Source organism: Schistocerca piceifrons, chromosome 11 (assembly GCF_021461385.2).
Source record: "Schistocerca piceifrons isolate TAMUIC-IGC-003096 chromosome 11, iqSchPice1.1, whole genome shotgun sequence".
Classification (NCBI taxonomy): domain Eukaryota; kingdom Metazoa; phylum Arthropoda; class Insecta; order Orthoptera; family Acrididae; genus Schistocerca; species Schistocerca piceifrons.
Window position 1 is genome coordinate 119,889,636 of NC_060148.1, and position 144,179 is coordinate 120,033,814.

Sequence of the window (144,179 nt, forward strand, 5' to 3'; positions counted from 1 at the left end):
GGGGCAGCAGAAACGGGAGGAGCAGAGGGAGGGAGTGGAGGGAAGGGATCAGAGGAGGCACGGGAGGGAGGAGCCGGGGACGGGGCGACAAATAGGGAGGGAGATGAGAGAGTGAGGAGTGGGGGGATGGACTGAGGGGGGAGTGAAGCAGCACACAACGTGACAGTGGTGGCAGCAGCAGAGGGGGAGTGTATATAATGGCAGTGGTGGTGGCTGTAGAAGTGGTGGTGCGGGTTGACATTATGATAAGGGGGAAAAAACACAGTACTAGACAAACGAGCAAACGAGAGATGGGCAGGGCAACGAGAGACACAGAGGAGAAAGGGACGGAGAATGACGAAGGAGACTGGGGCCTAAGACCCACTCTACTGACACCGGGGAGGGGGGGGGGATGCGACCCAGCTGGCTGGCTGGCTGGTGGGGACTCCTCTGCTGCTACTGCTGCTGCTGCTTCTGGCGGATGGTGGGGGCAGCTAGGACCACCGCTGGCCACTGGCTGCGACTGCTGGTGGCGGGGACTGCTGCTGGCTGCTGGCTGCTGGCTGCTGGCTGCTGCCAGCGCAGGCGAGGCCCGCTGCTGGCTGCTGGCGTAGACCGCTGCTGGCTACCGGTGGGGACCATTGCTGGCTGCCGGCGGGGACCGCTGCTGGCGAGGACCGCCGCTGGCAGAGACCGCTGCTGGCTGCTGGCTGCTGGCTGCTGGCTGGACTGACGCACGCCGACGGGCTGGCTGACTGGCTGGCTGGCTGGCTGGCTGGCTGGCTGGCTGGCACCTGCAACACCTATCACTTCGATCGGTACCAGAATAGCACAAATCGAAGGGCGGTATTCAAACGAATTACTGCCGGAGATGACACTACTATTTGCGATTGCATTTATGAATAGCATTTGCCGTAAATAGTAGAAACGAGTATGAAGCCGTCGTCAGGAACCATTCAGTCTAATTCTCACTCACATGATTATCATGAATGAATAAATATCTTTTTTTTATAAATAAGCTTTCCTTAAACGAATTGTCCACGAATATCCGAGCAGGGGCCGTAAACCCGACTTTTACGTTAGGCAGGTATCGAAGAACGGCACCACTCCTGCTGTCATCAACAGATGGACGCACAGTAGCCACTCTTGCAGTTGCTGCACTGTCGATTCTTTCTCCCTTCAGTTTTGACTCCAGTTTAGAAGAAAGACCGAGTTGAATGTATTAATTAGGGTCTGAACGTGTTCGCCAGATAAAGACAACAGACTACCGCCATATGTATTAGGGCAGTTCCCAGCAATTGCGTGACAAACGCTTTCCGCTGTGATGCAGCTGCTTCAGGAAATTGGCGTTGTCACCTGAAAGTGGCAACCTCCTGTATCCTGATGTTCTCCAAACCAAACAAGCCTCCATCTGATTCCTCTTCCTACCATCCTATCTGTCTCACATCGGTGTTCAGCAAACTCTTGGAATCCATCCTTTCCCGGCGCATCCATCAACACCTCCACCAAAACCACCTCCTCCCTGACACCCAATGTGGCTTTCGACCTTCCTTCTCCACCGATGACCAACTCCTCCACCTCACTCATTTCATCTCCCTCCAGCTTAACTCCCATCGCTCCGCCATTTTTGTCTCCATTGACCTCGAAAAGGCCTATGACCGTGCCTGGCATCCCGGTCGCCTGTTTAAACTCCAAACCTACGCCGTTCCTGTCAACTACATCCGACTGATGGCCTCCTTCCTCTCCCACCGCCCCTCCTATGTTATCATCCATAATCCCAATTCCCACACCTTCTACCCCTCTGCCAGTGTGCCCCAGGGTTCTGTCCTCTCCCCTCTCCTTTACCTCCTGTACACGGCAGATTTGCCCCAACCCCCCTCCAGTACACCTCTTGCAATATGACGATGACACCACATTCCTCGCCCTCACTCCTACCCACCAACGGTCCCTAAGACTTCTCCAGAATAACCTTATCCTTTTTGCCGCATGGTGGTACCAGTGGCTCGTGAAAATCAATCCCTCCGAGACCCAGGCAATCATCCTAGGTCGTACTGGCTCCTGGATTTCTCCCTTACCATCTGCGCCCATCCTTTCCACCTCAACCCCACCCTCGCCTACCTTGGCCTCACAATTGACCGTCACCTCACTTGGATCCCTCATCTCCACTCCATCCAATCCAAGGCCCACAACTGCCACCCACTCATCAAACTCCTCTCTGGCCGGACATGGTGGTTGCACCCCTCTACCATCATCCACACCTACAAATCCTTAATCCGTCCCATCCTCTGTTATGCCAGTCCCGCCTGGATATCTGCTCCCCCCAAATTCTCTAAGTCCCTCCAGATCCTTGAGTGTCATGCAATCCCCCTCGCCTTCTGTATACGCCTCCCAACCCCCATGCGGATCCTGTATGACCTCATTCCATTGACGCTGCAGAGCAATTTCAACGCACAACTAGCGAAGTTAGTAAATGAGGGACATGTCGGCAGGAAAAAATACAATCTTTACGAATTTCATTCTGTGTACTCTTCTGGACAGCAACTATGCCTGGCAGACAGGTATGTAGACACTACATGCAGATGTCATCATTTGGGAGACTTGTTGGGCTGAAAGAAGGCAGTTGGAGTAATAGACGAATCGCTCGACATCTGAGGGGGAGTGATGGCACTATTTTCCTATGTTAGCAGGAATGGGTAAACAGTGGCCAACATAGCATCAAGAAGGAAGTGCTTGACCTCGGGAGATGACAGAACGTGAGGTCGGAGCAGTCATCAGAGAGACACTCAGAGCGCCGGATTCATCATTATTGTCGAGCTGACTTGCAACTGGTACTTCAGTTACTGCACGGACCATTAACAGGCGGCTCACTGAAAGGGGCTGTGTTCACGTCGCCTCTGTACAGCATCAAGCTCGTATTCAGTGGTGTCAGGCACATTCGGCCTGGAATCCCATTGAGTCGAGTAGAATTGTCTTCAGTGATGAGTCCCACTTCGAACTGAGCCCCGAATACCAACGAACACTTGTCTGGAGATGCTGTAGACAGTGGTGGGATATCAAACAGACAGTCCCACCATACGGGAGGACAATCAGGTGTTATCGTCTGGGGTGCTACTACATTTTCCAGTAAGACCTCTTTAGTTGACTTCTGTGGAACCCTTACTTACAGCGCAGCGGTAAGTCGACGATATTCTATGCCCCATTTTGTAGCCCCACCATGGCCTGGTCATACTTTTCAGCAGGATAATGCCCGACGGCAAACGACGAGAGTTTCTACTGCTTTCCATGCCCCACCTTGACCAGCAAGGTCGCCAGAGCTCTGTCAACGTTTCGAGCACTATTAGCAGGGCCCTTCTGTCGGTATGGTGTATTGATGATCTAACACGCCAGTTCCACAGAATTTGGTAAGTTATCCTTCAGTAAGACATCCAACAACTCAATCAACCAATGACAAGTCGAATAACTGCTTGCATAAGGGGCAGAGGTGGACCGTCGAATCATTGGCTTGCTCAGTTTACAGAGCTCTTTCTCTTGAATAAATCATCTACTTTTCCTGAAATTGTAATCATTTGTTTGTCTGTATATGTACATTACATCCACCGATATCCGTCCCATTCTAATTCCTTCGTGGTATGTCGTTGTTTTTGTCTCAGAGTGTACACAAAATTAAGAGCAAAAAAAAAAAAAAAGTGTTAACTTTTCTGTGGTGAATATGGCCACAGTGTTCTACAGCAAAATGCTATTCGAAAGCAGAGCGCAGTAGTACGTTTCTCTTAGTTACAAATAGTGATACAAATTCGGAATTACGCAAAATATGGCTACATCGAATTGGAACTGGAACGAAAGATACATTTTTCAAACGAGTCTGCTAGACTACATGAAGTAAATATATATTTCCCTCATAGTGGATTACTTAACATAGAAATCGTATGTAAAATAATTTGGGAGAAGAATCAAGTGCTCTCTTTTTTTTTTTTTTTTTTTTTTTTTTTTTTTTTTTTTTTTTTAAGTGCATCTAGCAACGTGATGGATTTCAGATGTAAATTTCACAAAACTAATCCACAATGAGTGAAAAAAATTTTTTTTTTTCTTCCTCCTGTCTCCGATTACTACTGCTGTCTTGTGAAGTTTATGTTATTCATAATAGAATTGTGTAAGGATTTTAAATTCTGAATCACATTACATTTTAATACGTAGTTTCATATCTTAGCATTTTTTTACACCTGATCAGTTTGAGATGAAGCTGGGAGATAGTGTTAAGAAACTATATTTCATGCCTGAGGCACTGGCGTAGTTATGGAGTTCGGCAGCAAGCACGGTGTTTGAACTTGTCAGACACAATCTCTCCTCCCGCCCCCCTCGCGAACCCCACAAAAAACTAAACAAGTACTTCTGGAAGAGGTAGGGACAAATTTTTCGGAACAAGTGTTTAAGTAAACAAAATATAGTGTTTACAATTTTATAAACAGTTATTATGAATGCATAGAAATATGTAAAACTCATTCTTGTAAATAACATAGTTTTAATTAGTTATTAATGAATCAGTACAAATAACAAGCTATCTTCTTAGTGGTGGGTAAGTTTAATATGTAATTTAGAGTTTTTGTAACTTCTTACGTCGCAAATTTGTTATTGCTCCATCAGAATCGATATCTTTAGCACCACTATTTTGCATCGACAAAATTGTCATACTACACTGTGGTGACAAAAGTCATGGGATATCCCCTAATATCGTATCGGATCTCCGATTACACGACGTAGTGCAGCAACACGACGTGAGATGGACTCAGGAAGTCGCTGGAAGTCCCATGCAGACGTACTGAGCCTTGCTGCCTCTACAGCCATCCGTAATAGTGAAAGTGTTGCTAGAGCAACATTTTGTAAACGAACTGACCTCCGAATTCTGTGCCATAGATGTTCGGTGGGAATAATGTCGAGCGGTATTGGCTACCAAATCATTTGCCGGAATACTTCATAATGTTCTTCTAACCAATCTCGAACAGTTCTGGCCCAGTGATATTTTTGGTAGCATGAAGTCCATGAATTAAGCCAAACGGTCTCCAAGTAGCCGAACGTAGCCATTTCCAGTTAATGATCGGTTCAGTTGAACCAGAGGATACAGTCCATTCCGTATCAACACAGCCCAAGCCATTAAGGATGCATCATCACCTTGCATAGAGCCTTGTTGACAACTTGAGTCCATGGCTTTGTGGGGTCTGCACCACACTCGAACCCGCGGCACTGTCATAACGGATACTTTCGTCGTCCGTCCCACACTGATTTCTGTTATTATTCCACGCAGTGTATCTTTCTGTTAGCACTGACAGCTCTACACAAACACGCCTGCTCTCGGTCGTTACGTGAAGGCCGTCAGCCACTGCGTTGTGCGTAATGAGGAGAACGCCTGAAACTCGATATTTTCGGCACAATCTTGAAATTGTGGAAGTCAGAACACTGGATTCCCTAACCATTTCCGAAATGGAATGCCCCACGCGTCTAGCTCCAACTACCGTTCAGAGTTCAAAGCCTGTTACTTCTGGTCGCGCGGCCATAATCATGTCGGAAACCATTTCACATGAATTACGTGTTTACAAATGACAGCTCTGCCCATGCACTGCCCTTTTATGCCGTGTGTACGCGATACTATCGGCATCTGGATATGTTAATGACTTTTGTCGTGCTTGACTCATGGTAGACAAAAGATAATATTAATTAGTTTGAATTTTAAATAACCCCTTTGATGTGACACTACTGAAACACACCAAGTTCAGAAAAACTTTAGCACCAAAATGAGGATGTGAACAGATTCGAAAAATCCGTATTCAAAAACGAACTATAAGAACCTTAAAGACGTCCAAAAATGGATTCTTCTTTCTGAACTTTGCCAGCTTGCAGAAATCTTCTCATGTGCGTAATTTCTGCGAGAATACGATCTTCAGAAATCTCATGATTATTGTCCACTAAACATTTTACAGTCATTCAAAATTCCATCTCTGAGGCTTTAGCCAGATTCCTGGGTCCTAAAATTAGGAAACGATGTGATACACTTTCCATGGTTTTGCAGTGTGTATCGACTACATTACGCTTGTTGGTTCTCTTCTGCTTATATTACTGTACTATTTCGGATCCTTAAGAGACAGGCTTGACAGAGGACATCGAAGAAGTTAAAAGACGGGCTGCGCCTATTCTATTATCGCGAAATGAGGGACAAAGTGTCATCAGTATGATGAGGCGACAGTTATTAAAAGCAAGTGGTTTTCCTTTTCGCCGAGTGGTTTTCACTGAAATCCAAACGCCACCTTTCTCCTCTGAACCGGAAATTATTTTGTTAGCAGGAAATTATCATCTTAGTAAAATAAGATAAATCAGTGCTCGCACACATAGATTTAAGTGTTCGTTTTTCCCGCGAACTTTTCGAGAATGCAACGGTAGACAAATAGTCTGAAAGTGGTTCGATCAATCCTCCGCCATGCTCTTAAATGTGAACTGCAGAGTGTTCACGTAGATACAGATGTGCTTATTTTTCAAACTACTGTCAAGTGCGTGGAAGAAGCTACTTAGCGCTGTACAACGGTTGGGAAGACTGATATCAGACACCCTCCCCTCACCCTACCCCCTTGAAATCTTGATTGTGACGACACACTGATCAGTAACGTATCCTAAGGTATACGTTAGGGTAAAAGATGATAATTCGGTTGACTTTACAAATACCTAATAAATGTGGTGGTAACATATGGACCTATAGTTAACTTTACGTTAACGTTCGTGCCATATTTAAATATACACAACACATTTTCTATCACAAGAAGTAAAAGTGCAAAGAAAATTGATAAAATGTATATTAAATAATGGACAAGATTCCGACGAGAATTTTGATGTGTATTACACGCTCATATATAGGAGCGATGGAGGGATATATACTGAGAGATGGAACACGTGTCGACTACGTAACTTATGGATTGTTTTTTCAATACTACGATATACAGGTAAGCTATTTGTGTGTGTCTCCAAGTACCGCACTTAAAAGAATTCCCGATGTCAGCTTTTAACTAGTATACCTGTACATCCCACTGTTTTCGTTTCCCTATCATCAACCCTAAAACACTTAACCGAATCTTTATCAACAACATGACGGAAAATTTAGGGCTATGGAACGGTTTTGACAAAGGTACGATGGACTTTTCATTGCCTGCTTTCAGTTTGCTTTACATTTACTTATCATTCCTTTGAAAAACGCGTAACGAGTTGAGAGACACAGCGAAGAAACAATCAGCTTGCACATTTTACAGGCGATAACATGGTATTTCGGTTGAATGAGACAAGTCACCTGAGCAGAAGCAGCGGATGGCACACATAGCTGCCAGCACCTGTTAGTTGCCACTTGTAATTAATTAAAGTGTAATATTTAATGTAGCGGATCTCATAATTGCCTTATTACAGTGCTGAAGGATGCAACCCGTGAATTCGTCAACTGCGTTTCTACCTATGGCGATTCTCCAGTTTCTATTTATTCATGCGTACCAAATTCTTCTCTGCACCAATAGGCCCAGACCACAAAATTACGCTGAGCCGTCCAAAACTATTTTTTTTTCTTTGTTGTATTTCAATGTCCCATCTGGGGCGGGCTGGCAGCAGCGTTTGCGCTGCTCTTCAGCCGAAAGACATTAATCATACAACAGAAGACATTTAAAATGACATAAAGGAGAGAATATGGCGTACATACATACAATAAGGGGGAACATCATGGAAGAGTACAGACGAAAGGGGGTCGACTGAAAAATGGAGATAAAAACCGTAACAAATCAGCGCACAGAAAACAAAACAACATGCTGGATCATAAATGTATGGACGGACAGCGTAGCACATAACAATCACTGACAATAACACTATGTACAAGTCCAGCACACAATCAAAATCACACCTCTTGACCTACAGGAGAACAGCAGCAAACACAACACTGATGCACTACACTGATGACGACGACAGAGAGCATCTGCCAGGGGCATACATATGAGGAAGGAGGGAAGAAGAAGGGATGAAGGGAGGGAGGGGAAAAGAGAGCAGAGAAGGGAGTGAGGGAGGACATGGGGGTTACAGTTGGAAGGAAGCATAGATGTCACAGCAAAGTTCAAAATCTGGGAGGGGGAGGTGCTAGAAATTGCCCTGATGGAGATGGAGGATGTGGTGGTTAAGAGAGGGAGGGATATAGCGATAAAGTCGCGGCAATGGCCGAGGGGTGGAGAGGAAGGAGGAAACCAGGGGGTGAGAAGGAAAAGCCTGTGGACAGTGTAAAGGATGTGTAAATGTTAGAGGAGAAGGAAGAGGTGCGGGAAGAGGATGAGGTCATATCCAAAACTTTCATTACCCCTCAATAACTTTTTTCCTTTTTTGTTCCTTTATTCTTATTTCATTCCTCACACGAGATGGGCCTGCAGCGGCCTACATATGTGGTTCTTCAGCCAAATGGTACAACATTAGATACAATAGAAAACAATAGAAAATATATGTAGGGAAAAACATGGTGACAATACGTAACACGATAGAAATGAAGTCGTTCGACTGTAGGCTTGGTATACACAAATGAGGTCAACAGTTAAAAAAAAAGGAAGACATCCAGTTGGAGACACAAACGTAGAAGGACACCGAAAAGCACTGTTGAAGAAACAGTGGTGCACTGAACCACTGTGGTGAGGATCATCAGCGAAAAGGTAACCAACACACTGAAGAAGGGGGGGCTGCCACTGAGTGTAAGGAAAAGGCATGAGGGAAGGAGAAGGGGAAGGAGCCAGTGCGAGAAAGAAGGGTGGGGTGAGGGGAGAGGGTAGGTGTTGGAAGCCCTGGGAGGGGAAGTGGAGGAAGAGGGAGACAAGGGAGAGGGGAGAGGGGAGAGGGGAGAAAGGAAGGTTGGGAGAAGAGAGGGAGACCAGGAGGAAAAAAGGGGGAGAGAGAGAGGGGTTTAGAGCTGGTAGGAGGGCTAGATGGGGGAACAAAGACATCACAGGGAGGGGAAGTCGGCAGAAACCACTCTGGGCGAGAGTATGGAGAGTGTGAAGATGAAGATCAGGCAAGACGCTAGAATACAGGCATGGCAGTGGGCCAGGGTGGGCGCAGAGGCGAGAGACAAGTGGGTGTGGAGGATCGAGTCCGCAGGGGGTGTAAAGAATTTGTTTGAGGAAAAGGAGAAGGTGCGGGAAGGGAATCAAGTCAGAAAGGATCCACATGGGGGATGGGAGGCGGATGCAATAGGCAGGGCAGACCACATGGCATTCAAAGATTTGGATGGACTTATAATATGTGGGAGGGGCGGAAACCCAGGTGGGATAGGCATAGCAGAGGATGGGACAGATGAGGGATTGATAAGTGTGGAAGAGAGTGGAGAAGTTGTAACCCCATGTTTGGGTGGAGAAGAGTTTAAGGAGACAGAGTCAGGTACAGGCCTCAGCTTGGACTGCCCAGAGATGGGGGTCCAGGAAAGGCGGCAGTTGAGGGTGACACCAAGATACTTGAGAGTTTGGGGTGAGGTTGATGGGGTGGCAATATATGGTTAGGAAAAAATCTAGGAGACGGAAGATAGGGGTGGTGTTCCCTACCATGATTGCCTGGGTTTTGGAAGGATTGATCATGAGCAACCACTGGTTGCATCAAGCGGTGAATTGGTCAAGGTGGGATTGAAGAAGGCATTGGGAGCATTGGAGGGTGAGGCCGAGGGCAAGGAAGGCAGTCTCCTCAGCAAATTGGAGAAGTTGGATGGGGTGGGGTGATGGCATGTTCGCCTTATAGAGGAGGTAAAGAAGAGGAGAGATGATGGAGCCCTGGGTCACACTGGCGAAAGGGTAGAAGATATAAGAGTCAGTATTGTGGATGGTAACATAGGAGGGTGGTGGGAGACGAATGAGGCGACCAGACAGGCATAACTGATGGGAAGGGCGAAGGTTTGGAGCTTGAAAAGGAGACCGGAATGCCAGACATGGTAGTACGCAAGTTTAAGGTCAAGGAACATGAAGATGCTGGAGCGATGGGAATTTAGTTGGCTGTCGAGGAGGTGCAAATGCCAGACACGGTTGTACGCACGTTTGAGGTCAAGGGACATGAAGATGGTGGAGCAATGGGAATTTAGTTGGCTGGGGAGGAGGTGGGTGAGATGGAGGAGGAGGTCATCAACAGAGAAGGAGGGTTGGAAGCCACATTGGATAGAGGGAAGGAGACACTGCAGATGGAAGTGCTGATGAATTCTTCAGGTGAAGATGGACTCCAAGACATTGCTGAAGAGTGAGGGGATGGTAGGAGGAGCCATCAGTGGGTGGTTTGGTAGGATTGACGAACATCAGGATCCGGGGGGTTTTCCACAGGTCATAGTAGTAGCCGGTCATGAGGACCACATTATTGAGCACAGCCAGGATGGTGAGGAAAGATACGGGTGCCTCACAGAGATTGTGGTAGGTGACAGGGTCGTGACCAGGAATGGTGTAACGTTTAGTGTGAAGTGTGGCTATGGTGTCTTGTGTGGTGATGGGAATGTTAAGAGGTGTGTGTGGGATGTGGTCCAGTACAATCACAGACATCTGGGAAGAGGGAGTAATCAAAGATGGGATCATCAGGAATAGTAAGGATATTGGACAGGTAGGAAGCAAAATGATTGGCCTTACTGAGGTTGTCAGGAAAAGGTTGATCATTATGGAGGAGGGGATACTGCGGGGAGGGATTAGATCCAGTAAGGCGATGGAAGGCTGACCAGTACTTGGATGAGATGATAGGTAGAGTATCACTTAGGTGGGTGCTGGTGCCAGTCCCAGCGTTTTCTGGCAGTGAGCAAATTTCAGATCCCACTGTAGAGTTGCCGGTGGCGATGGAGTGTGTCCCAGTCCCATGTGTGGAGAAAGTCGTGGTAGAGATGGCAGGATTCATGAAGGAGAAGGATGGCCTGTGGGGGTTAAGTGGGGCAGTGCAGGTGAATGAAGGTAGTGGGGAAATGAGCTTCAACAGCCTCAGACAGGGTTTGGTGGAGAAAGCAGGTGGCATGGGTGACATCATCAGGATGCTGGAAGGCCAGAGGGTGGTCATCAAACCGGGTATCTAGGGTCGCCCGGTAGGCATTCTATTTAGCACGAGAGTAGTCGTGGACGAACTTTTGGGGAGGGTCAGTGCATGGAGCAAGGCATGGGTTTCACCCATCTGTCACGATAAGGACAGGGAGATGGATGCTACCAATATGGTCGAGAACATCCACTGTAAGGCCAGGACTATGTTGGAAGTGGTATTGGATTCGGGGAAGGTGTGGTGGGGGATGGAAAGGAAATCAGCTTGAAGTGAGGTGAGGAACTGATGCCACCATCCTAGCTTGGCGGTGGTACAACTGCGGATGTTTAGGTTGGTGGCAATCACGTAGGAGGAGAAGGTGCAGTCAACGTGGTAAAGGATGTTAAATGGTATGGGGTCAGTGGCACGGACATAGATGGTGGCACAGGTTATGGTGAGGCCAGGGAAAAAGAGACTGAGGTTAAAATGTTCAGTGGGGTCACGAAAGAGGATTTGGAGCCAAACAGGGACCTGGCGTAGGTGGCTGATGGCAACTCTGCCACGTGCAATCAGGAAGGGATTATCGGAGCAGTGAATGAAGTAGGGCGAAGTGCTTATGATACGCGGAGGCTGCAGAAAAGTTTTATTGAGGAGTGTGTCAGAAGGGTGTGCATGAGGAGATGATTGTTGGTAGCTAGAGAATGGATGTTACTGAACAAGACACGATGCTGCCATGACATGGTGAGGTTTAAGCTAGGATGTTGATACGGGAGACCGGCTTGGGGAAATAACACAGCTCGCTACGTATTGCTGACAGGGGCATAGTGAGGATAAGATTAGAATAATTGCTGCACGCATTCAAACAATCCTGCTTCCCGCACCCCATGCGCGAATCGAGCAGGAAAAAGCCCTAATAACAGGTACAATGGGACGTACCCCCTGCCATGCATCTCACAGTCATTTGCAGAGTATAACTGTTGATTTTACTTATGGTCGTAGTTATTGTGCTAGTTCAGAATTAACTAACCTACTGCAAGAATTTCCAAAAGTTTGCATTGAAAACTTGGAGTAGCTACGAGTTTGCATTTGGTACATGTTAGCTCATATGTTTCTGTATACGGAAGGCAGATAATATAGTGAAGTAAAAGGATCACCAATACACAGACAGGAAAGAAAATACCAACACCAAGAAGGAGTTGTGCATTATAAACGAAAGATGACAGGTGTGTTTCTATGTCTTTTCAGATTGCGTCACAGTCGCATAAGGGCGGTGCTAGTAGCTTCAGTTACCTCTGCTATGGGGTGTGCTTAATTGATGTTAGTCAAGAATGCCTTTCAAAAATGGTTCAAATGGCTGTAAGCACTATAGGACTTAACATCTGAGGTCATCAGTCCCCTAGACTCAGAACTACTTAAATCTAACTAACCTAAGGACATCACACACATCCATTCCCGAGGCAGGATTCGAACCTGCTACCGTAGCAGCAGCGTGGTTCCGGACTTAAAGCGCCTGGAACCGCTCGGTCGCAGCGGCCAACAACAATGCCTTTAAGGAGACAAAGATGCCATTATCAATGTCTCACTCAGTTTCAACGAGGCTGTATGATAGGGTTACGCAAAGCTGGATGTTCTGTCTGTGATACTGCAAAAAGACTTAGCTGGAAAGTACTCACTGTACATTATTGCTGTCAGCAGTGGTCACGAAAATGTAGTCACAAGAAAAATGAGCTCCAGACCGGCACGTGGCACTTTCAAGAGGGACGACCATAGTGTTTGGCGTATGGTTATGGCGCAGCGTATTGCGTCTGCCCCAGGAGTCTAAGCAGCAGTTGGCACTATAGTGACACAACGAACTCTTAGAAACTAGTTGCCTCAAGAACAGCTCCAAGCCAGGCGCCTTGTAATATGCACCCCACTGAACCCAAACCACCGCCATTTCCGACTTAATTAGTGTCAAGCGAGAGCTCATTGGACGGCAGGGTGCAGTCTGCTGTGTTTACTCATGAGAGCTTCTTGTGTTGGTCAGTGCCAGTGATCGCCGTGTGTTGTTTAGGACTCGGCCAGCTGAAGACCTGCAACCAACCTGTCTGTGTGGTAGGCACAATACACCTATACTTGGAGCTATTGTCTGGAGTGCGACTTCGTATCACAGCAGGAGCACTCTCGTGGTTATCCCACGCATTCCGGCCGCAAATTTGTATGTAAGTCTGGTGATTCGATCTGTTGTGGTGCCATTCATGAAGAACATTCCAGTGGGTGTTTTCCAACAGGATAACACTCGACTGCATACAGCTATTGTAGCTCAATACACTCTTCAGAGAATCGACATGTTGCTTTAGCGTGCTCCACCACCGATCTGTCTGATCGAGCACATATGAGACATCATCGGACGACAGATCCAGTGCTATCCACAACCAGCATTAACCATACCGTTATTGACCGACCCAGTGCAACAGACATGGAACTCCACCCCACAAACTGACACCTGAGACCTGCACAACACAATACATCTACGTTTTCATGGTTTCAGTCAACATTTTGGAACTTACGCTGGTTAATAGTGTACTATCCGTTTGATTTGCGACAGCTTATCTTGCACTTAAATTAACCTATGACCTTGCAGTGTTAATCACTGAAATATGTCACCAAAGCAAGTTTAGCCAAGAAATTTCATTACTCCACAGTAATTATTATTTGTTGGTGCGATTTTTTCTTCTGTCAGCGTATTTGACATTCTCTCTGTTCAACATCTGGACTCAATAAAGGGACATAGATGGTTATTTACAGCCTTTCCCAATCGTACTTCACGATATCTTCTTGCTTGCAAAAGGATGCGCCAAGTATATTCACGTAAAAGCTTGAAAATTAACAGCAGTATCCCCCTACGAAATATACACTATGTGATCAAAAGTATCCGGAAACATGGCTGAAAATGACTTACAAGTTCGTGGCGCCCTCCATTGGTAATGCTGGAATTCAGTGCAGTGTTGGCCCACCTTTAGCCTTGATCACAGCTTCCACTATTTCAAGGATACGTTCAATCAGGTGCTGGAAGGTTTTTTCGGGAATGACAGCCCATTCTTCACGGCGTGCTGCACTGAGGAGAGGTATTGATGTCGGTCGGCGAGGCCTGGCACGAAGTTGCCATTCCAAAATATCCCAAAGGTGTTCTACAGGATTCAGGTCAAGACTCTGTTCAGGCCAGTCCTTTAGAGGGATGTTATTGTCGTGTAACCACTCCCCCACAGGCCATTCATTACGAATAGGTGTTCGATGGTGTTGAAAGGTGCACACACCACCCCCGACTTCATCTTCAACAGTGGGAGCAAGAAGGTGGTTAAAACATCAATGTAGGTCTGTGCTGTGATAGTGCAACACGAAACAACAAGGGGTGCAAGCCTCCTCCATGAAAAACACGACCACTCCATAACACCACCACCTCCGAAGATTACTGTTGGCATTACATACGCTAGCAGATGACGTTCACCGGTCATTCGCCATACCCGCACCCTGTTCATTGGATCTCTAGATTGTGTACCGTGATTCGTCACTCCACACAACGTTTTTCCACTGTTCAATCGTCCAATGTTTACTCTCCTTACACCGAGCGGGGCGTCGTTTGACATTTCCGGCGTGATGTGTGGCTTATGAACAGCTGCTCGACCATGAAATCCAAGTTTTCTGACCTGCTGCCTGACTTTCATAGTACTTGCAGTGGATCCTGATGCAGTTTTGAATTCCTGTGTGACAGTCAGGATAGATGTCTGCCTACCACACATAACGATCCTCTCCAATTGACGGCGGTCTCTGCAAGTCAACAGACGAGGTCGGTCTGTACGCTTTTGTGCTGTATATGTTACTTATAGTTTCCACTCCACTATCACATCGGAAACAGTGCACCTAGGTATGTTTAGGAGTGGGGAAATTTCGCATACAGACGTATGACACAGGTGATACCCAATCACTTGACCATGTTCAAAGTCTGTGAATTCTTGACCATGTTCAAAGTCTGTGAGTTCCACGGAGCGTCCCATTCTGCTCTCTCATGATGTCATTGATATGGAGTACCTGGCAGTAGGTAGCTGCACAATGCAGCACAGAGCTGGTTGATGTGGTGAATGGTATCTGTGGATCTGAATGCCTATACCAGTTTCTTTGGGGCCTGAGTGCATAAAAACCATCATAAAAATTAGAAATCTAGATTCCAGATTAGTATTATTTTGTCAAATAAAGGGCGCTCAGCCCAATCATGTCGATTTGTCATTCCACTCCCAGCATCATTGTACATACATTTATCCATTTGCTGCCATGGATTAAGTAGCTAGAATTGTCTGCGATTGCTGTGTGTTTTCGTACTAAGAAAAACCCGGCTTTCCGTTCCAATCTATCACGTAGACTTTTGGCAATCTGTGGAGCACTCAGAATGGGCCTGTATGTGGTTGGTAGAAATCAGACACGTGTTCTTCAGACGATAGTTTTGTTGTTTTGTCCATCAGTAGCTCAGCAGAGTGGGAGGGGAAGAGCAGAGAGGAGCTTAAACAAGTGTCTAGGCATATGAAGATAAAGTGGGCCTGGTTGTGAGAGTAAGTGGCGTAGCAATTGAAATGGAGGACGGAGCAGCATCAAGGGAGATCTGCTGGATTGTATGGGGATGTTGCAGTGGGTGGATATTCTGCAGAACAATGGTCAGGAACCAGATGTCTTCAGCTGTAGGGGGAGGGTGGAGGAAATTGATGGGATGGATGGGCTGATCATTGTGGTGAATGGGGACAGTGAGCTCAGGATTGGTGAGAGGGGGTTTGGCTTTGCATTTGGAGGAGTGCGTAGGGTGGAATTCGTAGCAGGTGTTGCAGGAAGGAGGAGACCAAGGTTAGGACATTGTTTAAGGTCGTGGGAGGCACTCCACGAGGTAATGGTGAATGCAGGGCAAGTAGAAGTGTAAATGATGGTGCTAGTGGGTGTGTCCATGATGAAATTCGTTGTCCACTGGCAATAGGAGTCACTCAAATGGGAAAATAGACAAATATGGAGGGTGGCTGTGACGAGGATGGGGGGGGGGGGGGCGCCGGCGGCGGCGGCAGTCGGCAGACAGATGGCAAAGGCACCTTGAGAGTAGCCCGGGTGGCATAATCCTCCGATTTGGAAGTGAGGGGATCCAACCCTCGAGATGTTAATTTTATTCCCTTACGGAATTCAATCCCCCCTGGCGATAGACGCGTAAAGCCCAAATAAGAAAACAGAAAAAAAACACATTATGGGAAGATAACAAACGATATAAAAAGGCAATAAAACGGTGACTTTGTTAAAAACGGTAAGGTGGCGGAAAAGTTGCAGAAGTTAAAACAGAGAAAATATGGGGTTGATGACGCTAATGAAGGCATACAGAAAGTACAGAGGCAAAATTTAAAAAATATGGCGACGGTACGTTTTCTGTTTGCAACAACCATGTGTGTGAGCCCACCGGCGACTGTTTCAACAAACCTAATCGTAGTTCTCCTATCAACACCACCAAGGAACAAAACCTCGCTATGCCTGCTGTGACATCACAGCTCTGCGACTGAGTTCAGAAACTAGCACTGAAGTAGCGGAAGGGAAAGCACATTCGCTATTTGACTAATGATAGAAGTAACGAAAACAATGAAACCTTCAACTAAGAGAGCACTGGATACTGTATCACCTAGATTGTAAATGATGAACTGTGGCGAAACACGATCGAGTGAAAAAGATTTATATAAATATTGGATCCTGTATCTTGAAAGGCAGATCATATAGTCACAACTACCTACTTTTTAGAATTTTAAGCACTTATAGCGTCACCTTGCTGCTGATTAGATCTTACAATTAGGTAACCAACGCAATATTTCGACTACCTAAGGAATAATGATTTTCCTCGAATCAAAAAAAAAAAAAAAAAAAAAAAAAAAAAAAAAAAAAAAAAACACTAGGTCCTTCAAAATTCGCCTACAAATAATATAAATCATTTATCCTATTTTTTCAGTCACCACTACCTACTTTTTATGCGATGTAAAATTTTAAGCACTTACAGCATTGCCTTGCTGCATATTCGATTTTATAATTAGGTAACCTTCCACATGATAGTTTAGACTACATACGTACTAATGATTTTCCTTGATTGTTAATAAAATTACACTAGGACCTTAAAAATTCACCGCAAATAATGTAAATCATTTATTAAAAGTTTTTTCATTTAATAACTTATTAAAAAGGGGCATGTGATACTTAACAAGCTTCACTTTAATAAGTAAGTTTCCAGAAAACATTTATTTCACAATTTTTTGTGACAAGGAGTCAGATGTCAAGACTTTTTCATTCTTTTATAAATACTTACATCTTTTGTCACACACACATCATTTTTTCGTTTTACAAAGTTGTTTGGTAAAATATTTGCACTGCAAGTCAATATACAATGTATGATAGATTCAAGAGTGTGACCTTTTAAACACTGGAAACCAAGAAGTAAGTCTTTTGGCACATTAATGGCTGCTTCTTTCACAAGCACATTTCTTTGATTTACTTGTTGCAGGAACAAATTTTTCCTTTTCTTTAAGAATTTTTTGTAGTGTTAAGTATACATAGGAAACACATGTAACTACATCACTGCTAGGGTATGTTAAACCTACCCTGTCATTTGCCATTATCAAATCATCTGCTTGTCTTGTTTCTTCGGATGTTACAAATCCTTCACAATATCGACAATTTATTTTAAATGCACTTGGTGTGAGCAATATAATGGAGTAATAGCCAAGTGTTTTCCTCTATTTCATCAACATCACTATCATCAACTTCTACATTTAATAGCTCTGGGTTGTCGATATCTTGAAAGCCTGGGATTCTACAACAAGCGGCATCAACATAATTAGGTCTTACAACAACATCACCAAACACTTTGGACTTTAATACAAGAGGAAACATACTCTGGGCCCTTAATTTTCCTTGTTCCAAATACCTGCCTTAGCGATACATGGTAACTTCCCCCATTAAGTTGGCGGTATTTCCCAAACCTGTCCTTCAAACTGTCTGTCTGTATTTTCCCAAAGAGCAAATATGTTCGCTTCTTCTCACACAGCCAGTATTCACTAAAATCAATAAAGGCTGCAGTAGTATGTTTGAGAGCAAAGTGTGTTTCTCTGGTCAATTTCTTTCCTCCATTGCAATCTTCCCATGAACACAACCACGAGAGAAAGTTTCTCAAAAAGTCATGAATATGTTTTGAATTGAGAGTAATCTGTTCTTGGTAAACATTTCTTAGCCTTTTACCCTTCAGCAGCGTTTCAACATTTAATATCAAACCACTGACTTATTATTTTTACAAATGTGGCAGTACTCTCCCAGTTTTCAAATTCTTTCTTGCACCTAGTTGTTGCATTGCAACAACTGTCGTGTTATTAAAAATACGCAATGCTAATTTCACATTTTGCCATTCAAAAGAATTTGGATATGGTGACTTAAGCGTTAAAGTGCTGCCATACTGCAATAGTTCACCCTTTTCTAGCAAATGTAGTTCCTTCAGTGCTGTAACAGAAGCAAGACCTCCCTTCAAGCTATCACTAAAAGAAGGAAAGCACAAAATTTGGTCCTTTTCGTTACCCCAGTTGTTCCGTTTACATTTTAAAATGTGTACAGTATCCACAAAATAGTAAATTGGGCGGTCTGCAGAAGTCTGCTCAGGATGAACCTATTTTATCTGTACACTAGGAGGGAGGGAGAGGGGGAAGAAAAGTATGAAATAGCTTTCTTATTAATAGCATTATTGTCAGCTACTACTATTACCTGAAATCCCACTGCTTCTAGTTTAATTGAATTGTGTGAACTGGGAGAACATCCACCACATCTTTGTACACTGAATCCATACTCTGGATCATAAAAACATAAGCACTAGTTGCACACAAAACCACATCTGTGTTAAAAGCACCACCTACAACATTGCCACCTTTATAGTCAAGTTGTGACTTTAAATAAATCTCATCCATCAACAGGACAGTTTTATCATTCACAGATAAAGCACCAACTTTTTGTGGTATGTAACTGAGAAACTGCTCACTCTGATGCTCAATGATTGGGTTAGTTGGAAGTTTACTGCAAAGTTTTGACAAAGTACTGGGACTTGGAATGGAAAAATTACGAGCACTCGTCAAAAACCAATATGCATGTGGACTGATAGAATAGGCTAATGACCATAAAATCATTGAAACACTCCCGTACCTAATCTCTGTTGGACTATTAAATCTTGGAAATGAAACTTGTTCCTTCAAAAATTTAATTTTATGCTCACTTTCTGGTAATTTTTCTTACAAGTTTTCCAAAATGTCTTCAATGCAAGACAAACTTGCCTCAAATGGAGCCTCATTTATATGAAACATCACATACAACTCTTTCAAAATATTGCTAACTGTACCAGTATCACTTACTTGGTTTGATAATTTAATCTTACCAGCACAATTTAGCTCAGCTTCCTTCACAAATGCACTTAACACTAAATCACTATTTATAACGACATCACACAGAACACTTAGATAAGGAGCATCCTTTAACACAAGACACAAATTATTTGATTCGGTTACCGTGACCCAATCACTGTGCTTTTCACAATCAGATAATTTTGATTTGAAATCTTCTAAACTAGCAAATGAACTCTCTTCCATCATTTTTTGTGTGATTCCACACTCTGCTCAATGACTTTCCCAAGTGCTTCGTTCTCCATACGTTCGCGACCCTCTGGATCTTCTCGAGCTGGTGCTTGTTTTGAAGATAAATACGTAGGTTATCCTGGCAACTTTGATGGTACAGCATCTGGAAATAGAGAGATATAAACATGAGATTCGTATAGCAATGTTTATTGATCTTAGATATTTAACAATATCGTAAGAAAATTAAGGAACCTGTACTTTAATCTGTAAACTGATTACAAGTACCCTTTACGATAAATTTTCACGAACGTTTCTTTAAACGTGGACGGTCCAAAGGTGCTGTAAAGAGTTTGCCAGTTTTGGGTCGTAAGCACTGGTAATTTTCTCAATGTCGTCTGCAGTGAAATGCAGTTCACATATCTGAAAAGAAGCATATATTTCACTGTTAATGTAAAGGCAGAATGTAAACTGACAAATGAAATCTAACTGAGGACTGCATAAAGTGAGCTTAAAAGTATAATGCTTCGTTATAGATAGGCTATTGATTTGAATTTTCAGTTCTGTGACATAACAGTATTAAAAAGGGTAACAATATAGAAATAAAGTTAAATTACAGATACTTACAACGAACTGTTTACTGGGTTCCCAGTCTTTCCTATGAACTGCAGCGATCCGTTTCAATCTTAATGCTTCATCAGACGGGAATGAAAAGACGCTAACTTTTAAACCGTTATCGTAGTTTCCCCTACAATAGGGCATACAGCACTTGCGTGGCATTTTGAGCAGATGCTCAATAACAATCCGAATCGCATATGACAGTGAGAACAAGATTTCCGCCACAAATGTTACGATTTTTTTTTTTTTCTTTATTGTAATTTGGACACCCCATACAAGGTGGGCTGGCAGCGGAACAGTGTACTCCGCTCTTCAGCCATAAGCAGTACAATAAAAAAGAAAGGGAGACAGACAAGTAACAGAATGGCGGTTTAAAAAACAGGAGATACAATAGTTAAAAAACATGAAGCCGTTCACACTTGATGAAACAAACAAGAAAAACCGTCGGCACTGGGCACAAACACTGACGAGGTAGATGACACACGTGAACGAAGGAGCGTGGACGGCGAAAAACACTGAGGCACAGACACGACGGCACAGACACTAAAACGAGGGCGATGATCTCCGGCGCGCGAAAGTTCACGAGGCATGTGCGAGTCCGGGGACCTGCCAAGAGAGGAGGAGGAGGAGGAGGAGGGGGGGAGTGGGAAAGCGAGAGGGGAGAGCAGTGATGCCACGGGCAGGGGAAAGAGGGGGCAGAGAGGAAGGGGGAGGGGAAGCCCGGAAGAAGAGGGGGGAGGGAGGGGATGGGGGAAAAGGAAAGAGAAGGGAAGGGAAGAGAAAGGAGGGAGGGTGCCGAAGGGAAAGGACACCAGGAGGGAGGGGGGGCAGGGTCAAAGTTGATAGGAGGGGTAGATGGAGGGGACGAGGACATCATCAGGGAGAGGGAGCTGGCGGAAACCACCTTGGGAGAGGGTAAGGAGGGTGGAGAGATGGAGACCAGGTGGGACGTGGGAGTACAGGTGCGGCAGCGGGCGGGGGTGGGAGAGGATCGGGGAGACGAGCGGGTGAGGAGGATCGAGTTTACGGGAGGTGTATAGGATTCGCATCCTTTCGAGGAAGAGGAGGAGGTGGGGGAAGGGGATAAGGTCATACAGGATCCGCGTGGGGGAAGGGAGACGGATGCGATAGGCAAGGCGGAGAGCATGGCGTTCAAGGATTTGGAGGGATTTATAAAAGGAAGGGGGGGCAGAGATCCAGGCGGGATGGGCATAACAGAGGATAGGGCGGATGAGGGACTTATAGGTGTGGAGGATGGTGGAGGGGTCCAGACCCCACATTCGGCCGGAAAGGAGCTTGAGGAGACGGAGTCGGGAACGTGCCTTGGCTTGGATTGTCTGGAGATGGGGAGTCCAGGAGAGGCGACGGTCGAGGGTGACGCCAAGGTACTTAAGGGTGGGGGTGAGAGCGATGGGACGGCCATAAACGGTGAGATAGAAATCAAGGAGGCGGAAGGAGGGAGTGGTTTTGCCTACAATGATCGCCTGGGTTTTGGAAGGATTGACCTTGAGCAACCACTGGTTGCACCAAGCGGTGAACCGGTCAAGATGGGATTGGAGAAGGTGTTGGGAGCGTCGCAGGGTGGGGGCAAGGGCAAGGAAGGCGGTGTCATCGGCAAACTGGAGAAGGTGGACGGGGGGTGACGGCGGCGGCATGTCCGCCGTGTACAACAAGTACAGAAGGGGGGAGAGGACGGAGCCTTGGGGCACACCGGCGGAGGGGAAAAAGGTGTAGGAATCGGTGTTATGGATGGTGACATAGGAAGGACGGCGGGAGAGAAAGGAACCGATCAGACGAACGTAGTTAATGGGAAGGGCGAAGGTTTGGAGCTTGAAGAGGAGACCGGAATGCCATACGCGGTCATATGCGCGTTCGAGGTCAAGAGAGAGGAAGATTGCGGAGCGACGGGAATTGAGCTGTTCGGAAAGGAGATGAGTGAGGTGAAGGAGAAGATCGTCGGAAGAGAAGGACGGCCGAAAGCCACACTGGGTAACGGGGAGGAGGCGGTGCTGGCGGAGATGCTGGTGGATGCGGCGGGTGAGGATAGATTCCAGGACCTTGCTGAAGACCGAGGTAAGGCTGATGGGACGGTAGGAGGAGACGGCGGACGGCGGTTTCCCAGGTTTGAGGAACATGACGATACGGGAGGTTTTCCACAGGTCGGGGTAGTAACCGGTGGACAGGACTACATTGTAGAGCCTGGCCAGGGTGGAGAGAAAAGAGACAGGAGCTTCACGAAGGTGACGGTAGGTGACACGATCGTGACCAGGAGTGGTGTTGCGTTTGGTGCGGAGTGTATTGATGAGATCCTGTGTGGTGATGGGGGCATTAAGGTCCGTGTGTGGAATGTTGTCCAAGTACTGGAAACCAGGAGCGAGGGGAGGGACAGAGGTGTCAGTTCGATCGCGGATATCTGGGAAGAGGGAGTAATCGAACTGGGGATCATCAGGGATGGAAAACACATCGGACAGGTAGGAGGCAAAGTGATTGGCCTTACCAAGGGCGTCAGGGAAGGGGTGATCATCGTGGAGAAGAGGATAGTAGGGGGAGGGTTTAGTTCCGGTAAGGCGACGGAAGGCGGTCCAGAACTTGGACGAGTTTGTAGGGAGGGTAGCAGTTAAACGGGTGCATGTCTGTCGCCAGTCCCGGCGTTTCTTGGCCGCGAGCAAATTTCGAATGTGTCGCTGTAGTTGCCGGTGGCGTCGTAGGGTGTCCGGGTCACGCGTGCGGAGGAAGGCACGGTAGAGACGACGGGATTCACGGAGGAGGAGGACGGCCTGTGGTGGTAAGGTAGGACGGTGGGGGTGGATGGCAACAGTAGGGACGTGGGCCTCCACGGCCTCAGACAAGGTCTGCTGGAGAAAGGAGGCGGCATGGGTGACATCATCGGGACGGCGGTAGGCGAGAGGGTGGCTATCGACCTGAGTGGAGAGGGTATCCCGGTAGGCATTCCAGTTGGCACGGGAATAGTCATGGATGTACTTAGGGGGAGGGTCATGACGAGGGTCGGGGCGGGGGCGACGGCCGTCTGAAACGGTGAGGAGGACAGGGAGATGGTCGCTACCAATAGGCTCCAGGACATCCACCGTAATGCGACCAAGGAGGTTGGGGGAGGAGAGGATAACATCGGGAGTGGAGTTGGATTCGGGACGAGTGTGCTGGGGGATGGGGATGAGGTCGCCTTGAAGGGAGGAGAGGAACCGATGCCACCGCCGTAACTGGGCAGCGGAGCGACTATGGATGTTGAGGTCGGCGGCGATCACATAGGAGGAGAAGGTACGGTCGATGTGGGAGAGGAAGTCGAAAGGAAGAGGGGCGTTGGGGCGGACATAGATGGTGGCACAGGTAATGGTAAGGCCGGGGAAGAAGAGACTAAGGATCAGGTGTTCGGTGGGGTCGGGAAGGAGAGGTTGGAGCCGAACGGGGATCTGGCGGTGGTGGCCAATGGCAACTCCGCCACGCGCAACTGGGAGGGGATTATCGGAGCGGTGGAGGAGATAGGGGGAGGTGTGGATGGAGTGGTGGGGTTGGAGGAAGGTTTCATTGAGGAGGAAGGCATCCACACGGTGGGTAGCAAGGGTGTGCAGGAAGAGGTTCTTGTTGGCGGGAAGGGAGCGGATATTGTTGAAAAGGATACGATGCTGTCGCGCCATGATAAGGACTTATACGAGGGTGTCAAGGCGGGAGAAGGTGAAATGGGCCCGGTTATTGGAAAAGGTGGCGTACATTTTAAGGTGGAATATGGAACGGGCGGCGAGGGAGATCTGTTGTAAGGTGTGGGGGCGCTGAAAGGGATGGACGTTTTGGAGGACAATGGTGAGGAACCTGATGATGTCCTCAGCAGTGGGGGGGGACGAAGGGAATTGCCAGGAGGGGTGGTGGCGTCCAGGGGACGGACAGGTACGGTGAGTTCAGGAGTGGTGGGAGGGGGTCGGGCTTTACACTGTTGGGAGTAGGTGGGGTGGGGGAGGCTGCAGGTATTACAGGAGGGAGGGGATTGGAGGTTGGGGCACTGCCGGAGGAAGTGCGCTTGCCGACAATGCGGGCAGGTGGGGGCCTCGCGGCACTCTGCTGTTGGATGTGCATTGTAGCGCAGACATCTCTGGCAGCGCAGGGATTGAGGGGGGGAACGGGAGGGGTCGACCTTGTACCGCTGATTGAAGAGGAGGGCACCCTCCTTCAGGAGACGGTCAATGGAGGGGGCGTCCTCAGAGAAAACCCGCATAAGGCGGGTGGGGCCGGTCGCGTTGAAAATGCGGCGGACTGCCCGCACCTCCAGGGTGGGATGGGCCTTCAGCTCCGCCAGCACCTCCTCCTCCGTGATCGACGGGCTAAGCCGAGTCATCACGGCGGTGAGGGTCGGTGGGCGACGCGGGGGTTGGGGTTGGCGGGTAGGAGATGGGGAGGGAGCAGGGGTGAGGGAGGCGTGAGGACCAAAACGGGTGATGGGGAGACGGGAGAGGATGTCAGTATGGAGGGTTGGGCTGGGGGAGGAGATAAGAACAGAATCCCGTCTGGGAGTAAGGAGAGAGATGGGGGCGCCAGGGAAATGTTGGCGGAGGAGGAGGGAGAGATTCCGGGCCTCGAGGAAGGAAGGATCGGGACGGGACAGGAGATATTTGTAGAGACTGGGTGGGGAGGAGGAGGAGGAGGGAGCGGGGCCTGGTGGGGAGACGTCCATGGCATTTTGGGGTGGGGATGGGGGGCGGGGTGGAGCCTTTTTAGGAGCAGAGGAAGTGGAGGCGCCACTAGGGCGTTTGACAGCGGCAGATGGGCGGGTGGTGACAGGAGGGACGGGAACGATGGGGAGGTGGTGGGAAGGGACAGGTCCCGGCACGGACGCAGCAGTCGGCGCCGGAGATAGTGACTGTGACGGTGCAGGCGAATGTGGCAGTGATGGTGATGGTGACGATGATGACGGTGGTGGCGGTGGCGGCGGTGATGGCGATGGCGATGGCGACGGGGAGAGCTGGGCGTGGGCAGTGGCCCGGCGGGCCACCACCCTAGCCGGAGCTGCAGTGACAGGCTGGGGGAGTGGGGGGAAAGGATCAGAACGAGAGGAAGATGCGGGAGAGGGGGCGACAAAGAGCGAGGGCGAAGGGATAGAGAGGAGGGGAGGGATGGAAGGAGGGGGGTGGGACTGGGCACACCAAGTGATAGTGGTGGAGGCGGCGGAAGGGGACGTATACACGATGGCGGTGGTGGTAGTAGTGACGGTGGTGGTGGGGGCGGACATGATGACAAGAAGATGAAAGAAAAAACACAGCACTAAAAGGACAGGACACACACTGGATGGCGACGGCGACGGCGACGGGGCGACGGCGACGGGGCGACGGCGACGGGGCGACGGCGACGGCGACGGCGAGAGGCAGGGACGCTGCTGCCGCGGACGGGGCCGGGGCGGCGGCGGCGGCTGCTGCTGCTGCTGCTGCTGCTGGCTGGACTGCTGCTGCCACCAGAGGGCTGGCTGGCTGGCTGCCTGGCTGGCTGGCTGGCTGGCTGGCTGGCCGGCTGGCCGGCTGGCTGCGGGACCACTGCTGCAGGCCGGGACCGGGAACTGCTGCTGCTGGCTGGCTGGCTGGCTGGCTGGCACCTGGAACCCCTAGCACTTCGATTAGCGCGAAATGGCACTATCGAAGGGCGGTAACCTTGCGGTGTACCGCCGGAGATGAATGTTACGAAAAGAAAGCCATGCTTTCAGTCATTGCTACGAAAACAAATCCATGCAGTGACCACGCTTCCAAACGTGAAACACCGCTTCTACCACAGATAGCACTGCTCAACCGCAGAACGCTAACGTCACAGCTCCCACAGAATTGTGTGCGTAAGCTTTGTTTTTAGGTGTAGTTGCTCCAATGCGACTCGTTTTCGGCCAGTCACGAATTGCAGACGGAGCTAAAATGATCGGCATATTTTCTGAGGTGGCGTCTCGCAGTGACATCTGTTGGCAGCACCCAGCAACACTGAAGTATTCAAGCGCTGCTAATTTTACTTTCAGCACGAAAATATTGAAAGTAAGAAACAATTCCGTAGTTATATCAAGTATTTATTTCTATACTGCTAATAAAATAGCAATAACCACCCTCGCCCTTGGTTTGTCTGTGAAGAATATATTTCATACCCACAAAATTTCTTGGTAAGGTATTCTTTAGATATGGTAACTTTCTGCTGTAACATGCATCTCCGGTGGTACACCGAAAGGTTACCGCCCTTCGATAGTGCAATTTTCGCGCTCATCGAAGTGCTAGGGGTTCCAGGTGCCAGCCAGCCAGCAGCCAGCAGCAGCAGCAGCAGCAGCAGCAGCAGCAGTCCCGCAGCCAGCCAGCCAGCCAGCCAGCAGCGGTCCAGCCAGCAACAGCAACAGCAGCATCAGCAGCCGCCGCCGCCGCCCCGGCCCCGGCCCCGTCCGCGGCAGCAGCGTCCCTGCCTCTCGCCGTCGCCGTCGTCTCCCAGTGTGTGTCCTGTCCTTTTAGTGCTGTGTTTTTTCTTTCATCTTCTTGTCGTCATGTCTGCCCCCACCACCACCGTCACTACTACCACCACCGCCATCGTGTATACGTCCCCTTCCGCCGCCTCCACCACTATCACTTGGTGTGCCCAGTCCAACCCCCCTCCTTCCATTCCTCCCCTCCTCTCTATCCCTTCGCCCTCGCTCTTTGTCGCCCCCTCTCCCGCTTCTTCCTCTCGTTCTGATCCTTTCCCCCCACTCCCCCAGCCTGTCACTGCAGCTCCGGCTAGGGTGGTGGCCCGTCGGGCCACTGCCCACGCCCAGCTCTCCCCGTCGCCATCGCCATCATCACTGCCGCCACCGCCACCGCCGCCACCACCGTCATCATCGTCGCCATCACCATCACTGACACATTCGCCTGCACCGTCACAGTCACTATCTCCGGCGCCGACTGCTGCGTCCGTGCCGGGACCTGTCCCTTCCCACCACCTCCCCATCGTTCCCGTCCCTCATATCACCACCCGTCCATCTGCCGCTGTCAAACGCCCTAGTGGCGCCTCCACTTCCTCTGCTCCTAAAAAGGCTCCACCCCGCCCCCCATCCCCACCCCAAAATGCCATGGACGTCTCCCCACCAGGCCCCGCTCCCTCCTCCTCCTCCTCCCCACCCGGTCTCTACAAATTTCTCCTGTCCCGTCCCGATCCTTCCTTCCTCGAGGCCCGGAATCTCTCCCTCCTCCTCCGCCAACATTTCCCTGGCGCCCCCATCTCTCTCCTTACTCCCAGACGGGATTCTGTCCTTATCTCCTCCCCCAGCCCAACCCTCCATACTGACATCCTCTCCCGCCTCCCCATCACCCGTTTTGGTCCTCATGCCTCCCTCACCCCTGCTCCCTCCCCATCTCCTACCCGCCAACCCCAACCCCCGCGTCGCCCGCCGACCCTCACCGCCGTGATCACTCGGCTTAGCCCGTCGATCACGGAGGAGGAGGTGCTGGCGGAGCTGAAGGCCCATCCCACCCTGGAGCTGCGGACAGTCCGCCGCATTTTCAACGCGACCGGCCCCACTCGCCTTATGCGTGTTTTCTCTGAGGACACCCCCTCCATTGACCGTCTCCTGAAGGAGGGTGCCCTCCTCTTCAATCAGCGGTACAAGGTCGACCCCTCCCGTTCCCCCCCTCAATCCCTGCGCTGCCAGAGATGTCTGCGCTACAATGCACATCCAACAGCAGAGTGCCGCGAGGCCCCCACCTGCCCGCATTGTCGGCAAGCGCAATTCCTCCGGCAGTGCCCCAACCTCCAATCCCCTCCCTCCTGTAATACCTGCAGCCTCCCCCACCCCACCTACTCCCAAAAGTGTAAAGCCCGACCCCCTCCCACCACTCCTGAACTCACCGTACCTGTCCATCCCCTGGACGCCCCCACCCTTCCTGGCAATTCCCTTCGTCCCCCCCCCACTGCTGAGGACATCATCAGGTTCCTCACCATTGTCCTCCAAAACGTCCATCCCTTTCAGCGCCCCCACACCTTACAACAGGTCTCCCTCGCCGCCCGTTCCATATTCCACCTTAAAATGTACGCCACCTATTCCAATAACCAGGCCCATTTCACCTTCTCCCGCCTTGACACCCTCGTATAAGTCCTTATCATGGCGCGACAGCATCGTATCCTTTTCAACAATATCCGCTCCCTTCCCGCCAACAAGAACCTCTTCCTGCACACCCTTGCTACCCACCGTGTGGATGCCTTCCTCCTCAATGAAACCTTCCTCCAACCCCACCACTCCATCCACACCTCCCCCTATCTCCTCCACCGCTCCGATAATCCCCTCCCAGTTGCGCGTGGCGGAGTTGCCATTGGCCACCACCGCCAGATCCCCGTTCGGCTCCAACCTCTCCTTCCCGACCCCACCGAACATCTGATCCTTAGTCTCTTCTTCCCCGGCCTTACCATTACCTGTGCCACCATCTATGTCCGCCCCAACGCCCCTCTTCCTTTCGACTTCCTCTCCCACATCGACCGTACCTTTTCCTCCTATGTGATCGCCGCCGACCTCAACATCCATAGTCGCTCCGCTGCCCAGTTACGGCGGTGGCATCGGTTCCTCTCCTCCCTTCAAGGCGACCTCATCCCCATCCCCCAGCACACCCGTCCCGAATCCAACTCCACTCCCGATGTTATTCTCTCCTCCGCCAACCTCCTTGGTCGCATAACGGTGGATGTCCTGGAGCCTATTGGTAGTGACCATCTCCCTGTCCTCCTCACCGTTTCAGACGGCCGTCGCCCCCGCCCCGACCCTCGTCATGACCCTCCCCCTAAGTACATCCATGACTATTCCCGTGCCAACTGGAATGCCTACCGGGATACCCTCTCCACTCAGGTCGATAGCCACCCTCTCGCCGACCGCCGTCCCGATGATGTCACCCATGCCGCCTCCTTTCTCCAGCAGACCTTGTCTGAGGCCGTGGAGGCCCACGTCCCTACTGTTGCCATCCACCCCCACCGTCCTACCTTACCACCACAGGCCGTCCTCCTCCTCCGTGAATCCCGTCGTCTCTACCGTGCCTTCCTCCGCACGCGTGACCCGGACACCCTACGACGCCACCGGCAACTACAGCGACACATTCGAAATTTGCTCGCGGCAAAGAAACGCCGGGACTGGCGACAGACATGCACCCGTTTAAATGCTACCCTCCCTATAAACTCGTCCAAGTTCTGGACCGCCTTCCGTCGCCTTACCGGAACTAAACCCTCCCCCTACTATCCTCTTCTCCACAATGATCATCCCTTCCCTGACGCCCTTAGTAAGGCCAATCACTTTGCCTCCTACCTGTCCGATGTGTTTTCCATCCCTGATGATCCCCAGTTCGATTACTCCCTCTTCCCAGATATCCGCGATCGAACTGACACCTCTGTCCCTCCCCTCGCTCCTGGTTTCCAGTACTTGAACAACATTCCACACACGGACCTTAATGCCCCCATCACCACACAGGATCTCATCACTACACTCCGCACCAAACGCAACACCGCTCCTGGTCACGATCGTGTCACCTACCGTCACCTTCGTGAAGCTCCTGTCTCTTTTCTCTCCACCCTGGCCAGGCTCTACAATGTAGTCCTGTCCACCGGTTACTACCCCGACCTGTGGAAAACCTCCCGTATCGTCATGTTCCTCAAACCTGGGAAACCGCCGTCCGCCGTCTCCTCCTACCGTCCCATCAGCCTTACCTCGGTCTTCAGCAAGGTCCTGGAATCTATCCTCACCCGCCGCATCCACCAGCATCTCCGCCAGCACCGCCTCCTCCCCGTTACCCAGTGTGGCTTTCGACCGTCCTTCTCTTCCGACGATCATCTCCTTCACCTCACTCATCTCCTTTCCGAACAGCTCAATTCCCGTCGCTCCGCAATCTTCCTCTCTCTTGACCTCGAACGCGCATATGACCGCGTATGGCATTCCGGTCTCCTCTTCAAGCTCCAAACCTTCGCCCTTCCCATTAACTACGTTCGTCTGATCGGTTCCTTTCTCTCCCGCCGTCCTTCCCATGTCACCATCCATCACACCGATTCCTACACCTTTTTCCCCTCCGCCGGTGTGCCCCAAGGCTCCGTCCTCTCCCCCCTTCTGTACTTGTTGTACACGGCGGACATGCCGCCGCCGTCACCCCCCGTCCACCTTCTCCAGTTTGCCGATGACACCGCCTTCCTTGCCCTTGCCCCCACCCTGCAACGCTCCCAACACCTTCTCCAATCCCATCTTGACCGGTTCACCGCTTGGTGCAACCAGTGGTTGCTCACGGTCAATCCTTCCAAAACTTAGGCGATCATTGTAGGCAAAACCACTCCCTCCTTCCGCCTCCTTGATTTCTATCTCACCGTTTATGGCCGTCCCATCGCTCTCACCCCCACCCTTAAGTACCTTGGCGTCACCCTCGACCGTCGCCTCTCCTGGACTCCCCATCTCCAGACAATCCAAGCCAAGGCACGTTCCCGACTCCGTCTCCTCAAGCTCCTTTCTGGCCGAACGTGGGGTCTGGACCCCTCCACACCTATAAGTCCCTCATCCGCCCTATCCTCTGTTACGCCCATCCAGCCTGGATCTCCGCCCCCCTTCCTTTTATAAATCCCTCCAAATCCTTGAACGCCATGCTCTCCGCTTTGCCTATCGCATCCGTCTCCCTTCCCCCACGCGGATCCTGTATGACCTTATCCCCTTCCCCCACCTCCTCCTCTTCCTCGAAAGGATACAAATCCTATACACCTCCTGTAAACTCGATCCACCTCACCCGCTCGTCTCCCCCAATCCTCTCCCACCCTCGCCCGCTGCCGCGCCTGTACTCCCATGTCCCACCCGGTCTCCATCTCTCCACCCTCCTTACCCTCTCCCAAGGTGGCTTCCGCCAGCTCCCCCTCCCTGATGATGCCCTCCTCCCCTCCATCTACCCCTCCTACCAACTTTGATCCTCCCGCCCTCCTCCTGTGCTTGCTCCTCAGGGCACCCTCCCTCCCTTCTGTCCCTTTTCCCTCCCTCCTCCTTTTCTCGTCCCTCTTCCCCTGGGCCCCCCCTCCCCTGTCCCTATCCACCTGTCCCCGTCTCCTAAGCCGTGGCATCCTCTTTTCCTCCCCTCTCCCCCTCCTCATCCCTGTTGCCCTCTTGGCAGGTCCCCGGACTCGCACACGCTCAGTGGACATTCGCGCGCCGGAGATCACCGCCATCAGTGTATCGTGTGTGCCGTCATGTTTAGTGTTCAGTTTCGCCGTCACGCTCCATTGTTCACCAGTGACATCGTTTTCTTCAGTGTTTGTGCGTCGGGTCTCCAGTTCATAGTGTGGTTTGTCATCAAGTGTGAACGGCTTCTTGTGCTTTTATATTCTTGTGTCTCCTGTTTTTTCCCGCCGTTTTTCTATGTAATGTCTCTTCTTTGTTTATCTCCATGTACTCTCTTCGGCTGAAGAGCGGCGTATTGTGCTGCTGCCAGCCTACCTGGTTGTTCAGGTTTCAAAATTACAATAAAGTAAAAAAAAAAAAAGCTGTAACATGCCCTGTCCACCTTCTCCAGTTTGCCGATGACACCGCCTTCCTTGCCCTTGCCCCCACGCTGCAACTCTTCCAACACCTTCTCCAATCCCATCTTGACCGGTTCACCGCTTGGTACAACCAGTGGTTGCTCAAGGTCAATCCTTCCAAAACCCAGGCGATCATTGTAGGCAAAACCACTCCCTTCTTCCGCCTCCTTGATTTCTATCTCACCGTTTATGGCCGTCCCATCGCTCTCACCCCCACCCTTAAGTACCTTGGCGTCACCCTCGACCGTTGCCTCTCCTGGACTCCCCATCTCCAGACAATCCAAGCCAAGGCACGTTCCCGACTCCGTCTCCTCAAGCTCCTTTCCGGCCGCACGTGGGGTCTGGACCCCTCCACCATCCTCCATACCTATAAGTCCCTCATCCGACCTATCCTCTGTTACGCCCATCCACCCTGGACCTCCGCCCCCCCTTCCTTTTATAAATCCCTCCAAATCCTTGAACGCCATGCTCTCCGCCTTGCCTATCGCATCCGTCTCCCTTCCCCCACGCGGATCCTGTATGACCTTATCCCCTTCCCCCACCTCCTCCTCTTCCTCGAAAGGATACGAATCCTATACACCTCCCGTAAACTCGATCCAACTCACCCGCTCGTCTCCCCGATCCTCTCCCACCTCCGCCCGCTGCCGCGCCTGTACTCCCATGTCCCACCCGGTCTCCATCTCTCCACCCTCCTTACCCTCTCCCAAGGTGGCTTCCGCCAGCTCCCCCTCCCTGATGATGCCCTCCTCCCCTCCGTCTACCCCTCTACCAACTTTGATCCTCCCGCCCTCCTCCTGTGCTTGCTCCTCAGGGCACCCTCCCTCCCCTCTCTCCCTTTTCCCCTCCTCCTTTTCTCTCCCCTCTTCCCCTGGGCCTCCCCTCCCCTGTCCCTCTCCTTCCTGCCCCCGTCTCCTCCGCCATTGGCATCCTTTTCTCCCCTCTCCCCCACCTCACACCTGTTCCCCTCTTGGCAGGTCCCCAGACTCGCACACGCTACGTGGACTTTCGCGCGCCGGAGATCACCGCCATCAGTGTCTTGTGTGTGCCGTCGTGTTTAGTGTTCAGTGTTCACCGTCACACTCCATCGTTCACCAGTGCCATCGTCTCCCTCAGTGTTTGTGCGTCGTCTCAACCGTTTGCAGTGTGGCTTATCGTCAAGTGTGAACGGCTCCGTGTTTGTTTCTCTGTGTCTCCTGTTTTATTGCCCACCATTTTGTAACTTCTATGCTTTTCTCCTGTTTTTGCTGATTGTATCTTCTATGGCTGAAGAGCAGCGTAGTATGCTGCTGACAGCCTGCCTGCTGTACAGGCTTTAAAATAACAATAAAGTAAAAAAAAAAAAAATACTGTAACATGCATTCGAAGGTTGGATTCCCTCTCTTCTTCATCGAAGAGTTTCACTGCCTGGGCTACTCTCAGGGTGCACCTTCGACGTGGAAGATCCCCGCCGTTTCCCTGCCGTGTCGTCTGCTTGCCGTCCATACTGCCTCCCGGTGCTCGCCGCCGCCGCCGGTGCCCGCCGCCGCCGCCGCCGCCGCCGCCGGTGCCCGCCATCGCCGCCGTCCTCACCCTGGTCTACGGCCGTCTTCGTCTTCATCCGTCTTCGTCTTTGTCTGTCCCCAGTTTCTGTCCTTTCCTCTTCGTTCTGTTCGCTCTTGTTTCTCTCTTCCGCCATGTCCGCCCCCACCGCCACTGTCACTACTACCACCACCGCCATTGTCTATACCTCCCCTTCCGCCGCCTCCACCACTATAACTTTGTGTGCCCAGTCCCACCCCCCTCCTTCCATTCCCCCTCTCCTCACTCTCCCTTCACCCTCTATCTTTGTCGCCCCCTCTCCCGCTTCTTCCTCCCGCTCCTCTCGTTCTGATCCCTTCCCCCCACTCCCCCAGCCTGTCACTGCAGCTCCGGCTCGGGTGGTGGCCCGTCGGGCCACTGCCCACGCCCAGCTCTCCCCGTCACCTTAGCCATCACCGCCGCCACTGCCACCATCATCGTCATCGCCGCCGTCGCCTTCGCCTTCACCGTCACCGTCACCATCTCCGGCGCCGACTCCGGCCCCGGGACCTGCCCCTCCCCGCCACATTCCCGTTGTTCCCGTCCCCCACACCTCCTCCTCCGCCGTCAAGCGCCCCTGTGGCACTCCTGCTTCCTCTGCTTCCAAAAAGGCTGCGCCTCGTCCTCCTTCCCCCACCCATGATGCCATGGAAGTCTCCCCGCCTGTCCCTGCCCCCTCATCCTCCTCCTCTCTCCCTTCCTCCTACCGCTACCTCCTCTCCCGTCCTGATCCCTCTCTCCTTGAAGCCCGGACCCTCACCCTCTTCCTTCGCCAGCATTGTCCTGGTGCCCCCATCTCCCTCCTCACTCCTCGCCGAGATTCGGTCCTCATCTCCTCCCCCAGCCCAACCCTCCAACCCTACCTCCTTTCCCGCATCCCTGTAACCCGCTTTGGCCCTCATGCCTCTCTCACCCCAGCTCCTTCACCACCTCCCTCCCGCCAACCCCAACCTCCGCGTCGCCCGCCGTGATCACTCGGCTTAGTCCAGTGATCACGGAGGAGGAGGTGTTGGCAGAGCTCCAGGCGCATCCCCATTTGGAGGTGCGTGTGGTTCGCCGCATACATAACGCTGCCGGCCCCACCCGCCTTATGCGGGTTTTTTCTGAGCACGCCCCCTCCATTGACCGTCTCCTGAAGGAGGGTGCCCTCCTTTTTAACCAGCGGTACAAGGTCGACCCCTCCCGTTCCCCTCCTCAATCCCTGCGCTGCCAGAGGTGTCTGCGCTATAACGCGCACCCCACAGCTGAGTGCCGCGAGGCCCCCACCTGCCCGCATTGTCGGCAAGCGCACTTCCTCAGGCAGTGCCCTAACCTCCAATCCCCTCCTTCCTGCAATACCTGCAATCTCCCCCATCCCACCTACTCCCAAAAGTGTAAAGCCCAACCCCCTCCAACCACTCCTGAACTCACCATCCCTGTCCGTCCCCTGGACGCCCCCACCCCTCCTGGCAATTCCCTTCGTCCCCCCCCCCACCGCTGAGGACATCATCAGGTTCCTTACCATCGTCCTCCAGAATGTTCATCCCTTTCAGCGCCCACACACCCTCCAACAGATCTCCCTCGCCGCCCGTTCCATATTCCAACTCAAGATGTAAGCCACCTACACCAACAACCAGGCCCATTTCACCTTCTCCCGCCTCGACTCCCTCGTCTAAAGCCCTATCATGGCGCGACAGCAACGTATCCTTTTCAACAACATCCGCTCCCTACCCGCCAACAGGAACCTCTTCCTGCACACCCTTGCCACCCACCGCGTGGATGCCCTCCTCCTTAATGAAACCTTCCTCCAACCCCACCACACCATTCACACTTCGCCCTACCTCCTCCACCGCTCCGATAATGCCCTCCCAATTGCGCGTGGCGGAGTTGCCATTGGTCACCACCGCCAGATCCCCGTTCGGCTCCAACCTCTCCTTCCCGACCCCACCGAACACCTGATCCTTAGTCTCTTCTTCCCCGGCCTTACCGTTACCTGCGCCACCAACTATGTCCGCCCCAACGCTCCTATTCCCTTCGACTTCCTCTCCCACGTCGATCGTACCTTTTCCTCCTACGTGATCGCCGCCGACCTCAACATCCATAGTCGTTCCGCTGCCCAGTTACGGCGATGGCATCGCTTCCTCTCCACCCTTCGAGGTGACCTCGTCCCCATCCCCCGGCATACCTGTCCTGAATCCAACTCCACTCCTGATGTTATCCTATCCTCCCCCAACCTCCTTGGCCGCATAACGGTGGATGTCCTGGAGCCTATTGGTAGCGACCATCTCCCTGTCCTCCTCACCGTTTCAGACGGTCGTCGCCCTCGCCCCGACCCTCGTACTGACCCTCCCCCTAAGTATGTCCACGACTATTCCCAAGCCGACTGGAATGCCTACCGGGATACCCTTTCCACCCAGGTCGATAGCCACCCTCTCACCTACCACCACCCTGACGATGTCACCCATGCCGCCTCCTTTCTCCAGCAGACCTTGTCTGAGGCCGTGGAGGCCCACGTTCCTACTGTCGCCATCCACCCCCACCGTCCTACCTTACCCCCACAGGCCGTTCTCCTCCTCCGTGAATCCCGTCGTCTCTACCGTGCCTTCCTCTGCACGCGTGACCCGGACACACTACGACGCCACCAGCAACTCCAGCGACACGTTCGTAATTGGCTCGCGGCTAAGAAACGCCGGGATTGGCGACAGACATGCCCCGGTTTAAATGCTACCCTGCCAATCAACTCGTCCAAGTTCTGGTCGGCCTTCCGTCGCCTTACCGGAACTAAACCCTCCCCCTACTATCCTCTTCTTCACGATGATCACCCCTTCCCTGACACCCTTAGTAAGGCCAATCACTTTGCCTCCTACCTCTCCGATGTCTTCTCCATCCCCGACGATCCCCAGTTCGATTACTCCCTCTTCCCGGATATCCGCGATCGAACTGACACCTCTGTCCCTCCCCTCGCTCCTGATTTCCAGTACTTGGACAACATTACACACACGGTACTCAATGCCCCTATCACTACACAGGATCTCATTGTTACACTCCGCACAAAACGCAACACCGCTCCTGGTCACGATCGTGTCACCTACCGTCACCTTCGTGAAGCTCCTGTCTCTTTCCTCTCCATCCTGGCCAGGCTCTACAATGTAGTCCTATCCACCGGTTACTACCCCGACCTGTGGAAAACGTCCCGTATCCTCATGTTCCTTAAACCTGGCAAACCGCCGTCCGCCGTCTCCTCCTACCGTCCCATCAGCCTTACCTCGGTCTTCAGCAAGGTCCTGGAATCTATCGTCACCCGTCGCATCCACCAGGATCTCCGCCAGCACCGTCTCCTTCCCGTCACCCAGTGTGGCTTTCGGCCGTCCTCTTCCGACGACCTTCTCCTTCACCTCACTCATCTCCTTTCCGAACAGCTTAATTTCCGTCGCTCCGCAATCTTCCTCTCCCTGGACCTCGAACGTGCATATGACCGCGTATGGCATTCCGGTCTCCTCTTCAAGCTCCAAACCTTCGCCCTTCCCATTAACTACGTCCGTCTGATCGGCTCCTTTCTCTCCCGCCGTCCTTCCTCTGTCACCATCCATAACACCGATTCCTACACCTTTTTCCCCTCCGCCGGTGTGCCTCAAGGCTCCGTCCTCTCACCCCTTCTGTACCTGTTGTACACGGCGGACATGCCGCCGCCGTCACCCCCCGTCCACCTTCTCCAGTTTGCCGATGACACCGCCTTCCTTGCCCTTGCCCCCACCCTACAGCGCTCCCAGCGCCTACTCCAATCCCATCTTGACCGGTTCACCGCTTGGTGCAACCAGTGGTTGCTCAAGGTCAATCCTTCCAAAACCCAGGCGATCATTGTAGGCAAAACCACCCCTTCCTTCCGCCTCCTTGATTTCTATCTCACCGTCTATGGCCGTCCCATCGCCCTCACTCCCACCCTTAAGTACCTTGGCGTCACCCTCGATCGTCGCCTCTCCTGGACTCCCCATCTCCAGACAATCCAAGCCAATGCACGTTCCCGCCTCCGTCTCCTCAAGATCCTTTCCGGCCGTACATGGGGTCTGGACCCCTCCACCATCCTCCACACCTATAAATCCCTCATCCGCCCTATCCTTTGTTATGCCCATCCAGCATGGATCTCCGCTCCCCCTACCTTTTATAAATCCCTCCAAATCCTTGAACGCCATGCTCTCCGCCTCGCCTATCGCATCCGTCTCCCCTCCCCCACGCGGATCCTCTACTATCTCATCCCCTTCCCCCACCTTCTCCTTTTCCTTGAAAGGATACGGATCCTGTACACCTCCCGCAAACTCGATCCTCCTCACCCACTCGTCTCCCCGATCCTCTCCCACCCCCGCCCGCTGCCACGCCTGTATTCGCACGTCCCACCCGGTCTCCACCTCTCCACCCTCCATACCCTCTCCCAAGGTGGCTTCCGCCAGCTCCCCCTCCCTGATGATGCCCTCCTCCCTTCCATCTACCCCTCCTACCAACTTTGATCCTCCCGCCCTCCTCCTGTACTTATTCCTCCGTGCACCCTCCCTCCCTCCTCTCCCTTTTCCCTCCCTCCTCCTTTTCTCCCCCCCTCCTCCCCCAGGCCTCCCCTCCCCTGTTCCTCTCCTCCTGCCCCCGACTCCTCAGCCATTGGCATCCTTTTTCTCCCCTCTCCCCCACCTCCCCCTTCTACCCCTCTTGGCAGGCCCCCGGACTCGCACACGTTACGTGGACATTCGCGCGCCGTAGGTCGCCGCCATCAGTGTTTTGTGTGGTTAGTGTTTAGTGTTTAGTGTTCACCGTCCCCTACATCGTTCACCAGTGCCATCATCATCTTCAGTGGTTGTGCGTCGTCTCATCAGCTAGCAGTGTGGGTTATCGACGAGTGTGAACGGCTCCGTGATTGTCTCTATGTGTCTCCTGTTTTATTGCCCACCGCTCTGTGACTTATGTGTCTTCTCACTGTTTTTGCTGCTTGTGTCTTCTATGGCTGAAGAGCAGCGTAGTGTGCTGCTGACAGCCTGCCTGTTGTACAGGTTTTAAAATAACAATAAAGTAAAGAAACGAAAAAAAATACTGTAACATGCATCAGAGGGTTGGATCCCCTTAGTCGACGACGTGAGGTTGCAACGCCTGGGCTACTCTCAGGTTGTAATCTCCGTCTTCGGCGGTTGTGTCTGTCTGTCTGTCTGTCCATCTGTCTGTCTGCTTGCCTGTCGCTTCCTGCTGTCGCTGTTCGTCCGTCTGTCCACCTGCCTGCTCGCTGTCTGTCCGTCCGTCCGTCCGCCCGCCTGCCTGTTCGCCGCCGTCTGTTCGCCGCCGCCGCCGTCGCCGCCTGGTCGCCGCCGTCCTGACCCTGGTCTACGGCCGTATTCATCCGTCTTCGTCATTGTCTGTCCCCAGTTTCTGTCCTTTCCTCTTCGTTCTGTTCGTTCTTGTTTCTCTCTACCGTCATGTCCGCCCCCACCACCACTGCCACCGCTACCACCACCGCCATAGTTTATACTTCCCCTTCCGCTGCCTCCACCACTATAACTTGGTGTGCCCAGTCCCACCCCCTCCTTCCATCCCACCTCTCCTCACTCTCCCTTCACCCTCTATCTTTGTCGCCCCCTCTCCCGATTCTTCCTCCCGTTCTGATCCTTTCCCCCCACTACCCCAGCCTGTCACTGCAGCTCCGGCTCAGGTGGTGGCCCGTCGGGCCACTGTCCACGACCAGCTCTCCCCGTCACCTTCGCCATCACCGCCGCCACTGCCACCATCATCGTCGCCGTCGCCTTCGCCTTCACCTTCACCTTCACCTTCACCTTCACCGTCACCATCACCATCTCCGGCGCCGACTCCGGCCCCGGGACCTGCCCCTCCCCGCCACATTCCCGTTGTTGCCGTCCCCCACACCTCCTCCACTGCCGTCAAGCGCCCCAGTGGCACCCCTGCTTCCTCTGCTTCCAAAAAGGCTCCGCCTCGTCCTCCTTCCCCCACCCATGATGCCATGGATGTCTCCCCGCCTGTCCCTGCCCCCTCCTCCTCCTCCTCTACCCCCTCCTCCTACCGCTACCTCCTCTCCCGTCATGATCCCTCTCTCCTTGAAGCCCGGAACCTCACCCTCTTCCTTCGCCAGCATTGTCCTGGTGCCCCCATCTCCCTCCTCACTCCTCGCCGTGATTCAGTCCTCATCTCCTCCCCCAGCCCAACCCTCCACACATACCTCCTTTCCCGCATCCCTGTCACCCGCTTTGGCCCTCATGCCTCTCTCACCCCTGCTCCTTCACCACCTCCCTCCCGCCAATCCCAACCTCCGCGTCGCCTGCCAACTCTCACCGCCGTGATCACTCGGCTTAGTCCAGTGATCACGGAGGAGGAGGTGTTGGCGGAGCTCAAGGTGCATCCCCATTTGGAGGTGCGTGCGGTTCACCGCATACATAATGCTGCCGGCCCCACCCGCCTGTCGGGCCACTGTCCACGCCCAGCTCTCCCCGTCACCTTCGCCATCACCGCCGCCACTGCCACCATCATCGTCATCGTCGCCGTCGCCGTCGCCTTCGCCTTCACCTTCACCTTCACCTTCACCGTCACCATCACCATCTCCGGCGCCGACTCCGGCCCCGGGACCTGCCCCTCCCTGCCACATTCCCGTTATTCCCGTCCCCCACACCTCCTCCACCGCCGTCAAGCGCCCCAGTGGCACCCCTGCTTCCTCTGCTTCCAAAAAGGCTCCGCCTCGTCCTCCTTCCCCCACCCATGATGCCATGGATGTCTCCCCGCCTGTCCCTGCCCCCTCCTCCTCCTCCTCTACCCCCTCCTCCTACCGCTACCTCCTCTCCCGTCATGATCCCTCTCTCCTTGAAGCCCGGAACCTCACCCTCTTCCTTCGCCAGCATTGTCCTGGTGCCCCCATCTCCCTCCTCACTCCTCGCCGTGATTGTCCTCATCTCCTCCCCCAGCCCAACCCTCCACACATACCTCCTTTCCCGCATCCCTGTCACCCGCTTTGGCCCTCATGCCTCTCTCACCCCTGCTCCTTCACCACCTCCCTCCCACCAACCCCAACCTCCGCGTCGCCCGCCAACTCTCACCGCCGTGATCACTCGGCTTAGTCCAGTGATCACGGAGGAGAAGGTGTTGGCGGAGCTCAAGGCGCATCCCCATTTGGAGGTGCGTGCGGTTCGCCGCATACATAACGCTGCCGGCCCCACCCGCCTTATGCGGGTTTTCTCTGAGCATGCCCCCTCCATTGACCGTCTCCTGAAGGAGGGTGCCCTCCTTTTTAACCAGCGGTACAAGGTCGACCCCTCCCATTCCCCTCCTCAATCACTGTGCTGCCAGAGGTGTCTGCGCTATAACGCGCACCCCACAGCTGAGTGCCGCGAGGCCCCCACCTGCCCGCATTGTCGGCAAGTGCACTTCCTCAGGCAGTGCCCTAACCTCCAATCCCCTCCTTCCTGCAATACCTGCAATCTCCCCCATCCCACCTACTCCCAAAAGTGTAAAGCCCGACCCCCTCCAACCACTCCTAAACTCACCATCCCTGTCCATCCCCTGGATGCCCCCACCCCTCCTGGCAATTCCCTTCGTCCCCCCCCCACACCGCTGAGGACATCATCAGGTTCCTTACCATCGTCCTCCAGAAAGTTCATCCCTTTCAGCGCCCCCACACCCTCCAGCAGATCTCCCTTGCCGCCCGTTCCATATTCCAACTCAAGATGTACGCCACCTACTCCAACAACCCGGCCCATTTCACCTTCTCCCACCTTGACACCCTCGTTTAAATCCCGATCATGGCGCGACAGCAACGTATCCTTTTCAACAACATCTGCTCCCTACCCGCCAACAGGAACCTCTTCCTGCACACCCTTGCCACCCACCGCGTGGATGCCTTCCTCCTTAATGAAACCTTCCTCAAACCCCACCACATCATTCACACTTCTCCCTACCTCCTCCACCGCTCCGATAATCCCCTCCCAATTGCGCGTGGCGGAGTTGCCATTGGTCACCACCACCAGATCCCCGTTCGGCTCCAACCTCTCCTTCCCGACCCCACCGAACACCAGATCCTTAGTCTCTTCTTCCCCGGCCTTACTGTTACCTGCGCCACCATCTATGTCCGCCCCAACGCTCCTATTCCCTTCGACTTCCTCTCCCACGTCGATCGTACCTTTTCCTCCTATGTGATCGCCGCCGACCTCAACATCCATAGTCGTTCCGCCGCCCAGTTACGGCGGTGGCATCGGTTCCTCTCCTCCCTTCAAGGCGACCTCATTCCCATCCCCCAGCACACCCGTCCCGAATCCAACACCACTCCTGATGTTATCCTATCCTCCCCCAACCTCCTTGGCCGCATAACGGAGGATGTCCTGGAGCCTATTGGTAGCGACCATCTCCCTGTAGTCCTCACCATTTCAGACAGTCGTCGCCCTCGCCCCGACCCTCGTACGAATCCTCCCCCTAAGTATGTCCACGACTATTCCCGAGCCGACTGGAATGGCTACCGGGATACCCTTTCCACCCAGGTCGATAGCCACCCTCTCACCTATCACCACCCTGACGATGTCACCCATGCCGCCTCCTTTCTCCAGCAGACCTTGTCAGAGGCCGTGGAGGCCCACGTCCCTACTGTCGCCATCCACCCCCACCGTCCTACCTTACCCCCACAGGCCGTTCTCCTCCTCCGTGAATCCCGTCGTCTCTACCATGCCTTCCTCCGCACGCGTGACCCGGACACACTACGACGCCACCGGCAACTCCAGCGACACGTTCGTAATTTGCTCGCGGCTAAGAAACGCCGGGACTGGCGACAGACATGCACCCGTTTAAATGCAACCCTACCAATCAACTCGTCCAAGTTCTGGTCGGCTTTCCGTCGCCTTACCGGAACTAAACCCTCCCCCTACTATCCTCTTCTCCACGATGATCACCCCTTCCCTGACACCCTTAGTAAGGCCAATCTAGTGTGTGTGCTTCATTTTGTGTTTCGTGCCATTACAACTCAATTGTTCACATGTGCCGTCGCAGTTCTCCGTGTTTTGTGCGCCGTGTCAACAAGTGTTAGTGTTTTTTTCGTCCAACGTGAACGGCTTCATGTTTATTGTATCTTTTGTATCTCCATTTTTTTGCCCGCCGTTTTTTGTATTGTCTGTATCACCTCTATGTCATGTTATTGTTCCACTTAAGGCTGAAGAGCAGCGTAATGTGCTGCTGCCAGCCCACCTGTATAGGTGATTAAAATTACAGTAAAGGAAAAAAAAAAAAATACTGTAACATGTACGTCCGTCAGGTCAGTTCCTTTCTCTCCCGCCGTCCTTCCTATGTCACCATCCATAACACAGATTCCTACACCTTTTTCCCCTCCGCCGGTGTGCCCCAAGGCTCCGTCCTCTCCCCCCTTCTGTACCTTTTGTACACGGCGGACATGCCGCCGCCGTCGCCCCCTGTCCACCTCCTCCAGTTTGACGATGACACCGCCTTCCTCGCCCTTGCCCCCACCCTGCAACGCTCCCAACGCCTTCTCCAATCCCATCTTGACCGGTTCACCACTTGGTGCAACCAGTGGTTGCTCAAGGTCAATCCCTCCAAAACCCAGGCGATCATTGTAGGCAAAACCACCCCTTCCTTCCGCCTCCTTGATTTCTATCTCACCATCTATGGCAGTCCTACCGCCCTCACTCCCACCCTTAAGTACCTTGGCGTCACCCTCGACCGTCGCCTCTCCTGGACTCCCCATCTCCAGACGATCCAAGCCAAGGCACGTTCCCGACTCCGTCTCCTCAAGCTCCTTTCCGGCCGCACATGGGGTCTGGAACCCTCCACAATCCTCACAACCTATAAACCCTCATCCGCCCTATCCTTTGTTACGCCCATGCAGCCTGGATCTCGCCCCCACCTACCTTCTATAAATGCCTCCAAACCTTGAACGCCATGCTCTCCACCTTGCCTATCGCATCCGTCTCCCCTCCCCCACGCGGATCCTGTATGATCTCATCCCCTTCCCCCACCTCCTCCTTTTCCTTGAAAGGATACAGATCCTGTACACCTCCCGTAAACTTGATCCTCCTCACCCACTCGTGTCCCCGATCCTCTCCCACCCCCGCCCGCTGCCGCGCCTGTATTCCCACGTCCCACCTGGTCTCCATCTCTCCACCCTCCTTACCCTCTCCCAAGGTGGCTTCCGCCAGCTCCCCCTCCCTGATGATGTCCTCCTCCCCTGCATCTACCCCTCCTATCAACTTTGATCCTCCCCCCCCCACCTCCTGTGTCCTTTCCTTCAGGCACCCTCCCTCCCCCCTAACCCTTCCCTTCTCTTTCCTTTCCCCCCTCTCTCCTAACCTCTCCTCCGGGCTTCCCTCCCCCTTCCTCCCCCTCTCCTTCCTTTGCCCATGGCATCTCTGCTCTCCCCTCTCCCATTTCCCCTTCCTCCTCCTCCACCTCCTCTCTTGCCAGGTCCCCGGACTCGTACACGCTGAGTGGACATTCGCGCGCCGGAGATCATTGCCATCAGTGTCTCGTGAGTGCCGTCATGTTTAGTGTTCAGTGTTCTCGTCATACTCCATCGTTCACCTGTGCCATCGCCATCTTCAGTGTTAGTGCATCGTGACAACAGTTTGTAGTGAATTATCGTCGAGTGTGAACGGCTCCCTGTTTGTCTTTATGTGTCTACTGTTTTATTACCCACCGTTATGTCACATTTATGTATTCTTTCTGTTCTTTCTTTATCTCCTCTACGGCTGAAGAGCGGCGTACCATGCTGCTGACAGCCTGCCTGTTTGTACGGGTTTGAAAATAACAATAAAGAAAAAAAAAAGCTGTAACATGACACTTCGCCCTACCTCCTCCACCGCTCCGATAATCCCCTCCCAATTGCGCGTGGCGGCGTTGCCATTGGTCACCACTGCCAGATCCCCATTCGGCTCCAACCTCTCCTTCCCGACCCCACCGAACACCTGATCCTTAGCCTCTTCTTCCCTTGCCTTACCGTTACCTGCGCCACCATCTATGTCCGCCCCAACGCTCCTATTCCCTTCGACTTCCTCTCCCATGTCGATCGTACCTTTTCCTCCTACGTGATCGCCGCCGACCTCAACATCCATAGTCGTTCCGCTGCCCAGTTACGGCGGTGGCATCGGTTCCTCTCCACCCTTCAAGGCGACCTGGTCCCCATCCCCCAGCATACCCGTCCCGAATCCAACTCCACTCCTGATGTTATCCTCTCCTCCCCCAACCTCCTTGGCCGCATAACGGTGGATATCCTGGAGCCTATTGCTAGCGACCATCTCCCTGTCCTCCTCACTGTTTCAGACGGTCGTCGCCCTCGCCCCGACCCTCGTGCTGACCCTCCCCCTAAGTTTGTCCACGACTATTCCCGTGCCGACTGGAATGCCTACCAGGCTACCCTTTCCACCCAGGTCGATAGCCACCCCTTCCCCTACCACCACCCTGACGATGTCACCCATGCCGCCTCCTTCCTCCAGCAGACCTTGTATGAGGCCGTGGAGGCCCACGTCCCTACTGTCGCCATCCACCCCCACCGTCCTACCTTATCCCCACAGGCTGTTCTCGTCCTCCGTGAATCCCGTCGTCTCTACCGTGCCTTCCTCCGCACGCGTGACCCGGACACACTACGACGCCACCGGCAACTCCAGGGACACGTTCGTAATTTGCTCACGGCTAAGAAACGCCGGGACTGGCGACAGACATGCACCCGTTTAAATGCTACCCTGCCAATCAACTCGTCCAAGTTCTGGTCGGCCTTCCGTCGCCTTACCGGAACTAAACCCTCCCCCTATTATCCTCTTCTCCATGACGATCACCCTTTCCCTGACACTCTTAGTAAGACCAATCACTTTACCTCCTACCTCTCCGATGTCTTTTCCATCCACGATGATCCCCAGTTCGATTACTCCCTCTTCCCGGATGTCCGCGATCGAACTGACACCTCCGTCCCTCCCCTCGCCCCGGGTTCCCAGTACTTGGACAACATTGCACACACGGAACTCAATGCCCCTATCACTACACAGGATCTCATTGCTACACTCCACACAAAACGCAACACGACTCCTGGTCATGATCGTGTCACCTACCGTCACCTTCGTGAAACTCCTGTCTCTTTCCTCTCCACCCTGGCCAGGCTCTACACTGTAGTCCTGTCCACCGGTTACTACCCCGACCTGTGGAAAACCTCCTGTATCCTCATGTTCCTTAAACCTGGCAAACCGCCGTCCGCCGTCTCCTCCTACCGTCCCATCTGCCTTACCTCAGTCTTCAGCAAGGTCCTGGAATCTATCCTCACCCGATGCATCCACCAGCATCTCCGCCAACACCGCCTCCTTCCCGTTACCCTGTGTGGCTTTCGGCCGTCCTTCTCTTCCGACGACCTTCTCCTTCACCTCACTCATCTCCTTTCTGAACAGCTTAATTCCCGTCGCTCCGCAACCTTCCTCTCCCTGGACCTCGAACGTGCATATGACCGCGTATGGCATTCCGGTCTCCTCTTCAAGCTCCAAACCTTTGCCCTTCCCATTAACTACGTCCGTCTGATCGGCTCCTTTCTCTCCCGCCGTCCTTCCTATGTCGCCATCCGTAACACGGATTCCTACACCTTTTTCCCATCTGCCGGTGTGCCCCAAGGCTCCGTCCTCTCCCCCCTCCTGTATCTTTTGTACACGGCGGACATGCCGCCGCCGTCACCCCCCGTCCACCTTCTCCAGTTTGCCGGTGACACCGCCTTCCTTGCCCTTGCCCCCACCCTGCAACGCTCCCAACGCCTTCTCCAATCCCATCCTGACCGATTCACCGCTTGGTGTAACCAGTGGTTGCTCAAGGTCAATCCTTGGAAAACCCAGGCGATCATTGTAGGCACAACCACCCCTTCCGTCCGCCTCCTTGATTTCTATCTCACCGTCTATGGCCGTCCCATCGCCCTCACTCCCACCCTTAAGTACCTTGGCGTCACCCTCAACCGTCGCCTCTCCTGGACTCCCCATCTCCAGACAATCCAAGCCAAGGCACGTTCCCGACTCCGTCTCCTCAAGCTCCTTTCTGGCCGTACGTGGGGTCTGGACCCTTCCACAATCCTCCACACCTATAAATCCCTCATCCGCCCTATCCTTTGTTATGCCCATCCAGCCTGGATCTCCACCCCCCCTACCTTTTATAAATCCCTCCAAATCCTTGAACGCCATGCTCTCCGCCTCGCCTATCGCATCCGTCTCCCCTCCCCCATGCGGATCCTGTATGATCTCATCCCCTTCCCCCACCTCCTCCTTTTCCTTGAAAGGATACGGATCCTGTACACCTCCGGTAAACTTGATCCTCCTCACCCGCTTGTCTCCCCGATCCTCCCCCATCCCCGCCCGCTGCCGCGCCTGTATTCCCACGTCCCGCCCGGTCTCCATCCCTCCACCCTCCTTACTCTCTCCCAAGGTGGTTTCCGCCAGCTCCCCCTCCCTGATGATGCCCTCCTCCCCTCCATCTACCCCTCCTATCAATTTTGACCCTGCCCCACCTCCCACTTCCGGTGTCCTTTCCTTTCGGCACCCTCCCTCCCTTCTCTTCCCTTCCCTCCCCTTCTCTTTCCTTTTCCCCCATCCCCTCCCTCCACCACTCTTCCCCCCGGGCTTCCCCTCCTCCTTCCTCCCTCCCCCCTTTCTCCCCTGCCTGTGGCATCTCTGCTCTACCCTCTCCCTCTCCCACTCCCCTTCCTCCTCCTCCTCTCTTGGCAGGTCCCCGGACTCGCACACGCACAGTGAACATTCGCGCGCCGGAGATCATCGCCATCAGTGTCTAGTGTGTGTGCTTCGTTTTGTGTTTCGTGCCGTTACAACTCAACTGTTCACATGTGCCGTCGCAGTTCTCCGTGTTTTGTGCGCCGTGTCAACAAGTGTTAGTGTTTTTTTCGTCCAACGTGAACGGCTTCATGTTTATTGTATCTTTTGTATCTCCATTTTTTTGCCCGCCGTTTTTTGTATTGTCTGTATCACCTCTATGTCATGTTATTGTTCCACTTAAGGCTGAAGAGCAGCGTAATGTGCTGCTGCCAGCCCACCTGTATAGGTGATTAAAATTACAATAAAGGAAAAAAAAAGAGCTGTAACATGTTATACTTAACTTTTATTCTTTCAATTTTTGTAAGGTACGGATTGTATATTCCGTCCCTATATATGATGCACAAATTGAGTATCGGTATCTCTTCAGTGCTTTACTATACGTGAAACATATCTTCTCCTTACAACATTTCTCGTCTCAACTGCAATATGGTTTGCTAGTGCATTATGGGGCCTGACGTATTTGTATATATCCCTTTCACCCCCAGTAATTCCCAACAAGCAACTCCTCAAGCTAAGGGTCAAATCGGGTAGACTGGTAGTATTTCCAAACTTCGACTTTCGAAGAAGTCGGAAACTTACACTCCTGGAAATGGAAAAAAGAACACACTGACACCGGTGTGTCAGACCCACCATACTTGCTCCGGACACTGCGAGAGGGCTGTACAAGCAATGATCACACGCACGGCACAGCGGACACACCAGGAACCGCGGTGTTGGCCGTCGAATGGCGCTAGGTGCGCAGCATTTGTGCACCGCCGCCGTCAGTGTCAGCCAGTTTGCAGTGGCATACGGAGCTCCATCGCAGTCTTTAACACTGGTAGCATGCCGCGACAGCGTGGACGTGAACCATATGTGCAGTTGACGGACTTTGATCGAGGGCGTATAGTGGGCATGCGGGAGGCCGGGTGTACGTACCGCCGAATTGCTCAACACGTGGGGCGTGAGGTCTCCACAGTACATCGATGTTGTCGCCAGTGGTCGGCGGAAGGTGCACGTGCCCGTCGACCTGGGACCGGACCGCAGCGACGCACGGATGCACGCCAAGACCGTAGGATCCTATGCAGTGCCGTAGGGGACCGCACCGCCACTTCCCAGCAAATTAGGGACACTGTTGCTCCTGGGGTATCGGCGAGGACCATTCGCAACCATCTCCATGAAGCTGGGCTACGGTCCCGCACACCGTTAGGCCGTCTTCCGGTCACGCCCCAACATCGTGCAGCCCGCCTCCAGTGGTGTCGCGACAGGCGTGAATGGAGGGACGAATGGAGACGTGTCGTCTTCAGCGATGAGAGTCGCTTCTGCCTTGGTGCCAATGATGGTCGTATGCGTGTTTGGCGCCGTGCAGGTGAGCGCCACAATCAGGACTGCATACGACCGAGGCACACAGGGCCAACACCCGGCATCATGGTGTGGGGAGCGATCTCCTACACTGGCCGTACACCACTGGTGATCGTCGAGGGGACACTGAATAGTGCACGGTACATCCAAACCGTCATCGAACCCATCGTTCTACCATTCCTAGACCGGCAAGGGAACTTGCTGTTCCAACAGGACAATGCACGTCCGCATGTATCTCGTGCCACCCAACGTGCTCTAGAAGGTGTAAGTCAACTACCCTGGCCAGCAAGATCTCCGGATCTGTCCCCCATTGAGCATGTTTGGGACTGGATGAAGCGTCGTTTCACGCGGTCTGCACGTCCAGTACGAACGCTGGTCCAACTGAGGCGCCAGGTGGAAATGGCATGGCAAGCCGTTCCACAGGACTACATCCAGCATCTCTACGATCGTCTCCATGGGAGAATAGCAGCCTGCATTGCTGCGAAAGGTGGATATACACTGTACTAGTGCCGACATTGTGCATGCTCTGTTGCCTGTGTCTATGTGCCTGTGGTTCTGTCAGTGTGATCATGTGATGTATCTGACCCCAGGAATGTGTCAATAAAGTTTCCCCTTCCTGGGACAATGAATTCACGGTGTTCTTATTTCAATTTCCAGGAGTGTAGTTTTAAACCGACATCGAGTTTACAGTAAAGCAACCACCTTTCTTTTATTTTTGTGTTTATCTTCCTTGTCTGCCCAATCTGCAACTTTCATCGATTTAATGGTTGCATGATAGTTTAGTTTTTTGTATGAAATTCCAAGGGTACTTTCGCCTTCCCTCGCTCCAGTATTTAAATTACAGTAAGCTTTTCTTTCGTCGACGGCACACAGCTTTGGAAATCCAGGCAAGTAGATCCTATTTAGTAATGGGCTTTGTGGTATTGTGAGTTCTAAGGGACGAAAAGCGGAACACAAAATTGTTAGAGAGAAAACAGGAAATGTAATGTACATTCGGATTCTGGGATGCAAACAGGCTGATCGGTCAAAATGATTGTGGCTGGAATATCGTATTTTCCCACAGAATATAAATGTATAGGATCTGTTTAGAGTGTGACGTATGTACTTAAGCTGCACGTGTAGTGTTGTACTCATGAACGTTATAAACGGCAGATTTAGTTTCATAGCTGTGTTGTAAGCAACTTACTACTGTTGTAGTGGCATCCGTCATATCCATACCTGAACAAAAAACAACAACTGATTAATTTTACTAAAATTACCACACCATCTACAATAAACAACACTATATTAAGCTTCACACAAAATCGTTAACTCACTGAAACGAATTCCACTACAAACACAGCCGACACTCGAACAATTCTGGATAATGAGCAAAAGCAAACTGAGCCCATTACACCACACAAATGAAAACCCTGAACACACCACAAGAGAGCACAACAAACCACAACACGACGACATCTACAAACACGCCACACTCACAAGGCAAACTCCGCGCCGTCATGACGTCACACGACAACACCCGTACGTCACGGGTCAAAGCCGACGCGTGGGATCGGACACTTCTGTCGTCCCCTCTCAGATTATATTAGTGAATTATATAAGAAAACTTTTGTGGTTGTTGTTGAACGCTTTTGTGAACCTTTGGCGGACTTAGTGATAAACAATTGTTATGTTTTCTTCTAAATTTTCATTAAAATAACCTCACGGCTTTCAGACAGCTATGGTGGTGCAGGGTCATTCATTATATACAACATTCCACATAGAATGAGCAAGAGCTGCACATGCAATGCAAATAGAGCAAAACATACATTCAGATTACTTTTATTGTTGTCATTGTCAGCAGCAGTGGGAAGTACATCAATGGGGTGGTGGATAGAGCAACAGTTGGCTCTCACCTTCCTGTGCATCGTACTGCAGCTGAGAAAGCTGTGTGGTGCCTAAAAATCAGTCATTATAGTGGGCACATAGGTGTCAAGAAAGAACAGCAGTTGGCTGACTCTTAGTCACTCCCACAATCACAGTTACTTTAATCAAGGCATAGTGTGGTTGTGAGAAAATCAGTTCATGCTGAAATTTGATCTGCACTATCAATACAAGACAGAAATATAACTTTTGTGTAAACTTTGCATCCTTAACTAAGATTTAACAAAGTTATGTATTCTGGTATGAAGATATTTGAGACGCTCCCATCTAACATACAACAAGAAATTAGTTATCTCAGGAAATTCAAAGGAAAATTAAAAAAATACGTCAGTAGTGACTCCTTCCATTGATTATCTTAGTGCAAGGATTTTATTCCTTCTTTAGGTGGATGGCAGGTAGTGTGTTGTAAACTGTCCTATGTAATTACTTATGTAGGTTACTGTTTTTTCTAAAAAATACTTGATTAATGAACTAAATATCAAGTTTCTTATAAGGCATCCTGAAGGTAACTAATGTAACTGAAGTAGCAGCAGCTTTCTTTCTAATTCACTAGAACACGTTTAACTGGCATAAAAAGAACTAGCATTAAGCAGTATTGTGATAGTTTCTTGTCAATATAGTGTACAGCTTAAGCAATTTTTGGTTGTCTTTTGTTAATGTTTACCTTCACTTACTCCCTGTAGGTTCACCTCCTTGGCGGTAGAGTAGAAGAAATTTCTATTCTTTTTCACCTTCTTGGTGGGATGTACAGAATATGATGAATGAATAGAATAAATTTCTATTCTTTTGAAATTGTGATGGTTTATTTATGTCAAGAAATGTTAGTAAATGTATATAATGTGAAGGTGATATTAGAACACGTACCTATATAATGAGTGTCGGTAAATCCGTAGCATCACTAGCTTCAGCTGTCCAGTTGCAGTGTGAATGCAATACATGATCAGATTAGCTGATTAAATGTGCCACCATTTAACAACTTAATATGTAGTTAAATGTGGGAGTTTTTTGAAAATGATTTGCACCTAATTGGCCACAGAGTGGTGTATTCTACGTACAAAATTCATATTGCTAATAAGTACATACATAATTCTTTTCTAAATTGACATGTATTGATGTTATTCTAATTTGACATCTAATGATGTTATTCTACTCATGTTTGTTCTTTCCATTACGGCCAGGTTCTGTCTTAAAATATGCAATAATTCATTCAATATATCTTTGATGTATTTTCAGAAACACATTGCAAATCCAGTACCACAAAAGAGTGACTATAGGATTGCACAACCAAACGTTCTCTGCCAACACCCTATATTTTCTGGGATGGTTACTAAGGATAGGCAACAGCCAGTACCCAGGATCATTATTTTTATTTTACCATCTGTGTCAAATTAATGTGTCTGGTAATATATTAATAATGTCTGTAGTAGTATCATAGATACACTTTAAGAAAATGAAATGGTTTACACTCCACTGTGAAAACCCATGTCATAAAATGTTTATTGACGTGGATGACATGTGTAACTCTTGTGTTGGAGTTACTGTTGCAGTGAATGTGATTTTTTAGTATGACATGTTAAAAGCAACAGCAGTAAAATAAATTTGTTTATTGCAAAAGGAGTTACTGGTATGTCATTTACATATGTTGTATTGTCCCATCTTATACATGTGTTGTTCACAATCCCTGCTCCCGTCCCCACCCACAGAAAGTAATTACAGAATCATGAATCTGTGTTGTGATTGGTTCTGCATGGAATGTTGTTATAATATATTCAATTATTCAAAATTTTTTTGCTTACTGTGAACTATTAGACATCATCTGTATTAGGTATATTAGTGACATGTGAAAATTTGTGCCGGAGTGCAACTTGAGCCTCATCAAAGATTCAATGTGAATATGTTTAAAATAAGGTATAATGAGCTAATTGTAGCCATTCGGCCAGTGATACACAGCTTCTTATTTGGCATGTGTTCAGTTCTTTTTCTTTGATTCGTTCCACGAATCACCTCTCCTCTGCTTGTAACTTCAGATTGATCAGTCTGTGAGAGTACATAATGGGCTATGAAAATGAACACTTATTTACAACAGTTCCTACTAGATAAGTTCAGTTTGGTTTGACCTTCTGGATGTGACATGATCTCGAATAAAACAAGTAGAAGTAGTAACAGTTATGACCAGTGCTTGATTTATAAAAAAGAAGAGGTACCAGTACTGTGACTTGTGAGAGGTATCAGTATGGCATACCATCACAAATCGTGCACTGGTTATAACAACCAAAGCAGTTGTTTGGTTTAGAATAGTAATGCCAGTAACTGTACCTGTATTGCTTCGTCTTGCCACAGCAATGAAAAATGAAGATATGTGTTAGACAGTTTTATGAAAAGGATAGTTGCTACCCACCACATAGTGGAGTCGCTGATTCGCAGATAGGCACAACAAAAAGACTGTCAAACACAGCTTTCAGCTAAACAGGTCTTCATTAGATTTAAACAGCACACAACACAACACACAAACACAACATTCGCAGATGCGGCCACAGTCTCTGGCTGCCAAGGGAAGACTTTGAGCGTCTTGCACTGCTGCTCACATTCTGGCCTTGGCAGCCAGTCTCTGTGGTCAGGTATGTGTGTTTGTGTTTACGCACACTGTCGCTGCCACTCAAAGAAACTGATAAACAAAATAGGTCTTATGAATTTTTGTGTGGTGAAGGGGTTGGAGACAGAGGGGAAAGTTTGCACTGCTCACATGCAAAAATCTATCTTAGTATGTGTTAATTAAGAAATCCCAACCTAATCATGAATCTGCCACTATAGATTTAGCATTGTGTTAACATACCAGAATTAAACCATAATTTGAAAGTGATGAATGAAATCAGAATATTTTGTGATTGGCTCTGTATGGGATCTGATCCCTGTCACATTCATCTCTTCTTGTTGTAATATATATGGTTACACTGATGCAAAACTTCAGAAAGAGTACACAAGATGAAAACTCCATAAAACAAGATTGATGGAAAAAAGGAACTTAACTGTTTAGTATTTCAAAACTAATCACCATAGCTGTGAATACATTTATGCCCCTGTGAGACAAGATGGTCAATCGCTTCATGGAAAAATGTTTGTGGTGTACTACGAACTCTTGGTGTGAACCAAATGAATGACCAAGAATGGTTCTTTAGGGCTCCAAAAATATGGAAATCACATGAGGAGAGATTGGGACTGTATGGAGGTTGTGTGAAAGTTTCCCAGACAAAACTCTGCATCATAGTTTAAGCAACCTGCCAGTAAAATACCTGCCAAGACTGTATAGAGTATGTTGCAGAAGTTTTGCTGGGAAAAACATATTCTCCATAAAGTCCCAATGTCTCTCCATGTGATTTCCATATTTTTAAAGTGCTGAAGAAAGGCATTCATGGCTGTCCCTTTGCTTCAGATAAAGAGGTGTGTGTCTGGCAACATTTTTCCACAAAGGCGTTGACCATTGTAAGGCAATTACAGTGGAATAAATGTGTTAACAACTATGGCAAGTACTTCAGTATTAATGAGTAGTTTACTTACATTTTTCCACATTTTTCGTATTTGACTGCCCTTGTATGCCACTCTCTTAAGTTTGCTTTTGTAGCTTGTGTACTACGTACACAAGTACTCTATTATTATTTGACAGCATTTTTTTTAATGCCATGTTCCCTTCATGATCTTGCAGCTGTGTGCTGGGTTAAAGCTATCCCAAATTTGGTAGGTTTTCATAATGTAGCTAGATTTATCTGCAGTGCTAAAGCAATCAACAGTAGCTTCAGAAACACTGATTGACATGCATGCACCATTTTGGATTTGAGAACTGTAGACTCACTTTTTTAAGGGGGGAACAGTAGAATACATACTTCTATTTTACAGTTGACGAACTTGATACTTGGAAAGTTGGAGTAACTGCATTTTGTATAAATCTACTACTTAGATAACTTTCTTATTTCTTTTTTTTATATTCTACTGGTTGTGGATGTACCACAAAGTACAAAAATTCCTATTTAAGTGCTGTTTCAGTAAAATTCATTATCTGTCAGTTTAACTGAGTTATGCTAATGTAAACATTGTATGTGTTCTTTTAAGAGAAATCTGTAATTTGCTTTATTCAGAAGCCATATGCTCAGGACCATATTGTGAGCTAACAATTGTTTATTTCCAGAATGACATAAATTATTTGAAAGCCCTCATTTCACTCTATCAGTAAACATTTTATTATTTGTGAAAATTAATTAACTAAAATGTCATTCATAATTAAATTTCCACACACTGAAAATAATATTATTATTTGGACTTCTGCAAGCCTTCTTGCACTTCAATGCTGCCTTCCAGCTTCTCAGCCTCCATACAGACAAATAGCCTCACATAACTACTGAAGCTCCAGTTACGCAGTATTTCATTCTTTTGCAGTTACATGGAATTTCTATATTTTTTTTAGTTTGTTTAATTTAAGCAGTATATTTTCCACCTTCATTTGCATTGTAAGGAAATGGAAATCCATCATTCTGGCAGAAACAGCTGTGCCACATATGGCAGCTGAGGAAACTCGGGAAAGGAAAGCAGATAAACTGAAATAAATAATAGCCATAAAATCAAACATGAACCATGGATCTTGCCATTGGTGGGGAGGTTTGTGTGCCTCAGCGATGCAGATGGCCATACTGTAGGTGCAACCACAACAGAGGGTTATCTGTTGAGAGGCCAGACAAACATGTGGTTCCTGAAGAGGGGCGGCATCATTTTTAGTAGTGCAGGGGCAAGACCCTGGATGATTTATTGATTTGGCCTTGTAACGCTAACCAAAATGGCCTTGCTGTGCTGGCACTGTGAACAGCTGAAGCAAGGGGAAACTACAGCCATAATTTTTCCCGAGGGCATGCAGCTTTACTGTATGATTAAATGATGATGGCATCCTTTTGGTTAAATATTCTGGAGGTAAAATAGTCCCCCATTTGGATCTCCAGGCATGGACTACTCATGAGGACATCATTATGAGGAGAAAGAAAACTGACGTTCTACGGATCAGAGCGTGGAATGTCAGATCCCTTAATCGGGCAGGTAGGTTAGAAAATTTAAAAAGGGAAATGAATAGGTTAAAGTTAGATATAGTGGGAATTAGTGAAGTTCGGTGGCAGGAGGAACAAGACTTTTGGTCAGGCGAATACAGGATCATAAATACAAAATCAAATAGGGGTAATGCAGGAGTAGCTTTAATAATGAATAGGAAAATAGGAGTGCAGGTAAGGTACTACAAACAGCATAGTGAACGCATTATTGTGGTCAAGATAGACACGAAGCCCATGCCTACTACAGTAGTACAAGTTTATATGCCAACTAGCTCAGCAGATAATGAAGAAATTGATGAAATGTATGATGAGATAAAAGAAATTATTCAGGTAGTGAAGGGAGACGAAAATCTAATAGTCATTGGTGACTGGAATTCGAGTGTAGGAAAAGGTATTGAAGGAAACATAGTAGGTGAATATGGATTGGGGCTAAGAAATGCAAGAGGAGGCCGTATGCTATAATTTTGCACAGAGCATAACTTAATCATAGCTAACACATGGTTCAAGAATCATGAAAGAAGGTTGTATACATGGAAGAATTGTAGATTAAACCTGAAGAAACTGCAAAAAAGTAGGAATTTAAGGAGATGGGCTCTGGATAAACTGAAAGAACCAGAGGTTGTACAGAGTTTCAGGGAGAGCATAAGGGAACAATTTACAGGAATGAGGGAAATAAATACAGTAGAAGAAGAATGGGTAGCTCTGAGGGATGAAGTAGTGCAGGCAGCAGAGGATCAAGTAGGTAAAAAGATAAGGACTAGTTGAAATCCTTGGGTAACAGAAGAAATATTGAATTTAATTGATGAAAGGAGAAAATATAAAAATGCAGTAAATGAAGCAGGTAAAAAGGAATACAAACGTCTCAAAAATGAGATCGATAGGAAGTGCAAAATGGCTAAGCAGGGATGGGTAGAGAACAAATGTAAGGATGCAGAGGCTTATCTCACTAGGGGTACGATAGATACTGCCTACAGGAAAATTAAAGAGACCTTTGGAGAAAAGAGAGCCACTTGTATGAATATCAAGAGCTCAGATGGAATCCCAATTCTAAGCAAAGAAGGGAAATCAGAAAGGTGGAAGGATTATATAGCGGGTCTATACAAGGGCAATGTACTTGAGGACAATATTCTAAGCAAAGAAGGGAAAGCAGAAAGGTGGAAGGAGTATCTAGAGGGTCTATACAAGGGCAATGTACTGGAGGACGATATTATGGAAATGGAAGAGGATGTAGATGAAGATGAAATGGGTGATACAATATTGTGTAAAGAGTTTGACTGAGCACTGAAAGACCTGAGTCAAAACAAGTCCCCGGGAGTAGAAAACATTCCATTAGAGCTACTGATAGCCTTTGGAGAGCCAGTCCTTACAAAACTACACCATCTGGTGAGCAAGATGTATGACACAGGCGAAATACCCTCAGACTTCAAGAAGAATGTAATAATTCCAATCCAAAAGAAAGCAGGTGTTCACAAAAGTGAAAATTACCGAACTATCAGTTTAATAAGTCACAGCTGCAAAATACTCACTTGAATTCTTTACAGACGAATGGAAAAACTGACAGAAGCCAACCTCGGGGAAGATCACTTTGGATTCCGTAGAAATGTTGGAACATGTATAGCGATACTGACCTTACAACTTATCTTAGAAGAAAGATTAAGGAAAGGCAAACCTAGGTTTCTAGCATTTGTAGACTTAGAGAAAGCTTTTGACAATGTTGACTGGAATACTCTCTTTCAAATTCTAAAGGTAGCAGGGGTAAAATACAGGGAGCGAAAGGCTATTTTCAATTTGTACAGAAACCAGATGGCAGTTATAAGAGTAGAGGGACATCAAAGGGAAGCAGTGGATGGGAAGGGATTGAGGCAGGGTTGTAGCCTATCCCCAACATTATTCAATCTGTATATTGAGCAAGCAGTAAAGAAAAGTTTTGGTCCTTTTCATTTCTAATTTGATTCGACTGTCTCTCTGTAATCTCACTCCATCTTAAATATGTTCCTTCTTACACTACCTGTAAGATGCTCAGATAATCTGCCCTTCTCCCTCCTGTCCAGGTGCAGGCACTAATTAGCTTATTCCTATCTCCCAACTGGAGCAACAGGCATGGCTTGGATGTAAGTCTTCGTTTCAGTCAAAAGCAATTGCCCTCAGGACTTTGCTTACACAGCTGATAACTGCATTAACTCAGTGCAGGTTGTGTTGTAGCAAAACCTCCGAAAACCCCTCACAAATATGTGCTGTTGCTGCTCTTGTTTCATCCAGATAAGGTTTAATATTCTACGCTGTGTTGATACAACTGTTTAAGTTAAACAAGTCTGTGGCTCAATGTGGACTGTTTCTCTCCATGTTCTGTGTCTTTGTTCATAACCTATTTCCAAATTTTGTTATTTGAAGGAATGTTAAACATCTGTTGCAATTTACAGGCAGATAACATTACTATACAGTTCGCAGTACGAAGGGGCTCAATTGGACTGTTGGCTGATGGTGAAAAAAGGAAAGTAAGAGAGGTACAGATACTTTGTTGTAATTTCAAGGTTGTATCATATTGTATCTCAAGTGACCTCTGTCATCCATTGTACAACAGCATATGATACAACTCAAACAGATGATAAAAGAACATTGTGTCATGTTGTTTACACCACACTGAAAATATATTGAACATGAATTCATAATGCTAAAAGGGTAAGAGTAAGTTCGAGTAGTAATGCTGGTCATAATCAAACATTTTTATTTCTAATGAAACCGTTTAGTTTTGTATGCCAACCCAAAATATGTTTAGTATAATTAACAAGAAATCACATTCAAGGAAGTCCTATATTCTACAGCAGTAAAGGTTTGTTTGAAATGATCAAGTTTTTTAAATTATTTTGTTGGTTCTTGAATATTTTTTACTTTTCAGGATATGGTTTTTCAGCTCTACTCCCTTACAGTTTCAACATTACTATACAGTTTAGTTGTATGGGGAACTAATCTTCTAACTTTGTTTGGCCTTGTGTCGTATTGGGAACTCTCCAGGTTCCTGTTCAGTCTGTTATGTGACCACTGTTCTAAATATGTGATATGTTGCACGATTAAAGTTAGCTTCTTACTTCTGTAGAGAAAACATAGACAAAGGAGGAGTTGCCAGTTTGTCAGAAACTGTTTTGATTTCAATAATATTGATGTTAATAAATTTTGATCAGAGTGGCACTTAGAAGCTTGTGCAACAGAATTAGTGTTTTATAATAAGTCCTTTATAATAGAGGTATTTACAGATCACCTTCAGGAAATTTTAACCTCTTCTTAAGAATTATGAAAGCTCTATTGTCCCTTCTCACAGTAAAAAAAAAAAATGGATATAGTGGTTACTGGTGATATTAAGGTAAATTTATTGAAAAGCTCTTGTCAGAGAACAATTATGGCACTCAGGAACACTATCTTTCAATTTAGTTCCCACTGTGAACTTTGCAGCTAGGATATGTAAATACTCAAAGATTGCCATTCATAATATCTTTGTATACAAATCAAGGGGAAAAAAGGCATATCACAAAACCAATAGTAAATGGGCTATCTGATCATGACATGCAGCATCTTGTGTTATATTTTGAAACTTCTCAGGATAAAAAAATCTATAAAATCTGAGTACAGGAGGATAATACATAAGTAAAAATTTTTATATTGCTCAAAAACATGAACTGGATATATGCTTACAACACTTATGACTCAAATGGAAAATACAAAGCATTCACTAATAAAGTTACCTCCACTTTTGAAAATTTTTGTTCTCTAAAGGTAACTGAAATCACACAGAAGTAAAACAATAAACCAAGGATTACACAGGGAATAAAGATATCATGTGGGACAAGAAGGAGACTGTATCTACCATCTAGGAACAACTCTGATGTTAACACTGTAATGTATTACAATGAGTACTGCAAAATATTGAAGCAAGTAATCCGGAAATCGAAGCAGGCTTATTATGAGAAAAAGATAATTACATCGAACAACAAACCAAAAACTGTATGGGATATAGTGAAGACAGACCGATGGGGCCAAAAAGGAAGGGGAACAGATAGCTCTAAAAATAAATGAGACTTCAGTAACAAGTGCATGTAGTGTTGCAAACCTCTTAAACAAGTACTTCATTTCTGTTACAGACAGCTTGGTGTCATCAGGTTCGGTGGGCAGTGCAATTGTGTATCCAAGACAAGTCTTTATAAATAACTTCACTAAAATAGAAATGGTGCTCAGGTCTCCCAGAGAAGTAGCATCCATCATAAAATCCTTCAAATGTAAGTATTCTAGTGGGTATGATAATATATCAAAAGAAGTTAATCAGGCCGGCCGCGGTGGCCGTGCGGTACTAGGCGCTGCAGTCCAGAACCATGGGATTGCTACGGTCACAGGTTCGAATCCTGCCTCGGGCATGGATGTGTGTGATGTCTTTAGGTTAGTTAGGTTTAAGTAGTTCTAAGTTCTAGGGGACTGATGGCCTAAGATGTTAAGTCCCATAGTGCTCAAACACATTTGAACCATTTTTTTGAAGTTAATCAAAGAGTGCTCATGCGATTTGAGTTCTATCTTAAGTTGTTTCTGTAATCCTCAAGCACCTGACTGCAAATAATATACTGTCAAAGTCACAGTGTGTGTTACTTAAATGTTCTGATATAGTGAAAGCTATTAGAGGCTACTGGGATTTTTTTTGACCTGTCAAAATCCTTTGACTATGTGAACCACACCATTCTCTTAAGTAAGTTACAATATTATGGTGTCACTGGCAGTGCTGTGAAATTGTTAGTCTCTTATCTAACAGGAAAGAAAGGGTGTTGTGAAAAACCTAAGCAGTCAGCCTTCATCCGATTGGGAAGTAATTACATGTGGTGTTAAAGGTTCCACCTTGGGTCCATTGCTTTTTCTTGTTTACATTAATGACATCATCTGTTACATTGCCTACTCAGATTTTCACTGACATTGAAAAGTGATAGTGGTGGAGGTACTGCGCCAGGTCTTCGCCAGAAATCGCAGTTCATTAGAAGTTGAGTGATTGGAGATATATTGTTTCATTTACTTGTTAAATTATACTAGTTTTCTTGGTGAGGTCACCAGCTGCTTTGTTTTGTAATCGTCCCACCATTCTTCTCCGCTTGGTTATTTATGAATTGGGTGGTCCATTTTCCCTTGTGGAGTGGGGGCAACTTAGAGCAATCTGCAGTTCAGGTTGTTCAGTAATCCCCCTGTCAATCTGCCATACGTTAATAGCTGCCTCTGTCATGTTTGTTGGATTTGGTGTTAATGAATTTACTGCTTAAGGTGTAAAGGCCGAATTCCTGAAATATGTTTTTATCTTGTCTATCATCTTGCGAGGTGGTATATGTGTAATGTAGAGCATGTTGGTACATTTTATGTAAAATTGCATTTCATGGATTTTATTTAAATGGTCAATTAATCATATAAAGTTGCCACCCTTCCACCGTAAGGGTTCTTTCAAAACAAGTTACACTTTCGGTGGCAAATAATTTTTAATGTGAGTGTTTTGTACCATTTACAACCCTCTTACAGGGCGCATAGTTTATGTGTTTGTGTGAGTTGTTAAAAATTTTAATTTAGGGTAATCTGGTGTGTTGCAGATTTGCACCAGTGTAGTCTTTAAGAGGTGTTGTGAGCGGTCGTGTCTACAGCCATGTTAAAAGGAAGTATCAAGGTTCTCAGCCCAAAAGCTCAAACCACAAAAAAAAAAATTGTTATTTCTGCCTCTGAATAGATTGTAACTTGATATTTAGAGGGTGCTTTCTGATTATAATTTTAAATCTGTTTAAAAAAAAGGCTTTTCGGAATAAAATTTCCATTTATTGAAAATAAAATTTTTAATTTGTTTTTTCAGTTACCATTGGTAACTACTTTCACGCTCGCATAGGCCAATTAAATGTGTTAATGTTCTTCATGAATCGCTAGTAAATAAAATAAATTCTTATGGATTTTCTTTGAAAATAAATCAGGTTCAATGGAGGAGGGGATACTGTGGGGAGGGTTGAGATACAGTAAGGTGATGGAAGGCTGACCAGTACTTGGATGAGTTTATAGTTAGTGTATCATTTAGGCAGGTGCAAGCCTGGCGCCAGTCCCAGCGTTTTTTGGCTGCGAGGAAATTACGGGCATATCTTTGGAGTTTCCGGTGGCATCGGAGTGTATCCTGGTCCTGTGTGTGGAGAAAGGCATGGTGGAGATGATGGGATTCACAAAGGAGGATGGCATGTGGGGGTAAAGTGTGGTGGTGTGCGCAAATGGTGGTAGTGGGGATGTGAGCCTCAATGGCCTCAGACAGGGCCTGTTGGAGAAAGGAGGCAGCATGCTGATATCATCCAGATGCTGGATGGTCAGAAGATGGCCACTGACCTGGGTATCTAGGGCTGCCCAGTAGCCATTCCAGTCAGCACGGGAGTAGTTATGGACGAAATTTGGTCGAGGATTGGTGTGAGGAATGAGGCGTGGGTTCTGTCGGTCTGTCATGGTAAGGAGGACACAGAGATGGTCGTTACCAGTGGATTCTAGTACGTTCGCCATAATGTGTCGAAGGAGGTCACTGGAGGCCAGGACTACATCGTGAGTGGTTTTGGAATCAGGACAGGTGTGGCAGGGGAGTGGAAGAGCTCATCTTGCAGTGAGGTGAGGAACCGATGCCACCATTGTAGCTGTGCATCAGTACGACAGTGGATGTTTAGGTCAGTGGCAATCACATAGGAGGAGAAGGAGTGGTCAATGTGGCAAAGGAAGTCAAACGGGATGAGGGCAGTGGCACGGACATAGATGGTGGTGCTGTTTATGGTAAGGCCAGAGAACAAGAAGCTGAGGATAAGGTGTTCAGTGGGCTCAGGAAGGAGGGTTTGGAGCCCAACAGAGGTCTGGTGAAGGTAGCCAATAGCAACTCCACCATGCACAACCAGGTGGGGATTATTGGATTGTTGAAGGGGGTATGGTGATGTGCTGATGATACATGGGAGCTGGAGAAATGTTTCATTGAGGAGGGAGGCATCCACACGGTGGGTTGTAAGGATGTGCATGAAGAGTTGTTTGTTGGTAGGTAGAGAACGGATGTTATTGAACAAGATACGAGGCTGCCGCGCCATGGTGGGGTTTAAACTAGGGTGTCGAGATGGGAGAAGGTAAAATGGGCTTGGTTATGGGAGTAGGTGGCGAAGGTGTTAGGGTGAAAGATTGAACGGCAACTAGGGAGATCTGTTGGATGGTACGGGAGCGTTGAAAATGGCGGATATCTTGTAGGATGATGGTTACCAATCTAACGATGTCCTCGAGTGTGGGGAGAGGGCAAAGGCTGTTTCCAGAAGGGGTGGGATCGTAAATAGGTCAGACGGGGACAGTGAGTTAGGGAGATGTGTATGTGTGTGGGGGGGGGGATCTGGCCTTACAGTTTTCAATAGTTTCTTTTTCCTTTATTGTAATTTCCATTCACGATTAGGGACAGGCTGGCAGCAGCTGAAGCAGGAAGACATGTAAAACAATATAACGAAGGAAACATGGCGGAATATAGAAACAAAAAATCAAAAAACACACACTAGATTAAATGGCACCAGGCAAATTATGGAAACCAGGGGGTGGGGAGGATCTAGCCTGCAGACAGTGTAAAGGATGCAGATATGTTGGAGGAAAAGGAGGAGGTGGGGGAAGGGGATGAGGTCATACAGGAGGTGTGTGGTGGAAGGAAGGTGGATATGGAGGGTAAGGCACAGCACATGCCATTTGAAGATTTGGAGGGTCTTGTAAAAGCTGGTGGGTGCGGAGATCCAGGCAACACTGGCATAACAAAGGATGGGACAGATGAGGGATTTGTAGGTGTGGAGGATGTTGGAAGGATGTAACCCCGTGTCCGGCCAGACAGGAGTTTCAGGAGGCGGAGGCATGAATGGGCTTTCTGCTGGATCGTCAAGAGGTGAGGGGTCCAGGCGATGTGAGGGTTGAGGGTGAGGCCAAGGTATCTCAGGGTGGGGGTGAGCTGGATGAGACGACCATAAAGTGTGAGGTAGAAGTCATGGAAGAAGTAGGTGATGCGATCTATGATGATTGCCTGGGTTTTGGAGTGGTTGAGATGAAGGGACCACTGGTTACACCAAGTGGTGAACAGGTCAAGGTGGTTTTGGAGGGTGTGTTGAGACCATTGAAGGGTAGGATAGAAAGCCAGGAAGGTGGTGTAATCAGCATATTGGAGAAGGTGGACAGGTGGGGAATGCTTGGGCATATCAGCAGTGTACAGGAGATAGAGGATAGGGGAGAGGATGGACCCTGGGGCACAGCAGCAATGGGATAAAAGGTTGGTGTTGTGGAGGATGACATAGGAAGGACAGCGTGAGAGGAAGGAAGCGATCAGATGTACAAAATTGATAGGCAGGGTGTAGGTAGGTGTAGGTGGAGGAGACTGGGATGCCATACATGGCCATAGGAATTTTGGAGGTCGAAGGAAACAAAAATGGTGGAGCAAACGGAGTTAAGCTAGTGGAGATGAAGGTGAACTACGTTAAGGAGTTGGTTTTCTGCTGAGAAGCAGTGTTGGAAGCCACACTGGGTAAGGGGGAGGAGGTGGTGTTGATTAAGGTGCTGACAGATATGACGGGAGAGGATCGATTCGAAGATCTTACTGAAGGTGGAGGTGAGGCAGATGGGACGATAGGAAGAGGCGACGGAAGGTGGTTTGTTGGGTTTGAGGAATAAAAGGATGGGGGTAGAGAGGATGACGTTATAGAAATGAGCAAGGACAGTCAAGAAGGAGATGGGGCTTTCTATAAGGTGGCAGTAGATGACACAGTCATGAGACAGTGGGCCTTGTTGCATTTGGACCAGAGAAGTTTAATGTCTTGTGCTGTGATTGGAGTGGAGAGGAACTGATGTCACTACTGAAGGGCGGCAGGGGAACAGCTATGGATGTTTATGTCGATGGCTATTACAAATGTGCAGAAGGTGTGGTCAACGTGGGAATTGTTGGGATGGATGGGGGACAATAGGACAAACAGGGACAGTATCCTCAGGGTGGTATGAGAGGGTTTAGCTTTACACATGTGGCAGTAGGTGGGATGGGGGTGTTGCAGGTGTTGCGGGAAGGAGGGGTGGCCAGATTGGGGCAGTTTCTAAGAAAGTGGGAGACCTTGCAATGGGGACAGCTGGGGACATGGGGTGTAGGTGGGGGGACGATTGGGAGGCTGTGGCTGACAGGGAGAAGAAGAGGAGAGGAAGGGAGTCAGGGATGTGTGGGGGCCAAACATAATGTGCAGTAGTTTACGGAGGAAATCTGAGTGAAAGAAGGGGTCTCGATGAGGACTGAGTCCCTGCAAGGAATCGAAAAATGGTTCTAATAGCTCTGAACACTATGGGACTTAACGTCTGTGGTCATCAGTCCCCTACAACCAGTGGTCCCGGTCGCCTACAGTGGACTGGATGGCCGAGCGGTGACCTCCCCAGCTGTCAGGATGCTAGGAAATGGCTGTAAAAGCATCAGAAACGCCAAAGAAACATTATTAATTCGTGCCGGTACAATGTGGCTTGGTGATATCAACGACCTTCCCCGAGTCCTCGCTGACTCGTAGCGATGACACCAGATCCGGGCCGCATCAGTCTTGCTAGCGCAGCGCTGCGTGCAGTGACGTAGCGGAGGAATGTCCTCGCTTCGGCGGCGCGTGGTTGCCGGCGCCCCTCTGGTCAGCCAGCTCGCGGCAGACAGCAGGCTGCTGCATGTAGAGGCTCCGGGTTGGAGTCCCCGGCGGTGTCGGCACCAGAAGCGTTCTCGTAGTGCGGAGTGTACTCTATCCCACCCCATCTCCTTCCCTGCTCCTCCTGGTGGCTCGTCCGCGGTAGACGGGCGGAACAGGCTGCAGACCCCCAGCGTCGTGGGCTCACCCGGTTGTGACGGCGGATGCACAGGGCCTAGGCCCTGCACGATCTCGACGACGGTTCACTGATGTGGTCAGCATTGGCGGCGAGCGACTCTGCCGCGATGTCTGCTAATCCTGGGTCGATGACTGACAGTGGCAGCGGAGTGGACCAGAGCTGGTACTGTCCCCTCACGTTTATTGCTGAACGGGCCGCCCTTACTGCAACATCTCCTTAATAAAGATTAACATGTCGATCACCGACCTGAGCGCTACGCAGCAACCCAGTACACATCTAACTGCAAGTCTAACTGCGAGTGCGAGTGCCCTGTTGCTATCAAAGCTGGCGTATTTAAAGGAAGCACGAGAGACGTCCTGACGTCATTGTCGTTTGTAATGACCACATTCGTTCCACTTATAGTGCTGACTTATCTGTCGTACTCGCCCCTTAGGTGTTCTTGCCACAGAGTTACGTGTTGTATCGGCAGACTTACGCGAAGTTGTGAAATGCAGTACAACTGACGCTATACCTCTGTCTTGCACTCTACGAAAGTCTCCGTCTAACACAAACCCACGTGCAAAGCAATTCTCTCTCGCTTGTTGTGTGGAACCAGAACATTGCCCCTGCGTGACGACACATTCCATACATATGCAATCCTCTTACTTCTTGGTCAACCTACTGCCTCTGGCTTTCGGCATAGGCAACGAAACTTTGACAATATTCCACATCTCCAACTCTTTATTATTCCATGACACTACAGAACTACTTAAACCTAACTAATCTAAGGACATCACACACATCCATGCCCGAGACAGGATTCGAACCTGCGACAGTAACAGTTGCGCAGTTCCAGACTGAATCGCGCAGTACCACTGGGTCACAGTGGCCGGCTGCGAGAAATCAGCTGGGAGATGCGAGCACCAGTGTCTGGGGTGGACAGGACGAAGGTATGGAGGGTGGGGTGTGGGGTACGGTTGTCAGGAGGAGTGGTAGTGTCCATGGAGTCAATGGGGGACGGGGAGGAGGTGGTGCCTTTTTGCTGGAGGGGTAGAGTCGGCAATGACGTGTTTGTGGGGTGTTTTGGAGACCGTAGGCTGGGAGGAGGAGAGAGAGAGGTGGCGAGTGGCAGATCCTGTAGGCGTGGTGGACATGGTGGGAGAAGCAGCTGGTTCAGTGGCGGTGATTGTCGCATGGCATGGCGTGGTGAATGCGGTGGATGCAGGTGATGAAGTGACAGGGGGGTGAGAGGGAGCAAAGGGAGCAAACCGACAACCTGAGAGGTGGCAGCGGAGGCGGCAGCAGAGGTGTACTTGAAGGTGGGGGCAGGAGCTGTTGTTGGGGGAGGGGAAACGAGGTATAAGGAGGGAGGCGAGAAGCAGCACTCCAGGAAGGGACAGTGGAAGAGGGGCAGGGGGAGGTGTAGATGACAGTGGAGGGGGGAAGGTTGATGATGGACGGATGGCGACAGACAGACGGACAGCAGGCAGTGGCAACGATGGACAATGGATGGACAAATGGACAGAGGGACGGACAGCTGGACGGCAGTTAGCATAGGCGATGGATGTCGGTGAACGGGCAGGTGGGCAGGCTGTCTGCCTGACATCCAGGGCCACACTGACACCTCTCCCCCCCACTTGCTCCTAGCTTCCAGTACTTGGGGGCCACACCACCATCCTATGTCAACACCCCCATCGTCACACAAGACATCGTCACCACACTACACACCAATCGTAATATGGCTCCTGGGCACGACTGTATTACATACTGCCAACTCAAAGAAGCCCCCCTCTCCTTCCTTACAGTCCTAACCACCCTCTATAATAATATCCTCTCCACCGGCTTGTACCCTGACATTTGGAAGTCTTCCCGGATCCTTAATGTTTCTCAAACCTGCCAAACTCCATTCCAATTCCTCCTCCTTGCGCCCTATAGGTCTCACGTTGGTGTTCAGCAAGGTCCTGGAGTACATCATTACCTGCCGCATTCACCACCACTTCCACCAGCACCGTCTCCTTCCCTTGACCCAATGTCGCTTCCAACCTTCCTTCTCTGTTGACGATCTCCTCCTCCACCTGACACACCTCCTTTCCACTCATCTGAATTCCCATTGCTCCGGCATCTTTGTGTCCCTTTACCTAGAACGTGCCTATAACCGTGTATGGCATCCCAGGCTCCTCTTCGAACTCCAGACCTACACCTTCCCCATCAACTATGTTCGCGTGATAGCCTCCTTCTGCTCTCACTGCCCCTCCTATGTTACCATCCGCAACTCCAATTCTTACACCTTCTGCTCCTCCACAGGCATGCCCCAAGGCTCCATCCTTTCCCCTCTCCTCCACCTGTTATACACGGCGGACATGCCGCAGCCTCCACTACCTGCCCATCTCTTGGAAAATGCCGATGACACTGCCTTCCTTGCTCTTGCCCCTCCCTCCAACACTCCCAGCCCCTACTCCAGTCCCACCTTGACTTGTTCACCACATGGTGCAACCAATGGCTCCTTAAGATCAATCCCTCCAAGACCCAGGTAATCATCTTAGGCCACACCACCCCCTCCTTCCGCCCTCTAGATTTCTACCTTACCATCTCTGGTTGCCCCATTGCCCTCACTCCCACCCTCAACTACCTTGGTATCACCCTCGACTGCCACCTTTCTAGGACCCCCTATCTCCTCACAGTCCAAGCCAAGGCACATATCCGACTCTGTCTCTTCCTTGGTCGAACATGGGGATTAGACCCACTATCCTACATACCTATAAGTCGCTCATCTGCGCCCTCCTATGTTATGCCCACCCCACGATCTCCACCTCCCCCATCTATTACAAATCCCTCCAATTCATTGAGCGCCATACACTCCACCACACTTATTGCATCTGTCTCTTGTCCCCCATGCAGATCCTTTATGATCTGATTCCTTTCCCCCATCTTTCCTGTTTCTAGAATGGATACGGATCCTATACGTCTACCACAAACTGAATCCCCCCCATCCTTTGGTTTCTCCCTTCCTCTCCTACCTTAGCCCACTGCCACACCTGCACTACATTGTACCGCCTGGTCTCCATGTCCACACGCTCCATACCCTCGCCCAAGGTGGCTTCCGCCAACTCCCCCTTCTGGATGATGCCCTCATGTCTTCCATCTATCCCTCCTACCAGATCTAATCCCTACTTTTTCCCCATCCTCAGGGCTCCCACCCTCTCCCCCTTCCCATCTTCTTCGTTTTCCCATGCCAAACACCTTCTTTTCCTTTTAACCTGCCCCCTCCTTTCCTTCTCCCCTCCTTTGTCCCCTTTAACCCCTCCTTGTTTCCTCCTACCATCTCTACCCCCTTTTCTTCCCCTCTCATCCCTTCACCCAGTGGTAGGTCGCCTTCGGTGCAGTGATGTTTATCGTTTTTGTTATGGTGTCAGCATTACTCTAGTGCCATGTGCAGTGTCCCCAGAATCACTCATTTGTGTTCACACTGTGGCATTTCTTTATTTTTGTGTCAAATTACAGTGCTCATTCTCCACATGTGTGTGTGGCTCCCGTCTATGTTGTTTTTAAATCTACCATTTATACTCATCTATTTTTGTTCTCGTTTCTTCATCACTTTATACCATTCTATGTTATGTGTTCTTTTCTCATTTGACTATGATTTTTCTGTAACTCTCTTGGCTGAAAAGCGGCGTATTGTGCCACTGTCAAGCGACCCCATTTTGGGGAGTGAAATATCAATAAAGAAAAAACCATAAAAAACTTTGGGCTGGTATGGAAAATCGGGCCATGCGGCTGTCGCTTGGCGCCACTAACAGATGACAGGGCAGTAGCCGCACTTGACTTTGCTGCAGTGTCGGTCCGTTTCCCCACAGTATTTGACGCTAGTTTCGAAGAAAGAGCGAGTCAAATGTGTGAATTTGTGTCTACAATGTGTTCGCCAGATAACACAACTGACTAGCGACGTACCCATTAAGGTCGTTTCCCAGCAACAGCGGCGACAAATGCTTTCCGCGGTGACGCGGCTGTTTGAGGAATTGGCAGTCCCAGCTGGAAGCGGCAGACGCTAGCAACAGAGAATGACTGTGCAGGTGGGGACCCACTCAGACGCGTGATGAATTTCATTAACTATACCACGACCCTACACGAAAGAAAGACGGAGTTGCGTGAAGACATACGAAGTTTTCATTTTCTTTGCGAAATATTCATCCACATCTTTCATTATTCATGTTTTCTTACTTCATCATAAAGAGACTGGACGAATTACTGTTCATGACTGTCCCCTGTCTCATTATGTAGTGGACAATATTTAGGAAACCGATCGCCCCAGAACTAAAACTTGCTGTGACTCTCATAACAACTTTTAGTATTGACAGTTGCAGTACCGAAGTGCAGTTTACCATAATTATTGCACATCACCTCTTGTCGAGTAGGTATCTATAACTGAAAATGTGTGGCAGTTGATCCTTATTGTATATGAAGAAGATATGTGTTAACCCCTTTGTTATTGAAACAATCAGTGAAGCAGTATCACAATACTCAGCTCCATCGCTAACCTGCCATTAACATTATATGAAAAATAAACATAAATCCAAAATCCACCCACCACAGTGGTACAAGTGAACATGCCTGTCAACACCACAGATGAACAGATTGAATCACTGTACGATGAGATAACAGTACTTATTCAGATAGTTAACGGGTCTTTGAGGAAGAGGCGGAGGGGTGGAGTGTGTTCCACACCTGTTTCCAGCTTCATGCTGGTGACAAAACCTGCCAGGTTATGTTGTGGCACAAGTACTATAAACTGGACAACATTTTGCTTGTCCTGCTCATCTGACTTGCTTTCTTCTCTACGCCATAAACATGGACCAGTAGTCTGGTATTCTGCGCCGCAAATTTAGGGGTGTCCTGTATCTTGATGGAGAACTCGATAGCATGAAAGTTGTAACAATTACGAAAATCGAAGTACCTACCATATCGAGATGAACGCTGTGGTTTTTTCTCATAATTTCTCTCACGAGCCAGGACTGACCATACAAAACAAGCCTTATGCTTTTCATTTTGAACATTAATGCATGGTGCTATATAGCTAGGCCCTGCATTTACCGGATCATAGACGGTACGACGAAAAAAATATATGGACTACTTACAATGGTGTTCCTGCCGCTACCGCTGCTGTTGCTGGCTTTCTCTGAAATCGCCTACAACAACAATATACACTGAATCGCCAAAGAAACTAATACGGGTATTGCGTATTGAAATACAGAGATAATTAAGGAAGAATAAGGCGATGCAGTTGGCAACGCCTATATAAGACAACAAGTGGCTGGCGCAGTTGTTAGATCAGTTACTGCCGCTACAGTGGCAGGTTATCAAGATTTCAGTGCATTTGGGCGTGGTGTTACAGACGGTGCTCGAGGGATGCGATACAGAATCTTCGAGATAGCAATGAAATCGGGACTATCCCATAGGGGTATTTCAAAATGTATCGTGAATATCAGGAATCGGCAAAACATCAAATCTCCGATATCGATGGGGCCGGAAAAAAATCCTGTAAGAATGGGATCAACTAAGACTCATGAGAATCGTCTAATGGGACTTAAATGCAATCCTTTCGCAAATTGCTTCAGAATTGAATGCTAGTGTACACTTGATGACTGCCAACACAAAGCATTACACCTCGTCTGGGCCCATCAACACTGACAGTGTACTGTTGATGACTTAAAAAATGTTGGCTGGTTGGATGCATCTCATTTAAAATTGTATTGAGGGGACGGACATGTACAGGTACGGAGACAACCTCATGAACTCTGTTATAGTGTGGGGCTTGTGCAGTTGGAGTGATTTGGGAGCCGTGATATGTCTAGATACGACTCTGACAGGCGACACGTACGTAATGATCCTGTCTTAATACCTGCATGCATTCATGTCCATTTGCATTCCGTCAGACTTGTGCAATTCCAGCAGGACAATGCGACAGCCCACACATCCAGAATTGCTACAGAGTGGCTCCAGCAACGTTAGTTTAAACACTTCCACTGACCACCAAATTCCCCAGACATTATTGAGCATAACAGGCATGCCTTGAAACGTGATGTTCGGACGAGATCTCCACAAAAGATTGCTTTTATTTAACTTGAAGAATAAAAAATTTCTTTCATGCAGATATATTTATTTTTCTGCACATTTGCAGAAGAAAGGATTTTTTAACCTCATGAATTCAGAATCACTACATAATCCTAAATAATTCTTCATGTCCATACCATTATTAAAGACAATTGGTCAGTTGGACGTTACATGGCACAAGCCAGCCGTTCTGCACCCAAGCATGACATGAGTGTAAATGGGAGAATTATCTAACTCGTAGTTACCTTAGCATATAGAGCGATGTGAAACATACATTTTACAGTCTGAGAGGTGAATAAAGAAAAAAAGGGTGCACAATGAACAACTTATGCAGATTGCTCACAAACTGAAACGAATACAGGTACCGGCAGAAAATAAAAAATTATAAACTTTGGTGCCTGATGGATGAACATGTGACGCTGCAGTGCAATATCAATGCGTGACTGGCAAGGCTAGCAAACAGGGGATGTGTCGATACCAAGGTATAAAGTCTTTGTGAATTTCATTCTATGTACTCAGCTACGCAGTAAGTATGCGTGGCAGGTAGGCATGTGCACAATATACGCAGAAGTTAACATTTGAGAGAGGACGTGTAGTTAGGTTAAAGAAGGTAGTAAGAGTAATTGGCAGATCACTCAACATCTGAGTGGGATGATGCCACTATTTGCTGATGGTAGCAGGAATGGGTGAAGCATGGAAGAAAAACACCATCAAGAAGGAAGCAGTCAACTTCGAGAGACGACAGAATGTGAGGACTGAGGAAATGTCAGAGAGGCGCTCAGAGCCTACATCAGGGACAAGTATACATTCAGAGGCCAACCTATTGTTCTCTTTTGATTGACAGGTCATTAACCTTCTGTTCTGCTAATAGGATTATGACCCCATGGGGATTATCCTTCTCTTCGATTAACAGGCCTTTAACCTAGTGTCCCCACCCATCACCCTACCCTTCCCTCCTCCCACGTCCATCCCCATCCCTCTGTGAATACCCCTCGCTGATACGAGCACACTTTTGATATCTATTTGAATGATTGATTAATGATATCGATCAACTGATTAATCCCATCTGGGAAACCCCTCCCCCACTGTGAAATTCAGTGTATGGAGTATTGTTTAGTTATTTGTATTTGTTTATTTATTTACGGAACTTAGTTGAGAAATCGATTGCAGAGTATGGAACATTGTTTAAACAGTTTAGGCAATATAGTTTATTTATTTAAAGAATTCAGTGGGAAATTGATGTTGGTTCATGGAATATTATGTGAAGAATTTAGACAATGTGTGGAATATTGTTAATTTAAGCAATTTATGGGATATGAATCTCTGAATGAAATTTAGTTTATTTGTTTATGTATAGATTTTGGTGGGAAATCGATTGCAATGTATGGAATGCGTGCAAATTGTTTGTTTGTATAGTTCTTTATTTATATTATTGTTTATTTATGTAATTTATGGCACAGAAGGAAATGTATAGAAAATTTAAACGAATGCAATGCTTTTTCATTCGTAATGCACAAGCAAACACATATTTACACTGTCACAGAGTGCTTAAACACATCTGGAAAACTTGCTTCTTTTTCACCACATGTGGAGGCTACCCGGATTTGGGACGCACTAGAGGAAGTTAATTCGACTACAGTCCATTATCCTTGTTTTGCTTTTGTTGACTTTCATCTTGTATCTTCCTTTCAAGACACTGTCCATTCCGCTCAACTGCTCTTCCAGGTCCTTTGCTGTCTCTGACAGAATTGCAATGTCATCAGAAATCTTCAAGTTTTTATTTCTTCTCCATGGATTTTAATTTCTACTCCGAATTTTTCTTTTGTTTCCTTACTGCTTGCTCAATATACAGATTGAATAACATTGGGGATAGTCTACAAACCTGTCTCACTCCCTTCTCAACCACTGCTTCCCTTCCATGCCCCTCAACTGTTAAAACTGCCGTCTGGTTTCTGTACAAATTGGAAACAGCCTTAGACTCACTGTATTTGAACTCTACCACCTTCAGAATTTGAAAGAGTGTATTCCAGTCAACATTGTCAAAAGCTTTCTCTAAGTCTACAAATGCTAGAAACGTAGGTTTGCCTTTCCTTAATCTATCTTCTAAGATAAGTCATAGGGTCAGTATTGCCTCACGTGTTCCAACGTTACTGTGGAATCCAAACTGAACTTCTGCGAGGTCGTCTTCTACCAGATTTTCCATTCACCTGTGAAGAATTTGTGTTAGTGTTTTACAGCCATAACTAATTAAATTGATAGTTCGGTAGTTTGGCTTCTACCATATTTTCCATTCACCTGTAAAAAATTTGTGTTAGTATTTTACAGCCATGACTAATTAAATTGATAGTTCGGTAATTTTCACATTTGTCAACACCTGCTTTCTTTGAGATTGGGATTATCATATTCTTCTAGAAGTCTGAGGATATTTCACGTGTCTCATACACCTTGCTCACCAGATGGTAGAGGTTTGTCAGGGCTGGCTCTCCCAAGGCTATCAGTAGTTCTAACGGAAAGTTGTCTACTCCAGGGCCTTGTTTCGACTTAGTTCTTTCAGTGCTCTGTCAAACTCTGCACGCAGCATCATATCTCCCATTTGATCTTCCATTTCCATAATACTGTCTTCAAGTACATCGCCCTTATATAGACATACCATATACTCCTTCCACCTTTCTGCTTTCCACTCTTGGCTTTGGACTGGTGTAATGCACGTGCATTCCTGTCATGTGTTTAAGTCAAGTATTACACACATTTAAGCTATCGGGAATGTTCAGTAGCTGCCAGGCTACATGGACAGTCTTAGACATAAAACCTGACCGCCGGCCAGCCACCACAGAGACTAAGCCTGAGTTGTTCACTTAAGGTTCCCAATAGAACCGACTACCCCTGACAACGCTAAGTCCGACGCTCGGCACAATCTGGCAACACAGTAAGATGCGGAAGTGTCACGAGGAAAGGTAGTATACCTATAATTTGTTATTTTAAACATATTTATCGGTTTTAGCTTTCGATTTAGTGATTGTGTTACTAAAGAATCACCAAAGGATGCATCCAGTGTGAAAGTGAGTTCATAATAGACAATTTTCCTTTGTTAGAAATATGGTTAGATTAGGTTGTTTCTGTAACGAGTACATAAAAAAATGTTTTCAGTCATTATTCTCTCAAAATACATGTTATTTTTATGCAAATAAGAGTTTGAAGATCATTAAATATCAAGACATCGCCTCTGCTTACGTATATTACATGAGTGTGAACTGACGTTACTAGTGACTTCTTGTACTTTTTCCCACAAATGGTTTAGTTAGTAATAATCGAAACGTGTTTATAACTTTGAAGTAACAAAGGAAAGCAATTATTTGAAACCTGATACTGGAAACCTTCCAAACTATCATGTATTTATGACTTACGGAGCACCATTTAGCAACGAAGTCAGCCTACGTTACTCTGCACAATAGTATAAGAACTGAGCGCTATGTTTCTGTTGTTTGGCGTGGCCAAGTGGTAGCTGGCACGGTAGATCAGCGTGTTCGGTCAGAGGGTTAGCTACCCTCTGTAACAAAAAAGCTGAGTTAATGGATCAAAAACAAACTGAAATGGATGTCTTTCTACGTCCACGCCAAGCAGATATAACGAACGAAAAGGAACGAATGAGAGTGTATAAAAAAAATAGTGGTTAGCGCATGGGTATGCTGTATACAAGCATCTGGGTTCGCACATGGATGGGTGAAAAAATTTTTTTCCGCCTCATGTATCCAGCACGTTGTGAGACATTGTTATTCGTGTAAGTTAAGATTTTTGAGCAATATTCGTTATTACTTACATGTAAGAGCGCACTTCCTCAGTAATGATTTCGTGATTAGTGTGTGTTTAAAAAACGAAATACGAAATTGCTGGAGATGAAATTGCTGTGGGTGAAACAACCGACAGTGGTCTATATATTTTTTCTTGTCAGAAATAATTTTCCATTTTTTTTCCGAATATATAGCGATTTCCTAGTTTCGGTTAGACAGGAATCTAAGAGCACAACTTAAATTACTGGGAATGTAACTAGCAGCAACTGTTTATCTGCGATCGAATCCTCAAGCACAGTAGACAGAGATGAATGGTCTCCATCGTAATATTTTTGGACTGTAGCACCATATACGAAACGTTTTCATTCATAAGATGCATGTTATAAACTTCGACGAACTGCAGGAGCTCCCTAAAATGTTTTTTTTTTCAGTTTTGTTTTTACGACCCAAATCGTTGACCTATCATATAGGGAAGTGGGCTACTTAATCATGTGAATCTCTAGGAGTGAGTTATAACCACATTCTGTTCATCTTCTTATTCTTTGAAACTCTCAGAATCAATTTTTCTGGTGTTTTTCAGGTATATTAGTACAATGTGGTACTTCACAATATTCCTTAACTCATTTTCCGAAATGTAAACTCCACCATAACCCAATGTCAGTGTCAATGAGAATAAGATGACATAATGCAGCCTTTACGACAATCTGCAGAATACAGCCAAATACGCTATCGTTATTATGCATGCATGGAAACATGCCGACAGGGAAACTGTAAAAATTTCTATGCATTTCAGCTGAGGAACATGGAAATGGATATACTGCGCCTGATACTGTTTAGGAGGAGGCAAGACCGATGAAGGCAGGCACATCAGCTCGATGGAATGCGGCGTCATGCGTTATGGCAACGCAAGCGCAATTTTCGGTACTTGGAAGAATAGCGCGCCTGTGTCATGTGATACCAACTTTGTGTCCATGGTGCTGTGTGCGCTGCAGTGTGCATGCGCGGATCTGCAGCTGCTTGCTTTTGATTGGCTTGCGCAACGCGAACCGACAACAGCGTTTCGGTTCTCTAGACCCGAACGTTATCACTACCGAAATGCATACTGAATAATGCAGGGACTCTAATTCGAGTACTAGAGCTTTCGGTGCTCTGGAGTACCGAAACGATCGGCACAATGCCGGAAAGATACAGAATAGGCACCCAGACGCCACCCACTGCATGGAATCCGGCGCCGCCCAGGTGAACGAGGTGCGATACTGTCGTGTATGTATCAACCGTCATTTTAGAATTTGAAGTTCTAGTTATATCTTGCAGTTAAGCATTGGATTTTGCATACTTGAAAATCATGAACTACAGTTAAGCGTTGTAAAATTGGGTCGCAAGTGGAAAAAGGTATAACATCAGCAACACAATATTTGCTTTTTGTATAATAGAGGGCTGAATGCAGAGGAGGCAACTCGAAAAATTTGAACTGTGTCTGGAGCGAGTGCTTTTGGTAAAAATACGCCAGAAACAAATATTCTTGGTTCAACAAAGATCGTTCTGGCATTAATGATTTTTCACGTTAAGGAAATCTTGACTACTGTAATAAGTGATGGATTACCATTTAACCGTCATGCGACATTTGCATTCAACAGGCAAGGTTCAGAAGTCTGGTGTAGGAGTACTGAGTGCTCTAATTCGAAACAACAAAAATCAATGCAATGAGTATTATTACAGTTTGGCTTGAACGTCATCAGGTCGCTCATTGAGCATTCCTATGCAATTCTGTTACTGGTGCCGTGTTATGATGCTTTTATCGTTAAGTTTCTAAGAAGAAATGAAAGGCTGAGTCCTACCAAAAGACGTAAACTCGAGCAAAAGAGTAGTGTGAACATAATATTTTCCATCTGATAGCTCCAACAGTGTGTTTTGCACTACTACTACAGCTGGAATTTGTCGCCAAGAATTGAGACACCATTCGGTCGCAGTGTCTCTGCGTAATTGATTGGTGCATGTGTTGTTCAACAGACAGCAGTCGTCACTCTCACTGCAATCAGTGACTCTGTGTGTGTGTGTGTGTGTGTGTGTGTGTGTGTGTGTGTTTTCATGTTCGTGCCCGATCTGAATCAATACCATCAACATAAGAGAGAGACAAGCAACAATAAATATTGCATCAAATGTAACTGTTAACCATTGCAATGCAGTGGCTAGTTACTACAAATTGAATTTTTACCCAACACATGTCCTGCAAATTACGGTAAGCAAGTAAGATGTATAAACTCCATTATATCGTTGCCAGAGACAGTGCGCTCTTGTTGTCGCGACCTGCGACAAGTGCAACGATTAGCAATGCCCAATGCCGTCACGATTTGTTTATGTTGGCTGAGCGTGGACGCTGCTGCAGACACTTCTCCATAAACAGAAGGAAATAAACATGGCTCTGACTGCAGTGAGCGGACATCACTGCCTGCATTTTCTTATAGCAACAAACGTGAGACTCTACTCACAGTTGCATGGAGCAATTAGACCTGGTATCACGTCATTAGTCATCATGTTATTAACCAGTGATGAAATTTCCACGCTCTTTGAATCCCAAAAGTCGGAACCTTCTCACAAACTAATGTGAGATGATATCAAAATTTATCCAACACATAAAAATTAACTGCAGAGCTTTCATGCGTGCAGTAGTTGCACACAAGGAAATATTATGTCTTGGAAGCGTATACTTCATTTCCTCCTCTCATATCAACGCCCTTGTTTTAGTATGAAGTGAGGAAATAAACACAAAAAGCTGAAGTTTCTGAGAGGCACGTAAGCCATTTTCTCTTCTCATATTATAGGTTTTGTTTTCGTATGAAGTAAAAAAATAAACAGTTTAGGGTTCTGAAGTATAATATGACACCAGATTCTTGTCATACGATCTATCGGAAACGCAAAAAGCAGGGAGCTCTCCATTCTTTTGTCCAACAGTTTGTTTCCCTTCATGCATTACTACAGCACGAAGATTCTTATTTAAGGACTTGCGGGCATCAAGTTCTTAAGCAGAATGAGCCTTAAGTTATTTTGCTAACTACGGTACGAAAAAATGCAACAAAGACGAGTTCTCCTAGAGCAGTGAAGATATTTGCACATGTCTGTATTCAGAAATGACTGCCAGGATCGCACCTACATGGAACCTGGTACCTGAGCGTTACTACTGTGCAACGAGGGACTACCGAAGCAGAAGGACACCAGGTTAGTGATACATAAACCAGAGAAGTAAGGCAGAGTCGGTTCCTTCTCACTACAATGCCACTGTCGAAACTTAAGTAGGTAATTGTGGTTGCAGGAGTTACAATGAGTTCTTCCAGACGTATGTGGAAAAGAACTTGTATTTAGATGATCCCCTGAAAGAAACGGATTTAATATCAATCATTTTGATCAAGTTGCCTCTGAGGGTACAAGGAAAATTGATAGGAATATATAAGTCAGATGTAAAAGCAATTCTGCAAGCGCTGGACCAATTGGATTCATTTTCAGGGAACAATCAAAATCTAGAAGGTTGGAGAAGGAACCCCTGGGAAAATAACGGACCTAATGAAAATAGGATACAAGGAGAACTGACAAACAGACAGATACAATATCCTCAACACACAGATAATGGAATAACTCAGCAGGAGACAATGATAGACAGGACACACACAACTGGTCAAAGGATCAACTGAAAACCTCAGTTGGCTGGGGTGGCCGAGAGGTTCTAGGCGCTACAGTCTGGAACCGAGCGACCGCTTCGGTCGCAGGTTCGAGTCCTGCCTCAGGCATGGATGTGTGTGATGTCCTTAGGTTAGTTAGGTTTAAGCAGTTCTATGTTCTAGGGGACTGATGACCTCAGAAGTTCAGCCCAATAGTGTTCAGAGCCATTTTTTTTAACCTCAGAGGGCGTAGTTTTCTGTGCAACACAAGGTGTTTAACAAACACCTGGCACTCAAGTTACTGACAATTTTATTTCAAAAAAAGGTTCAAATGGCTCTGAGCACTACGGGACTTAACATATGGGGTCATCAGTCCCTTAGAACTTATAACTACTTAAACCTGACTAACCTAAGGACATCACACACATCCATGCCCAAGGCAGGATTCGAACCTGCGACTGAAGCGAATATTATTTCAGTTTCCCTTCATATTGTCAATCTTCATCTTCTTTCAGTCAGAACTATTTACTATCATCTTTAATTCATCATATTGCCAATATTCCCTTGTTTCTGTCAAAATGATGCTGTATCATCAGTCCCTGCTTTATCTTAGAATATAGGAACATGGGAATAGTGAGTAACATTGGAAAGTGAGAAAAAGAGACGGTACAAAAAAGGAAAAGTTATTTATAAAATTGTGCTGTCCTGTTGGAAAATGATTAGCAAAATCTGAAATTATGTGATTATAACATGTTACAACCCTAAAAGACAGTCAGTACAACAAGGAAAAAGCTATGATTAGAGTAAACAAGGTATACAGAGACAAAGAATATTATCCTGTTGGAAACAAATTTAACAAATTCTAAACAGACACCATGGAGACAGTGAACAAACAACTTAGCGAAAACAGGAAAAATTGATATAAGTGGGTATCATTCTGCAATTGTGCTTAGATAAGAGAACAGTAAAGAGATCGAATGGTAACAAAATTCGAAACATATGTTTAGCCAACTGACAAGGTAAATCGTGACCAAAGGATAAAGAGGTAAGTGCAGCAGAATAAGATGAAGAATTGAAGTTATGTAAGTATGGGAACTGGGTCCAAACCCCATAGAATAAAAGAAAGAAAAGGTATAAGTTAATGAGTGGCCGAGGATGGTATCACTATACACTATGAAGTATAAAGATGATGAGGGTCATACAAAGGTGATCCCACATCCAACAATGGGTAATGGTAAACTGAGAGGTACCTTGAGTAAAGATAAGAAGTATTGAAATAAGTTAGAGGGAATGCTTGATAGTTGTAATAGTGAGAAGGACAGTATTCGCTGGTGAAAAAGAAACAAAAAATAGTGAACCAGTGACTAATAGGACGGCAATTACTTAGCCGATGATTATGGAACATGTTCTTGTATGTAGTAGAAAATAGGCATTATAAAGTAAGATTAGCCAAATGCGAGTTTTATAAATTTTTGATTAACTTGGATGTAGAAATAATTAATATGTAAATGTTTAGATGAGCTAAAAGTAAGGGGCATATGAGTAGATGTTCCATCTCAGATAAAACAGAAGTGCATCAGAATAAGTATTCAATTTTAATTAAGGTATGTATTATATAGTGTTCATGGTATATTCAGAAATGATTTAAACCTAAAATGGTGCCACTCTCAAGGCATCAGATAAAGCTCGAATCAGATAACGATCAGAAGTAATTTTAAAGATACATACTCACTTCAATGGGACATGTATCTGTATAGCTATATCGTGTTAAGGATAGTGTAATAATAAGAACAGTAGTCGATAAGCAATGATTGTAGAGTATGTGTAAGATGAAGTAATACCAATGATTAAAGATGTAAACCGAGGGCAAGAGACACCCAACCGACAATATTTCAAAATTAAACAGGGTCTTCGAGCATATTGAATTTTGAAAATAAAAGAAGAGGGGGGGGATGTGTAATGCACGTGCAATCCCTTCACATGTTTAAGCCAAGTATTACGCTCAGTAGCAGCCAGGTTACATGTCCATTGAAACCATAGGAGGCAATGTTCTGCAACCTTAGTATGGACGAGATCTGTCTACTCGGGCGTAGGATCTTACAATCTGAGACAGTGTTACGAGACAAACTTCGGTCACAATTTCCGCAAACATGACGTCAGATCCGCCTAGCAACAGCGATCTGAACGCCCATTGGCTGAAAGTTTGGACATATATATATATATATATATATATATATATATATGTATATATATATATATATATATATATATATATATATATATATACGTTGTGTGTAGGAAATGAGCGAAGTGTCCTTTTCCCCCCTCCTCCCCAGCTTCCCCTGCGCCCATACCTTCATTCCTCCCACCATCTCCTCTGCCATTGGCATCTTCGCTCTCCCCTCTCCCTCCCCCACCACCTTCTTCCCCTCTCGGCAGGTCCCAGGACTCGCACAAGTTCAGTGGACATTTGCACGCCAGATATCATCGCCATCAGTTTCTTGTGTGTGTGCCATTGTGTATGCGATTTAGTGTTTTTCGCCACCACGTTCCTTCGTTCACTTGTACCGTCTAAGTCATCAGTGTCTGTGCGCAGTGCTGACAGTTTCTTGTGTTTTTCGTCGAGTGTGAATGCCTTCGTGTTTTTAATTTTTGTATCTATTTTTTTTAACCACCAATCTGTTACTTTCCTGTCTTCATTGTCTCTTTTATTGTAATGCTTGTGGCTGAAGAACACAGTAGATTTATCCGCTGCCAGCCCACATTTGCATAAGGTGAAAAATAACAATAAAGAAAAAAATAATAATTTCCTCTTGGCCAACTGGAATCCCTACCAGGATACCCTCTCTATCCAAGTCGATAGCCACCCGTTCACCTACCACCACCCTGATGATATTACCTGTGCCGCCTCCTTTCTCCTCCAGACCTTGTCTGAGATTGTGGAGGCCCGGTCCCTTCCATCGCCATTCACCCCCATTGTCCTACTTTACCATCACTTCCATTTCCGTTAATCACGCCGTCCCTACCGTTCCTTCCTTCACACGTGTGACCCGGACACACTACAACGCCACCGGCAACTACAACGACACATCAGAAACTTGCTCACGGCTAAGAAATGCTGGGACTGGCGACAGACATGCACCCATCTTAATGCTACACTTCCTATCAACTCGTCCAAGTACTGGTCAGCCTTCTGCCGCCTTACCGGATCTAAACCCCCTCCCTACTACCCTCTCCTTCATGATAATCAATCCTTCCCTGACAACCATAGTAAGGCCAATCACTTTGCCTCCTACCTCTCCGATGTCTTTACCATCCCAGATGGTACCCACTTCCATTACTCCCTCTTCCCAGATGTCCGCAGTCGAACTGACACCTCTGCCTCTCCCCTCGCTCCTGGCTGCCAGTTCTTGGACAATATTGCACAGAACGAATGCAATGCCCCATCACTACTCAGGATCTCATCACTGCACCCTGCATGAAACGCAACACCGCTCTTGGTTACGATTGTGTCACCTATCGCCAACTTTGTGTAGCTCCTGCCTCCTTCCTCTCCACTCTGGCCAGGCTCTACAATGTAGTTCTGCCGCCGACTACTACCCCGACCTGTGGAAAACCTCCCCCATCCTGATGTTCCTTAAACCTGACAAACCACCATCTGCTGTCTCCTCCTACAGTCCCAGCAGCCTTACCTCGGTCTTCAGCAAGGTCCTGGAATCCATCCTCACCCGACTCATCCACCAGCATCTCCGCCAGCACCGCCTCCTTCCCGTTACCCAGTGTGGATTTCGGCCGTCCTTCTCTACCGATGACCTTTTCCTTCACCTCACTCATCTCCTCTCCAAACCTTTGCCCTTCCTCTTAACTACATCCGTCTGATTGGGTCCTTTCTTTCCCAACGTCCTACCTAGGTCACTATCCATAACACGGATTTCTACACCTTTTTCCCCTCCACTGGTGTGCCCCAAGTTTCTGCCCTCTCCTCTCTTCTGTATCTTTAGTATACGGCGGACAATCCGGCACCTTCACCCCCCGTCCACCTTCTCCAGTACGCCGATGACACCGCCTTCCTTGCCCCCACCCGCACCCTGCAGCGCTCCCAACACCTTCTCCAATCCCATCTTGATCAATTCACCACTTGGTGCTACCAGTGGTTGCTCAAGGTCAATCCGTCCAAGACCTAGGCGATCATTGTAGGCAAATCCACCCCTTCCTTCCGCCTCCTCGACTTCTATGTCACCATCTATGGCCGTCCTATCGCCCTCACCCCCACCCTTAAGTACCTTGGCGTCACCCTTGACCATTGCCACTCCTGGACCCCCATCTCCAGACAACTCAAGCCAAAGCACGCCCGTGACTCCGTCTCCTCAAGCTCCTTTATGGTCGCAATTGGGGTCTGGACCCCTCCACCATCCTCCACACCTATAAATCCCTCATCCACCCTATCTTCTACTACGCCAACCCTGCCCAGATCTCCGTCCCTCCTACCTTTTTCAAATCCCTTCAAATCCTTGAACGCCATGCTCTCCGCCTCACCTATCACATCTGTTTCCCCTCCCCCACGTGCATCCTGTACGATATTAATCCATTCCCACACCTCCTCCATTTCCTCAAACGGATACAGATCCTCTACACCTCCTGTAATCTAGATCCCCCTCACTCACTTGTCTCTCCCATCCTCTCCCACCGCTGTCCGCTGTCGCACCTGTATTCCCACATCCCACCTCCTCTCCATCTCTCCACTCTCCTTACCCTCTCTCAAGGTGGCTTCCACCAGGTGCCCTACCTTGATGATGCCCTCCACCCCTCCATCTACTCCTACTATCAACTTTGATCCTCCTCTTCCACTTCCAGTGTTTTTTCCTCAGGGCACCCTCCCTCCCTTCTGTCCCTCCTCCCTCCCCCAGGCATCCCATACCCCCACACCTTCTAATGTTACTTAAAATCCGTCTTGATTGCAAATTTTTTATTCATATGACCGGTTTTGGTTCATTCAGAACCATCTTCAGATCTGTAAAAATAATGATACTATTTTACTATTTCACGGAAGCAAATCTTTTTCATCCTATCTAGTCAACATCAAATGTACCAGAACGTACCTGATATTTCAGTTACAGGAGTAACCCGTCCAAATCCAGCAACTTTCACATGCTACGTCACATAAAATTGGTTGGCAGAGTGCCCGCCATTTATATTAATTATAACACTATTACCGACAGGTGGCGTCTGGTACATTTGTTACATTCCATTTGCACATACTGTATTCAGTAGATCTTTTTTTATATTAAAAATACTTAATTAAAATATGCAGATGTCAAGGTTAGAATCTGTACTTGTCAGAATTAAAAAACAGTAAAATTATCATTTTTATACGATCTAAAAAACATAGGGCGATTTATATATCTGTGGTGCTGGTGGGAACTTGTTTTCCTCTACGGTCGATCTGCTTCCGCGGTTTCCGCCATTTCGGTGTTGTGCCACGGTCCGCTCAGTCGTCTGATGTCCATCGCCGCGGGCAAGAGGGCTGCACAGGAAGGCCCCGTCAACGACGCCAGGCGCTGCACGCGTCTTCCGGCTTCTCCACCGCGCACCATCTCTCATCCCTCGGTCTGATCTCCACACGCAATCTCTTAGTAGGTCGTCATAAGTGCTAAAATAGGCGTTACGATTGAATTCGCTTTGCTCGTTGAGGATTAAATCCGGATCTTTATTTTTGTGGGTGTATATTTGAATTTCTTCCAAAATGTTAAGAAACCGTCCCTTATGAGCTCTATGCAGTATGTCTAACTTGCGTTCAATGTTCGTGACTGAGTGCTTTGTCGCAGCCATATGCGCCCCAAAAGCTGTTTTGTTTTGAGAGTAGGTGTGCCGCCGGTCGCGGTGGTCTCGCGGTTCTAGGCGCGCAGTCCAGAACCGCGCGACTGCTACGGTCGCAGGTTCGAATCCTGCCTCGGGCATGGATGTGTGTGACGTCCTTAGGTTAGTTAGGTTTAAGTAGTTCTAAGTTCTAGGGGACTGATGACCACAGCTGTTAAGTCCCATAGTGCTCAGAGCCATTTGAACCATAGTAGGTGTGCTCCCTGAATCTGGTTTCAAAGTTCCTACCAGCCTGCCCTATACATTGTTTACAGCAGTCATTCCATTTGATCTTATATACCCCTGAATCCTGAAATTTATTCCTACTATTACATATTCTATGCCGGAGCTTCAATTTTAACGTGTTATTTGTTCGGAACCATATTTTAACGTCGGATTTACGAAAGCATCTTTCAATTTTATCTGTAATTCTTCCATTGTAAGTGAGAGCTACATTTTTTTTTGTTGTTCCTCTTAACTGCTACTTGACTTCCTTCTATTTGTTCCATTTTCCTCTTCTTTGTCTTCCTATAAATATTCATCACCTGCTTACACGTATATCCGTTCGCTACGGTCACTTCTTTTAAAATACTTAACTACTTTTCTAATACCTGTTAGCTTAGTGGCAATCTTAGTAGCCTATATACCATCCAAGTAAAATATGCCCATTTGTATCGCGGTGGAGGTGGAGGTGGAGGTGGAGAGAGGGGGGGATACAGTGATACAGGTGCGGCAAACGGGCGGGGGGTGGAGAGGAAGGAGGAATCCAGTGGGTGCGGGGGATCAAGCCTGCGAACAATGTAAAGGATGCGGAGATGTTGGAGGAACAGGAGGAGGTTGGGGAAGGGGATCAGTTCATACAGGAGCCGTGTGGGGGAAGGAAGGCAGATACGGAAGGAAAGGCGGAGTGTATGGCGTTCAAGGATTTCTAGGGCCTTGTAAAAGCGAGTGGGGGTGGAGATCCAGGCAACGCTGGCATAACAGAGGATAGGACGGATGAGGGATTTGTAGGTGTGGAGGGTGGTAGAAGGATGCAATTCCCATGTCCGGCCAGACAGGAGTTTCAGAAGGCGGAGGCGGGATTGGGTTTTCTGTTAGACGGTCTGGAGATGAGAATTCCAGGTGAGGTGGCGGGCGAGGGTGAGGCCAAGGTATTTCAGGGTGGGGGTGAGCTGGATAGGACGACCATAAAGGCTGTGGTAGAAATCATGGAGGCGAAAGGAGCGAGTGGTGCGGCCTATGATGATTTCCTGGGTTTTGGTGGGGTTGAGACGGAGGAACCACTGGTTACACCAAGTGGTGAACTGGTTAAAGTGGGTTTGGAGGGTACCTTGAGACCGTTCTTTATTGTAATTTTAAGGACCTCATACAAGCCGGGCTGTCAGCAGCATATTACGCCGCTCTTCAGCCTTAAGGGGTACAATAATATGACATAGAGGTGACACAAACAATACAAGAAAAACGGCAGGCAAAGAAATGCAGATACAAAAACAATAAACATGAAGCCGTTCACGCTGGACGAAAAAACACTAACACTTGTTGACACGGAGCACAGGATAAGGACGACTGCGACGGCACACGTGAACAGTTTAGGCGTGCCAATGAAAGAACACTAACCGCAGACGAGGCACCCACACGAGACACTGGTGGCAATGATCTCAGGCGTTCGAATGTTCACTGAGTGTGTGCGAGTCTGGGGACCTACCAAGACGGGAGGAGTGGGGGTGGGAGAGGGAGAGGGGAGAGCAGATGCCCTGGGCAGGGGAGATAGGGGGAAGAGAGGAAGGGGGAGGGGAAGCCCGGGGGAAGAGTGGTGGAGGCAGGGTACAGGGGAAAAGGAAAGAGAAGGGAGGGAGGGTGCCTAAAGGAAAGGACACAGGAAGTTGGGGGGAGGATCAAAGTTGATAGGAGGGGTAGATGGAGGGGAGGAGGACATCATCAGGGAGGGGGAGCTGGCGGAAGCCACCTTGGGAGAGGGTGAGGAGGGTGGAGAGATGGAGACCGGGTGGGACGTGGGAATACAGGTGCGGAAGTGGGCGGGGGCGGAAGAGGATGGGTGAGACAAGCAGATGAGGAGGATCGAGTTTGTGGGAGGTGTACAGGATCCATATCCTTTCAAGGAAGAGTAGGAGCAGGGGGAAGGGGATGAGATCATACAGGATCCGCGTGGGGGAGGGGAGACAGATGCGATAGGCGAGGCGGAGAGCATGGCGTTCAAGGATTTGGAGGGATTTATAAAAGGTAGGGGGGGCGGAGATCCAGGCCGGATGGGCGTAACAAAGGATAGGGCGGATGAGGGATTTATAAGTGTGGAGGATGGTGGAGGGGTCCAGACCCCACGTACGGCCGGAAAGGACCTTGAGGAGACGGACTCGGGAGCGTGCCTCGGCTAGGATTGTCCTGAGATGGGGAGTCCAGGAGAGGCGACGGTCGAGGGTGACGCCAAGGTACTTAAGGGTGGGAGTGAGGGCGATAGGACGGCCATAGATGGTGAGATAGAAATCAAGGAGGCGGAAGGCAGGGGTGGTTTTGCCTACAATGATCGCCTAGGTTTTGGAGGGATTGACGTTGAGCAACCACTGGTTGCACGAAGCAGTGAACTGGTCAAGATGGGATTGGAGAAGGTATTGGGAGCGCTGCAGGTTGGGGCAAGGGCAAGGAATGCGGTGTAATCGGCAAACTGGAGAAGGTGGACGTGGGGTGACGGCGGCGGCATGTCCGCCGTGTACAATAAGTACAGAAGGGGAGAGAGGACGGAGCCTTAGGGCACACCGGCAGAGGGGAAAAAGGTGTAGGAATCCGTGTTATGGATGGTGGCATAGGAAGGACGGCGGGAGGGAAAGGAGCCGATCAGACGGACGTAGTTAATGGGAAGGGCGAAGGTTTGGAGCTTGAAGAGGAGACCGGAATGCCATACGCGGTCATAAGCACGTTCGAGGTCCAGGGAGAGGAAGATTTCGGAGTGACGGGAAGCTGTTCGGAAAGGAGATGAGTGAGGTGAAGGAGAAGGTCGTCGGAAGAGAAGGACGGCCGAAAGCCACACTGGGTAACGGGGAGGTGGCGGTGCGTGCGGAGATGCGGGTGGATGCATTGGGAGAGGATAGATTCCAGGACCTTGCTGAAGACCGAGGTAAGGCTGATGGGACGGTAGGAGGAGACGGCGGACAGCGGTTTGCCAGGTTTAAGGAACATGAGGATACGGGAGGTTTTCGACAGGTCAGGGTAGTAACCGGTGGACAGGACTACATTGTAGAGCCTGGCCAGGGTGGAGAGGAAAGAGACAGGAGCTTCACGAAGGTGACGGTAGGTGACACGATCGTGACCAGGAGCGCTGTTGCGTTTTGTGCGGAGTGCAGCAATGAGATCCTGTGCAGTGATAGGGGCATTGAGTTCCGTGTGTGCAATGTTGTCCAAGTACTGGAAACCAGGAGCGAGGGGAGGGACAGAGGTGTCAGTTCGATCGCAGATATCCGGGAAGAGGGAGTAATCGAACTGGGGATCATCAGGGATGGAAAAGACATTGGAGAGGTAGGGAGTCAGGGAAAGGGTGATCATCATGGAGAAGAGGATAGTAGGGGGAGGGTTTAGTTCCAGTAAGGCGACGGAAGGATGACCAGAACTTGGACGAGTTGATAGGTAGGGTATCAGTTGAATGGGTGCATGTCTGTCGCCAGTCCCGGCGTTTCTTAGCCGCGAGCAAATTACGAATGTGTCGGTGGAGTTGCCGGTGGCGTCGTAGTGTGTCCAGCTCACGCGTGCGGAGGAAGGCACGGTAGAGACGGGGCGGGATTCACGGAGGAGGAGGATGGCCTGTGGGGGTAAGGTAGGACAGTGGGGGTAGATGGCGACAGTAGGGATGTAGGCCTCCACGGCCTCAGACAAGGTCTGCTGTAGAAAGGAGGTGGCATGGGTGACATCAGCGGGGTGGTGGTAGGTGAAAGGGTGGCTATCGACCTGGGTGGAGAGAGTATCCCGGTAGGCATTCCAGTTGGCAGGGGAATAGTCATGGACGTACTTAGGTGAAGGGTCATTACGAGGGTCGGAGCAGGGGCGACGACCGTCTGAAATGGTGAGGAGGACAGGGAGATGGTCGCTAACAATAGGCTGCAGGACATCCACTGTTATGCGGCCAAGGAGGTTGGCGGAGGAGAGGATAACATCGGGAGTGGAGTTGGATTCGGGATGGGTGTGCTGGGGGATGGGAATGAGGTCGACTTGAAGGGAGAAGAGGAACCGATGCCACCGCCATAACTGGGCAGCGGAACGACTATGGATGTTAAGGTCAGCGGCGATCATGTAGGAGGAGAAGGTACGGTCGATGTAGGAGAGGAAGTCGAAGGGAATAGGGTCGTTGGGGCGGACGTAGATGGTGGCGCATGTAATGGTAAGGCCGGGGAAGAAGAGACTAAGGAACAGGTGCACGGTGGGGTCGGGAAGGAGACGTTGGAGCCGAACGGGGATCTGGCGGTGGTGCCCAGGAGGAGGAGGAGGAGGATATTAGTGTTTAACGTCCTGTCGACAACGAGGTCATTAGAGATGGGGTGGTGCCCGATGGCAACTCCGCCACGCGCAATCGGGAGGGGATTATCAGAGCAGTGGAGGAGGTATGACGAAGTGTGGATGGTGTGATGGGGCTTCAGGAAAGTTTCATTGAGGACGAAGGCATCCACGCAGTGGGTGGCAAGGGTGCGCAGGAAGAGGTTTTTGTTGGTGGGAAGGGAGCGGATGTTGTTGAAAAGGATATGGTGCTGCCGCGCCATGACAGGGATTTAAACGAGTGTGTCAAGACGGGAGAAGGTGAAATGGGCCTGGTTCTTGGAGTAGGTGGCGTACATTCAGAGTTGGAAAACGGAACGGGCGGCGAGGGAGATCTGTTGAAGGGTGTGCGGGCGCTGAAAAGGATGAACATTCTGAAGGACAACGGTGAGGAATCTGAAGATGTCCTCAGCGGTAGGGGGTGGGTGAAGGGAGTTACCGGGAGGGGTGGGGGCGTCCAGAGGGCGGACAGGAATGGTGAGTTCAGGAGTGGTAGGAGGGGGCCGGGCCTTACAGTTCTGGGAGTAGGTAGGATGAGGGAGGTTACAGGTATTTCAGGGGGGGGGGGGGACTGGAGATTGGGGCACTGCCATAAAAAGTGGGCTTGCCTACAGTGCGGGCAGGTGGGGGCCTCGCGGCACTCAGATGTTGGGTGCGCATTATACCGCAAGCACCTTTGGCAGCGCAGGGATTGAGGAGGGGAACGGGAGGGGTCAACCTTATAACGCTGGTTAAAAAGGAGGGCACCCTCCTTCAGGAGACGGTCTATTTAGGGGGTGTGCCCAGAATAAACCCGCATAAGGCGGGTGGGTTCGGCAGTGTTGTGGATGCGGCGAGCAGCACGCACTTCCAGATGGGGATGGGCCTGAAGCTCCGCCAACACCTCCTCCTCTGTGATCACTGGACTCAGCCGAGTGATCACAGCGGTGAGGGTCGGTGGGCGATGTGGGGGTTGGGGTTGGCGGAAGGGAGGTGGGGAAGGAGCAGGGGTGAGGGAGGCATGAGGGCCAAAGCAGGTGACAGGGATGCGGGAAGGAGATCGTTGTGGAGGGTAGGGCTGGGGGAGGAGGTTAGTACCGAATCACGGTGAGGAGTGAGGAGGGAGATTCAGGCACCAGGAAAATTCTGGTGAAGGAAAAGGGTGAGGTTCCGGGCTTCAAGGAGGGAGGGATCAGGACGGGAGATGAGGTAGCGGCAGGAGGAGGGGGTAGGGGAAGAGGAGGAGGGGGCAGGGATAGGTGGAGAGACATCCATGGCATCAGGGGTGGGGGAAGGGGGATGAGGTGGAGCCTTTTTGGGAGCAGAAGAGGCAGGGGTGCCACTGGGGCGCTTGACGGCGGTGGAGGAGTTGGGGGGGATGGGAACAACTGGAATGTGGCGGGTAGTGGCAGGTCCCAGGGCGGGAGTCGGCGTCGGAGATGGTGAGGGCGATGGCGAAGGCGATGGCGAAGACGATGACGAGGACGATGAAGATGAAGGTGAAGAGGAGAGCAGAGCATGGGCCGTAGCCCACCTGGCGACCACCCTGGCGGGGGGGATGGGAACAACTGGAATGTGGCGGGTAGTGGCAGGTCCCAGGGCGGGAGTCGGCGTCGGAGATGGTGAGGGCGATGGCGAAGGCGATGGCGAAGACGATGACGAGGACGATGAAGATGAAGGTGAAGAGGAGAGCGGAGCATGGGCCGTAGCCCACCTGGCGACCACCCTGGCGGGGGCCGCAGAAACGGAAGGAGCAGAGGGAGGGAGTGGAGGGAAGGGATCAGAGGAGGCGCGGAAGGGAGGAGCCGGGGACGGGGCGACAAATAGGGAGGGAGATGAGAGAGTGAGGATTGGGGGGATGGACTGAGGGGGGAGTGAAGCGGCACACCACGTGATAGTGGTGGCAGCAGCAGAGGGGGAGGTGTATATAATGGCAGTGGTGATGGCTGTAGAGGAGGTGGTGGGGCTTGACATTATGATAAGGGGGTAAAAAACACAGTACTAGACAAAGGAGCAAACGAGAGATGGGCAGGGCAACGAGAGACACAGAGGAGAAAGGGACGGAGAATGACGAAGGAGGCAGGGGCCTAAGCACCACTCTGCTGCCGCTGGGGAGAGGGGGGGGGACCCGGCTGGCTGGCTGGCTGGTGGGGACTCCTCTGCTGCTGCTGCTGCTGCTGCTGGTGGTGGTGGATAGTGGGGGCAGCTAGGACCACAGCTGGCCGCTGGCTGCGACCACTGGTGGCGGGGACTGCTGCTGGCTACTGGCGCAGGCGAGGACCACTGCTGGCTGCTGGCATAGACCGCTGCTGGCTGCCAGTAGGGACCGCTGCTGGCTGCCGGCGGGGACCTCTGCTGGCGAGGACCGCCGCTGGCAGAGACCGCTGCTGGCTGCTGCCTGCTGCGTGCTGGCTGGACTGACGCACGCCGACAGGCTGGCTGACTGGCTGGCTGGCTGGCTGGCTGGCTGGCTGGCTGGCACCTGCAACACCTATCACTTCGATCGGTACCAGAATAGCACAAATCGAATTCAAACGAATTACCGCCGGAGATGACACTACTACTTGCGATTGCATTTATGAATAGCATTTGCCATAAATAGCAGAAACGAGTATGAAGCCGTCGTCAGGAACCATTCAGTCTAATTCTCACTCACATGATTATCATTAAAGAATAAATATCTTTCTTATCTAAAAGAATAAATATCCGAACAGGGGCCGTAAACCCGACTTTTACGTTAGGCAGGTATCGAAGAACGGCACCACTCCTGCCGTCATCAACAGATGGACGCACAGTAGCCACTCTTGCAATTGCTGCAGTGCCGATTCTTTCTCCCTTCAGTTTTGACTCCAGTTTAGAAGAAAGAGCGAGTTGAATGATTTAATTAGGGTCTGAACGTGTTCGCCAGAAAAAGGTAACAGACTACCGCCATATGTATTAAGGCAGTTCCCAGCAATTGCGTGACAAATGCTTTCTACTGTGATGCAGCTGCTTCAGGAAATTGGCGTTGTCACCTGAAAGTGGCAACCTCCTGTATCCTGATGTTATCCAAACCAAACAAGCCTCCATCTGATTCCTCTTCCTACCGTCCTATCTGTCTCACATCGGTGTTCAGCAAACTCTTGGAATCCATCCTTACCCGGCGCATCCATCACCACCTCCACCAAAACCAGCTCCTCCCTGACACCCAATGTGGCTTTTGACCTTCCTTCTCCACCGATGACCAACTCCTCCACCTCACTCATTTCCTCTCCCTCCAGCTTAACTCCCATCGCTCCGCCATTTTTGTCTCCCTTGACCTCGAAAAGGCCTACGACCATGTCTGGCATCCCGGTCTCCTGTTTAAACTCCAAACCTACACCGTTGCTGTCAACTACATCCGACTGATGGCCTCCTTCCTCTCCCGCCGCCCCTCCTACATTACCATCCATAATCCCAATTCCCGCACCTTCTACCCCTCTGCCCGTGTGCCCCAGGGTTCTGTCCTCTCCCCTCTCCTCTACCTCCTGTACATGGCAGATATGCCCCAACCCCCTACCAGTACACCTCTTGCAATATGACGATGACACCACATTCCTCGCCCTCACTCCTACCCACCAATGGTCCCAAAGCCTTCTCCAGAATCACCTTGTCCTTTTTTCCGCATGGTGTAACCAGTGGCTCCTGAAAATCAATCCCTCCGAGACCCAGGCAATCATCGTAGGTCATACCACTCGCTCCTTCTGGCTCCTGGATTTCTCCCTTACCATCTGTGCCCGTCCTTTCCACCTCAACCCCACCCTCGCCTACCTTGGCCTCACCATTGACCGTCACCTCACTTGGATCCCTCATCTCCACTCCATCCAATCCAAGGCCCACAACTGCCACCCACTCATCAAACTCCTCTCTGGCCGGACATGGGGGTTGCACCCCTCTACCGTCCTCCACACCTACAAATCCTTAATCCGTCCCATCCTCTGTTATACCAGTCCCGCCTGGATATCTGCTCCCCCCAAATTCTATAAGTCCCTCCAGATCCTTGAGTGTCATGCAGTCCCCCTCGCCTTCTGTATACGCCTCCCATCCCCCATGCGGATCCTCTATGACCTCATTCCTTTCCCCCATCTGCTCCTATTCCTCAAACATATCCGCATACTCTACACCTCCCTCCGCCTAGATCCCCCTCACCCCCTGGTTGCTCCTCTCCTCTCCCATCCCCGCCCCCTGCCACCTCTCCACTGTTGAGTCACCCTACCCTCCATCTCTACACCCTTCATCTCCTTTCCCAAGGTGGCTTCCATCAACTCCCCCTCCCTGATGATGCCCTCTCTCTCTCCATTTATCCCTCCTATCAACTCTGATTCTCACCCCCTCCTTACCTCCGTCCTTTTCCTGGGCTCCCCTTCCATCCTCTTTTTTCTCCACCTACCATCTCTGTGCCTGCCTTCTCTCCCCTGAGTCCTCTTGCATTTCCATTCTCTGCCTTTTCCCATTCCCTCTCGCATCTGCCCTGCCCCTCCCCCCCTTATGAGTCCTCTACCTCCTTTGGTTCCTCCCCTTTTCGTTTTTCCTCTCCTCCCTCCTTGTTTTACCCTCCCCCCCCAATCTGTCCAGGCCCCCCCATCAGCCCTCGGCTATGGTGTGACATCTTTGTGCCAACATTTTAGTGCAATGTTTACAGTGAGTTCAAATGGTTCAAATGGCTCTGAGCACTATGGGACTAAACTGCTGTGGTCATCAGTCCCCTAGAACTTAGAACTACTTAAACCTAACTAACCTAAGGACATCACACACATCCATGCCCGAGGCAGGATTCGAACCTGCGACCATAGCAGTCGCACAGTTCCGGACTGCACGCCTAGAACCGCGAGACCACCGCGGCCGGCTTACAGTGAGTGTTCAGTGTTGTGTGTCTTTTCCGAAGCGCTGCGAACAGGCGTCATACTGTCGCTGGGTGTGATTTTTATATCTCTTGCGAACAGAAACCAGACTGTGGCCGTGTTTTTTAATTGTCTGTTTACTATGTTACCTGTCTGCTTCCTGTGTATCTAATTGGCTTTGCCAACCGTTTGCTTTATGTTTTAGCTTTGCACAATTTTCGACCGTTTTACAATTTAAGTCACCGTTTTATCCCCTGCTTTTATTGTTTCTTATCTTCTTCTTACGTTTTAAAAAGTCTGTAGGCTGCAGAGCAGCGTACTAAGCTGTTGCCAGCCCGCCCCCTTAGGGCGGAATCGAGATTCAATAAAGGAAAAAAAAAAAGAAATGGAAGTGGCAGACGCTAGCGGTAGACATGGCGTTATGGATATGGAGTTCATCATAAGAATAAACCTGGTGTAAAAAAACACAATCGCGATGATAGGTCAGAAGCATTAGCAGACGTACACTGGTGTTATTACGTTCTTGGAAGTAGGTCCTCCTTACGTATTAGCTACATTAAATGAAACATTATGATGTTCAAATCTATTGAGAGCCACCAACCTTTTTCTTAATAACGCTTTAGCTACGTATTTAAATTTAATTTCAAAAATGCTCGTCCGCAGCTCGTGGTCGTGCGGTAGCGATCTCGCTTCCCACGCCCGGGTTCCCGGGTTCGATTCCCGGCGGGGTCAGGGATTTTCTCTGCCTCGTGATGACTGGGTGTTGTGTGACGTCCTTAGGTTAGTTAGCTTTAAGTAGTTCTATGTTCTAGGGGACTGATGACCATGGCCGTTAAGTCCCATAGTGCTCAGAGCCATTTGAACCAGCCAAAAATGCTCTACAGTCACAGCCTCTTTATTGTTGAGCTCTGATTGTCGGGGTGTTAATACGCGGAATGAAAATACCTGAGGCTGCAGACTGTTCCATAGTGAAACAGGGTTAAACAGAGGGCCGAAAAATAGACTGTTCTTAATGTTTTTCATAAATTTACAGGGGTAATCGGCTTTGAACTTTTCTGAGGGACTGTGTTAGACACAGTGCAGTTACGCATCTAAACTGCAGGTTTCGCTGAATGGTAGCCTGCTGTGGGCGTTTGTTCCCTGGTTACAATTTCCCCATAGTGATTTTTTTTCTCATTCGATTTGAAATAGCTACATCCCGTAATTGTAGAACTCATCATAACTTTTTATGAATAATGTACGAATTCTTCTTTCTAATTACATATTACATGCGAAATTCTCGTTTTTATTGGGTATATAAATTCTGAATTATCGATTTTTATAAATGACTGTTAACAAAAGTTGCTTAAATTATGAAAACATAAGAATATAAGTTTTAAGACAAAAATGAAAAACCAAACACTTTTTATTTGAATTATCTTCATCGTTTTATACCACAGATGTATATAAGCCTCGTAGAAACATGAAAAACAATTCTTTTCACAGCATCGAGCATGGCATACAGATTCTAGATTTTTACATTTGTCACTGTACCATTACAATACGAACTCAGCAGAACTGATATGCTGCCAAATGAAGGGAATTGGCACAAGAAATAACAAGACTTGCCAACTGCCAGACGTAGACTACTGGTACAAACGCACGCAGATTTTTCACACGTCACGCAGTACGCTGGCGGGATACAGAACGGCTCATCAAAAAAGAAGAAAAGAAAATGGGGCGGCTGTTTGGCATCGTGTATTCTGATGTCGATAGGGTCGTTATCAACGTAGCAGGTGACACTTCTAGAAATGAAATGTATTTCTCCGACTCCGATAACGCAGGAGCTAAGAGATCACCAGATGACTGACTGTAATAAATACATTAGTGGTTTCAGTGTTCAACAGTACGATGAAATCCCTGCAGTATTCTTTTACATTACACACAGCTCGCTATGTTTAAGTTGGAAATTTTCATCACTCTTGTTTGTAATTAGAACACCATGTCAGGTGACAACAATTGCATTTCATGCTTGCCGTCTGGTGACTGAGAAGTGAGCGGTAGTGGTGGAGTTTCTCCAAATATAGTTTCATTCTGTTTAAAAATTAAATGACATTCGAAGCTATCTTGTTTCTTTCCTCGTCTCGTTTTACATCTGAACTGCAACTGTTCACATCATTGCAGGTAAGTTGGACCGCTGGCTGGCCAGTGCTGTCCAAGTTTGATGCTCCGGTATAGCTGTTGTCCCGCATTATCGCTCCCTCTGTGTGCGTGTAACACAGCACAAAACGTATCCTTATGATCTTACTTGACTGTACTGGTCTCAGATTGGTTTCCGATCCACGTGAAACGAAATCCAAGTATATTGAAGCAAACATACAAGAATACATGACGTAATGGTTACATCAGTTTTATTCTTATGATGAACAGATTATACTGACGCTGTGCAGTCTTCCAGCATCGTCATTATATCAGACTGGCGAGTGCATTGATAGACGACATTCTTTAGACCGATCTGAATACTACACGGTTCGCGTTATAACATTGCCCCGATTTTGAGAGAAAAACATACATAAAAATAATCTCAGGTACGTATGAATCAGAATGTGATTGATTAAACTGCGAATGACCGCTAACAGTGTTCGGCCATGACCCCCAAACAATCCCAGAAACAACTTCTCTCCAATACAGCCCGAAACTGCACTAAGAAATCCATACTAAACTCATGTGTAACGTGAACAGCAAGGAAAGGGATCTTCAAATGAAACACGGCTACTTAAGATGAAATTGACATAATTATTTCACAAAAGCACACATGTGACACTACACAGCTTATCTCGGTACCGCAGGACAAAAGAGAGAGGGGAAAACAAGTCGTCTTCCGCTTTTTTGTCATATCGTTAGACAAACGAGCGTACCTACTACATTTTGTTTCAACATTTTAACTCAAAGATACTTCTTTACAAAATAATTCATAATTAACTAGAAATACATCATCTCATTAGTACATCGTTTCTTTCAATTATATACAAATTTATTTTTATATGCAAAATTATTTACGATATTTTCAGGCGATAATTAAAACTAGGGCTACTTCTTTATATATTTATAACGTAACATTTCAGCACGCTATCTGAACGTTCGTGAAGGGACGTGGCGGGACCGCATGTGATGACCAGTTATGAAAGAAAATGTAGCACTATGGATGTTCGGACATACAACCACCTACATTGTTGAGAACAGCGATGCTACATCCTTCGAATATCTGCCCTACCTTGAAGGAGAATATTTTCGGTTGGCGAGGGTGACAATCATCGGAAAACATTTGGCAACATGCTGCATATCATGACCATGGAATCCGCGCAAGTACTCTCGATTGCTTCACTTAACCCATAACCGACACGCTATAGAAGAATTCCGTACAATGCTATAGCCTGTTCATGTGGGTGATATAGGTGCGAGACTAGTTATAGAAGTGGGCAGCACGGGGGAAACAAGCACATGGATCAAAGGCACTTCATTAAAAATAGAAACAAATCAAACGTGACATATGCTTAAATTCATGTCATCCTGACGATGACGATGGGGGCTATCGTCGAAAGCTCGCGATTTTATCCCGAATTGATGCGGCAAGAAAACCGAGAACGTTTTACATATAAATGCCGTTGCGAAAGACTTTTTTCTCATGATGATTAAATTCAGTCCGCTATTTATCTTCAACTAAGGAATTTTGTTACTTACCAAGTCAGAAGAACGACGAAATCCTATCTATTTCTTCATTTCCATATCATTATTTTAAAAAATTGGGCAGTTGACAAAAGGCTGCCCAAGCACTTCATTTGTGTATATGGGAGAATTAATCTAATTAGTATTTACTTTATTATACAGCGTGGTGTGAAACATGCAGATATATTTTACACTGTGACAGGGGAAAAAGAAGAAAAAGGTGCACCACAAACAACTTGTGCAGATTGGTCAAAAATTAAAATGAATGCAGATATTGACAGAAAATGCAAATTTGTAAACTTTGGTGGTCGATGAATGAATGTGTGACGCTGCAGAGCAATTTCAACGCGCAACTGGCGAAGTTAGTAAACGAGGGACATGTCGGCAGGAAAAAATACAATCTTTACGAATTTCATTCTGTGTACTCTTCTGGACAGCAATTATGCCTGGCAGACAGGTACGTAGACACTATATACAGCTGTAATCATTTGGGAGACTTGTTGGGCTGAAAGAAGGCAGTTGGAGTAATAGACGAATCGCTCGTCATCTGAGGGCAGTGATGGCACTATTTTCCTATGTTAGCAGGAATGGGTAAACAGTGGCCAAACATAGCATCAAGAAGGAAGCGCTTGACCTCGGGAGATGACAGAACGTGAGGTCGGAGCAGTCATCAGAGAGACACTCAGAGCGCCGGATTTATCATTATTGTCGAGCTGACGTGCAACTGGTACTTCATTTACTGCAGGGACTATTAACAGGCGGCTCACAGAAAGGAGCTGTGTCCACGTCGCCCCTGTACAGAATCAAGCTCGTATTCAGTGGTGTCGGGCACATTCGGCCTGGAATCTCATTGAGTCGAGTAGAATTGTCTTCAGTGATTAGTCACACTTCAAACTGAGCCCCGAATACCAACGAACACTTGTCTGGAGATGCTGCAGACAGTGGTGGGATATCAAACAGACAGTCCCAGCATACGGGAACACAATCAGGTGTTATTGCCTGGGGTGCTACTACATTTCCCAGGGTATTTGACAATCTCTCTGTTCAACCAGTTCTCACACATCTGGACTCAATAAAGGGACATAGATGGTTAATTTACGGCCTTTCCCAATCGTACTTCATGATATCTTCTCGCTTGCAAAAGGATGTGCGAAGTACAGGGTTATTACAAATGATTGAAGCGATTTCACAGCTCTACAATAACTTTATTATTTGAGATATTTTCACAATGCTTTGCACACACATACAAAAACTCAAAAAGTTTTTTTAGGCATTCGCAAATGTTAGATATGTGCCCCTTTAGTGATTCGGCAGACATCAAGCCGATAATCAAGTTCTTCCCACACTCGGCGCAGCATGTCCCCATAAATGAGTTCGAAAGCATCGTTGATGCGAGCTCGCAGTTCTGGCACGTTTCTTGGTAGAGGAGGTATAAACACTGAATCTTTCACACAACCCCACAGAAAGAAATCGCATGGGGTTAAGTCAGGAGAGGGTGGAGGCCATGACACGAATTGCTAATCATGATCTCCACCACGACCGATCCATCGGTTTTCCAATCTCCTGTTTAAGAGATGCCGAACATCATGATGGAAGTGCAGTGGATCACCATCCTGTTGAAAGATGAAGTCGGCACTGTCGGTCTCCAGTTGTGGCGTGAGCCAATTTTCCAGCATGTCCAGATACACGTGTCCTGTAACGTTTTTTTTGCAGAAGAAAAAGGGCCCGTAAACTTTAAACCGTGAGATTGCACAAAACACGTTAACTTTTGGTGAATTGCGAATTTGCTGCACGAATGCGTGAGGATTCTCTACCGCCCAGATTCGCGCATTGTGTCTGTTCACTTCACCATTAAGAAAAAATGTTGCTTCATCACTAAAAACGAGTTTCGCACTGAACGCATCCTCTTCCATGAGCTGTTGCAACCGCGCCGAAAATTCAAAGCGTTTGACTTTGTTATCGGGTGTCAGGGCTTGTAGCAATTGTAAACGGTATGGCTTCTGGTTTAGCCTTTTCCGTAAGATTTTCCAAACCGTCGGCTGTGGTACGTTTAGCTCCCTGCTTGCTTTATTCGTTGACTTCCACGGGCTACGCGTGAAACTTGCCCGCACGCGTTCAACCATTTCCTCGCTCACTGCAGGCCGACCCGTTGATTTCCCCTTACAGAGGCATCCAGAAGCTTTAAACTGCGCATACCAACGCTGAATGGAGTTAGCAGTTGGTGGATCTTTGTTGAACTTCGTCCTGAAGTGTCGTTGCACTGTTATGAGTGACCGATGTGAGTGCATTTCAAGCACGACATACGCTTTCTCGGCTCCTGTCGCCATTTTGTCTCACTGCGCTCTCGAGCGCTTTGGCGGCAGAAACCTGAAGTGCGGCTTCAGCCGAACAAAACTTTATGAGTTTTTCTACGTATCTGTAGTGTGTCGTGACCATATGCCAATGAATGGAGCTACAGTGAATTTATGAATCGCTTCAATCATTTGTAATAGCACTGTATATTCACGTAAAAGCTTGAAAATTAGCAGCAGTTTCCCCCTACGAAACATACACTATGTGATCAAAAGTATCCGGAAACCTGGCTGAAAATGACTTACAAGTTCGTGGCGCCCTCCATCAGTAATGCTGGAATTCAGTACAGTGTTGGCCCACCTTTAGCGTTGATCACAGCTTCCACTATTGCAGGCATACGTTCAATCAGGTGCTGGAAGGTTTTTTCGGGAATGACAGACCATTCTTCACGGCGTGCTGCACAGGAGAGGTATTGATGTCGGTCGGTGAGGCCTGGCACGAAGTTGACGTTCCAAAATATCCCAAAGGTGTTCTGTAGGATTCGGGTCGAGACTCTGTGCGGGCCAGTCCTTTAGAGGGATATTATTGTCGTGTAACCACTCCCCCACAGGCCGTGCGTTACGAATAGGTGCTCGATCGTGTTGAAAGGTGCAATCGCCACCCCCGACTTGATCTTCAACAGTGGGAGCAAGAAGGTGTTTAAAACATCAATGTAGGCCCGTGCTGTGAATGTGCAACACAAAACAACAAGGAGTGCAAGCCTCCTCCATGAAAAACACCACCACTCCATAACACCACCACCTCCGAAGGTTACTGTTGGCATTACATACGCTAGCAGATGACGTTCACCAGACATTCGCCATACCCACACCCTGTTCATTGGATCGCCAGATTGTGTACCACGATACGTCACTCAACACAACGTTTTTCCACTGTTCAATCGTCCAATGTTTACTCTCCTTACACCAAACGGGGCGTCGTTTGGCATTTACCGGCGTGATGTGTGGCTTATGAACAGCTGCTCGACCATGAAACCCATGTTTTCTCACCTGCTGCCTGACTTTCATAGTACTTGCAGTGGATCCTGATGCAGTTCTGATTTCCTGTGTGACAGTCAGGATAGATGTCTGCCTACTACACATAACGATCCTCTCCAATTGACGGCGGTCTCTGCGAGTCAACAGACGAGGTCGGTCTGTACGCTTTTGTGCTGTATATGTTACTTCTAGTTTCCACTCCACTATCACATCGGAAACAGTGCACCTAGGTATGTTTAGGAGTGTGAAAATTTCGCATACAGACGTATGACGCAGGTGATACCCAATCACTTGACCATGTTCAAAGTCTGTGAGTTCCGTGGAGCGTCCCATTCTGCTCTCTCATGATGTCATTGATATGGAGTACCTGGCAGTAGGTAGCTGCACAATGCAGCACAGAGCTGGTTGATGTGGTGAATGGTATCTGTGGATCTGAATGCCATCATAAAAATTAGAAATCTAGATTCCAGATTAGTATTATTTTGTCAAATAAAGGGCGCTCAGCCCAATCATGTCGATTTGTCATTCCACTCCCAGCATCATTGTACATACATTTATCCATTTGCTGCCATGGATTAAGTAGCTAGAATTGTCTGTGATTGCTGTGTGTTTTCGCACTAAGAAAAGCCCGGCTTTCCATTCCAATCTATCACGTAGTCTTTTGGCACTCTGCGCAGCACTCAGAATGGGCCTGTATGTGGTTGGTAGAAATCAGACACGTGTTCTTCAGACGATAGTTTCGTTGTTTTGTCTGTCAGTAGCTCAGCAGAGTGGGAGGGGAAAAGCAGAGAGGAGCTTAAACAAGTGTCTAGGCATATGAAGATAAAGTGGGCCTGGTTGTGAGAGTAAGTGGCGTAGCTATTGAAATGGAAGACGGAGCAGCAGCAAGGGAGATCTGCTGGATTGTGTGGGGATGTTGCAGTGGGTGGATTTCTGCAGAACAATGGTCAGGAACCAGATGTCTTCAGCTGTAGGGGGAGGGTGGAGGAAATTGATGGGATGGATGGGCTGGTCAATGTGGTGAATGGGGACAGTGAGCTCAGGATTTGCATTTGGAGGAGTGGGTGGGGTGGAATTCGTAGCAGGTGTTGCAGGAAGGACGAGGCCAAGGTTAGGACATTGTTTAAGGTAGTGGGAGGCACTCCACGAGGTAATGGTGGATGCGGGGCAAGTAGAGGTGTAAATGATGGTGCTAGTGGGTGTGTCCATGATGGAATTCGTTGTCCACTGGCAATAGGAGTCACTGAAATGGGGAAATAGACAAATATGGAGGGTGGCTCTGATGAGGACAGGGGGATGTCGGCGGCGGCGGTGGTGGTGGGGAGCACCGGGCGGCAGCCAGCAGACAGATGGCAAAGGCACCTTGAGAGCAGCCCGGGTGGCATTATCCTCCAATCTGGAAGTGAGGGGATCCAACCCTCGAGATGTTAATTTTTTCCCCTTACTGAATGTCAATCCCCCCTGGCGATAGATGCGTAAAGCCCAAATAAGAAAAGAGAGAAAAAAAACACATTATGGGAAGATAACAAACGATATAAAAAGGCAATACAACGGTGACTTTGTTAAAAACGGTAAAGTGGCGGAAAAGTTGCAGAAGTTAAAACAGAGAAAATATGGGGTTGGTGACGCTAATGAAGACATACAGAAAGTACACGGGCAAAATTTAAAAAATATGGCGACGGTACGTTTTCTGTTTGCAACAACCATGCGTGTGACCCCGCCGGCGACTGTTTCAACAAACCTATTCGTACTTCTCCTATCAACACCACCAAGAAACAAAGCTTCACAACGCCGCTGTGATGTCACAGCTCTGCGACTGAGTTCAGAAACTAGAACTGAAGTAGCTCAAGGGAATGCACATTCGCTATTTAACTAATGTTAGAAGTAACGAAAACAATGAAGCCTTCAACTAAGAGAGTACTGCATACTGTATCACCTAGTTTGTAAATGATGAATTGTGGCGTAACACGATCGAGTGAAAAAGATTTATATAAATATTGGATCCTGTATCTTCAAAGGCAGTTCATATAGCCACAACTACCTACTTTTTAGAATTTTAAGCACTTATAGCGTCACCTTGCTGCTGATTAGATCTTACAATTAGGTAACCAACGCAATATTTCGACTACCTAAGGAATAATGATTTTCCTTGAAAACAAAAAAAACATAAATAAATAAAAAAAATGCACTAGGACCTTCAAAATTCGCCTACAAATAAAATAAATCATTTACCCTATTTTTTCAGTCACCACTACCTACTTTTTATGCGACGTAAAATTTTAAGCACTTACAGCATTGCCTTGCTGCATATTCGATTTTATAATTAGGTAACCTTCCACATGATAGTTTAGACTACATAAGTAATAATGATTTTCCTTGATTGTTAATAAAATTACACTAGGACCTTAAAAATTCACCGCAAATAATGTAAATCATTTATTAAAAGTTTTTTCATTTAATAACTCATGAAAAAGGGGCATGTGATACTTAACAAGCTTCACTTTAATAAGTAAATGTCCAGAAAACATTTATTTCACAATTTTTTGTGACAAGGAGTCAGATGTCAAGACTTTTTCATTCTTTTGTAAATACTTACATCTCTTGTCACACTCACATCATTTTTTAGTTTTACAAAGTTGTTTAGTAAAATATTTGCACTGCAAGTCAATATACAATGTATGATAGATTCAAGAGTGTGACCTTTTAAACAATGGAAACCAAGAAGTAAGTCTTTTGGCACATTAATGGCTGCTTCTTTCACAAGCACATTTCTTTGATTTACTTGTTGCAGGAACAAATTTTTCCTTTTCTTTAAGAATTTTTTGTAGTGTTAAGTATACATAGGAAACACATGTGACTACATCACTGCTAGGGTATGTTAAACCTCCCCTGTCATTTGCCATTATCAAATCATCTGCTTGTCTTGTTTCTTTGGCTGTTACAAACCCTTCACAATATGGACAATTTATTTTCAGATGCACTTGGTGTGAGCAATATAATGGAGTAATGGCCAAGTGTTTTCCTCTATTTCATCAACATCACTATCATCAACTACTACATTTAATAGCTCTGGGTTGTCGATATCTTGAAAGCCTGGGATTCTACAACAAGCAGCATCAACATAATTAGGTCTTACAACATCACCAAACACTTTGGACTTTAATACAAGAGGAAACATACTCTGTTCCCTTAATTTTCCTTGTTCCAAATACCTGCCTTAGCGATACATGGTAACTTCCCCCATTAAGTTGGCGGTATTTCCCAAACCTGTCCTTCAAACTGTCTGTCTGTATTTTCCCAAAGAGCAAATATGTTCGCTTCTTCTCACACAGCCAGTATTCACTAAAATCAATAAAGGCTGCAGTAGTATGTTTGAGAGCAAAGTGTGTTTCTCTGGTCAATTTCTTTCCTCCATTGCAATCTTCCCATGAACACAACCACGAGAGAAAGTTTCTCAAAAAGTCATGAATATGTTTTGAATTGAGAGTAATCTGTTCTTGGTAAACATTTCTTAGCCTTTTACCCTTCAGCAGCGTTTCAACATTTAATATCAAACCACTGACTTATTATTTTTACAAATGTGGCAATACTCTCCCAGTTTTCAAATTCTTTCTTGCACCTAGTTGTTGCATTGCAACAACTGTCGTGTTATTAAAAATACGCAATGCTGATTTCACATTTTGCCATTCAAAAGAATTTGGATATGGTGACTTAAGTGTTAAAGTGCTGCCATACTGCAATAGTTCACCTTTTTCTAGTAAATGTAGTTCCTTCAGTGCTGTAACAGAAGCAAGACCTCCCTTCAAGCTATTACTAAAAGAAGGAAAGCACAAAATTTGGTCCTTTTCGTTACCCCAGTTGTTCCGTTTACATTTTAAAATGTGTACAGTATCTACAAAATAGTAAATTGGGCGGTCTGCAGAAGTCAGCTACTACTATTACCTGAAATCCCACTGCTTCTAGTTTAATTGAATTGTGTGAACTGGGAGAATATGCACCACATCTTTGTACACTGAATCCATACTCTGGATCATAAAAACATAAGTACTAGTTGCACACAAAACCACATCTGTGTTAAAAGCACCACCTACAACATTGCCACCTTTATAGTCAAGTTGTGACTTTAAATAAATCTCATCCATCAACAGGACAGTTTTATCATTCACAATAAAGCACCAACTTTTTGTGGTATGTAACTGAGAAACTGCTCACTCTGAAGCTCAATGATTGGGTTAGTTGGAAGTTTACTGCAAAGTTTTGACAAAGTACTGGGACTTGGAATGGAAAATTTACGAGCACTCGTCAAAAACCTATATGCATGTGGCCTGATAGAATAAGCTAATGACCATAAAATCATTGAAACACTCCCGTACCTAATCTCTGTTGGACTATTAAATCCTGGAAATGAAACTTGTTCCTTCAAAAATTTAATTTTATGCTCACTTTCTGGTAATTTTTCTTACAAGTTTTCCAAAATGTCTTCAATGCAAGGCAAACTTGCCTCAAATGAAGCCTCATTTATATGAAACATCACATACAACTCTTTCAAAATTTTGCTAACTGTACCAGTATCACTTACTTGGTTTGATAATTTAATCTACCAGCACAATTTAGCTCAGCTTCCTTCCCAAATGCACTTAACACTAAATCACTATTTATAACGACATGACACACAACACTTAGATGGAAATGAAATGAGCGTTTGGCGTCATTGGCCGGGAGGCCCCTCGCGGGGCAGGTCCGGCCGCCATATCGCAGGTCTTATTACATTCGGCGCCACATTGGGCGACCTGCACGCCGGATGGGGATGAAATGATGATGAACACAACACAACACCCAGTCCCTGAGCGGAGAAAATCTCCGACCCAGCCGGGAATCGAACCCGGGCCCAGAGGACGGCAATCCGTCACGCTGACCACTCAGCTACTGGGGCGGACAACACTTAGATAAGGAGCATCCTTTAACACCCGTGACCCAGTCACTGTGCTCTTCACAATCAGATAATTTTGAATCTTCTAAACTAGCAAATGAACTCTTCTCCATCATTTTTTGTGTGATCCCACACTCTGCTCAATGACTTTCTCAAGTGTTTGGTTCCCCAAACGTTCGCGACCCTCTGGATCTTCTCGAGCTGGTGCTTGTTTTGAAGATAAATACGTAGGTCTTCCTGGCAACTTTGATGGTACAGCATCTGCAAATAGAGAGAGATAAACATGAGATTCGTATAGCAATGTTTAATGATCTTAGATATTTAACAATATCGTAAGAAAATTAAGGAACCTGAACATTAATCTGAAAACTGATTACAAGTACCCTTTACGATAAATTTTCACGAACGTTTCTTTAAACGTGGACGGTCCAAAGGTGCTGTAAAGAGTTTGCCAGTTTTGGGTCGTAAGCACTGGTAATTTTCTCAATGTCGTCTGCAGTGAAATGCAGTTCACATATCAGAAAAGAAGCATATATTTCACTGTTAACGTAAGGCAGAATGTAAACTGACAAATGAAATCTAACTGAGGACTGCATAAAGTGAGCTTAAAAGTATTATGCTTCGTTATAGATAGGCTATTGATTTGAATATTCAGTTCTGTGACATAACAGTATTAAAAAGGGTAACAATATAGAAATAAAGTTAAATTACAGATACTTACAACGAACTGTTTACTGGGTTCCCAGTCATTCCTACGAACTGCAGCGATCCGTTTCAATCTTAATGCTTCATCAGACGGGAATGAAAAGACGCTAACTTTTAAACCGTTGTCGCAGTTTCCCCTACAATAGGGCATACAGCACTTGCATGGCATTTTGAGCAGATGCTCAATAACAATCCGAATCGCATATGACAGTGAGAACAAGATTTCCGCCACAAATGTTACAAAAACAAAGCCATGCTTTCAGTCATTGCTACGAAAACAAACCAATGCTGAATGCAGTGACCACGCTTCCAAACATGAAACACCGTTTCTACCACAGATAGCACTGCTCAACTGCAGAACGCTAACGTCACAGCTCCCACAGAATTGTGTGCGTAAGCTTTGTTTTTAGGTGTAGTTGCTACAATGCGACTCGTTTTCGGCCAGTCACGAATTGCAGACGGAGCTAAAATGATAGCCATATTTTCTGAGGTGGCGCCTCGCAGTGACATCTGTTGGCAGCGCCCAGCAACACTGAAGTATTCAAGCGCTGCTTATTTAATTTACAAGTTCAGCACGAAAATATTGAGAGTGAGAAACAATTCCGTAGTTATATCAAGTATATATTTCTATACTGCTAATAAAATAACAATAACCACCCTCGCCCTTGGTTTGTCTGTCAAGAATATATTTCATACCCACAAAATTTCTTGGTAAGGTATTCTTTAGATATAGCAACTTTCTGATGAAACGATCTGGCGGAGCTGAAGGCCCATCCCACCCTGGAGGTGCGGGCAGTCCGCCGCATTTTCAACGCGACCGGCCCCGCCCGCCTTATGCGGGTTTTCTCTGAGGACGCCCCCTCCATTGACCGTCTCCTGAAGGAGGGTGCCCTCCTCTTCAATCAGCGGTACAAGGTCGACCCCTCCCGTTCCCCCCCTCAATCCCTGCGCTGCCAGAGATGTCTGCGCTACAATGCACATCCAACAGCAGAGTGCCGCGAGGCCCCCACCTGCCCGCATTGTCGGCAAGCGCACTTCCTCCGGCAGTGCCCCAACCTCCAATCCCCTCCCTCCTGTAATACCTGCAGCCTCCCCCACCCCACCTACTCCCAACAGTGTAAAGCCCGACCCCCTCCCACCACTCCTGAACTCACCGTACCTGTCCGTCCCCTGGACGCCCCCACCCCTCCTGGCAATTCCCTTCGTCCCCCCCCCACTGCTGAGGACATCATCAGGTTCCTCACCATTGTCCTCCAAAACGTCCATCCCTTTCAGCGCCCCCACACCTTACAACAGATCTCCCTCGCCGCCCGTTCCATATTCCACCTTAAAATGTACGCCACCTTTTCCAATAACCAGGCCCATTTCACCTTCTCCCGCCTTGACACCCTCGTATAAGTCCTTATCATGGCGCGACAGCATCGTATCCTTTTCAACAATATCCGCTCCCTTCCCGCCAACAAGACCCTCTTCCTGCACACCCTTGCTACCCACCGTGTGGATGCCTTCCTCCTCAATGAAACCTTCCTCCAACCCCACCACTCCATCCACACCTCCCCCTATCTCCTCCACCGCTCCGATAATCCCCTCCCAGTTGCGCGTGGCGGAGTTGCCATTGGCCACCACCGCCAGATCCCCGTTCAGCTCCAGCCTCTCCTTCCCGACCCCACCGAACACCTGATCCTTAGTCTCTTCTTCCCCGGCCTTACCATTACCTGTGCCACCATCTATGTCCGCCCCAACGCCCCTCTTCCTTTCGACTTCCTCTCCCACATCGACCGTACCTTCTCCTCCTATGTGATCGCCGCCGACCTTAACATCCATAGTCGCTCCGCTGCCCAGTTACGGCGGTGGCATCGGTTCCTCTCCTCCCTTCAAGGCGACCTCATCCCCATCCCCCAGCACACTCGTCCCGAATCCAACTCCACTCCCGATGTTATCCTCTCCTCCCCCAACCTCCTTGGTCGCATTACGGTGGATGTCCTGGAGCCTATTGGTAGCGACCATCTCCCTGTCCTCCTCACCGTTTCAGACGGCCGTCGCCCCCGCCCCGACCCTCGTCATGACCCTCCCCCTAAGTACATCCATGACTATTCCCGTGCCAACTGGAATGCCTACCGGGATACCCTCTCCACTCAGGTCGATAGCCACCCTCTCGCCTACCGCCGTCCCGATGATGTCACCCATGCCGCCTCCTTTCTCCAGCAGACCTTGTCTGAGGCCGTGGAGGCCCACGTCCCTACTGTTGCCATCCACCCCCACCGTCCTACCTTACCACCACAGGCCGTCCTCCTCCTCCATGAATCCCGTCGTCTCTACCGTGCCTTCCTCCGCACGCGTGACCCGGACACCCTACGACGCCACCGGCAACTACAGCGACACATTCGAAATTTGCTCGCGGCCAAGAAACGCCGGGACTGGCGACAGACATGCACCCGTTTAAATGCTACCCTCCCTATAAACTCGTCCAAGTTCTGGACCGCCTTCCATCGCCTTACCGGAACTAAACCCTCCCCCTACTATCCTCTTCTCCACGATGATCACCCCTTCCCTGACGCCCTTAGTAAGGCCAATCACTTTGCCTCCTACCTATCCGATGTGTTTTCCATCCCTGATGATCCCCAGTTCGATTACTCCCTCTTCCCAGATATCCGCGATCGAACTGACACCTCTGTCCCTCCCCTCGCTCCTGGTTTCCAGTACTTGGACAACATTCCACACACGGACCTTAATGCCCCCATCACCACACAGGATCTCATCAATACACTCCGCACCAAACGCAACACCGCTCCTGGTCACGATCGTGTTACCTACCGTCACCTTCGTGAAGCTCCTGTCTCTTTTCTCTCCACCCTGGCCAGGCTCTACAATGTAGTCCTGTCCACCGGTTACTACCCCGACCTGTGGAAAACCTCCCGTATCCTCATGTTCCTCAAACCTGGCAAACCGCCGTCCGCCGTCTCCTCCTACCGTCCCATCAGCCTTACCTCGGTCTTCAGCAATGTCCTGGAATCTATCCTCACCCGCCGCGTCCACCAGCATCTCCGCCAGCACCGCCTCCTCCCCGTTACCCAGTGTGGCTTTCGGCCGTCCTTCTCTTCCGACGATCTTCTCCTTCACCTCACTCATCTCCTTTCCGAACAGCTCAATTCCCGTCGCTCCGCAATCTTCCTCTCTCTTGACCTCGAACGCGCATATGACCGCGTATGGCATTCCGGTCTCCTCTTCAAGCTCCAAACCTTCGCCCTTCCCATTAACTACGTTCGTCTGATCGGTTCCTTTCTCTCCCGCCGTCCTTCCCATGTCACCATCCATAATACCGATTCCTACACCTTTTTCCCCTCCGCCGGTGTGCCCCAAGGCTCCGTCCTCTCCCCCCTTCTGTACCTATTGTACACGGCGGATATGCCGCCGCCGTCACCCCCCGTCCACCTTCTCCAGTTTGCCGATGACACCGCCTTCCTTGCCCTTGCCCCCACCCTGCAACGCTCTCAACGCCTTCTCCAATCCCATCTTGACCGGTTCACCGCTTGGTGCAACCAGTGGTTGCTCAAGGTCAATCCTTCCAAAACCCAGGCGATCATTGTAGGCAAAACCACTCCCTCCTTCCGCCTCCTTGATTTCTATCTCACCGTTTATGGCCGTCCCATCGCTCTCACCCCCACCCTTAAGTACCTTGGCGTCACCCTCGACCGTCGCCTCTCCTGGACTCCCCATCTCCAGACAATCCAAGCCAAGGCACATTCCCGACTCCGTCTCCTCAAACTCCTTTCCGGCCGGACGTGGGGTCTGGACCCCTCCACCATCCTCCACACCTATAAGTCCCTTATCCGCCCTATCCTCTGTTACGCCCATCCAGCCTGGATCTCCGCCCCCCCTTCCTTTTATAAATCCCTCCAAATCCTTGAACGCCATGCTCTCCGCCTTGCCTATCGCATCCGTCTCCCTTCCCCCACGCGGATCCTGTATGACCTTATCCCCTTCCCCCACCTCCTCCTCTTCCTCGAAAGGATACGAATCCTCTACACCTCCCGTAAACTCGATCCACCTCACCCGCTCGTCTCCCCGGTCCTCTCCCACCCCCGCCCGCTGCCGCGCCTGTACTCCCATGTCCCACCCGGTCTCCATCTCTCCACCCTCCTTACCCTCTCCCAAGGTGGCTTCCGCCAGCTCCCCCTCCCTGATGATGTCCTCCTCCCCTGCATCTACCCCTCCTATCAATTTTGATCCTCCCCCCCTCCTGTGTCCTTTCCTTCAGGCACCCTCCCTCCCCCCCTTTTCCCTTCCCTTCTCTTTCCTTTCCCCCCTCCCTCCTACCCTCTCCTCCGGGCTTCACTCCCCCTACCTCCCTCCCCCTCTCTCCTTTGCTCATGGCATCTCTGCTCTCCCCTCTCCCATTTCCCCTTCCTCCTCCTCCACCTCCTCTCTTGGCAGGTCCCCGGACTCGTACACGCTGAGTGGACATTCGCGCGCCGGAGATCGTCGCCATCAGTGTCTCGTGAGTGCCGTCGTGTTTCGTGTTCAGTGTTCCCGTCATACTCCATCGTTCACCTGTGCCATCGCCATCTTCAGTGTTAGTGCGTCGTGACAACAGTTTGTAGTGAATTTTCGTCCAGTGTGAACGGCTCCGTGTTTGTCTTTATGTGTCTACTGTTTTATTACCCACCGTTATGTCACATTTGTGTATTCTTTCTGTTCTATCTTTATCTCCTCTACGGCTGAAGAGCGGCGTACCATGCTGCTGACAGCCTGCCTGTTTGTACGGGTTTGAAAATAACGATAAAGATAAAAAAAAAAAAAAAAAAAAAAGATGAAACGATCATCTCCAGCGGTACACCGCAAGGTTACCGCCCTTCGATAGTGCCATTTTCGCGCTAATCGAAGTGCTAGGGGTTCCAGGTGCCAGCCAGCCAGCCAGCAGTAGCAGCAGCAGCAGCAGCAGCAGTTCCCGGTCCCGGCCTGCAGCAGTGGTTCCGCAGCCAGCCAGCCAGCCAGCCAGCCAGCCCTCCGGTGGCAGCAGCAGTCCAGCCAGCAGCAGTCCAGCCAGCAGCAGCAGCAGCAACAGCCGCCGTCGCCGCCGCCGCCGCCGCCGCCCCGGCCCCGTCCGCGGCAGCAGCGTTCCTGCCTCTCGCCGTCGCCGTCGCCGTCGCCCCGGCAGCAGCGTCCCTGCCTCTCGCCGTCGCCGTCGCCGTCGCCGTCGCCGTCGCCGTCGCCGTCGCCGTCGCCGTCGCCGTCGCCGTCGCCGTCGCCGTCGCCGTCGCCGTCGCCGTCTCCCAGTGTGTGTCCTGTCCTTTTAGTGCTGTGTTTTTTCTTTCTTCTTCTTGTCGTCATGTCCACCACCACCACCGTCACTACTACCACCACCGCCATCGTGTATACGTCCCCTTCCGCCGCCTCCACCACTATCACTTGGTGTGCCCAGTCCCACCCCCCTCCTTCCATCCCTCCCCTCCTCTCTATCCCTTCGCCCTCGCTCTTTGTCGCCCCCTCTCCCGCATCTTCCTCTCGTTCTGACCCTTTCCCCCCACTCCCCCAGCCTGTCACTGCCGCTCCGGCTAGGGTGGTGGCCCGTCGGGCCACTGCCCACGCCCAGCTCTCCCCGTCGCCATCGCCATCGCCATCGCCATCGCCATCGCCATCGCCATCACCGCCGCCACCGCCACCGCCACCACCGTCACCATCACCATCACTGCCACATTCGCCTGCACCGTCACAGTCACTATCTCCGGCGCCGACTGCTGCGTCCGTGCCGGGACCTGTCCCTTCCCACCACCTCCCCATCGTTCCCGTCCCTCCTGTCACCACACGCCCATCTGCCGCTGTCAAACGCCCTGGTGGCGCCTCCACTTCCTCTGCTCCTAAAAAGGCTCCACCGCGCCCGCCATCCCCACCCCAAAATGCCATGGACGTCTCCCCACCAGGCCCCGCTCCCTCCTCCTCCTCCTCCTCCTCCTCCTCCTCCTCCTCCTCCTCCTCCCCACCCGGTCTCTACAAATATCTCCTGTCCCGTCCCGATCCTTCCTTCCTCGAGGCCCGGAATCTCTCCCTCCTCCTCCGCCAACATTTCCCCATCTCTCTCCTTACTCCCAGACGGGATTCTGTTCTAATCTCCTCCCCCAGCCCAACCCTCCATACTGACATCCTCTCCCGCCTCCCCATCACCCGTTTTGGTCCTCACGCCTCCCTCATCCCTGCTCCCTCCCCATCTCCTACCCGCCAACCCCAACCCCCGCGTCGCCCACCGACCCTCACCGCCGTGATCACTCGGCTTAGCCCGTCGATCACGGAGGAGGAGGTGCTGGCGGAGCTGAAGGCCCATCCCACCCTGGAGGTGCGGGCAGTCCGCCGCATTTTCAACGCGACCGGCCCCACCCGCCTTATGCGGGTTTTCTCTGAGGACGCCCCCTCCATTGACCGTCTCCTGAAGGAGGGTGCCCTCCTCTTCAATCAGCGGTACAAGGTCGACCCCTCCCGTTCCCCCCCTCAATCCCTGCGCTGCCAGAGATGTCTGCGCTACAATGCACATCCAACAGCAGAGTGCCGCGAGGCCCCCACCTGCCCGCATTGTCGGCAAGCGCACTTCCTCCGGCAGTGCCCCAACCTCCAATCCCCTCCCTCCTGTAATACCTGCAGCCTCCCCCACCCCACCTACTCCCAACAGTGTAAAGCCCGACCCCCTCCCACCACTCCTGAACTCACCGTACCTGTCCGTCCCCTGGACGCCCCCACCCCTCCTGGCAATTCCCTTCGTCCCCCCCCCACTGCTGAGGACATCATCAGGTTCCTCACCATTGTCCTCCAAAACGTCCATCCCTTTCAGCGCCCCCACACCTTACAACAGATCTCCCTCGCCGCCCGTTCCATATTCCACCTTAAAATGTACGCCACCTTTTCCAATAACCAGGCCCATTTCACCTTCTCCCGCCTTGACACCCTCGTATAAGTCCTTATCATGGCGCGACAGCATCGTATCCTTTTCAACAATATCCGCTCCCTTCCCGCCAACAAGAACCTCTTCCTGCACACCCTTGCTACCCACCGTGTGGATGCCTTCCTCCTCAATGAAACCTTCCTCCAACCCCACCACTCCATCCACACCTCCCCCTATCTCCTCCACCGCTCCGATAATCCCCTCCCAGTTGCGCGTGGCGGAGTTGCCATTGGCCACCACCGCCAGATCCCCGTTCGGCTCCAGCCTCTCCTTCCCGACCCCACCGAACCCTGATCCTTAGTCTCTTCTTCCCCGGCCTTACCATTACCTGTGCCACCATCTATGTCCGCCCCAACGCCCCTCTTCCTTTCGACTTCCTCTCCCACATCGACCGTACCTTCTCCTCCTATGTGATCGCCGCCGACCTCAACATCCATAGTCGCTCCGCTGCCCAGTTACGGCGGTGGCATCGGTTCCTCTCCTCCCTTCAAGGCGACCTCATCCCCATCCCCCAGCACACTCGTCCCGAATCCAACTCCACTCACGATGTTATCCTCTCCTCCCCCAACCTCCTTGGTCGCATTACGGTGGATGTCCTGGAGCCTATTGGTAGCGACCATCTCCCTGTCCTCCTCACCGTTTCAGACGGCCGTCGCCCCCGCCCCGACCCTCGTCATGACCCTCCCCCTAAGTACATCCATGACTATTCCCGTGCCAACTGGAATGCCTACCGGGATACCCTCTCCACTCAGGTCGATAGCCACCCTCTCGCCTACCGCCGTCCCGATGATGTCACCCATGCCGCCTCCTTTCTCCAGCAGACCTTGTCTGAGGCCGTGGAGTCCCACGTCCCTACTGTTGCCATCCACCCCCACCGTCCTACCTTACCACCACAGGCCGTCCTCCTCCTCCGTGAATCCCGTCGTCTCTACCGTGCCTTCCTCCGCACGCGTGACCCGGACACCCTACGACGCCACCGGCAACTACAGCGACACATTCGAAATTTGCTCGCGGCCAAGAAACGCCGGGACTGGCGACAGACATGCACCCGTTTAACTGCTACCCTCCCTATAACCTCGTCCAAGTTCTGGACCGCCTTCCGTCGCCTTACCGGAACTAAACCCTCCCCCTACTATCCTCTTCTCCACGATGATCACCCCTTCCCTGACGCCCTTAGTAAGGCCAATCACTTTGCCTCCTACCTGTCCGATGTGTTTTCCATCCCTGATGATCCCCAGTTCGATTACTCCCTCTTCCCAGATATCCGCGATCGAACTGACACCTCTGTCCCTCCCCTCGCTCCTGGTTTCCAGTACTTGGACAACATTCCACACACGGACCTTAATGCCCCCATCACCACACAGGATCTCATCAATACACTCCGCACCAAACGCAACACCACTCCTGGTCACGATCGTGTCACCTACCGTCACCTTCGTGAAGCTCCTGTCTCTTTTCTCTCCACCCTGGCCAGGCTCTACAATGTAGTCCTGTCCACCGGTTACTACCCCAACCTGTGGAAAACCTCCCGTATCCTCATGTTCCTCAAACCTGGCAAACCGACGTCCGCCGTCTCCTCCTACCGTCCCATCAGCCTTACCTCGGTCTTCAGCAAGGTCCTGGAATCTATCCTCACCCGCCGCATCCACCAGCATCTCCGCCAGCACCGCCTCCTCCCCGTTACCCAGTGTGGCTTTCGGCCGTCCTTCTCTTCCGATGATCTTCTCCTTCACCTCACTCATCTCCTTTCCGAACAGCTCAATTCCCGTCGCTCCGCAATCTTCCTCTCTCTTGACCTCGAACGCGCATATGACCGCGTATGGCATTCCGGTCTCCTCTTCAAGCTCCAAACCTTCGCCCTTCCCATTAACTACGTTCGTCTGATCGGTTCCTTTCTCTCCCGCCGTCCTTCCTATGTCACCATCCATAACTCCGATTCCTACACCTTTTTCCGCTCCGCCGGTGTGCCCCAAGGCTCCGTCCTCTCCCCCCTTCTGTACTTGTTGTACACGGCGGACATGCCGCCGCCGTCACCCCCCGTCCACCTTCTCCAGTTTGCCGATGACACCGCCTTCCTTGCCCTTGCCCCCACCCTGCGACGCTCCCAACACCTTCTCCAATCCCATCTTGACCGGTTCACCGCTTGGTGCAACCAGTGGTTGCTCAAGGTCAATCCTTCCAAAACCCAGGCGATCATTGTAGGCAAAACCACTCCCTCCTTCCGCCTCCTTGATTTCTATCTCACTGTTCATGGCCGTCCCATCGCTCTCACCCCCACCCTTAAGTACCTTGGCGTCACCCTCGACCGTCGCCTCTCCTGGACTCCCCATCTCCAGACAATCCAAGCCAAGGCACGTTCCCGACTCCGTCTCCTCAAGCTCCTTTCCGGCCAAACGTGGGGTCTGGACCCCTCCACCATCCTCCACACCTATAAGTCCCTCATCCGCCCTATCCTCTGTTACGCCCATCCTCCTCCTCCTCCTCCTCTCTTGGCAGGTCCCCGGACTCGCACATGCCTCGTGAACTTTCGCGCGCCGGAGATCATCGCCCTCGTTTTAGTGTCTGTGCCGTCGTGTCTGTGCCTCCGTGTTTTTCGCCGTCCACGCTCCTTCGTTCACGTGTGTCATCTACCTCGTCAGTGTTTGTGCCCAGTGCCGACGGTTTTTCTTGTTTGTTTCATCAAGTGTGAACGGCTTCATGTTTTTTAACTATTGTATCTCCTGTTTTTTAAACCGCCATTCTGTTACTTGTCTGTCTCCCTTTCTTTTTTATTGTACTGCTTATGGCTGAAGAGCGGAGTACACTGTTCCGCTGCCAGCCCACCTTGTATGGGGTGTCCAAATTACAATAAAGAAAAAAAAAAAAAAAAAAAGATGAAACGAGTTGTACTTATTTTTATTGATGAACAATTTTTGTAAGGTACGGATTGTATATTCCGTTCCTATATAAGAAGCCCTAATTGAGTATCGGTAATTCTTCAGTGCTTACTATACGCGAAATATATCTTCTTCTTGCAACATTTGTCTTATCAACTGCAATGTGGTATGCTAGTGCGTTATGGGGCTGACGTATTTGTATATATCCCTGTCTCTCCCAGTAATTCCCAACAAGTAACTCCTCAAGCTAAGGGTCAAATCGGGTAGACTGGTAGTATTTCCAAACTTCGACTTTCGAAGAAGTCGGAAACTTAGTTTTAAACCTATATCGAGTTTACAGTAAAGCAACCATCTTTCTTTTATTTTCGTGTTTATCTTCCTTGTCTGCCCAGTCCGTAAATTTCATCGATTTAATGGTTGCATGATAGTTTAGTTTTTTGTATAAAATTCCAAGGGTACTATCGCCTTCCCTCGCTCCAGTATTTAAATTACAGTAAGCTTTTCTTTCGTCGAAGGCGCACAGCTTTGGAAATCCAGGCAAGTAGATCCTATTTAGTAATGGGCTTTGTGAGTTCTAAGGGACGAAAAGCGGAACACAAAATTGTTAGAGAGAAAACAGGAAATGTAATGTACATTCGGATTCTGGGATGCAAACAGGCTGATCGGTTAATATGATTGTGGCTAGAATATCGTATTTTCCCATAGCATATAAATGTATAGGATCTGTTTAGACTGTGACGTATGTACGAAAGCTGCACGTGAAGTTTTGTACTCATGAACGTTATAAACGGCAGATTTAGTTTCATAGCTGTGTTGTATGCAACTTACTACTGTTGTAGTGGCATCCGTCATATCCATTCCTGAACAGAAAACAACAACTGATTAATTTTACTAAAATTACCACACTATCTACAATAAACAACACTATATTAAGCTTAACACAAAATCGTTAACTCAATGAAACGAATTCCACTACAAACACAGCCGACACTCGAACAATTCTGGATAATGAGCAAAAGCAAACTGCGCCCATTACAGCACACAAACGAAAACCCTGAGCACACCACAAGAGAGCACAACAAACCACAACACGACGACATCTACAAACACGCCACACTCACAAGGCAAACTCCGCGCCGTCATGACGTCACACGACAACACCCGTACGTCACGGGTCAAAGCCGACGCGTGGTATCAGACGCTTCTGTCGTCCCCTCTCAGATTATATTAGTTAATTATATTAGAAAACTTTTGTGGTTGTTGTTGAACGCTTTTGTGAACCTTTGGCAGACTTAGTGATAAACAATTGTTATGTTTTCTTCTACATTTTGATTAAAATAACCTCATGGCTGGCAGACAGCTATGGTGGTGAAGGGTCATTCATTATTTACATCATTCCACATGGAATGAGCAAGAGCTGTGCATGCAATGCAAATAGAGCAAAACATACATTCAGATTTATTGTTGTCATTGTCAGTAGCAGTGGGAAGTACATCAGTGGGGATTGTGGATAGAGCAACAGTTGGCTCTCACCTTCCTGTGCATCGTACTGCAGCTGAGATTGCTGTGTGGTGCCTAAAAATCAGTCATTATAGTGGGCACATAGGTGTCAAGAAAGAACAGCAGTTGGCTGACTCTTAGTCACTCCCACAATCACAGTTACTTTAATCAAGGCGTAGTGTGGTTGTGAAAAAATCATTTCATGCTGAAATTTGATCTGCACTATCAATACAAGACAGAAATATAACTTTTGTGTAAACTTTGCTTCCTTAACTAAGATTTAACAAAGTTATGTATTATGGTATGAAGATATTTGAGAAGCTCCCATCTAACATACAACAAGAAATTAGTTATCTCAGGAAATTCAAAGGAAAATTTAAAAAATACGTCAGTAGTGACTCCTTCCATTGATTATCTTAGTGCAAGGATTTCATTCCTACTTTAGGTGGATGGCAGGTAGTGTGCTGTAAACTGTCCTATGTAATTACATATGTAGGTTACTGTTTTTTCTAAAAAATACTTGATTAATGAACTAAATATCATGTTTCTTATAAGGCATCCTGAAGGTAACTAATGTGACTGAAGTAGCAGCAGCTTTCTTTCTAATTCACTAGAACACATTTAACTGGCATAAAAAGAACTAGCATTAAGCAGTATTGTGATATTTTCTTGTTAATATAGTGTACAGCTTAAACAATGTTTGGTTGTCTTTTGTTAATGTTTACCTTCACTTACTCCCTGTAGGTTCACTTCCTTGGTGGTGGAGTAGAAGAAATTACTATTCTTTTTCACCTTCTTGGTCGGATGATGAATGAGTAGAATAAATTTCTATTCTTTTGAAATTGTGATGGTTTATTTATGTCAGGAAACGTTAGTAAATGTATATAATGTGAAGGTGATATTAGAACACGTACCTATATAATGAGTGTCGGTAAAACCATAGCATCACTATCTTCAGCTGTCCAGTTGCAGTGTGAATGCAATACATGATCAGATTAGCTGACTAAATGTGCCACCATTTAACAACTTAATATGTAGTTAAATGTGGGAGTTTTTTGAAAATGATATGCACCTAATTGGCCACAGAGTGGTGTATTCTACATACAAAATTCATATTGCTGATCAGTACATTCATAATTCTTTTCTAATTTGACATGTATTGCTGTTATTCTAATTTGACATCTAATGATGTTATTCTACTCACGTTTGTTCTTTCCGTTACTGCCAGGTTCTATCTTAAAATATGCAATAATTCATTCAATATATCTCTGATGTATTTTCAGAAACACATTGCAAATCCAGTACCACAACAGAGTGACTACAGGATTTCACAACCAAACATTCTCTGCCAACACCCTATATTTTCTGGGATGGTTACTAGAGATAGGCAACAGCCAGTACCCAAGATCATTATTTTTATTTTACCATCTGTGTCAAATTAAAGTGTCTGGTAATATATTAATAATGTTATATCACTGTCTGTAGTAGTATCATAGATACACTTTAAGAAAATGAAATGGTTTACATTCCACTGTGAAAACCCATGTCACAAAATGTTTACTGCCGTGGATGACACGTGTATCTCTTGTGTTGGAGTTACTGTTGCAGTGAATGTGATTTTTTAGTATGACATGTTAAAAGCAACAGCAGTAAAATAAATTTGTTTATTGCAAAAGGAGTTACCGGTATGTCTTTTACATATGTTGTATTGTCCCATCTTATACATGTGTTGTTCACAATCCCTGCTCCCGTACCCACCCACAGAAAGTAATTACAGAATCATGAATCTGTGTTGTGATTGGTTCTGCGTGGAATGTTGTTATAATATATTAAATTATTCAAAATTTGTTTGCTTACTGTGAACTATTAGACATCAGCTGTATTAGGTATATTAGTGACATGTGAAAATTTGTGCCAGAGTGCAACTTGAGCCTCATCAAAGATTCACTGTGTATATATTTAAAAGAAGGTATAATGAGCTAATTGTAACACATTCGGCCAGTGATACACAGCTTCTTATATGGCATGTGTTCAGTTCTTTTTCATTGATTCATTCCACGCATCACCTCTCCTCTGCTTGTAACTTCAGATTGATCAGTCTGTGAGAGTACATAATGGGCTATGAAAATGAACACTTATTTACAACTGTTCCTACTAGATAAGTTCAGTTTGGTTTGATCTTCTGGATGTGACATGATCTCGAATAAAACAAGTTGAAGTAGTAACAGTTATGACCAGTGCTTGATTTGTAAAAAAGAAGAGGTACCAGTACTTTGGCTTGTCAGAGGTATCAGTATGGCATACCATCACAAATCGAGCACTGGTTATAACAACCAAAGCAGTTGTTTGGTTTAGAATAGTGATGGCAGTAACTGTACCTGTATTGCTTCGTCTTGTCACAGCAATGAAACATGAAGATATGTGTTAGACAGTTTTATGAAAAGGATAGTTGCTACCCACCACAAAGTGGAGTCGCTGATTCGCAGATAGGCACAACAAAAAGACTGTCAAACACAGCTTTCAGCTAAACAGGTCTTCATTAGATTTAAACAGCACACAACACAACACACAAACACAACATTCGCAGACGCGGCCACAGTCTCTGGCTGCCAAGGGAAGACTTTTAGCGTCTTGCACTGCTGCTCACATTCTGGCCTTGGCAGCCAGATGCTGAGGCCAGGTATGTGTGTTTGTGTTTACGCACACTGCCGCTGCCACTCAAAGAAACTGATATACAAAATAGGTCTTATGAATTTTTGTGTGGTGAAGGGGTTGGAGGCAGAGGGGAAAGTTTGCACTGCTCACATGCAAAAATCTATCTTAGTATGTATTAATTAAGAAATCCCAACCTAATCATGAATCTGCCACTATAGATTTAGCATTGCGTTAACATACCAGAATTAAACAATTATTTGAAAGTGATGAATGAAATCAGAACATTTTGTGATTGGCTCTGTATGGGATCTGATCCCTGTCACATTCATCTTTTTTTGTTGTAATATATATGGTTACACTGATGCAAAACTTCAGAAAGAGTACACAAGATGAATACTCCATAAAACAAGACTGATGGAAAAAAGGAAGTTAACTGTTTAGTATTTCAAAAATAATCACCATAGCTGTGAATACATTTATGCCCCTGTGAGACAAGATGGTCAATCGCTTCATGGAAAAATGTTTGTGGTGTACTACGAACTCTTGGTGTGAACCAAACGAATGACCAAGAATGGTTCTTTAGGGCTCCAAAAATATGGAAATCACATGAGGAGAGATTGGGACTGTATGGAGGTTGTGTGAAAGCTTCCCAGACAAAACGCTGCATCATAGTTTAAGCAACCTGCCAGTAAAATGCCTGCCAAGACTGTATAGAGTATGTTGCAGAAGTTTTGCTGGGAAACACATATTCTCCATAAAGCCCCAATGTCTCTCCATGTGATTTCCATATTTTTAAAGTGCTGAAGAAAGGCATTCATGGCTGTCCCTTTGCTTCAGATAAAGAGGTGTGTGTCTGGCAACATTTTTCCACAAAGGCATTGACCATTGTAAGGCAATTACAGTGGAATAAATGTGTTAACAACTATGGCAAGTACTTCAGTATTAATGAGTAGTTTACTTACATTTTTCCACATTTTTCATATTTGACTGCCCTTGTGTGCCACTCTCATAAGTTTGCTTTTGTAGCTCTGTGTACTATGTACACAAGTACTCTATTATTATTTGACAGCATTTTTTTTAATGCCATGTTCCCTTCATGATCTTGCAGCTGTGTGCTGGGTTAAAGCTATCGCAAATTTGGTAGGTTTTCATAATGTAGCTAGATTTATCTGCAGTGCTAAAGCAATCAACAGTAGCTTCAGAAACACTGATTGACATGCATGCACCATTTTGGATTTGAGAACTGTAGACTCACTTTTTTAAGGTGGGAACAGTAGAATACGTACTTCTATTTTACAGTTGACGAACTTGATACTTGTAAAGTTGGAGTAGCTGCATTTTGTATAAATCTACTACTTAAATAACTTTCTTATTTCTTTTTTTTATATTCTGCTGGTTGTGGATGTACCACATTTGCACAAAGCACAAAAATTCCTATTTAAGTGATGTTTCAGTAAAATTCATTATCAATCAGTTTAACTGAGTTCTGTTGATGTAATCATTGCATGTGTTCTTTTAGGAGAAATCTGTAATTTGAATATTGTGAGCTAACAATGGTTTATTTCCAGAATGACATAAATTATTTGAAAGACCTCATTTCACTCTATCAGTAAACATTTTATTATTTGTGAAAATTAATTAACTAAAATGTCATTCACAATTAAATTTCCACACACTGAAAATAATATTATTATTTGGACCTCTGCAAGCCTGCCTGCACTTCAATGCTGCCTTCCAGCTTCTCAGCCTCCATACAGACAAATAGCCTCACATAACTACTGAAGCTCCAGTTACGCAGTATTTCATTCTTTTGCAGTTACATGGAATTTCTATATTTTTTTTAGTTTGTTTAATTTAAGCAGTATATTTTCCACCTTCATTTGCATTGTAAGGAAATGGAAATCCATCATTCTGGCAGAAACAGCTGTGCCACATATGGCAGCTGAGGAAACTCGGGAAAGGAAAGCAGATAAACTGAAATAAATAATAGCCATAAAATCAAACATGAACCATGGATCTTGCCATTGGTGGGGAGGTTTTTGTGCCTCAGCGATACAGATGGCCGTACCATAGGTGCAACCACAACAGAGGGTTATCTGTTGAGAGGCCAGCAAACATGTGGTTCCTGAAGAGGGGCGGCATCATTTTTGGTAGTTGCAGGGGCAAGATTCTGGATGATTGATTGATTTGGCCTTGTAACACTAACCAAAATGGCCTTGCTGTGCTGGCACTGCGGACAGCTGAAGCAAGGGGAAACTACAGCCATAATTTTTCCCGAGGGCATGCAGCTTTACTGTATGATTAAATGATGATGGCATCCTTTTGGTTAAATATTCTGGAGGTAAAATAGTCCCCCATTCGGATCTCCAGGCGTGGACTACTCATGAGGACATCATTATGAGGAGAAAGAAAACTGACATTCTACGGATCAGAGCGTGGAATGTCAGATCCCTTAACCGGGCAGGTAGGTTAGAAAATTTAAAAAGGGAAATAGATAGGTTAAAGTTAGATATAGTGGGAATTAGTGAAGTTCGGTGGCAGGAGGAACAAGGCTTTTGGTCAGGCGAATACAGGATCATAAATACAAAATCAAATAGGGGTAATGCAGGAGTAGCTTTAATAATGAATAGGAAAATAGGAGTGCAGGTAAGGTACTACAAACAGCATAGTGAACGCATTATTGTGGTCAAGATAGACATGAAGCTCATGCCTACTACAGTAGTACAAGTTTATATGCCAACTAGCTCAGCAGATGATGAAGAAATTGATGAAATGTATGATGAGATAAAAGAAATTATTCAGGTAGTGAAGGGAGACGAAAATTTAATAGTCATTGGTGACTGGAATTCGAGTGTAGGAAAAGGTTTGGAAGGAAACATAGTAGGTGAATATGGATTGGGGCTAAGAAATGAAAGAGGAGGCCGTATGCTATAATTTTGCACAGAGCATAACTTAATCATAGCTAACACATGGTTCAAGAATCATGAAAGAAGGTTGTATACATGGAAGAATTGTAGATTAAACCTGAAGAAACTGCAAAGAGGTAGGAATTTAAGGAGATGGGCTCTGGATAAACTGAAAGAACCAGAGGTTGTACAGAGTTTCAGGGAGAGTATAAGGGAACAATTTACAGGAATGAGGGAAATAAATACAGTAGAAGAAGAATGGGTAGCTCTGAGGGATGAAGTAGTGAAGGCAGCAGAGGATCAAGTAGGTAAAAAGATAAGGACTAGTTGAAATCCTTGGGTAACAGAAGAAATATTGAATTTAATTGATGAAAGGAGAAAATATAAAAATGCAGTAAATGAAGCAGGTAAAAAGGAATACAAACGTCTCAAAAATGAGATCGATAGGAAGTGCAAAATGGCTAAGCAGGGATGGCTAGAGAACAAATGTAAGGATGCAGAGGCTTATCTCACTAGGGGTACGATAGATACTGCCTACAGGAAAATTAAAGAGACCTTTGGAGAAAAGAGAGCCACTTGTATGAATATCAAGAGCTCAGATGGAATCCCAATTCTAAGCAAAGAAGGGAAATCAGAAAGGTGGAAGGAATATATAGCGGGTCTATACAAGGGGGATGTACTTGAGGACAATATTCTAAGCAAAGAAGGGAAAGCAGAAAGGCGGAAGGAGTATCTAGAGGGTCTATACAAGGGCAATGTACTGGAGGACGATATTATGGAAATGGAAGAGGACGTAGATGAAGATGAAATGGGTGATACAATATTGTGTAAAGAGTTTGACTGAGCACTGAAAGACCTGAGTCAAAACAAGTCCCCGGGAGTAGAAAACATTCCATTAGAGCTACTGATAGCCTTTGGAGAGCCAGTCCTTACAAAACTATACCATCTGGTGAGCAAGATGTATGAGACAGGCGAAATACCCTCAGACTTCAAGAAGAATATAATAATTCCAATCCAAAAGATAGCAGGTGTTCACAAAAGTGAAAATTACCGAACTATCAGTTTAATAAGTCACAGCTGCAAAATACTCACTTGAATTCTTTACAGACGAATGGAAAAACTGAAAGAAGCCAACCTCGGGGAAGATTACTTTGGATTCCGTAGAAATGTTGGAACATGTATAGCAATACTGACCTTACAACTTATCTTAGAAGAAAGATTAAGGAAAGGCAAACCTAGGTTTTTAGCATTTGTAGACTTAGAAAAAAGGTTTTGACAATGTTGACTGGAATACTCTCTTTCAAATTCTAAAGGTAGCAGGGGTAAAATACAGGGAGCGAAAGGCTATTTTCAATTTGTACAGAAACCAGATGGCAGTTATAAGAGTAGAGGGACATCAAAGGGAAGCAGTGGATGGGAAGGGATTGAGGCAGGGTTGTAGCCTATCCTGTATATTGAGCAAGCAGTAAAGAAAAGTTTTGGTCCTTTTCATTTCTAATTTGATTCGACTGTCTCTCTGTAATCTCACTCCATCTTAAATATGTTCCTTCTTACACTACCTGTAAGATGCTCAGATAATCTGCCCTTCTCCCTCCTGTCCAGGTGCAGGCACTAATTAGCTTATTCCTATCTCCCAACTGGAGCAACAGGCATGGCTTAGATGTAAGTCTTCGTTTCAGTCAAAAGCAATTGCCCTCAGGACTTTGCTTACACAGCTGATAACTGCATTAACTCAGTGCAGGTTGTGTTGTAGCAAAACCTCCGAAACCCCTCACAAATATGTGCTGTTGCTGCTCTTGTTTCATCCAGATAAAGTTTAATATTCTACGCTGTGTTGATACAACTGTTTAAGTTAAACAAGTCTGTGGCTCAAATTGGACTGTTTCTCTCCATGTTCTGTGTCTTTGTTCATAACCTATTTCCAAATTTTGTTATTTGAAGGAATGTTAAACATTTGTTGCAATTTACAGGTGGATAACATGACTATACAGTTCGCAGTACCAAAAGGCTCAATTGGACTGTTGACTGATGGTGAAAAAAGGAAAGTAAGAGAGGTACAGATACTTTGTTGTAATTCCAAGGTGGTATCATATTGTATCTCAAGTGACCTCTGTCATCCATTGTACAGCAGCATATGATACAACTCAAACAGATGATAAAAGAACATTGTTTCATGTAGTTTACACCACACTGAAAATATATGAAACATGAATTCATAATGCTAAAAGGGCAAGAGTAAGTTCGAGTAGTAATGCTGCTCATAATCAAACATTTTTATTTCTAATGAAACCGTTTAGTTTTGTATGCCAACACAAAATATGTTTAGTATAATTCACAAGAAATCACATTCAAGGAAGTCCTCTATCGTACAGCAGTAAAGGTTTGTTGGAAATGATCAAGTTTTTTAAATTACTTTTTTGGTTCTTGAATATTTTTTACTTTTCAGGATATGGTTTTTCAGCTCTACTCCCTTACAGTTTCACCATTACTATACAGTTTAGTTGTATGGGGAACTAATCTTCTAACTTTGTTTGGCCTTGTGTCGTGTTGGGGACTGTCCAGGTACCTGTTCAGTCTGTTATGTGACCACTGTTCTAGATATGTGAAATGTTGCAGGATTAAAGTTAGCTTCTTACTTCTGTAGAGAAAACATAGACAAAGGAGGAGTTGCCAGTTTGTCATAAACTGTTTTGATTTCAAGAATATTGATATTAATAAATTTTGATCAGAGTGGCACTTAGAAGCTTGTGCAACAAAATTAGTGTTTTACAATAAGTCCTTTATAATAGAGGTATTTACAGATCACCTTCAGGAAATTTTAACCTCTTCTTAAGAATTATGAAAGGTCTATTGTCCCTTCTCACAGTAAAAAAAATGGATATAGTGATTACTGGTAATATCAATGTAAGTTTATTGAAAAGCTCATGTCAGAGAACAATTATGGCACTCAGTAACACTATCTTTCAGTTTAGTTCCCACTGTGAACTTTGCAGCTAGGATATGTAAATGCTCAAAGATTGCCATTCATAATATCTTTGTATACAAATCAAGGGGAAAAAAGGCATATCACAAAACCAATAGTAAATGGGCTATCTGATCGTGAACTGGATATATGCTTACAACACTTATGACTCAAATGGAAAATACAAAGCATTCACTAATAAAGTTACCTCCACTTTTGAAAATTTCTGTTCTCTAAAGGTAACTCAAATCACACAGAAGTAAAACAATAAACCACGATTACACAAGGAATAAAGATATAATGTGGGACAAAAAGGAGACTGTATCTACCATCTAGGAACAACTCTGATGTTAACACTGTAATGTATTACAAAGAGTACTGCAAAATATTGAAGCAAGTAATCCAGAAATCGAAGCAGGCTTATTATGAGAAAAAGATAATTACATCGAACAACAAACCAAAAACTGTATGGGATATAGTGAAGACAGACCAGTGAGGCCAAAAAGGAAGGGGAACAGATAGCTCTAAAAATAAATGAGACTTCAGTAACAAGTGCATGTAGTGTTGCAAACCTCTTAAACAAGTACTTCATTTCTGTTACAGACAGCTTGGTGTCATCGGGTTCGGTGGGCAGTGCAATTGTGTATCCAAGAAAAGTCTTTAAAAATAACTTCACTAAAATAGAAATGGTGCTCAGGTCTCCCAGAGAAGTAGCATCCATCATAAAGTCCTTCAAATGTAAGTATTCTAGTGGGTATGATAATATATCAAAAGAAGTTAATCAGGCCGGCCGCGGTGGCCGTGCGGTTCTAGGCGCTGCAGTCCAGAACCATGGGACTGCTAGTGTCACAGTTTCAAATCCTGCCTCGGGCATGGATGTGTGTGATGTCCTTAGGTTAGTTAGATTTAAGTATTTCTAAGTTCTAGGGGCCTGATGGCCTAAGATGTTAAGTCCCATAGTACTCAAAGACATTTGAACCATTTTTTTGAAGTTAATCAAAGAGTGCTCGTGCGAGTTGAGTTCTATCTTAAGTTGTTTCTGTAATCCTCAAGCACCTGACTGCAAATAATATACTGTCAAAGTCACAGTGTGTGTTACTTAAATGTTCTGATATAGTGAAAGCTATTAGAGGCTACTGGGATTTTCTTTGACCTGTCAAAATCCTTTGACTATGTGAACCACACCATTCTCTTAAGTAAGTTAGAATATTATGGCGTCACTGGCAGTGCTGTGAAATTGTTAGTCTCTTATCTAACAGGAAAGAAAGGGTGTTGTTGTGAAAAACCTAAGCAGTCAGCCTTCATCCGATTGGGAAGTAATTACATGTGGTGTTAAAGGTTCCATCTTGGGTCCACTGTTTTTTTCTTGTTTACATTAATGACCTCATCTGTTACATTGCCTACTCAGATTTTCACTGACATTGAAAAGTGATAGTGTTGGAGGTACTGCGCCAGGTCTTCGCCAGAAATCGCAGTTCATTAGAAGTTGAGTGATTGGAGATATGTTGTTTCATTTACTTGTTAAATTATACTAGTTTTCTTGGTGAGGTCACCAGCTGCTTTGTTTTGTAATCGTCCCACCATTCTTCTCCGCTTGCCCACCCGTGGGAAATTGGTTATTTATGAATTGGGTCGTCCATTTTCCCTTGTGGAGTGGGGGCAACTTAGAGCAATCTGCAGTTCAGGTTGTTCAGTAATCCCCCTGTCAATCTGTCATACGTTAATAGCTGCCTCTGTCATGTTTGTTGGATTCGGTGTTAATGAATTTATTGCTTAAGGTGTAAAGGCTGAATTCCTGAAATATGTTTTTATTTTGTCTATCATCTTGCGAGGTGGTATATGTGTAATGTAGAGCATGTTGGTACATTTTATGTAAAATTGCATTTCATGGATTTTATTTAAATGGTCAATTAATCATATAAAGTTGCCACCCTTCCACCGTAAGGGTTCTTTTAAAACAAGTTATACTTTTGGTGGCAAATAATTTTTAATGTGAGTGTTTTGTACCATTTACAGCCCTCTTACAGGGCGCATAGTTTATGTGTTTGTGTGAGTTGTTAAAAATTTTAATTTAGGGTAATCTGGTGTGTTGCAGATTTGCACAAGTGTAGTCTTTAAGAGGTGTTGTGAGCGGTCATGTCTACAGCCATGTTAAAAGGGAGTGGCAAGGTTCTCAGCCCAAAAGCTCATACCACAAAAAAAAAATTGTTATTTCTGCCTCTGAATAGATTGTAACTTTATATTTACAGGGTGCTTTCGATTATAATTTTAAATCTGTTTAAAAAACAGGCTTTTAGGAATAAAATTTCCATTTATTGAAAATAAAATTTTTAATTTGTTTTTTCAGTTACCATTGGTAACTACTTTCATGCTCACATAGTCCAATTAAATGTGTTAATGTTCTTCATGAATCACTAGTAAATAAAATAAATCCTTATGGATTTTCTTTGAAAATAAATCAGGTTCAATGGAGGAGGGGATACTGTGGGGAGGGTTGAGATACAGTAAGGTGATGGAAGGCTGACCAGTACGTGGATGAGTTTATAGTTAGTGTATCATTTAGGCAGGTGCAAGCCTGGCGCCAGTCCCAGCGTTTTTTGGCTGTGAGGAAATTACGGGCATGTCTTTGGAGTTTCCGGTGGCATCGGAGTGTATCCCGGTCCTGTGTGTAGAGAAAGGCATGGTGGAGATGATGGGATTCACAAAGGAGGATGGCATGTGGGGGTAAAGTGTGGTGGTGTGCGCAAATGGTGGTAGTGGGGATGTGAGCCTCAATGGCCTCAGACAGGGCCTGTTGGAGAAAGGAGGCAGCATGCTGATATCATCCAGATGCTGGATGGTCAGAAGATGGCCACTGACTTGGGTATCTAGGGCAGCCCAGTAGCCATTCCAGTCAGCACGGGAGTAGTTATGGACGAAATTTGGGGGAGGATTGTTGTGAGGAGTGAGGCATGGGTTCTGTCGGTCTGTCACGGTAAGGAGGACACAGAGATGGTCGCTACCAGTGGGGTCTAGTACGTTCGCCATAATGTGTCGAAGGAGGTCACTGGAGGCCAGGACTACATCGTGAGTGGTATTGGAATCATGGCAGGTGTGGCGGGGGAGTGGAGGAGCTCATCTTGCAGTGAGGCGAGGAACCGATGCCACCATTGTAGCTGTGCATCAGTACGACGGTGGATGTTTAGGTCAGTGGCAGTCACATAAGAGGAGAAGGTGTGGTCAATGTGGCAAAGGAAGTCAAACAGGATGAGGGCAGTGGCACAGACATAGATGGTGGTGCTGTTTATGGTAAGGCCAGAGAACAAGAAGCTGAGGATAAGGTGTTCAGTGGGCTCAGGAAGGAGGGTTTGGAGCCCAACAGAGGTCTGGTGAAGGTAGCCGATGGCAACTCCACCATGCGCAATCAGGTGGGGATTATTGGATTGTTGAAGGGGGTATGGTGATGTGCTGATGATACATGGGGGCTGGAGAAATGTTTCATTGAGGAGGGAGGCATCCACAAGGTGGGTTGTAAGGATGTGCATGAAGAGTTGTTTGTTGGTAGGTTGAGAACGGATGTTATTGAACAAGATATGAGGCTGCTGCGCCATGGTGGGGTTTAAACTAGGGTGTCGAGATGGGAGAAGGTAAAATGGGCTTGGTTATGGGAGTAGGTGGCGAAGGTGTTAGGGTGAAAGATTGAACGGCAGCTAGGGAGATCTGTTGGATGGTACGGGGGCGTTGAAAATGGCGGATATTTTGTAGGATGATGGTTACGAATCTAACGATGTCCTCGACTGTGGGGAGAGGGCAAAGGCTGTTTCCAGGAGGTGTGGGATCGTAAATAGGTCAGACGGGGACAGTGAGTTAGGGAGATGTGTATGTGTGTGAGGGGGGGGGGGATCTGGCCTTACAGTTTTCAATAGTTTCTTTTTCCTTTATTGTAATTTCCATTCACGATTAGGGACAGGCTGGCAGCAGCTGAAGCAGGAAGACATGTAAAACAATATAACGAAGGAAACATGGCGGAATATAGAAACAAAAAATCAAAAAACACACACTAGATTAAATAGCACCAGGCAAATTATGGAAACCAGGGGGTGGGGAGGATCTAGCCTGCAGACAGTGTAAAGGATGCAGATATGTTGGAGGAAAAGGAGGAGGTGGGGGAAGGGGATGAGGTCGTACAGGAGGTGTGTGGTGGAAGGAAGGAGGATATGGAGGGTAAGGCACAGCACATGCCATTTGAAGATTTGGAGTGTCTTGTAAAAGCTGGTGGGTGCGGAGATCCAGGCAACACTGGCATAACAAAGGATGGGACAGATGAGGGATTTGTAGGTGTGGAGGATGTTGGAAGGATGTAACCCCATGTCCAGCCAGACAGGAGTTTCGGGAGGCAGAGGCATGAATGGGCTTTCTGCTGGATGGTCAAGAGGTGAGGGGTCCAGGCGATGTGAGGGTTGAGGGTGAGTCCAAGGTATCTCAGGGTGGGGGTGAACTGGATGAGACGACCATAAAGGGTGAGGTAGAAGTCATGGAAGAAGCAGGTGGTGCGATCTATGATGATTGCTTGGGTTTTGGAGTGGTTGAGATGAAGGGACCACTGGTTACACCAAGTGGTGAACAGGTCAAGGTGGTTTTGGAGGGTGTGTTGAGACCATTGAAGGGTAGGATAGAAAGCCAGGAAGGTGGTGTAATCAGCATATTGGAGAAGGTGGACAGGTGGGGAATGCTTGGGCATATCAGCAGTGTACAGGAGATAGAGGATAGGGGAGAGGATGGACCCTGGGGCACAGCACCAATGGGATAAAAGGTTGGTGTTGTGGAGGATGACATAGGAAGGACAGTGTGAGAGGAAGGAAGCGATCAGATGTACAAAATTGATAGGCAGGGTGTAGGTAGGTGTAGGTGGAGGAGAACGGGATGCCATACATGGCCATAGGAATTTTGGAGGTCGAAGGAAACAAAAATGGTGGAGCAAATGGAGTTAAGCTAGTGGAGATGAAGGTGAACTACGTTAAGGAGTTGGTTTTCTGCTGAGAAGCAGTGTTGGAAGCCACACTGGGTAAGGGGGAGGAGGTGGTGTTGATTAATGTGCTGACAGATATGACGGGAGAGGATCTATTCGAAGATCTTACTGAAGATGGAGGTGAGGCAGATGGGACGATAGGAAGAGGCGACGGAAGGTGGTTTGTTGGGTTTGAGGAATAAAAGGATGGGGGTAGAGAGGATGACGTTATAGAAATGGGCAAGGACAGTCAAGAAGGAGATGGGGCTTTCTATAAGGTGGCAGTAGATGACACAGTCATGAGACAGTGGGCCTTGTTGCATTTGGACCAGAGAAGTTTAATGTCTTGTGCTGTGATTGGAGTGGAGAGAAACTGATGTCACTACTGAAGGGCGGCAGGGGAGCAGCTATGGATGTTTATGTCGATGGCTATTACAAATGTGCAGAAGGTGTGGTCAACGTGGGAATTGTTGGGATGGATGGGGGACAATAGGACAAACAGGGACAGTAACCTCAGGGTGGTATGAGGGGGTTTAGCTTTACACATGTGGCAGTAGGTGGGATGGGGGTGTTGCAGGTGTTACGGGAAGGAGGGGTGGCTAGATTGGGGCAGTTTTTAAGAAAGTGGGAGGCCTTGCAATGGGAACAGCTGGGGACGTGGGGTGTAGGTGGGGGGACGATTGGGAGGCTGTGGCTGACAGGGAGAAGAAGAGGAGAGGACGGGAGTCAGGGAGGTGTGGGGGCCAAACATAATGTGCAGTAGTTTACGGAGGAGATCTGTGTGAAAGAAGGGGTCTCGATGAGGACTGAGTCCCTGCAAGGAATCGGAAAATGGTTCAAATAGCTCTGAACACTATGGGACTTAACATCTGTGGTCATCAGTTCCGTACAACCGGTGGTCCTGGTCGCCTACAGTGGGCTGGATGGCCGAGCGGTGACCTCCCCAGCTGTCAGGATGCTAGGAAATGGCTGTAAAAGCCTCAGAAACGCCAAAGAAACATTATAATTCGTGCCAGTACAATGTGGCTTGGTGATATCAACGACCTTCCCCGAGTCCTCGCTGACTCGTAGCGATGACACCAGATCCGGGTTGCACCAGTCTTGTTAGCGCAGCGCTGCGTGCAGTGACGTAGCGGAGGAATGTCCTCACTTCGGCGGCGCGTGGTTGCCGGCGCCCCTCTGGTCAGCCAGCTCGCGGCAGACAGCAGGCTGCTGCATGTAGAGGCTCCGGGTTGGAGTCCCCGGCGCTGTCGGCACCAGAAGCGTTCTCGTAGTGCGGAGTGTACTCTATCCCACCCCATCTCCTTCCCTGTTCCTCCTGGGGGCTCGTCCGCGGTGGACGGGCGGAACAGGCTGCAGTCCCCAGCGTCGTTGGCTCACCCGGTTGTGATGGCGGATGCACAGGGCCTAGGCCCCGCACGATCTCGACGACGGTTCACTGATGTGGTCAGCATTGGCGGCGAGCGAGTCTGCCGCGATGTCTGCTAACCCTGGGTCGATGACTGACAGCGGCAGCAGAGATGACCAGAGCTGGTACTGTCCCCTCACGTCTGCTGCCGGATGGGCCGCCCTTACTACAACATCTCCTTAATAAAGATTAACATGTCGATCACCGACGTGAGCGTTATGCAGCGACCCAGTACACATCTAACTGCAAGTCTAACTGCGAGTGCGAGTGCCCTGTTGCTATCAAAGCTGGCGTATTTAAAGGAAGCACGAGAGACGTCCTGACGTCATGCTCGTTTGTAATGACCACATTCGTTCCACTTATAGTGCTGACGTATCTGTCGTACTCGCCCCTTAGGTGTTCTTGCCACAGAGTTAGGCCTACGTGTTGTTTCGACAGACTTACGCGAAGTTGTGAAATGCATTACAGCTGACGCTATACCTCTGTCTTGCACTCTACGAAAGTCTCCGTCTAACACAAACCCACGTGCAAAGCAATTCTCTCTCGCCTGTTGTGTGGAACCAGGACATTGCCCCTGCATGACGACACATTCCATACATTTGCAATCCTCTTACTTCTTCGCCAACCTACTGCCTCTGGCTTTCGGCGTAGGCAACGAAACCTTGACAATATTCCACATCTCCAACTCTTTATTATTCTGTGACACTACAGAACTACTTAAACCTAACTAATCTAAGGACATCACACACATCCATGCCCGAGACAGGATTCGAACCTGCGACAGTAACAGTTGCGCAGTTCCAGACTGAATCGCGCAGTACCACTCGGTCACAGTGGCCGGCTGCAAGAAATCAGCTAAGAGATGCGAGCACCAGTGTCTGGGGTGGACAGGACGAAGGTTTGGAGGGTGGGGTGTGGGGTACGGTTGTCAGGAGGAGTGGTAGTGCCCATGGAGTCAATGGGGGAGGGGGAGGAGGTGGTGCCTTTTTGCTGGAGGGGTAGAGTCGGCAATGACGTGTTTTTGGAGACCGTAGGCTGGGAGGAGGAGAGAGGGAGGTGGCGAGTGGCAGATCCTGTAGGCGTGGTGGACATGGTGGGAGAAGCAGCTGGTTCAGTGGCGGTCATTGTCGCATGGCATGGCGTGGTGAATGCAGTGGATGCAGATGATGAAGTGACAGGGGGGGTGAGAGGGAGCAAAGGGAGCAAACCGACAACCTGAGAGGTGGCAGCGGAGGCGGCAGCAGAGGTGTACTTGAGGGTGGGGGCACGAGCTGTTGTTGGGGGAGGGGAAACGAGGTATAAGGAGGGAGGCGAGAAGCAGCACTCCAGGAAGGGACAGTGGAAGAGGGGTAGGGGGACGTGTAGATGACAGTGGAGGGGGAAGGTTTATGATGGACGGATGGTGATGGACAGACAGACAGCAGGCAGCGTCGACGATGGACAATGGATGGGCAAATGGACAGAGGGACGGACAGCTGGACAGCAGTTAGCATAGGCGATGGATGTCGGTGAACGGGCAGGTGGGCAGGCTGTCTGTCTGACATCCAGGGCCGCACTGACACCTCTCCCCCCCACTTGCTCCTAGCTTCCAGTACTTGGGGGCCACACCACCATCCTGTGTCAACACCCCCATCGTCACACAAGACATCGTCACCACACTACACACCAATCGTAATATGGCTCCCGGGCACGACCGTATTACATACTGCCAACTCAAAGAAGCCCCCCTCTCCTTCCTTACAGTCCTAACCACCCTCAATAATGTTATCCTCTCCACCGGCTTGTACCCTGACATTTGGAAGTCTTCCCGGATCCTTAATGTTTCTCAAACCTGCCAAACTCCATTCCAATTCCTCCTCCTAGCGCCCTATGGGTCTCACGTCGGTTTTCAGCAAGGTCCTGGAGTACATCATTACCTGCCGCATTCACCACCACTTCCACCAGCACCGTCTCCTTCCCTTGACCCAATGTCGCTTCCAACCTTCCTTCTCTGTTGACGATCTCCTCCTCCACCTGACACACCTCCTTTCCACTCATCTGAATTCCCATTGCTCCGCCATCTTTGTGTCCCTTTACCTAGAACGTGCCTATAACCGTGTATGGCATCCCAGGCTCCTCTTCGAACTCCAGACTTACACCTTCCCAATCAACTATGTTCGCGTGATAGCCTAGTTCTGCTCTCACTGCCCCTCCTATGTTACCATCCGCAACTCCAATTCTTACACCTTCTACTCCTCCACAGGCATGCCCCAAGGCTCCATCCTTTCCCCTCTCCTCCACCTGTTATACACGGCGGACATGCCGCAGCCTCCACCACCTGCCCATCTCTTGGAAAATGCCGATGACACTGCCTTCCTTGCTCTTGCCCCTCCCTCCAACACTCCCAGCCCCTCCTCCAGTCCCACCTTGACTTGTTCACCACATGGTGCAACCAATGGCTCCTTAAGATGAATCCCTCCAAGACCCAGGTAATCATCGTAGGCCACGCCACCCCCTCCTTCCGCCTCCTAGATTTCCACCTTACCATCACTGGTTGTCCCATTGTCCTCACTCCCACCCTCAACTACCTTGGTATCACCCTCGACTGCCACCTTTCTAGGACCCCCTATCTCCTCACAGTCCAAGCCAAGGCACATATCCGACTCTGTCTCCTCCTTGGTCGAACATGGGGATTAGACCCACTATCCTACATACCTATAAGTCGCTCATCTGCGCCCTCCTATGTTATGCACACCCCACGATCTCCACCTCCCCCACCTATTACAAATCCCTCCAATTCATTGAGCGCCATGCACTCCACCTCACTTATTGCATCTGTCTCTTGTCCCCCATGCAGATCGTTTATGATCTGATTCCTTTCCCCCATCTTTCCTGTTCCTAGAATGGATACGGATCCTATAAGTCTACCACAAACTGGATCCCCCCCATCCTTTGGTTTCTCCCATCCTCTCCCACCTTAGCCCACTGCCACACCTGCACCACAGTGTACCGCCTGGTCTCCATGTCCACACGCTCCATACCCTCGCCCAAGGTGGCTTCCGCCAACTCCCCCTTCTGGATGATGCCCTCATGTCTTCCATCTACCCCTCCTACCAGATCTAATCCCTACTTTTTCCCCATCCTCAGGGCTCCCACCCTCTCCCCCTTCCCATCTTCTTCGTTTTCCCATGCCAAACACCTTCTTTTCCTTTTAACCTGCCCCCTCCTTTCCTTCTCCCCTCTTTTGTCCCCTCTAACCCCTCCTTGTTTCGTCCTACCATCTCTACCCCCTTCTCTTCCCCTCTCATCCCTTCACCCAGTGGTAGGTCGCCTTCGGTGCAGTGATATTTATCGTTTTTGTTATGGTGTCAGCATTACTCTAGTGCCATGTGCAATGTCGCCAGAATCACTCATTTGTATTCACACTGTGGTATTTCTTTATTTTTGTGTCAAATTACAGTGTTCATTCTCCACATGTGTGTGTGGCTCCCGTCTATGTTGTTTTTAAATCTACCATTTATACTCATCTATTTTTGTTCTCGTTTCTTCATCACTTTATACCATTCTATGTTATGTGTTCTTTTCTCGTTTGACTATGATTTTCCTGTAACTCTCTTGGCTGAAAAGCGGCGTATTGTGCTACTGTCAAGCGACCCCATTTTGGGGAGTGAAATATCAATAAAGAAAAAAACCATAAAAAACTTTGGGCTGGTATGGAAAATCGGGCCATGTGGCTGTCGCTTGGCGCCACTAACAGATGACAGGGCAGTAGCCGCACTTGACTTTGCTGCAGTGTCGGTCCGTTTCCCCACAGTACTTGACTCTAGTTTCGAAGAAAGAGCGAGTCAAATGTGTGAATTTGTGTCTACAATGTGTTCGCCAGATAAAACAACTGACTAGGGACGAACCTATTAAGGTCGTTTCCCAGCAACAGCGGCGACAAATGCTTTCCGCGGTGACGCGGCTGTTTGAGGAATTGGCAGTCCCAGCTAGAAGCGGCAGACGCTAGCAACAGAGAATGACTGTGCAGGTGGGGACCCACTCAGACGCGTGATGAATTTCATTAACTATACCACGAACCTACACGAAAGAAAGACGGAGTTGCGTGAAGACATACGAAGTTTTCATTTTCTTTGCAAAATATTCTTCCACATCTTTCATTATTCATGTTTTCTTACTTCATCATAAAGAGACTGGACGAATTACTGTTCATGACTGTCCCCTGTCTCATTATGTAGTGGACAATATTTAGGAAACCGATCACCCCAGAACTAAAACTTGCTGTGACTCTCATAACAACTTTTAGTATTGACACTTGCAGTACCGAAGTGCAGTTTACCATAATTATTGCACATCACCTCTTGTGGAGTAATATCTATAACCGAAAATGTGTGGCAGTTGATCCTTACTATATATGAAGAAGATATGTGTTAACCCCTTTGTTATTGAAACAATCAGTGAAGCAGTATCACAATACTTGGCTCCATCGCTAACCTGCCATTAACTTTATATGAAAAATAAACATAAATCCAAAATCCACCCACCACAGTGGTACAAGTGAACATGCCTGTCAACACCACAGATGAACAGATTGAATCACTATACGATGAGATAACAGTACTTATTCAGATAGTTAACGGGTCTTTGAGGAAGAGGCGGAGGGGTGGAGTGTGTTCCACACCTGTTTCCAGCTTCATGGTGGTGACAAAACCTGCCAGGTTATGTTGTGGCACAAGTACTATAAACTGGACAACATTTTGCTTGTCCTGCTCATCTGACTTGCTTTCTTCTCTGCGCCATAAACATGGACCAATAGTCTGGTATTCTGCGCCGCAAATTTAGGTGTGTCCTGTATCTTGACGGAGAACTCGATAGCATGAAAGTTATAACAATTACGAAAATCGAAGTACCTACCATATCGAGATGAACGCTGTGGTTTTTCCTCATAATTTTCTCACGAGCCTGGACTGACCATATAAAACAAGCCTTATGGTTTTCATTTTGAACATTAATGCATGGTGCTATATAGCTAGGCCCTGCATTTACCGGATCGTAGACGGATATGCAGTGGTACGACGAAAAAAATATATGGTCTGGTTACAATGGCGTTCCTGCCGCTGCCGCTGCTGTTGCTGGCTTTCAAGAGCCAGGTTGTCAATTATCCGGTGGACATATACTGAAAGAAAACGAAATTCTTAATGAAAAGAAAAGAAGTAACGCTTAATCGATCTCTGAAATCGCCTACAACAACAATATACACTGAATCGCCAAAGAAACTAATACGGGTATTGCGTATTGAAATACAGAGATAATTAAGGAAGAATAAGGCGATGCAGTTGGCAACGCCTATATAAGACAACAAGTGGCTGGCGCAGTTGTTAGATCAGTTACTGCCGCTACAGTGGCAGGTTATCAAGATTTCAGTGCATTTGGGCGTGGTGTTACAGACGGTGCTCGAGGGATGCGATACAGAATCTTCGAGATAGCAATGAAATCGGGACTATCCCATAGGGGTATTTCAGAGTGTATCGTGAATATCAGGAATCGGTAAAACATCAAATCTCCGATATCGATGGGGCCGGAAAAAAATCCTGTAAGAATGGGATCAACTAAGACTCATGAGAATCGTCTAATGGGACATAAATGCAATCCTTTCGCAAATTGCTTCAGAATTGAATGCTGTGCCATCAAATAGGGTCAGCATGCGAACCATTGTACGGAACATCATCGATACACTCTTTTGGAGGTGAAGTCCACTGGTGTACACTTGATGACTGCCAACACACAGCATTACACCTCGTCTGGGCCCATCAACACTCACAGTGTACTGTTGATGACTTAAAAAATGTTGGCTGGTTGGATGCACCTCGTTTAAAATTGTATTGAGGGGACGGACATGTACAAGTACGGAGACAACCTCATGAACTCTGTTATGGTGTGGGGCTTGTGCAGTTGGAGTGATTTGGGAGCCGTGATATGTCTAGATACGACTCTGACAGGTGACACGTACATAATGATCCTGTCTTAATACCTGCATGCATTCACGTCCATTTGCATTCCGTCAGACTTGGGCAATTCCAGCAGGACAATGCGATAGCCCACACATCCAGAATTGCTACAGAGTGGCTCCAGCAACGTTAGTTTAAACACTTCCACTGGCCACCAAATTCCCCAGACATTATTGAGCATAACAGGCATGGCTTGAAACGTGATGTTCGGACGAGATCTCCACAAAAGATTGCTTTTATCTAACTCGAAGAATAAACAACTTCTTTCATGCAGATTTTTTAACCTCATGAATTCAGAATCACTACATAATCCTAAATAATTCTTCATTTCCATACTATTATTAAAGACAATTGGTCAGTTGGACGTCACATGGCACAAGCCAGCCGTTCTGCACCCAAGCGTGACATGAGTGTAAATGGGAGAATTATCTAACTCGTAGTTACCTTAGCATATAGAGCGATGTGAAACATACATTTTACAGTCTGAGAGGTGTATAAAGAAAAAAAAAGGGTGCACAATGAACAACTTATGCAGATTGGTCACAAACAGAAACGAATATAGGAATCGGCAGAAAATACAAAATTATAAACTTTGGTGCCTGATGGATGAACATGTGACGCTGCAGTGCAATATCAATGCGTGACTGGCAAGGCTAGCAAACAGGGGATGTGTCGATACCAAGGTATAAAGTCTTTGTGAATTTCATTCTATGTACTCAGCTACGCAGTAAGTACGCCTGGCAGGTAGGCATGTGCACAATATACGCAGAAGTTAACATTTGAGAGAGGTCGTGTAGTTGGGTTAAAGAAGGTAGTCAGAGTAATTGGCATATCACTCAACATCTGAGTGGGATGATGCCACTGTTTGCTGATGGTAGCAGGAATGGGTGAAGCATGGAAGAAAAACACCATCAAGAAGAAGCAGTCAACTTCGAGAGACGACAGAATGTGAGGACTGAGGAAATGTCAGAGAGGCGCTCAGAGCCTACATCAGGGACAAGTATACATTCAGAGGCCAACCTATTGTTCTCTTTTGATTGACAGGTCATTAACCTTCTGTTCTGCTAATAGGATTATGACCCCATGGGGATTATCCTTCTCTTCGATTAACAGGCCTTTAACCTAGTGTCCCCACCCATCACCCTACCCTTCCCTCCTCCCACGTCCATCCCCATCCCTCTGTGAACTCCCCTCGCTGATACGAACACACTTTTGATATCTATTTGAATGATTGATTAATGATATCGATCAACTGATTAATCCCATCTGGGAAACCCCTCCCCCACTGTGAAATTCAGTGTATGGAGTATTGTTTAATTATTTGTATTTGTTTATTTATTTACGGACTTTAGTTGAGAAATCGATTGCAGAGGATGGAACATTGTTTAAACAGTTTAGGCAATATAGTTTATTTATTTAAAGAATTCGGTGGGAAATTGATGTTGGTTTATGGAATATTATGTGAAGAATTTAGACAATGTGTGGAATATTGTTAATTTAAGCAATTTATGAGATATGAATCTCTGAATGAAATTTAGTTTATTTGTTTATGTATAGATTTTGGTGGGAAATCGATTGCAATGTATGGAATGCGTGCAATATTGTTTGTTTGTATAGTTCTTTATTTATATTATTGTTTATTTATGTAATTTATGGCACAGAAGGAAATGTATAGAAAATGTAAACGATTGCAATGGTTTTTCATTCATAATGCACAAGCAAACACATATTTACACTGTCACAGAGTGCTTAAACACATCTGGAAAACTTGCTTCCTTTTCACCACATGTGCAGGCTACCCGGATTTGGGACGCACTAGAGGAATTTAATTCGACTACAGTCCATTATCCTTGTTTTGCTTTTGTTGACTTTCATCTTGTATCTTCCTTTCAAGACACTGTCCATTCCGTTCAACTGCTCTTCCAGGTCCTTTGCTGTCTCTGACAGAATTGCAATGTCATCAGAAACCTTCAAGTTTTTATTTCTTCACCATGGATTTTAATTTCTACTCCGAATTTTTCTTTTGTTTCCTTACTGCCTGCTCAATATACAGATTGATTAACATTGGGGATAGTCTACAAACCTGTCTCACTCCCTTCTCAACCACTGCTTCCCTTCCAAGCCCCTCAACTGTTAAAACTGCCATCTGGTTTCTGTACGAATTGGAAACAGCCTTAGACTCACTGTATTTGAACTCTACCACCTTCAGAATTTGAAAGAGTGTTTTCCAGTCAACATTGTCAAAAGCTTTCTCTAAGTCTACAAATGCTAGAAACGTAGGTTTGCCTTTCTTTAATCTATCTTATAAGATAAGTCATAGGGTCAGTATTGCCTCACGTGTTCCAACATTACTGTGGAATCCAAACTGAACTTCTGCGAGGTCGTCTTCTACCAGATTTTCCATTCACCTGTAAAGAATTCGTGTTAGTATTTTACAGCCATGACTAATTAAATTGATAGTTCGGTAGTTTGGCTTCTACCATATTTTCCATTCACCTGTAAAAAATTCGTTTTAGTATTTTACAGCCATGACTAATTAAATTGATAGTTTGGTAATTTTCACATTTGTCAACACCTGCTTTCTTTGAGATTGGGATTATCATATTCTTCTTGAAGTCTGAGGATGTTTCACGTGTCTCATACATCTTGCTCACCAGATGGTAGAGGTTTGTCAGGGCTAGCTCTCCCAAGGCTATCAGTAGTTCTAACGGAATGTTGTCTACTCCAGGGCCTTGTTTCGACTTAGTTCTTTCAGTGCTCTCTCAAACTCTGCACGCAGCATCATATCTCCCATTTGATCTTCCATTTCCATAATATTGTCTTCAAGTACATCGCCCTTATATAGACATACCATATACTCCTTTCACCTTTCTGCTTTCCACTCTTGGCTTTGGACTGGTGTAATGCACGTGCATTCCTCTCACGTGTTTAAGCCAAGTATTACACACATTTAAGCGATCGGGAATGTTCAGTAGCTGCCAGGCTACATGGACAGTCTTAGACATAAAACCTGACCGCCAGCCAGGCACCACAGACACTAAGCCTGAGTTGCTCACTTAAGGTTCCCAATAGAACCGACCACCCCTGACAACGCTAAGTCCGACGCTCGGCACAATCTGGCAACACAGTAAGATGCGGAAGTGTCACGAGGAAAGGTTGTCTGCTTCCTAGGTGTTCTTGTGAAGTGTGATCCCGTGACCTAGTGGTATTTATAGTGCATTCTAAACTTATTGTCGTGTGTTTGTGTCCAACCATATAAACTTTTTCCCCGACGTATCGGCCCTCATGTAAAGTTATGAGTATGATTGAACCCACCAATAATAAAAAATACTTCAAGAAACAATTTCGCAAGACAGATCATGGCTACGTCGCAATCAGAACAGCTTGCGCTTGAGCGTTTCCTAGTGCTGTGGCGGCTACCAGCCACTGGCCAGGGGCCCCATTCTGTATTGTTCATACCGATTGGTGTAGTAGATTTGTCTCGGTAGTGACGTCATTTTGGGTTCTTTACCGAAACATCCTATTCAGTAAGCTTCTGAGACCTGTTACCGAATGGACTTCCAACGATTTTACGACAATTGTAACGAAAGGTTTTGGATTTCGGGTGGCCCTGTTGATCGGTGAGCTGTGGTTTATGTATACCTATAATTTGTTATTTTAAACATATTTATCGGTTTTAGCTTTCGATTTAGTGATTGTGTTACTAAAGAATCACCAAAGGATGCATCCAGTGTGAAAGTGAGTTCTTAATAGACAATTTTCCTTTGTTAGAAATATGGTTAGGTTAGGTTGTTTCTGTTAATGAGTACATAAAAAAATGTTTTGTGTCATTATTCTCTCAAAATACATGTTATTTTTATGCAAATAAGAGTTTGAAGGTCATTAAATATCAAGACATCGCCTCTGCTTACGTATATTACATGAGTGTGAACTGACGTTACTAGTGACTTCTTGTACTTTTTCCCACAAATGGTTTAGTTAGTAATAATCGAAACGTGTTTATAACTTTGAAGTAACAAAGGAAAGCAATTATTTGAAACCTGATACTGGAAACATTCCAAACTATCATGTATTTATAACTTACAGAGCACCATTTGGCAACAAAGTCAGCCTACGTTACTCTGCACAATAGTACAAGAACTGAGCGCTATGTTTCTGTTGTTTGGCGTGGCCAAGTGGTAGCTGGCACGGTAGATCAGCGTGTTCGGTTAGAGGGTTAGCTACCCTCTGTAACAAAAAAACTGAGTTAATGGATCAAAAACAAACTGAAATGGATGTCTTTCTACGTCCGCACCGAGCAGATATAACGAACGAAAACAAACGAAATGAGAGTGTATAAAAAAAAATAGTGGTTAGCGCATGGGTATGCTGTATACAAGCATCTGGGTTCGCACATGGATGGGCGAAAAATTTTTTTCCGCTTCATGTATCCAGCACGTTGTGAAACATTGTTATTCGTGTAAGTTAAGATTTTTGAGCAATATTCGTTATTATTTACATGTAAGAGCGCACTTCCTCAGTAATGATTTCGTGATCTGTGTGTGTTTAAAAAACGAAATAAGAAATTGCTGGAGATGAAATTGCTGTGGGTGAAACAACCGACAGTGGCCTTTATATTTTTTCTTGTCAGAAATAATTTTCCATTTTTTTCCCGAATATCCAGCTCGATGGAATGTGGCGTCATGCGTTATGGCTACGGAAGCGCAATTTTCGGTACTTGGAAGAATAGCGCGCCTGTGTCATGTGCTACCAACTTTGTGTCCATGGTGCTGTGTGTGTTGCAGTGTGCATGCGCGGATCTGCGGCCACTTGCTTTTGATTGGCTTGCGCAACGCGAACCAACAACAGCGTTTCGGTTCTCTAGACCCGAACGTTATCACTACCGAAATGCATACTGAATAATGCAGGGACTCTAATTCGAGTACTAGAGCTTTCGGTGCTCTGGAGTACCGAAACGATCGGCACAATGCCGGAAAGATACAGAATAGGCACCCAGACGCCACCCACTGCATGGAATCCGGCGCCGCCCAGGTGAACGAGGAGCGATACTGTCGTGTATGTATCAACCGTCATTTTGGAATTTGAAGTTCTAGTTATATCTTGCAGTTAAGCATTGGATTTTGCATACTTGAAAATCATGAACTACAGTTAAGCGTTGTAAAATTGGGTCGCAAGTGGAAAAAGGTATAACATCAGCGACACAATATTT

General features: G+C 47.7%; 1 protein-coding gene across 1 annotated transcript; it reads right to left on the reverse strand.

Moving 5' to 3' along the window:
* Positions 1-435: 435 nt before the first annotated feature.
* LOC124719781 (transcriptional regulatory protein AlgP-like) lies at positions 436-103,432 on the reverse strand. Its single transcript, XM_047244978.1, has 3 exons — positions 103,415-103,432; positions 91,444-91,712; positions 436-643 (listed from the first exon to the last, which is right to left on the reverse strand). The coding sequence occupies exons 1-3, from the start codon at positions 103,430-103,432 to the stop codon at positions 436-438; spliced, it is 495 nt and encodes a 164-aa protein (XP_047100934.1).
* Positions 103,433-144,179: the final 40,747 nt, after the last annotated feature.

Coding starts and splice junctions, on each gene's coding strand:
- LOC124719781 (XM_047244978.1), bottom strand. Junction 644..91,443: donor GCAGCCAGCGGCCAGCTGTG/GTCCTAGCTGCC, acceptor CCTCGCCAGCAG/CGGTCCCCGCCGGCAGCCAG.